General features: G+C 33.4%; 16 protein-coding genes, 1 long non-coding RNA gene, 2 other non-coding genes and 1 pseudogene across 30 annotated transcripts; 12 read left to right on the top strand and 8 right to left on the bottom strand.

Annotated features, from left to right (window-relative positions):
- Positions 1-2,792: 2,792 nt before the first annotated feature.
- LOC100247847 (cucumisin) lies at positions 2,793-8,210 on the top strand. 4 transcript variants are annotated; one of them, XM_059742262.1, is made up of 12 exons: positions 2,793-3,516; positions 3,636-3,666; positions 3,999-4,114; positions 4,433-4,527; positions 5,025-5,128; positions 5,218-5,464; positions 5,557-6,067; positions 6,209-6,306; positions 6,448-6,666; positions 6,747-6,855; positions 6,940-7,153; positions 7,285-8,210. In XM_059742262.1, exons 3-12 carry the CDS (start codon positions 4,031-4,033, stop codon positions 7,806-7,808), a joined length of 2,205 nt encoding a protein of 734 aa, XP_059598245.1. In that variant the 5' UTR covers positions 2,793-3,516; positions 3,636-3,666; positions 3,999-4,030; the 3' UTR covers positions 7,809-8,210. The 4 variants fall into 4 exon arrangements, with proteins under 4 accessions (XP_059598245.1, XP_059598246.1, XP_019079454.1 ...); XM_019223909.2 differs by having other exon boundaries at positions 2,794-3,516; positions 5,034-5,128; XM_059742263.1 differs by lacking the exon at positions 3,636-3,666.
- A 5,493-nt stretch (positions 8,211-13,703) lies between these two features.
- LOC100241010 (uncharacterized) lies at positions 13,704-16,859 on the top strand. Of its 2 annotated transcripts, XM_002281550.5 has the most exons (5): positions 13,704-13,819; positions 14,040-14,160; positions 14,255-14,358; positions 16,343-16,474; positions 16,611-16,859. In XM_002281550.5, the coding sequence occupies exons 1-5, from the start codon at positions 13,817-13,819 to the stop codon at positions 16,635-16,637; spliced, it is 387 nt and encodes a 128-aa protein (XP_002281586.1). In that variant the 5' UTR covers positions 13,704-13,816; the 3' UTR covers positions 16,638-16,859. The 2 variants fall into 2 exon arrangements, with proteins under 2 accessions (XP_002281586.1, XP_059598247.1); XM_059742264.1 differs by having other exon boundaries at positions 16,343-16,859.
- A 5,347-nt stretch (positions 16,860-22,206) lies between these two features.
- Positions 22,207-22,873, top strand: LOC100854960 (uncharacterized). Its single transcript, XR_787145.3, has 2 exons — positions 22,207-22,524; positions 22,609-22,873. It is a non-coding gene; the product is annotated as an uncharacterized LOC100854960 (long non-coding RNA).
- A 1,829-nt stretch (positions 22,874-24,702) lies between these two features.
- Positions 24,703-25,774, top strand: LOC109123761 (uncharacterized). The gene is made up of 2 exons (XM_019224509.2): positions 24,703-25,261; positions 25,582-25,774. Exons 1-2 carry the CDS (start codon positions 24,808-24,810, stop codon positions 25,614-25,616), a joined length of 489 nt encoding a protein of 162 aa, XP_019080054.1. The 5' UTR covers positions 24,703-24,807; the 3' UTR covers positions 25,617-25,774.
- A 6,941-nt stretch (positions 25,775-32,715) lies between these two features.
- Positions 32,716-34,893, top strand: LOC104881129 (uncharacterized). Its single transcript, XM_010660201.3, has 6 exons — positions 32,716-33,049; positions 33,686-33,782; positions 33,932-34,095; positions 34,189-34,264; positions 34,368-34,432; positions 34,568-34,893. The coding sequence occupies exons 1-5, from the start codon at positions 32,921-32,923 to the stop codon at positions 34,382-34,384; spliced, it is 483 nt and encodes a 160-aa protein (XP_010658503.1). The 5' UTR covers positions 32,716-32,920; the 3' UTR covers positions 34,385-34,432; positions 34,568-34,893.
- A 338-nt stretch (positions 34,894-35,231) lies between these two features.
- Positions 35,232-36,836, bottom strand: LOC100246108 (putative lipid-transfer protein DIR1). Its single transcript, XM_002281518.5, has 2 exons — positions 35,566-36,836; positions 35,232-35,458 (listed from the first exon to the last, which is right to left on the bottom strand). The coding sequence occupies exons 1-2, from the start codon at positions 35,903-35,905 to the stop codon at positions 35,442-35,444; spliced, it is 357 nt and encodes a 118-aa protein (XP_002281554.1). The 5' UTR covers positions 35,906-36,836; the 3' UTR covers positions 35,232-35,441.
- Positions 36,837-37,301: 465 nt separating this feature from the next.
- Positions 37,302-38,019, bottom strand: LOC100251250 (uncharacterized). Its single transcript, XM_002281489.4, has one exon. The coding sequence runs from the start codon at positions 38,017-38,019 to the stop codon at positions 37,483-37,485; it is 537 nt and encodes a 178-aa protein (XP_002281525.1). The 3' UTR covers positions 37,302-37,482.
- A 317-nt stretch (positions 38,020-38,336) lies between these two features.
- On the bottom strand, positions 38,337-38,408 carry TRNAD-GUC (transfer RNA aspartic acid (anticodon GUC)). The gene has a single exon. It is a non-coding gene; the product is annotated as a tRNA-Asp (tRNA).
- A 266-nt stretch (positions 38,409-38,674) lies between these two features.
- Positions 38,675-38,746, bottom strand: TRNAD-GUC (transfer RNA aspartic acid (anticodon GUC)). Its single transcript has one exon. It is a non-coding gene; the product is annotated as a tRNA-Asp (tRNA).
- A 525-nt stretch (positions 38,747-39,271) lies between these two features.
- Positions 39,272-43,262, bottom strand: LOC100258091 (rop guanine nucleotide exchange factor 5). Its single transcript, XM_010660200.3, has 7 exons — positions 42,522-43,262; positions 42,043-42,159; positions 41,777-41,931; positions 40,908-40,982; positions 40,527-40,817; positions 40,056-40,412; positions 39,272-39,956 (listed from the first exon to the last, which is right to left on the bottom strand). Exons 1-7 carry the CDS (start codon positions 42,817-42,819, stop codon positions 39,459-39,461), a joined length of 1,791 nt encoding a protein of 596 aa, XP_010658502.1. The 5' UTR covers positions 42,820-43,262; the 3' UTR covers positions 39,272-39,458.
- Positions 43,263-50,655: 7,393 nt separating this feature from the next.
- LOC100263230 (guanylyl cyclase 1) lies at positions 50,656-67,107 on the top strand. 8 transcript variants are annotated; one of them, XM_059742268.1, is made up of 11 exons: positions 50,661-50,975; positions 52,220-52,557; positions 59,868-60,177; positions 60,382-60,506; positions 61,686-61,797; positions 61,983-62,057; positions 62,318-62,406; positions 62,647-62,708; positions 64,683-64,755; positions 65,537-65,612; positions 66,850-67,107. In XM_059742268.1, the coding sequence occupies exons 3-11, from the start codon at positions 60,010-60,012 to the stop codon at positions 66,910-66,912; spliced, it is 843 nt and encodes a 280-aa protein (XP_059598251.1). In that variant the 5' UTR covers positions 50,661-50,975; positions 52,220-52,557; positions 59,868-60,009; the 3' UTR covers positions 66,913-67,107. The 8 variants fall into 8 exon arrangements, with proteins under 8 accessions (XP_059598250.1, XP_059598249.1, XP_059598248.1 ...); XM_059742267.1 differs by lacking the exons at positions 52,220-52,557; positions 66,850-67,107 and adding an exon at positions 52,912-53,024 and having other exon boundaries at positions 50,656-50,975; positions 59,874-60,177; positions 65,537-66,429; XM_010660198.3 differs by lacking the exon at positions 52,220-52,557.
- Positions 67,108-92,953: 25,846 nt separating this feature from the next.
- LOC100256408 (uncharacterized) lies at positions 92,954-95,661 on the top strand. The gene is made up of 5 exons (XM_002281429.4): positions 92,954-93,582; positions 93,697-94,047; positions 94,248-94,596; positions 94,833-94,946; positions 95,039-95,661. The coding sequence occupies exons 1-5, from the start codon at positions 93,253-93,255 to the stop codon at positions 95,146-95,148; spliced, it is 1,254 nt and encodes a 417-aa protein (XP_002281465.1). The 5' UTR covers positions 92,954-93,252; the 3' UTR covers positions 95,149-95,661.
- A 5,040-nt stretch (positions 95,662-100,701) lies between these two features.
- Positions 100,702-101,487, bottom strand: LOC100261497 (18.2 kDa class I heat shock protein). Its single transcript, XM_002281420.4, has one exon. The coding sequence runs from the start codon at positions 101,382-101,384 to the stop codon at positions 100,929-100,931; it is 456 nt and encodes a 151-aa protein (XP_002281456.1). The 5' UTR covers positions 101,385-101,487; the 3' UTR covers positions 100,702-100,928.
- A 3,182-nt stretch (positions 101,488-104,669) lies between these two features.
- LOC100266701 (18.2 kDa class I heat shock protein-like) lies at positions 104,670-105,415 on the top strand (annotated as a pseudogene).
- Positions 105,416-107,736: 2,321 nt separating this feature from the next.
- LOC100244376 (18.2 kDa class I heat shock protein) lies at positions 107,737-108,577 on the bottom strand. The gene has a single exon (XM_002281358.4). It carries the CDS (start codon positions 108,384-108,386, stop codon positions 107,931-107,933), a length of 456 nt encoding a protein of 151 aa, XP_002281394.1. The 5' UTR covers positions 108,387-108,577; the 3' UTR covers positions 107,737-107,930.
- An 8,173-nt stretch (positions 108,578-116,750) lies between these two features.
- LOC100249533 (18.2 kDa class I heat shock protein) lies at positions 116,751-117,596 on the bottom strand. Its single transcript, XM_002281318.4, has one exon. It carries the CDS (start codon positions 117,381-117,383, stop codon positions 116,928-116,930), a length of 456 nt encoding a protein of 151 aa, XP_002281354.1. The 5' UTR covers positions 117,384-117,596; the 3' UTR covers positions 116,751-116,927.
- Positions 117,597-120,577: 2,981 nt separating this feature from the next.
- Positions 120,578-122,145, top strand: LOC132254996 (uncharacterized). The gene is made up of 2 exons (XM_059742318.1): positions 120,578-120,971; positions 121,079-122,145. Exons 1-2 carry the CDS (start codon positions 120,581-120,583, stop codon positions 121,111-121,113), a joined length of 426 nt encoding a protein of 141 aa, XP_059598301.1. The 5' UTR covers positions 120,578-120,580; the 3' UTR covers positions 121,114-122,145.
- A 2,684-nt stretch (positions 122,146-124,829) lies between these two features.
- LOC100244500 (UDP-glycosyltransferase 76F1-like) lies at positions 124,830-125,971 on the top strand. Its single transcript, XM_019224580.2, has 2 exons — positions 124,830-124,839; positions 124,913-125,971. Exons 1-2 carry the CDS (start codon positions 124,830-124,832, stop codon positions 125,827-125,829), a joined length of 927 nt encoding a protein of 308 aa, XP_019080125.2. The 3' UTR covers positions 125,830-125,971.
- Positions 125,972-126,123: 152 nt separating this feature from the next.
- On the top strand, positions 126,124-128,218 carry LOC100254809 (UDP-glycosyltransferase 76B1). Its single transcript, XM_002281288.5, has 2 exons — positions 126,124-126,979; positions 127,183-128,218. The coding sequence occupies exons 1-2, from the start codon at positions 126,487-126,489 to the stop codon at positions 128,076-128,078; spliced, it is 1,389 nt and encodes a 462-aa protein (XP_002281324.1). The 5' UTR covers positions 126,124-126,486; the 3' UTR covers positions 128,079-128,218.
- Positions 128,219-138,769: 10,551 nt separating this feature from the next.
- On the top strand, positions 138,770-139,456 carry LOC100265108 (18.2 kDa class I heat shock protein). Its single transcript, XM_002281249.5, has one exon. The coding sequence runs from the start codon at positions 138,855-138,857 to the stop codon at positions 139,308-139,310; it is 456 nt and encodes a 151-aa protein (XP_002281285.1). The 5' UTR covers positions 138,770-138,854; the 3' UTR covers positions 139,311-139,456.
- Positions 139,457-143,077: the final 3,621 nt, after the last annotated feature.

Genomic DNA, 143,077 nt, shown 5'->3' on the forward strand with positions numbered 1-143,077 from the left:
AAAAGGATGAATGAATTAGGGTTAGTTTTTTTTTTTTTTCCCAAACATCATTATTGGGGAAAGTATCGGAATTTCCATATGGGAGTTAAATAAAGTGCATGACATGAGTATGCAATTTGTGGGTGACAAGGAAAATAAAAGAGTGGTTCAAAATAGATTGAAATCTTTTATAAATGGTAATCTTATACACTGCTTGTACACTTAGTACATTTCCCTTATATAGTTAGTAAATACTCTTGTATAGTGACACAAATTTCATATTCCCGTAGTGCATATATGCCTATATTTGTATTAAACATGATTCTAGTAGTTTGATTAAAAAAAATGATGAAAAACTTCAATCCAATTTTTTTATGAACATATTACATTTTTGTGAAAAAAATATACAATTGACCAATTCCTTTATTTAATTGTGAACATATTATATTTTAAAAATAAAAAAGAATAATTAATAAATGAAATTTAATTCTTTTTATTATCTTAGTATTAAACAAGGTCTTCAATTTTCATTTTTAAAAATATTTTTCATTTTTTTAATTAAATGTATTTTCAAAAAGAGACAATATAGAAAATAAAAATAATTTTTAAAAATAAAAAAATAATAAAAACTAGAAAAAATATTTTAAAACCAAACTCAAACATAATCTATATAATTTTTAGCTACTTGTTTTTATTTAAAATATCATTTAACCCTTTTATATGAGAAAAAAATCAATCTCTACTATATTATGTATTGATATAATCCATTTCTAAATACGAAAATATTTTAGTTGGATATTTAAAATAAAAACTCTTCATCTATCCTCTTTCTCTCTTCTTCTTTTTTCTCATTTCAATAAATTTTCAATTAATTCAAATCATTAAAAAAATTCCTTAATAAACAAATTTGGAACATTCATATAACTTATTACAAAAGTCTATGTTCAAAAAATTATTAAACTATGGAAAGAAAAAGATTTTAAAAAAAACTTTAAACTTTTTATTTTATAATAATAAAAAAATAAACTTTAAAATACTTTTTAGTATAAAAGAAAAAAAATAGTAAATATATTTATTTTAAATACTATTTTAATCATTAAATTATTTACTTGTAAAATGTAAAAAATAATTTTTATTCATTTAAATTAATATTTTTTTCAAAAGTATGTTCCAAAATAATTTTTGAATCATTAATATAATTTTTATTTATTTATAATTTAAAAATATAAAATAATGTTGATTTTTCAATTATTTTTAAAGGAGTTTAAAAAATAAATAAAAAATAAAAAAAATGATTAAATAAAGGAGAATTTTATGGATGGGGCATGTAAAGAGTGGTGGTATAAAGACAAAATGATGGGTGTAAGTAAAAAGGGGTATTTTTGTCTATTCTCACCTTATATCCTTACAATCGATTATAGGTGTTTGAAGGATCTTTTATTAATTTTTGGGCCTAGCTGGGCCCAAAACACAATTCTCCCTTAAATTAAAATCCAAAAATAGACATGATCAATTTGAAATTCTTCCAACCAGCTTTTTATTTGACACAACTTAATTTATTCTGCATAAATACTCATAAATATCATATGACTTCATAATTTTTTTTATCATAAATGATTATTAATATTTATAAATAAAATAAAATAAATATAAAAATGCTAAAGCTTCACTAATTTTATATTATTTATTATATGTATATCCCCAATTTAGTAAAAAGAAAAAACTAATATTGAACTAAATAAATTAAAATATATAGTAGGTGCATTAACTTACATTATAATATATAAAATCTTTTTATTTAAAAATTTTGATGATTAAGTATGTAATTATCTCAATTAAAAATAATTTAAGTAATTTGCTAAATCCTCAACATGAAAATAAAGAAAATAAAAAAAAAATAGAGGGAAAGGTCATTTCATTTTTGGATCCAGGACAAATAGGTTTAAGAAGAGAAAATTAAGTAAACCTACTAGAAAGACTAATCAAATTCATGATCATGAACCAAAAATACAATATTTTTGTTACTTGAATAACCATGATCTTTCACTATGTCATTATATCTAATTTTTTGAAAATATATTATATTATTTCTAATATATTACATTGTCAAATTAATGTATAAATTCAATATAATTAAATATATTATTATATTAAATTAAAATAATTAAATCAGTCTTAGGGGTATTTTTGTCTGAATCTCATTCCCAAGGAAATGGAAAGCATTTACCTATTGAGCTTCAATGAAAATCATTTTTCATTTTGGAGGATGTGATCCCTCGAAAATAAATAGGGTTCACCTTCTTTATTGATTCCAAATTCCCAGAAAATACAAGAAAATCATTGGTTTCATTTGTTTCTTGGAAAATCGAGTAAACATTGCATAAGAAAATATATCAATGAAGGGAATAATTAAGCTGATCATGGCATTCAAGACTGGATAAGCTTGTTGCTTCTCATCCAAATATGATCCCACAAAAAGTCAATCAGCTAGACCCTTCTCATCGTGATAAGAGGGCAAAACAAACATTAAAAAATAAAATAAAATAATAATAATAATAATTGATTTCATAGTTTTGATTAAAAGCATCAAATTTTTATAAGTTTAAATTTTTAAATAATATTTTTTTATTTTCACTCATTTTTCCCACTTAAAATAAGGAAACACAGGATAAAATTTCTTGCCTATGAAAGTTGAAAGTTGAATGTATTTAACCAAAACTTATAAATGGGAATGAAATTAACCCTAAAACAAAATATGGGTGGAATTAATGGAATTGTGGGCACTATTGTGATAAGCAGCACTGAAAATGAAAGTAGGCCCTTAGTAGATCTCTCTCCCTCTCTCTCTCTCTCTCTCCCCTTTGCTCCTTCCAGTGGTTTGTCTTCCCACTGCTTCTCTCTCTTCTTCTCCTCCGCGAAACGTGACCACTACAATTCTACTTGATAACTCATCAAGTGCCTCCACCAGCACCCCAAGATCTTCCAAGACATCGCCCGCCAGGCGATCATAACTCAATCCCAGCCTCATTTTCCCAGTCCAGCGACTGTGACAGTCGTCACACACCTCTGATGTCAAACATCCCTGTTGCGAACTGATTCGTTGGCTTCCACCACCTGCAGTACTAGCATCATCATCCCAATCTGCGGCTGCTTTCTACATCTCGCCCTTCAATAACCATTTCCTCTTCCATGGTGAACAGAATTGAGGCTACCACATATCCCATGACCACGGCATTGTTCGAACTATCGTCGCACATGACCATCTTCTCAGTTCACCACCAGGCCACCAACAGCAACTCATTACCATGAGGCCGGCGTTCTCGTCGACGATCAGCATCCACCTCACCACCGTTCGCCACACCCGTTGCCACCTCCATATCTAACCTCCATTCATCACAACTTAACGCGGTAGCCACACCGTTCACTTCAAACCTCCATCACTGTCGGAACTATCATACCGTCTTCAAGCTCCATCATGCTCAGATCCGACTGCCAGAGTCATAGCTGTGCATCCTATCCCACAGTGAAGCAAACCTAGTATAATTTCTTTTCTTTTTTTTCTTACCCTTTTCATTGATTTCATCCTTCGTATTTCTTCTCAGTGTTTTTTTAGGAAATCTGTGATTAGACTTGTGTAACTCGTATCAAAATTTCAGGAACTAAACACAAAGTGAGGTTGGATTGAAGGTAGGATTTGTATCGTTGTTTAGAATTGGTTTGTGAATGAGTTACTGAGTCAATTCAGTGGGGCAACATCGAAAAGTTTCGGTTGACTCATCTCCTTGTTTTCGATTAAATTTAGAAATTATGTTCCACTGAACTGACTCAACCAATAAAGAAGTAAGAATTTTAATGGTTATCTACCGTCTAGTACTTGTCACATATTTTTATCTTTAATAAAAATAAATTTAAAGCGTATTTTCAAAGATAAATTCAATCACATTGCAATAGTTATTTTTGTTTTTTTACTAATAAATATAAAAGTAAAACATAGGAGCTTTTTCCTTTGCATTCTACAGATCAACATGTGCCACTCCTCCCAATCGGCAATATGGCATCTCCTCTGTCAAGGCTTGGTCTCATCATTTGCACTCTGCTATTCATTAGCTGTCAAGCATCCGATGATGATCGAAAGGCACATATCTCTCTCATAGACTTTGGTCTCCTCTTTTCTTTATATATATTTGTGTTATTACTTAAAAAGTTTCATAAATTTATTATTTAGTTAAAAATCATGTTGGCAGTTGTTTTAGGAAGCATTTCTAACATTTTTAATATTTAAAAAATTTTATATTTTAAATATTAAAAAATTTAAAAACACTTATTAAAATCACTATCAAACATACTCTTGATTACAAATTATCTTAAAAAAGTTTGATCAATGTAAATGATGTGCTTTATATGACCATTGCATCGTTCCTAACCTGTAGAATGAATTTGTGGTTGCATGCAGGCCTATATTGTATACATGGGTGACCTTCCAAAGGATGATGTGATCTCTTCCCCATCATTGCTTCACACTAGCATGCTACAAGAAGCCATTGATAGGTTACTAATTCACATTTTCGTTACATGAAAAAGGATAATATTTTCTAGGAGCACATCTAGCTTTCTCAAGAAAGCTAATTAGAATGGATTTTAAACTAAAAATACTCATCTCTCTGACCATTAAAATTGTGTCTTCTACCCCTCTTCATTATTGTTTTCAACCACACGATATGGCATTGTAAGCTGCCATGTTCATAAGACCGGCATTTCAAATCCAGAGGCCACTGCATATATAATCTGTCTATGAGTACAAGGACGGCATAAAGTTTTCAAGGTTTAGTGTTCATTAAATTCATCTTGATTTTCAGCATCTTCAGGCTTATTAATAAAATGAAACTTTTACGTGCCAAAACTGAGTGTTCCACATGGTTACTGAAGCAACATCAAATAATCTTCTAAGATAAATAGGTTATGATCCAAGAAGTAACATATCTGCAAAATTGCCAAGAAAATAGATTTTTCAGTTGGCCTAACTGTTCTAATGGATTGCATTCAAGTACATGCAGTTCTAGTTCATCAGAATATCTACTCCACAGCTACAAGAAAAGCTTCAATGGCTTTGTCGCCAGTCTGACAGGGGAGGAGGTGAAGAAACTATCTAGTGGGTGAATTATAATCGTCAACAGATCATTCTGAACTGTCTTATATTTTACTTAATTTATCAACTTCATTGTAACTTTGTACATTCAGACATGGAGGGGATAGTGTCTGTGTTCCCAAATGAAAAGATGCAACTCTTCACAACAAGGTCATGGGACTTCATAGGCTTCCCCCAGGATGTTGAAAGAACAACTACTGAAAGTGATATCATTGTTGGAATAATTGACAGTGGGATCTGGCCTGAATCTGCTAGTTTCAATGCCAAAGGATTCAGTCCGCCACCAAGAAAATGGAAGGGCACTTGTCAAACCTCATCCAACTTCACTAGTTGCAACAAGTAATTTTTTTTCTTTCCTTGCCTCCATATAGTCGCACCTACCTACATGCCCAAGTAGCTTAATTAGAATGAAAAAATGTAATGCTATGCAGTAAAATCATTGGAGCTAGATACTACCATACTGGTGCAGAAGTTGAACCAAATGAGTATGACTCACCAAGAGATTCAGATGGCCATGGGACACACACTGCATCCATAGTAGCTGGAGGCTTAGTTTCTGGGGCAAGCTTACTAGGCTTTGGGTCAGGAACAGCTAGAGGAGGGGTACCATCAGCCCGTATTGCAGTATATAAGGTATGTTGGTCTAAGGGTTGTTATAGTGCTGATGTCCTCGCAGCTTTTGATGATGCAATTGCCGATGGAGTTGATATAATTTCTGTTTCCTTGGGGGGATATTCCCCAAATTATTTCGAAAATCCAATTGCAATCGGAGCTTTCCATGCTCTGAAAAATGGGATTCTCACATCAACTGCTGTTGGTAACTATGGTCATAATCGTGCAACTATCACAAATTTGTGGCCTTGGTCTCTCTCAGTCGCTGCTAGCACCATTGACAGAAAGTTTGTGACCAAGGTGCAGTTGGGAAACAACCAGGTTTATGAGGTGAGCAGGCCTTTCTTCTTATATTCATACTTTATCTTTAAATTTGCAAATGTATCCAATCAGAGAGATCTCGTATTATAAATTGGCAATTGCCCTTAATCATCCTTTCTCTAATAGTCCTAAATTCTTTGTTGCATGTAGGGAGTCTCTATAAACACTTTCGAGATGAATGATATGTACCCCATCATCTATGGTGGAGATGCACAAAATACTACTGGAGGTAATAGTGAATATTCCAGGTAAATAAGTATGAAAGTTGTAATTATAAGCATATAGTTGATGGAACCTATTTCCTCTAATTCCAGCATGTATATCAGTCCTTTTAACTTTAAATTTGAAGCTTCAGAAATATATGACATGTGAACTATCATTTAATGTAGCTTATGTGACAAGAACTCCTTGAACAAGTCTCTGGTAAATGGTAAAATTGTCCTCTGTGATGCACTCAATTGGGGGGAGGAAGCAACAACTGCTGGAGCAGTGGGCATGATAATGCGAGATGGAGCCCTCAAAGATTTTTCCTTGAGTTTTTCTTTACCTGCATCCTACATGGACTGGAGCAATGGTACTGAACTCGATCAGTACTTAAACTCAACTAGGTATTTTAACTTCATATTAGTTTTATCATTTTTGTTGAGCCCATGGATACTAATTAGATGATTCTATCTGTCATGCACAGACCAACTGCAAAGATAAATAGGAGCGTCGAGGTTAAAGATGAATTGGCCCCATTTATAGTTTCATTTTCATCGAGGGGTCCCAACCTTATAACACGGGACATTCTCAAGGTAACTTAGCTAATTGATTTCCCCTGTTTCTTTTCTTTGAGTAACCCTGTCGTATGTTAATTGAAACATCTTGATAACATGCAGCCCGACTTAAGTGCACCTGGAGTGAACATTCTAGCAGCATGGTCAGAAGCTTCAACTGTGACTGGAAAAGAATGGGATACAAGAGTAGTTCCATATAATATAATGTCTGGGACATCCATGGCTTGCCCACATGCTTCCGGGGCTGCTGCCTATATCAAATCATTTCACCCAACATGGTCTCCTTCTGCTATTAAGTCTGCTCTAATGACAACTGGTACTGGTTTGATCTATAATCCAAAAGCATCTTTAAAATAAAAACATTAGTAAGTACTATGTTTTTCGAAAGTAACTGAATTGGTACATGTTCAGTTTTTCTACATTTTGAGTTTCTGTTATTATTTGCAGCTTCTCCTATGAGGGGTGAAATTAATACCGATCTGGAGTTTTCATACGGATCAGGGCAGGTAGATCCTGTAAAGGCCGCAAATCCCGGTTTGGTATATGATGCTGGCGAGACGGATTACATCAAATTTTTGTGTGGGGAAGGCTATGGCAATGCAAAGTTACAGCTGATAACTGGAGATAACACTAGCTGCTCTGCAGACACAAATGGAACTGTCTGGGCTTTAAACTACCCATCTTTTGCTGTATCTACCAAGTACAAGGTTAGCATTACTCGCAACTTCACAAGGACAGTCACCAATGTTGGAACACCGGCATCAACTTATAAGGCAAATGTAACTGTCCCTCCCAGACTATGTGTCCAAGTTGAACCAAGTATTCTTTCATTCAAATCCCTTGGCCAGAAGAAGACTTTCTCTGTCACAGTACGGGTGCCAGCACTAGATACAGCTATAATATCAGGCTCCTTGGTGTGGAATGATGGGGTTTACCAAGTGAGGAGCCCCATAGTTGCTTATCTTTACTAGTTTTAAATGTCATTGTATTTGTCCCATGAATAAACAAACAGACTGAAAGTGTGTTTTGTAATTGAATAAAATCTCTCTGTTTTATTCGGTGTTGGGACGTCATTTGTTTGTTTGGCCCTGGGCAGCCGCATGGGCCGGATACCAGAGTGGCCTCCCCAGGATTCGAACCCAAGTCCAAGACTTAAGGACGATAAGGTTGCCCTCCTGGTACCATCTGCGCTACTAGCGCAGATGGTACCAGGAGGGCAACTGCCAGGGTTAAGGTCCCGAGTTCGAATCCTGGGGACGTCACCCCAAGGGCCAAATAAACAAATGGCCCCATAAGACTTTGCGCTGTCCGGCGTCGCCGCGCAGGCTCAAGCCTAGGTACCCGGACACCAGAGCAAAAAAGGCCGACGTTTTTGTTGGGACGTCATTTGTTTGTTTGGCCCTGGGCAGCCGCATGGGCCGGATACCAGAGTGGCCTCCCCAGGATTCGAACCCAAGTCCAAGACTTAAGGACGATAAGGTTGCCCTCCTGGTACCATCTGTGCTACTAGCGCTAGCGCAGATGGTACCAGGAGGGCAACCTTATCGTCCTTAAGTCTTGGACTTGGGTTCGAATCCTGGGGAGGCCACTCTGGTATCCGGCCCATGCGGCTGCCCAGGGCCAAACAAACAAATGACGTCCCAACATTAGGTATACACATTTCATCAAGAAATATTATAAAAAACAACAATGGAACAGTTGAGCATTATTGAAGACATCATTAAGTCAAACAGCATGAACTAACTATATATTCTGTGAACTATTCAATTAAAGAATTCCCATGAATTTTACAACTCCGATATTCAGATAAAGCCACATAAATTAGTAGCTCCAGTGATTTATTTTTTCAGGACACCTATCTTGCACAATGTTATTCCCATTAAACAGGTGATTTGCATAAGAAAGGTGTCCAGGAAAAAATCAATCACTTGGTTCCCTCAAAGCAATAAGTAAGCAGAAACCACTAAAAAAGCGCTACTCAATGTGCCAAAGAAAAGGTTGGCTAAGGCAAAATGTCGGTGGATGGAAGAGCTTCCTAGGATCAACTTGTGAAACGCCATTCACAATAGCATACGGAATGAAGGTCATCACTCCAACGAAATTAGTGTTAAGATCATATCTACTTATATCATACATGACTTAAATACATTAAGAGTTGCACATAAAATTCAAGTTGTGGGTTTCTTGTAAGATGATAAGTAGTTCACAATCAATTCATGGAATTGAGCAATTCATCAAAGACTATAGTGCACGACCCCCAAAGATTGCCTTCTAAGCATTCCTAAAATTTGAAAATGATGATGTTCCCTTCGGCCCATCGATCCCTTATTGGTGTCAAAGAGTTCCATTTCCAATTGCGGTGAGTAGGTGTGTGCTGAAAGCAAGAATTTATCCCATTGATTCAACTTGATTGTGTAAACAAATAGCATCTCCAAGAGGGATAATCAGAGTTAATATAAATGTGCTATCACACTACAACCTATTAAGATTCTTATCATGTCCAAATGAACCTAGATGGGAGGGATGTGCAAATAATACAAGAATTGTTGAACCAATGAAGGGAGCAACAAACGGAGTCCAAGGTTAAAGCAAATCTCCTTCATAACAAACATGGTGTTCAAAGGGTCATCATCCATGGACTAAACCCCTAAATCTACAATTAATAGAATACTTTAGGATTGAAAACCTAGCCATAATTGTATCCTCGATTAAGTTATTTAAGGGAAAACTCCTATTTTGTGAGGCATCTATGCCATGCCGTCGGGGCCTCCCACTTGTCGATGGGTCGCCTTACCTTACCATCTAGTTCGATTGAAGCAACAAAACCCTGACCGAAGAAGTCAAGCCCTAAACTAGTGCAAATATAAAGTCATTTTCATATTTGGCCCTAAGGTAGCACTTCAACAAACAAACTTGATTTGGTAGGAGTTATGCTACCTTGAGAACAAAAAAAAAAATCTACATGCAAACCCGAACCAGATTCTAAAACTCAAGTAACCCACCTGACCCTAGCAAGCCTTAGACTTTTACATGGCCAATTTTTTTCTTCTTCTACCTTTAAAGTTTAAAGGTTTAAAATCTTAAGGCCTAAAATTTATTCAAAGCTATTGGAGCAAGATCCACTTTTTAGGGAATATAAGTCGAGTAATAGCTATGAATCGTCATCAACTCTTGGGAAAGTGTACGAAAATGGGCTCTATTTGTTAGGATATCCCGGAGATCCGAATTAACCTTGAAAGGAATGTTGGATTACTTTGTTCTTGACTCTAGATCAATTAGGTACATCTAATAACTTTCTAGGGCATTTAGATCTTAGTAACGGAAGCAAAAATGCATTTTATAACAAAAATGGATCTAAATCTTTGAATAAAAAAAGCTTACCAAAATTTGGATGTTCCCATGTTATATCTTGTCGATGTAGAGAGTTGTCAAATCCATTGTCGTGATTGAAAGTTTCATGGACACATAAATCTTCCACCCGATGACTCATCCTTGAAACTTGGCACAAAAAATGTACGTGAAGCTTTCAACTCTCAAGAGGAAGGAGGTTATAGTTTTCTCTCTCTTTAGAGTGTACAGGAGAATAGAATGCAAGAACCTAAAGCCCTAACCCCTAAGGAGGTTTTAATAGGCTTCCCTTGGGCTTAAGTGACTTCAACCCACCTGGGGCTTGGGTTACCTAATCTATCCCAAATTGGGTCTTAATTGATTAATTGACTCAATTAGGCTCCAATTAATCAATTAACTCAATCCAGAGATATCACTCACTTAATCCTATGCAATCTCACGTGTTTACTAGTCCTTATACACATTAGTGAACCCAAGAACCATTTATATCATCATAAATTGTGACATCAAGGAATATGAGCTCGAGTAAAGATAATTAAGACCTTTAAGATGACAGGAAAAACTCTGATCTTTTCATTTCCTAAGCTCGTACCAGGTTAGGAACATTCAAAACTATCCTAAGCTTTTCTAAATCTTATGCATAATGGGAAAATATGCATTTTTAAACTTTTAAGGGATTCAAAAAGTGTTAACGAAAGACAAACCTTAGATTTGGATATTCCCGAATCAAATTAATGCAATGAAGATGAAAAACGAAGTTGCACGAAGTTTAATAAACTCAAAGTCTTCCACCTAGTAACTTTAACCTTAATCTTAACACACTTTTGATAAGGATGGAAGAGAATGTAGAGATTTTGTTTCTATCTTTCTGGAGGTGGAAAATGGCTCTCTAGAAAAAAATTATGGAAACTCTAACCCCTTCGGGAGTATTTATAAGGTTCTCTACTAGATTTAAGTCCCCATTGGACTTAAGTAACTTGATCCCACTAAGGGCTTAGGTCACTTAATTTAGCTCAAAATAAGTTATAATTGATTAATTAATTAACCCAACAAAACTTACTACTTAATCAATTAATTCAATCTAAAGACCTTACTCACTTACCTTTATGCAACCTTGTATAATTACCAAAATGTCCTTATGCACAAAAATAAACCTAGAGTCAATTTGACTCTCATGACTTATGTCAATAAGGTATGTGAACTCAAAGCAGGAACCACTGAGATCCATAGGAGTACTGGCTTCCTCAAAATCAAATTCTAAAGTTAACTCAATATCTCATTACAAAAAATCAATTGAACTTCAATATCTTATGTAAATGACAATGATACACCATGTACTTGGGTCTGCGACCTGTTATCCATTGTGTTCAGTCTCCCCATAAACTAATATTCATAGTCTAACAAGATGAAAGGTATCAATCTTTTAAAATTATCTCTACTATCCTTGAGTTATATATTCTCATATTGTATGTTCAATTGACATATCTTAGCTCTCAAAAAGTTTATGTCAAGTTTCATTTAAGAAACTACTATGGTCATAGTTTCCATGAACACACCTCTTTAGGATCACCCAAGAAAACACATTGTCTTAATCCCATAAGATATCATAGTGCCTCCATTGAGAATATTTATTGGTAATGGTTTCCATCAATAGTAACTCAATTCATAAGAAATATATGATCAGCTTACAATCTCACTCATAGGTCAAAACCACTACTAACTTAGTGCAAGCTCAATATTCTTTTAAGGTTAAGAGACAACACAATGAAACAATTTAATGAGGTCATGACTACTTGATAACCTTAAGTCATAACTCATCATAAGTCCTGTTCAATATGTAATCATGCACACTAATGCATACACTATGAGAAACTTATTATAATAGCCAAGAACAAGTTATCCCTTCAATTAGAAGATGGTGCATTACAACCTTTAATTTTGATTTCTTTATATTAAATATCATTCTTTAAATATTGCTTGAGAATAGTTTTTTTAAAAATCCAATTCACCCCCTCAAGGGATTTGTTTAGTTAATTAGTCTTTAATTCATAATTGTCATGACACTTTAATATTCTGACACATTTTTAGGCACCTATAAGAGTTTAATACTATTTTTCGATTTTGAGATTAAGAAGTGAATAGGTCGGATAATTTTATGAGGTTTTAATAATGATAATTCATTTAATTTTTCTTAGTGAATTATATTAATTAATTTTTCATAATGAATCTATTTATTTTTTATAATTAAATTTAACTATTTGTTTTCAGTCAAATGTATTTATAATTGAAGTGAAGTTAAAAGTAGCAAAATTTTACTTACTTTTTATTTATCTACAATATTCAACAAGAGAAATAATTGCTTTAATTTCAATTTGCTCTTGTACTAGTGAGAACAAATAAATTAAAATTTCCTTTCATTTCAAATTCTTGGTCACTATTATACATCAGTGTTTTGAAAACCACTGGTTCAACCGTTGATCAACTATCTTTGGTCTGGTTCAACGGTCCGATTGCCAAGTTGGACAACCGACAAACCGGTCAATCATTGTTTGACCAAAATTCTAATTGGGCTCCCCATTATTCTAGCCCACATCCCTTCCTTCCAAGCCCATTTACTTTTTCTTATGGTGTGAAGGTATACTTAAATGGTTTGTAGGATTCCGATGTGGGACAGGTTTTGACAATAATAAAATAAGTTTCGCGTGGAGAAGAATTAAACTTGTACATCTAATTTACAAAATAAGTGATAGACCACCTAGACAACTATTTGATTAATAATATGGAAAATATCTATATATCTTACTTTTAAGTTTTTATCATATAAAACATTTAAACAAATATAAATATTTATATCTACCATTATTTGTATAATAATTGTTAATTATAAATATGAAAATAATATAAATTAATTAGTATAATAATTTTAAAAAAAATTAAAACAAAATACACATGCAATTAAATTAAATATTATAATTTTCTTTTCACCTTAAATTCTCATATTTAAATATTATATATGTTCTATTTAATAAAATTTAATATATTAATACATTTACATTTATATTTGTCATTTAATTTGTAATATCAAATATAAAAAATAAAATATTATTAAAAATTAATTTTAGATATATATATATATATATATATATATATATATATATATATATATATATATATATATATATATATATATATATTTTGTATAATTATTTTTAATTTTATTAAAATATAAATTATACATTTATAATTTAATGGGTTCAACCAGTGAATCGTGAATTAGTAACTTTTTCAGTTTTACGTCCGATTTCAACTGTATGGTACTAGAAACATTGTTCCACGTATTATGATTTGGTTAAGGATAAAGTTAGAAGGACATAAAATAAATTTTTTGCTGACATGGCAAGATCTGATTCGTACAATCATACTATTGGAGTGGATATCAGAGATAAGGGCCGAAAAATTGTTGAAATTGGGCCATTGGTTAATGGTGCACTGGGCTGAAATACTAAATGACCCATTCCAACGCGGCCCAGTAACACCCCTACTTCAACTCTCGTAGCGCAGTCGCGTTGTCTGTGTGGAACCCTCGACTTCTCTTGAAACCCTAGGATACTTCCACTTCCAGTAAGAGAAAATGGTAAGTTCTGTTTTGTTAGCCGCATTTTCTCTTCGGTTTTCTGTCCTTTTGTTTCTGAGAAAACCAAGAACAAGAAAGAAAAAGGGAAATTAAAGATTCTGAATCTTTTGTTAACTTTATTGTGATTTTAAGTATCAATTCCTTTCTTTTTCTCAGTTTTCTCAGCAACCAAACAGAGCAATTCTTTAAACCTTATGTTTTATGTGTTTAATTTTTCCAGACTGCCGAAGCCGTGAATCCGAAAGCATACCCTCTCGCCGATGCTCAGCTGACTATTACAATTCTCGATCTCATCCAGCAAGCAGCCAACTACAAACAGCTCAAAAAGGGTGCCAATGAAGGTTCATTTCATTACTATAATTGATTTTATGTTTCTTCTGCTCAATTTCTTTATTTTAATGTTTTTTCCCCTTGGTTTCAATCTTTCGCTTTTAGCTACGAAGACTCTTAACAGAGGTATCTCGGAGTTCATTGTAATGGCTGCCGACACTGAACCCCTCGAAATTCTGCTGCATCTTCCTTTGCTTGCGGAGGATAAAGTAAAATTTCTCTTCTCTGTTATTGTTAATGAATTTTTGGGCTACCCCTGCATTTGTACATTATTTCTTTACTTTGAGGGTCAATAGAGTGATGGATTGTTTGAGGAACGGAGTCTAGGAACTGATTTACCTTTATTCATATATTTGGTATGTTGTTGTTGAGTATTGACAGTAGAATTTCCTATTAAAAGAATTGGGTAAAATGTGGTAGAATTTGAACATAAGCATATGTGGGCAATTCCCATATTATTTATGGGCTGAACTGGAGGGCCAGGAGTGTGGAGTCACTCTGGCATTTCTTTGCTGTTTCAGCTCTGAGTAAAAAGCATCTTTTCTTGCATAGATTTCAAAGATTATTATTCTTGTATCTAAGCTACAATTTCATTACTAATTTTCATAGTTTGAATATCGAGAATGGAATCTATTGGAACTTTGACACAAAGAGAATATTATGTTATTGCATTAAAGCTGCATTGCCTTCTAGTTCTGACAAGAGACAAGATGTTTCATCCTCCCATCAATGGTTTTGATAGATGTTCAAAAGAAACATCTTTTGAAATCCTCGCAAATGTTCTAGATGTACCATAGTATTTGTAAAATATTGGATAAATTACCAAAATCACCCACATATTTTGACCACATCTCCATTTAGTCCCTAAACTTTTTTTTTTAAAACAAAACCCTAAAATATGCCCAAATGTCTAATAGACTGTTATATTAGGATTCCACTTCGTAAGTGGATGGAGAAACCCATGTGACAAGCATGTGGATATTGATACTAGTCTTTATATGATATATTTGAAAATGTATAATTTGTCCGTGTACTTGTCACATGGGCTTCTCCATCAATTTTTGACCAAAAATCCTAATAGAAAAGCTTTTAGAATTTAGGGTTAACATTGTTTAGAAAGAAAGTGTAAGGGTTAAATTGACACACAAGTGAGACGGGTGATTTTTGTAATTTACCCGAAAATTATTGAAAAATCCAAAGTTCAATTATTTCCTTAGTGTTGGTGAACTATCCCTAAATATTTGAATCAAATTAATCCTACTTATTGTTTATTTTTCTCTATGATTAAACCATCTCAAAAAATTTCCTTTTTTTCTTGATCTATTAATACCCATCTCAATATCCTTATTTCAACTATGTTTATTTTGAGTACATGATTCTGAACTACCTAGCATTTAATACTACAAATGATAACTGGCCTCTTAGCTCTTGTATTTATTTTCCATTCATCTCTATTCCACTGTCGCATATGCATGGTTGAAATTTATGATTCTATCACATCCTGATTAAATTACCTAGGCTGAGAGCTGACCAAATCAGATTATTTCTACCATATCGATACCATTTTAGTGACCCCTAGATAAGTTTGTTCTGAAGTCATATGATTTTGAAAAGAAAATAAAAGATATTAAACCTTACAGACCATTTTACCACCTAGCCTTGCATCACCATGTTATCACATAGCATTGCCATATTAAAATATAAGTATCGCCACATCAATACATGAAAAGATGTAAATTTATATTATGCTAACATTGTAATGTCACATCAACCACAATGCTAGGTGGTAAGAAAAAGGAGATAAAAGGCACCAAGACAACCATTTTGGAAAGGAAAAAATATATGATCATAGGATGTTGTGAATGGTAGATATTGACTCAGGTGATCTACACTAAGACCGACCAAATGCTGCATGCTATCTCTACACGAGTCATAATACAAGCATCAAACTGCTATGCATCTTATATTAGAACCTTTGTGCTTGTTTCTCTGATTCATTTTTCATGCTTGGCACTTTTGCTTCTGCTATGCATCAAACTGCTACTGCTGGTATTTTCATAGTCTGGAATCTATTAGGTAAACAAATATGAAGTTAGGATATGGAAGTTAAATGGTGTGAATTGTAGCCATGAATTGAGAACAAATTTCTTTCACTTTCTGGAAACCAATTCACTTTTAAATTTCCTGTGGCAGAATGTGCCCTATGTATTTGTACCTTCAAAACAAGCACTTGGACGAGCATGTGGAGTCACAAGGCCAGTGATTGCTTGTTCTGTGACGAGCAACGAAGGAAGCCAGTTGAAATCTCAAATACAGCAACTTAAGGTATCCATGTCCTCTCTCTCTCTCTCTCTCTCTCTCACTCACTCACTCACTCTCACACACACGCACACTACATTCATTCTAATCTTTCTTTTTGATCACCATGCCTGTATGCTGAGTTTTTTCTTGCCTAATCCAGGATGCCATTGAGAAACTCTTGATATAGAAATATTCACACCTCTTCAGCATAGTTAGCCTTGAGGATTTTGGTCATCAATTATCTACCATGTAAACTCCAGTTATTTTTCTCTTATCAGGAATGTGAGTTTTCTAGTTTCTTCTTGTCGGCAAAATCCCCTCTGTATCTCTCAGATGATATAACATTGTGTTATTGGTATTCTAATCAAGACGCTTGATAATTGAATGAGTGAAAATATATCTTGCAAAATTACAATTGGTTTGTTGAATGGAATTTGGCTTGTGTAGTTGGGAGTAGTAGAATCGCCGTTGATCCAAACCATAGTTTTGATTTGACTGTCATTTCTGCAAGTCTTGAAATGAAATTCCTTACTTTAAAATGGAAATGGTTATTTAAAGTTCCATCTTTTCTGCAAGTTTTAAAATAGAATTGGTTACTTTAAAATGGAAACCATTGTTTAAACTTTCTGCCCCCTTTTTCACACTCAATGTATATCTCATTTACTTGTCACAAAGCAGTTTAATCTTCTGCTCTCACCTCAACTCATCAAAAATTGCCTTTTGTATCATTCTGATGAGTCAAATGATGTATTTAGAAATAAGATCTGGGCAGCAGATGGAACAAGCGATGAAGCTTGCAGATTGACAATGCAATTAAACCCACACACTCACTTCATGGGAGCATATTTCCTATGATTTGTTGCAATGGCAAATAAATCCATGCGTTGATGATGGTTGTGCAGGTGACCATTTTGCAGTTCCAATTACACTAGTTTAACACAACTTATCATCCAGAAATCTGATTTGGAACACATCTTGAGATGAAACTTGGTTTGGTCCCAGTTTGCTTATCTTGTATCTTTTTATCCAAGAAAACTGATGGGGCTTTGGCGAGAAGCAACTGTGGGGTTGGTTGTGGGGCTGGAATGGGATTCTGAAACCATTGTTGGCATTCATGGTGGGCCAAAACATGGTTTCTTGTTCCCAGCACACAAGCACGTTTCTTAGCGAATAATGCCCACTCCATTACACACGCGACACGGTCATATCCCCTCTTGTCATTTGTCACTCGTCCTACACTTGCAAATTGCACACTACACAGCAAAGGAATAATTTTAATTTTAGTCATTTAAAATACCATCAAATGGTGGCGACTCAATATTTTATAACAGGAGTTTCTTTGTCTAACTTAATCTTCAAGTAAAACCCTATCATCACGGGCAATATGAGATGAATATTGCTATATAACCTTATTTCTCATAGTGATCCAGCTATTTTTTTTTTTTAATAACCAAGAACCTTCCATAATCAAGCTCTTAAGACTCTTCATAGTAATCCAAACCTCGGGGTAGTGACCACCGAAGAGTTTGAACAACTTCTTTGAAATTTGAAAACATTTTTCACTCTATTTGAATTTAAATATGAACCCATATGTTATTCAAAACGGACCATTTGTCACTCTATTCGAATTTAAATATGAACCCATATGTTATTCAAAACGGACCATCGCACAATAATCGAGGAGTTTGAACAACTTCTTTGAAATTAGAAAACATTTTTCTTTCTATTAGTATTTAAATATGAAATCATACATTATTGAAAACGACGTATATCCCCCAAATGTGAAGAAGGAATTCTGACAATCTAGATGCCATATTAAATTTCTAAGTTTCTAACCTAACCATGAGCGTGACTAACAATTAATTGATTGTGTTATGATCAAATGTCTAGAATCAAAAGAAGATCCATGGACTCTGAATTATTGTTGGGAATCTTTTACTTTGTGACAAATTTCTCCAGCACCTTCCTACACGCCCAAACTTCCGGAAATACTTTTTAAAAATAAAAATAATATTAAGAAGGAGCTACACAGTGAATCTATTCTCCAGAGAAAGAAAAAAAGAAAAAAGAAAAAAGGCAATGGCCGTGCTAATCCATACAAGAAGATTTTTCCAAGAATTTTAAATTACAGTCCAGAGCTCAAGATTTCGGAATATTGAATTATGAAAGGAAGCATATATTAATGGATTCTTCTTTATCCCGGACTCAGAATGAATTCTTCTTCCTACCCTTGACTCCAGCAATCCTATTGAATTTGCTGGAGGGAACACACACAAAGAAGGTAGAAGGTAGAGCAGTAAAAATGTGATATAATTGGTAGACATGTGAAAATAAAAAATATATTAAAAATTATTAAATTATTTTTACATGTTTGTTTAAACTTATTTCACTTATCTTTTTCTCTTTTAAAATAATAATTTAAAAATACATAATATTCTAACTAATTTGTACTATATTAATTTTATTTTATATTTTTCTAATAAATTAAACATAAAAAAAATCATTTTTATAATATTTTTTTTCTTTTGTTTAGTAATTCTTTAGAATCATAAATTGCAAAATATCTTATAAGGTGTAGAAATATTGAAGAAATACAACTTGTAATTTTGATTCATTATATCTTATTATTACTATTATTATTTATGAAAGGAGATTACAAAACAAAATAAATACAAATTGAATTAAAAGACAAGTCATAATAATCTTCAAAACTAAACTTCACAACATCTTTAAAAAAATTTGACCATCAAATTATTGATTCTAAATTATAAATATCTTTTTTAAGTAAGCAATCCACTATTCTATTTGTTTCTCTATAAATATGACAACAATCATAAATATTTAGATCCTAAAATAACTTTCAATATCTTTTATTAATAATATAATAAAACTAGAAATATTACGTTTTTATTAAAATAATCTATAACTATTGGAGTTACCATCAATCACTTAATTTAACAACTCATTTATTCTTCACAACTAACATGTCTTCTCTTAAAGTCATGCATTCAACATCTCTTATTAAATTTGAATTCGTATATTCTATATATGTTTATTCGCTATCTAATAAGCAGCCAATAAACATAATACAAAAATGAAGTTTTCCAACCATGCTAGTCACGTCTTTTTTCTCATCTCATAAAGTAAAGCTTCTCTTTCATATATTTTTATTGAAAATTTGAAAATAAAAATAAAATAAAATAAAAGAGACAAATATTGTTGACTTAAAGTCACAGTCAATTTTACTTTACTAAAAAATTTTAAATGTATTAATTGAATAAATATTTCACCATCAATTCTTACTTTGTTTCCATTTTGAAAAATAATGTTATGATAAAGAATAACACAATATTTCAAAGTGATCAACTTGATTTAAATTTAAAATTAATTAATTAATTATAAGATGTTATGTTGGTATTCTGTTTTTAGTTTACAAATATCTAACAATTTTAATGCTATCAAATGGTGACCCTTGTTAATATTAGGTTATTGCTTGTGAAGGTAAGATAAAACAAAAAATACTGATAACTATTGTCATGATACTTGGATCTCTTTATCACTCTTATTAGGTTGTTGTAAAGAAGAGTCCGAATAACAATTTTAATAAAATTATTATACGATCACGAAAACATTATTTTTCATCTTATTTCAAGATGGATTATAGTCTTAGCTTTCAAATGTTTCACCTTTTATAAAGTTAAAAAGTTATTGTAAAGAAGAGTTTAAATAAATTCTTCAATAAAATTGTCATTATTATATGATCACAAAGACGTTATTTTTCATCTTATTTTAAGATAGATTTATAGTATCAACTTTTAAATGTTTCAAGGTAAGGTTGCCGCAAAAAAAGAGTTTACATGTTTTTATCAAGAAAATGTTATTCTTTTTTATCTTATTTATTATGATTCATAATTCTAAACTTAATTTATCTTTTTTCTCTTGTCTAATGTCAGGAAAAAAATAAGATTCTATCGATCTAAATTTATGAAAATAAACTTAAATTTCTATCACGTCAAAACGACCTAAAGACTATCTCTAGTCTTCGGCCCCTAACACAATTTAAAATTGATCATTTTCAAGAATCATTTACGTTTACTTTATATATTTCTATCGTTCAGCACCCATTCAAACGACAAACATTAAAGTTCTATTTAAATTATAAAAAAAAATGTTTAGGAAAGGTAAAATATAATAAAAAAGTAAATTATTATTAACCCCATTTACGGTTAATCATGATAACGAATCTTTTACTTTTACTTTATATATAATTGTCTTTCAACACCCTTTGATACGCTAAACTTTAAGGTTCTATTTGGATCACAAAAAATACCGAGGGAACGCAAAATAAAATAAAATAAATATATTTAAATTCACTAATTTGGTTTTCCACGGCTACTTTTTAAAATTCTTCAAAAACTACTCAAATCAAACTACTTTGGAGAAAAAGAAATGCAAGGGGAATAATTTCAGGTCATAGCCAACCCATAGCTCTAGATTGTAGAATATTGAATTGTGAAAGCGATAAAGGAAGGGTATAAACAATGAATTAATTCTTCTTATTCAGGGCCTGAGAATGGAGAATGAAGTGTTCCTATCCTTGACTCAGGAAGTTGCTGGAAAAGTACCAAAAAAACGTGGTGTTACATGGGGTTGTCTTCTTTGATCAATCAGGATAATCCAGCTGTTTTCCTCCATTAACTCCAACTTTCATTTGATGGACATCCTTTCTATAGAATCATGCATGCGTGAGAAAATATGCCCCTACTTTCCAGGACTTCATGTCTTTTGCACCAGACAGCTTACACATTTGTTCTTATCTAATATCGATCTCACAGCCATGGCCTCCAAAACAAGGAAAGGAAAAGAAAATTGAAAATTGTGAGCAAGTTACAGTACCATACAGCACATGCCCATGCCCATTTAGTGCCCATAAAATCATCTTCAGCCCACAACACCCTCTAATCTAAGTTACAATTTCAAAATGATAAATTTATTATCATTCAACAAACCAATCCAAATATAAGAATAGTGTTTGTTTTTTTAATTAATTTTAAATAAAATTTAAGATTAAAGAATGTTTAATAATATTAAGTATTAAATCAATTACTTTTTAGCATTTTATTTTTATTAATTATTAAAAAGTAAAAATTAAATAAATAAATAATAAGACCATGTTCCCTTTTGCTATACAGATTGAGGATCAAGACCAATCCTTATGATTGTATTTTGTTTGTTGATTTTAATAGATTATATCGATTGGTTTCAACAAGTTATTTTTAAGATTAAGGAAAAAAATAATCAAATATTTTAACTTGTTTAATTCAATCAAAAAAATTAAAAAATAAATAAATAATCAGCACCTAGGTTTCGGACAATTTAAAAGCTTCTAGACTCTTAATTACCTATATTAATGAAGAGTTCAGCCCAATTGATCAAAATTAATGAATAAAAGAAACTGGTGAGTTCAATATAAATCAAAATTTTACCAAATTTTAAACCATGATCCTAGCTATATATAGTCTAAAGCGGCTAAGTTGAAAAATCCTAGCATGCAGTACGCAAAATAACTCCAACGATAAGGAATTTCATCATCAAAAATCATCATATGAAGCCAAAAAAAGGGGAATAAACTAAAAAAAGAAAAAGTATAAAACCCAAAAATTCAAGTAAGCATCTTCGAACTTTTCCTTCATTTTGTCACGATGGTGGGGCCTACTGGAAACTTCAAGTGAGGGAAATGCTTAAGCAGCCCCAGCCGTGTCCCATCTCGCCAAAGAGACTTAATGGAGGAGAAAACGCGTGGCAAAACCGCAGTCTCTGGTTCTAGAAGCCACACATCCTTCATCTTTGTTTATATCTTTTATCACATAGACCCAGTTGCATTTTATTAATTACAAATCTCCTTCAAGTTGCCTTTGTGCTTCCCACATAAACAATTTTCACTCTTTTGGTTTCCCAAAAAGGCCGGGAAATGATTCCGCTTAGGAGACTTGAGCTCTTGGCTTTGTTCTTCATTGTTGTTGCCGTTTTTCAATACCCGAGAGCCATGGAGGCCAAGCCTGCATCATTCCAAAGTAAGCCTGTCTCTCTCTTTCTCCCTCTTTCTCTCTCTCTCAACCACAATTCTGATCATGGTATGTGTTTTGGTTTATTTGCAGGGTATTCAAAGGTGTTTAATACACTGGGAGTGGTGTGCAAGTGTTGTGATGGTGAGGGAGGTGAATGCAGAAGCACATGGGAGGGGTCTTGCCCTAAGCTTCAGTGTCTTCCATGGAAATATCACTGATGCATGAATGTTTTTTTATATTTATGGCTTTATAATAATAATAATAATAATAATCTGTGTTATGTGTAATATAATGAGTGAACAATAATTCTGCTGTGTGCAGTACATATATATTGATTTAGCTTTACTTTTGATGATCCCATTTGCATTCAGTTCATTGAGAAGTTGTGTAAGGTAACCGAAATTGGAGTAGTTTATTTTTCTCAATCTACTGTTACTAGCTATGGTGCTCTAGAAGATTCTAGACCACATAGAAAACCTTTGGTGAATACAACATCAATTGGGTCAAAAAATGTAATAATCAATGCTATATTATTATTGAATGGTGACTTTTCTTTTATTACATTTTCAACTTTCTTATAATTGAAGGTTTTAAAAAAAAAAAAAAGGATTAGAATGTGATGTTTATTGAGAGAAGAGGGAGCTTTCACCATTATAATTCTTCTCTATCATTTAATTAATGAATTCTTGAGTCTTGGTGTACTCTATCAACGTAGTATCCATTGAATTATATTAAAATTTTATCTTTTTTTTTTATTTTTACTAATACAGATATGGCCAAAAAAAAAAAAAATAGATGCATTTTGTAAGACCCTTAAACACAAGGAACTTGTGCTATTGTCAACTAAACCTTTAAATGCAAGGTATCCAATCGTCAATAAAAATTTAAGAACGAACAACTAACAAAGAAATTAAAGGTGTATATATACTCTCCGTCATCATGCAAATACGTGAGAACTACTTGGCAACTAGGCTAAGAGTCAAGTCAAGACAAGACAGACCATATGGTTAAGTGTAAGGCTTCTACCAATTTGACCAACTTGTAGATTGCAGAATCCGGGACCATGGTAAGGATTTTCTTTAATTTGGATCATTCAAATGGCAACAACAAATCGACTAAAAGGTTGGCAAAAGCACAAGTTTTATTATCGGGGCTCTTCCATCAATTTCAAGTCACAAATCAGATCTTAATATTCTTTGGCTTTTGGTTGAAGCTCAATATTCAACTGGGACATATTCTTATGTACGGTCACACCTTGAGGACCATGTTGGAAATCAAGCCAGCATCCTCTGTTTACTTCCCTAATTAGTGTAATGTACAGCCTTTATTATAATTGATTTAGGAGTAATTCTAGCAAGGTAGTTTATTCACTTTCCATGTAAGAGTAGTTTATTCACTTCCCATGTAAGAGTTTATTCACTTTCCATGTAAGGGAAATTCCATTCCGGAATTGTCTCATATCCGTAGGCTATTTATTTATGTTTTCATTCATTGTAGAGGCAGGTATCACAAAATGAATTGAGGTGTTCCTCCATATTTTGTCTTCAAATTCTTCATATTTTTCTTCAAATTCTTCATGGTATCAGAGCAAGTTTAATCCTGTCTCATCGTCTTCATCTTTAGTCAGTTTTTTTTTACTCAATTCTATTCTTCTAATTTATGCCTAAATACGGTCCAACCTTTGGAATGGCTACCAACTCATCATCCTCTACTTCTAATATCATCATCTCATCATCTTCATCCTCTCATCAGATGGAAACCTCTCATCTTCCAATCACAGCCCATAAACTGAATGGGCAAAATTATTTGCAATGGTCTCAGTCCATATTAATGTTTATACGGGGAAAGGAGAAAGATGACTACATCACCGGAGCTTCGGCGGCACCAGAAACCACAGCATCAACCTACAAAAAGTGGATAGCAGAAAATAATATGGTCATGTCCTGGCTAGTCAACTCTATGACCGCTGACATTGGTGAAAATTTTCTGTCATTTGATACTGCCAAAGAAATCTGGGACACTGCAAAAGAAACTTTCTCAGACAAGGAAAACACATCTGAAATCATCTAGATTGAAGGCATCCTCCACGATTTGCGTCAAGGGAACCTTACGGTAACTGAATATTTCAATACTCTTACTCGTCTATGGCGTCAACTTGATACGTTTGAGGTTCATAACTGGAATTGTGTTACAGATGGTTTTTTGTATAAAAAGATTGTCGAAGGGAAACGTGTGTTTAAATTTTTGTTAGGTTTGAACAAAAATCTTGATGAAATCAGAGGAAGAATCATGGGAGTAAAACCCCTACCTAGCCTCAGAGAGGCATTCTCTGAAGTCCGTCGCGAAGAAAGTCGGAAAAATCTCATGATGGGATCCCATCAACAACTGAATATGGCAGAAAGCTCGGCTCTTAAGACTCAATTCGCTCCTTTTGACAACTGTCAAAAAATTAAAGGAGGTAGACCTTGGTGTGATCATTGCAAAAAGCCGGGACACTCAAGAGAAACTTGCTGGAAGATTCATGGAAAGCCAGTAGATTGGAAGCCATGTCAACCACTTGAGAAAGAAGGACGAGGCAATCATGTGGCTACCGATGAACAATCGCCACAACCTGAAGCTAGCCCTTTTAATAAGGAGCAAATGGAGATGCTTCAGAAACTACTGTCTCCTCTTTTGTCAGTACAGTCACAAACTGGCTCATCTTCCAACCAGGTCATTGGTTCCGGAACCTTGGCTCACAAAGGTAATTTTTTTAGTGCCTTCACTGCTGGTAAGAAACGTAAAAAACCTTGGATAGTGGACTCAGGAGCATCTGATCATATGACGGGAGATGCGACAATTTTTGATACATATAGCTCATGTCCAAATAATTTAACAGTCCGAATAGCAGATGGTTCACTATCAAAGGTTGCCGGAACAGGTTCAGTTGTGCTATCAAGGGATCTTACTCTCAACTCTGTTCTCCTTGTTCCTAACTTGGACTGTAATCTATTGTCAATTAGTAAACTCACTAAGGAAAAGAGGTGTATTACTAATTTTTCCTCCACTCACTGTGAATTTCAGGATTTGGATTCGGGGAAGACGATTGGCAATGCTGAGGAATGCTCTGGACTCTACATCCTTAAGGAGCGCCACGATCCACAAGAACAACCTCAAATGACAGTTGGTAGTAATTCTTTTTCGGTTTCATGTCAAAATAACGATAGTGCAATTAGGTTGTGGCACTATCGCTTAGGTCATCCAAATGTTATGTATCTCAAGCATTTATATCCTTCATTATTTAATAAAAATTCAAAATCCTTTGAGTGTGAAATCTGTCAATTATCAAAGCAAGTCCGGTCTCATTTTCCCATTCAACCTTATAAAGAGTCTAGTCCATTCTCAATGATTCATAGCTATATCTGGGGTCCGTCAAGAATAAAAAATGTAACTGGTACTAGGTGGTTTGTCTCATTCATAGATGATCACACTAGATTAACTTGGGTATTCCTCATGAAAGAAAAATCTGAAACGAGTCAAATTTTCAAAAATTTTAAAAATATGATTCAGACTCAATTTCAGTCAAAAATACAAATTCTAAAGTCTGATAATGCTAGGGATTATTTCAACTCCATTCTGGGAGAATTTCTAGCACAAGAAGGGATAGTTCACTTAAGTTCATGTGTTGATACCCCACAACAAAACGGAATCGCTGAAAGGAAAAATAGGCATTTGTTAGAGGTGGCTAGATCACTAATGTTCTCCATGAATGTTCCAAAATTATTCTGGGGGCAAGCTGTCCTTACGGCAGCCTACCTCATCAATAGGATGCCGTCTAGGGTACTAAAATTCCAAACACCTTGTCAAACACTCCTAAAATCATTTCCGACTACTCGTCTCATCTCCACCGTCCCACCCAAAATTTTCGGGTGCTCTGTCTTTGTTCATATCAATCAACAACATAGAAGTAAACTTGATCCTAGGTCACTCAAGTGCATCTTTCTTGGGTATTCTTCAAATCAAAAAGGGTATAAGTGTTACTCTCCGGTCACAAGAAAATTCTACAATTCAATGGATGTCACCTTTTTTGAAACCCAGCCTTACTATCCCAAAAACGATATTCAGGGGGAGAATTCAACTCAGGAATATCAATTTTGGGATCTTGAGTCATTCAGTGAGTCACCCATCACCACTGAAAATCACATTCCTTCAAAGTCATTTAATCAACCCGAGTCCATTGTTGACTTGTGGGATAAGGAGCACATCCAAGAGGAAACGGAGGAAAGAGCACTTTCTCAACAAACCCATGAGGCAGAACCGGGTCCTAATCCAAGCAAACTTCCAGGTAACAACGCTCCTGATGGTACTGTTGATTCCGAGTTAGAAAATGATATTCTTAATATGCCCATAGCTTGGAGGAAAGGAATTAGATCATGCACTCAGCATCCCATTGGAAATTTTATTTCTTATGATAAGCTATCACCTACGTTTCGTGCATTCACTTCTAGCATCACAGAGATACAAGTTCCTCAGAATATTCAGGAAGCTTTCAAGTATCCTAAGTGGAAGGCGGCAGTCGATGAGGAAGTTCGGGCGCTGGAAAAGAATGGTACGTGGGAAATTACTGACCTCCCAAGAGGTAAGAAACCAGTTGGGTGTAAGTGGATTTTCACAGTAAAGTACAAGGCAGATGGTAATGTGGACAGGTATAAGGCTCGGTTGGTCGCCAAAGGATTCACCCAATCCTATGGCATTGACTATCAAGAAACTTTTGCTCCAGTTGCCAAGCTCAATACTGTTCGTGTACTTTTATCCTTGGCAGCTAATCTCGATTGGTCGCTTCACCAACTTGATGTGAAGAATGCCTTCCTCAATGGTGACTTAGAGGAAGAAGTTTACATGGACATTCCTGCTGGACTTGAGACGACATCAAATTTCAACAAGGTTTGCAGACTCCGAAAATCCTTGTATGGTCTCAAACAATCTCCCAGGGCCTGGTTTGAACGGTTCACTAAGGTAGTGAAAGGGTACGGATTCGTTCAATGTCAATCCGATCACACATTATTTGTGAAACACTTCCCAGAAGGGAAACTGGCAATTATCATTGTATATGTGGACGACATAATTTTGACAGGTGATCATGAAGAGAAAATTGACTTACTTAAAAAATTGCTGACAAAGGAATTTGAGATCAAGGATCTTGGAAACCTCAAGTACTTTCTCGGAATGGAGATTGCTAGGTCAAAGAAAGGTATAGCAGTCTCACAACGCAAATACGTTCTGGACTTATTGAATGAAACAGGAATGCTAGGATGCAAGCCGGCAGAAACACCTATGGATACAACTGTCAAACTGGAAGAAAGTGATGGAAGTGCGCCAGTTGATAAAGGAAGATATCAACGTCTTGTGGGGAAACTCATCTATCTTTCTCATACAAGGCCAGACATCGGCTTCTCCGTTAGTGTGGTAAGTCAATTCATGAATAATCCAACCGAAAAACACATGACTGCTGTGATCAGAATATTGAGATACCTCAAGATGACACCGGGAAAGGGTCTCTTCTTTCAAAGAACAACAAAGAAAGAGATTGAGATTTTTTTCAGATGCAGATTGGGCAGGTTCAGTGACTGATCGGATATCAACTTCAGGCTATTGTTCATTTGTCTGGGGAAACTTGGTTACATGGCGAAGCAAGAAACAGTCAGTGGTAGCCCGAAGCAGTGCTGAGGCAGAATTTCGTGCTATGGCACAAGGTATCTGCGAGGGAATCTAGTTGAACAGGCTGTTAGAAGAATTACGGGTTCCATTGAAGCATCCCATGGTGTTATACTACGACAATCAAGCTGCCATCAGTATCGCTAAGAATCCGGTTCATCATGATCGAACTAAGCACGTGGAGATAGATCGACACTTTATCAAGGAAAAGATTGAAGAAGGAGTTTTCAAAGTCAGCTACACTCCGACAAACTGTCAAACGGCTGACATTCTCACAAAAGCTCTTGCTCGAGTTAACTTCGAAGATCTGACAGAAAAGCTTGGAATGATCAACATCTACAACGCGGCTTGAGGGGGAGTGTTGGAAATCAAGCCAGCATCCTCTGTTTACTTCCCTAATTAGTGTAATGTACAGCATTTATTATAATTGATTTAGGAGTAATTCTAGCAAGATAGTTTATTCACTTTCCATGTAAGAGTAGTTTATTCACTTCCCATGTAAGAGTTTATTCACTTTCCATGTAAGGGAAATTCCATTCCGGAATTGTCTCATATCCGTAGGCTATTTATTTATGTTTTCATTTATTGTAAAGGCAGGTATCACAAAATGAATTGAGGTGTTCCTCCATATTTTGTCTTCAAATTCTTCATATTTTTCTTCAAATTCTTCAGACCACGTACTGGGGATGGTATCATATCCTGGAATTGGTCGGTGGTGAAATGGGTTTGAATATGTCAATCCATTACAATATTAACTAATGGTGTTTCTGCACTCTTATAAACCTTAAAATTGTTTTAAAGAAGCATGATTTATATCCCTTAATGTTTACCAGAAGAAAAAGGTTCTATGTTTCAGTTTTGCGTGGCTAGCAAGAGAGAGTCACATTCACATGAAATATTGGAGACTTTCATGTTGTAAACGAAGGATGAGTTTCCCTAAAGTGAAGGTGATAGTGTTTGAAAAATGAAGTAAAAACTAAAAAGTCTTTGATGAAGTCATGTCCACCATCACACTTTGTAAAGATCTCGTGAGTTAGATCAATAATCATAGAATTAAACATTTTTAAATTATATCCTGAATGATTTCAATAATATAATTAGATTTTGAATATGAAAATCGAAGTATTGCTTAATGATTTCAATAATATAAGAGTTTGAAGACGGGTTTTTCTTATCTTATTAATTCTTATAAGTGTATTTTGTAATATCTTTAATATTTTTTTAGACTTGAAATCCTCTCAAAATACTTTTAGCTTTCGTTTGATGGATCAAGATTTCGATGAATCAAGATAAAAGCTTTTTTATTATTCTGATTTTAACCTTTATGTCTTTTAAAAAATTCCCTTTTGATTGTAGATAAAGTGGTTTATCTTATCATTCTTGTAATCTTTCTAGCAATCTCTCATACATATCCATATCATGGAAGCTTTTACTGTAAGAGTACTTCAATTATGGCAATTGTCTTTGTTGACTTTAAGGACTTTTTCACTTCTCATCTTTTTATTATAGTTCTAATAGCAATTTGTTAGAGTAATAAGACTAAAAAATGCACAAATAATTAAAAAGAAATACATAATTGTAATAATAATAATTTTATTATCTTCCACTGTTTTTATTCAACTATAATACAATTTTTCATTTTTAGACACGCAGATCCCCCACCTAACAAAATAAAATTTTCTACTAACAAAAATATGAAACCTTGTAAGATTTAGTTAATTAAGTAGAGAATTTAAGAGTTCAATCGATCATGCTTCTAGAAAATATTTATAACATGAAAAGCGCTTTAAAAAAAAAAAGCATTTGATAAAATTTTGAAAGTATTTTTAAAAAAATTAAATTCTGTCCATGATGCTATTTTAAAAATAAAAAATTATTTGATAAGTAATTTTCCTCAAAACACTTTTAAAAGATCCTTCCATTACAAAAATTTATTCTAGAAACTCACTATCAAACACATTTTAATTAAATTTACTATTTAAAATAATAATATTTTAAAGAAGGTGGTTATCATCTTGCCAACACACATCTAGTCACCAGCTTTAATTACCAAAAGTAAAAGGATCTATTAGGTTCCATCTACTTTAGAGTCGCGTTCACATGAGATATTGGAGACTTTGATATTGTAAATAAAGGATGAATTTCCCCGAAGTAAAGGTGATGGAATCAGGAAAATGACATAAAAATGAAAATCAAGGGGTTGCCTCCACAGTACCACACAGCCTTCCATCATATATCAACTTTCCCGCAAGTGAGGAAACTTCACCGCTTTGCATTCTCATCCAACCAACGAATAAAATATCCATGGATGCAATCACCTCGTCATATCATGGAAATGTCAAAGAAAAAGTTAACAAAGTACTGAAAATTTTTGTTAGAGAAACAACTAAAATTATTTTGAATACATTTGAAACCAAATTTAAACATATAGTAAGCAATAATTTATATGTGGATAATGTTGGGATTAAACCTTATGGGCCCACTATAGCTGGTGCTTAGCACTTCCGAGGGGAAGGTCAGAGGCTCAAGACCATGGCCCCTTAATCACACCAATTGTATGGTACCAGGAGAAGGTTGGACATAAGGTTTAGTCCTACTCTCGAATCCTCCAAGGGAGGCCCCTTTGTGGACAAATAGGTAATTAGTGTGATTGAGGGGGCCACGGTCTTGGGCCTCTAGCCTTCCCTAGCTTAAGATCGTGTTTATTTGTTTCAATAAAGGAGGCATCCCCAGGAATTGAACCTAGGACCAAACCTTAAGATCCACCTAAATGTCAATCCTGATACCATCGGGGCAACTTACCCAAATGGTACCAGGATTGACATTTAGGTGGACCTTAAGGTTTGGTCCTAGATTCAATTCCTAGGGACACCTCCTTTATTGGAACAAATAAACAAATTGTGTGATTGAGGGGTCACAGTCCTGAGCCTCTAGTCTTCCCTTCGGGAGTTCTAAGTGTTAGCCATGGTGGGCCCATAAGGCTCAATCCCAACAAATAAGTGCACATAGATGACACTTAGGCAAATTAACTAATTAATCAAAGACATAGATGATATACAATGGTTTTACAAACTCACTATTAAGATGGTAGGTCAAATAAGCTTGGCATATATTATTATCTCATTTTATAATTAAGCTCTTAAGTTAAATTTATGGCTTAACATGATGAAAAGGACCTCACCCATGTTTGCTTTCTCGATTTAGAAGATATTTTATGCATTTCTCCCATTATAAGCCAATGGCGGGGAAATTATTGAGAATCAATAAAATGCATAATATAGTGAAAATAAAGAAAATAAATAGAGGGTACCATGACAAAGAGATACATCCATTGTATTTGTCCCAAGCACCCTGAAAACATGAAAATTGGAGTATATATCCACCTTGTCACAGATTTTTCAATCCATGCTTCCAACCTTATCTAGATGGAACCTTGAACAAAAGGATTTGAAGAACATTACATGTGCCTTAGAATACTGAATCTGTGGCTGAGAATGACGAGAGTTGAGTGAAGATTTTAATTACATGAGCTGGTATATGGAAAGAGAGGCATTAATCCATTGGTCACCCTTAGGCACTCATTAACACAAAGCAAAGTAAGCTAACTTTGCAGTAAAATTTATTGATAAATGGCCATTTAGTCACCTTCAAATTGAAGAGGACTTGATATTTTCCATCAGAGAATCATGCATTGAAACTGTCAACGCTAAAAAGCTCCAAGACTCGAAGCTTATATATATAACTTAATAGGCCAAGTACCATAGAAATTAAATAGGTCCAAAATGGAATGAGTCATCGAGACATTGTGGAGAGCATCGCATCAGCCAATGGCTGTCATCGAATCTTTGTTTACATCATGGACCTCCTCAGGTCATTGTCAAGTCATATTCTTCTCCATTTTTCTTTTTCCTTGTTTCTACAGCTTGATTAAAATTTAAAGGTATAGTCCGTCTCCAAGTGGGGTTTCCAAAACAGGCCAAAACCCAATTAGAAGAACATGAAAATTATTTGAATTTCCATGAACAATCCAGTAAACCGTCAATTGGGGTTGGATAAGAATATCCAACATACAACTACAATGTATATCTTTATTATTGCATGGTATCTTTTCTGATTTTTAAGAGACAAGAGGATGAGGAACACTTGACGGTAAACTGTTTATTGTAACTTTTAGGGCGGCAATGGAGGAAGTGATATATGAGAATAATCTCAAATTGGCATATGACCTTATCCATCTCTCACACAGTGGAATGGGCCAATGCAGGAAAGGTCAAAGATATCTCAAGGACATGCTAGACTCACCCAGAGGAGGACTGTGAGGGAGGGACACGAGGCATGAAGGGGTTGGAGATGGGCAACATGTCTGCTCGGCAGTAAGAGATGCAGCCAGGTGTCAGACACCCAGTTGAGGTGCAGAGAGATAGAGGGCTTTAAATGAAGACACATGGGTGGCATCAATTTGGGCTTATAAATAGCTGAGACAGTCGATTAAAATATATGCTATCTCCACACCTGTGATCTTCACGTGCCCTCTCTTCTGCAGCTCTCTGCTACTGTCCGTTTCTCTATTCAAATCTTATCCCTTTCTCTTTTCTTTTCTTTTCTTTTCGTTTCTTTTTCTTGGTCAGTGGTTGTTGTCTGCCCGTTAAAGCTCTCAATCAAAGTAGTTTTGTTCGTTGGTTGGTAAAGCTGTAGCAATAGTGATAGCATGGAAAACACTAAGCAAGTGGGTTCATCTTCTTCCATCACTTCGGACCTTTTTGGTCCAAAGGACTCCTCTTCTTCTTCTTCGTTATCCTCCGGCCTCTTTGGCTCCATTTTTCAGCCGCCATCCTCGGTATTGTTTCTTCTGCAACCTGTTTTACTGCATTTTCTTGTGTGTAATGTTCCTTTTTGTTGGGATTTTTAATATTTTCTGGTTAGTTGTGCTTTTGGTTCTTTGATATCCGGTATGTATTCATAGCCCTGTTGATAACTACATTAACTTATCCGCAAGGGTGAGAGCAGAGCAGTGTTCTAATTGAACAATTAGAAAGAAAAAAAAAATAGAAAGGGAAACTTAAAAGCTGATTTGGTTTACCAGTATTCAGATATCAGTTTTATTTTCTCTTTATGGCATCTGTTTGGACTTCAATGTTATATGATACGAGAAACAATACAAAATGGCTTGTTCAATGGTATTCTCTTGAGTTTGAAACAACTATTCTCTGATTTTGATGGGTTATGATTAATGGAGCAAGAACATGATGGATAATTGGACAATGTAGGCTCATCTTGAAATACAGGTAAGTGCTCAGAATGGACAAAGGCAGCACTTGGGATTGTTATGTTACAGTATTCTAATGTACATCTTTAGCTCTCTATATGTTGATCACTGACCTCTAGCTGGGTTTTAACTGGGGTTGATGATTAATATGGGAATATTTTCCTAGATTATGTGGCAGGTTCTGAATCTTCCCTGCTCTGATTTCAGGTACCGGGGAGGAACTCTTCACACACTGGAAATATAGGATCATTTAGGAAGCAGGGTTCAGGAAATCAAGTTGGGAATGGCAAGCATGGAACGCCAGGTTTGTGATCATATTTGCATGCTACTGAAAAAAAACAAAAAAAAGACATTTTTTTAGCTTTTAGTCGCGGCCCTATTGATAACTCTACTTTGACCTTTAGCTTTGTATTCTGGACAAAATTGTGACATCTAAATCTGTATTCTTCTCAGATAACATAACTCAAATCTGCAGTGGTGAAAGCAGCAAGGACAGGGGTTCCATTTACCATAATGAAACTGTAGAGCCATGCTATTTCAGCTCATCAATCTACTATGGTGGACAAGAAGTTTATTCTCCAAACGCCCGGAACACAGAGTCTCATCCTATAGTGACTGTAGCCCTCTACACCATCAACTGAACATTATGCAGCTTCATCTGTCAATTTATGACTGAAGTGGTTTTCTTTCTTGTTTTTTAACTTCAACAGATGAAGAAAGATGGGGGAGAAGATGATCTGAACGGAAGCAATTCAAACAGTGCTTCAAGAGGAAATTGGTGGCAGGGTATGAATCTGTGATTGTTGTGGATTTAGACAGAAAGCTATTCATTTATCTTTAGGTTGCCATAGCTTTCAGATGCCAACATCTTTAAATTCTGTCTCTGCAGGGTCACTTTATTACTAAAACTTTGCCTTTGATGCATGCACGTGAAAGGCTTACCTGCAAACTAAGGTACTTGAGTCAGACCTTACCTTTTGTGTGTAGCCATTTGCTCCATTTACTAAGAATGGTACTATTCTTGTGAATCTTATCACGTTGATATGCTAAATCCAGTTGACTAATTGGTGCCTCTTGTCCCCATTGCAGGGAAGGTTTCACTATCATCTACTACAATATTATGGAATACAAGGTAGTAATATAGTTAAGTCAACACGGCCAGGACTCGCAATGCTACGAGTGGTTTCTTTTGGTTTCTTTTCTTTTAGTATCTTCCAGCTTTAGTCAATCTGAGCAAAGTCTTCTATGTAAGCTGATTTTGTCTAATGTCGAACACTGTTTCTTGTATACAAAGCTTCTTGTTGCTGAACAGTGTTTCTGGCTTTCAGCCACCTGCATGTGCCACTACCATGGAAGGATGTGCTCTGTTCTCTAAATCAATAAATAAGAATGATGTTTTCATAGTTGGTATCAAACCCTATGTCCAATGACCTCTGCTATTAATCCAAATTTACATGATGATTAGATCAAACCAACTGAACAGCCCATGAGCCTTGAATATCCATGGAGCCAAAAGGATTTCAAGGCTGCCATTGACCTAGCTCATCACACCTGCAGAAGTCACAGCTTCTTATAAGTAGAGGGTTAATTTTGAGGGCCTTTGTCCTTTTATGGGAATGGGGTCTCTTCAGCCTATTTTTCAGCGAGTTATAATAAAATCATAAACTTTAATGTACTAATTTTATACTGATTCAGAAAAGGCTGGACATGCACTGGGTAGTCTTGCACTAACCTGCACTCAAAACAAACTGAATACCCCCCTCAGGGAAGAAGATGCATTCTTTATTATAACAAACACATTATTTATTATCCAACATCATAAAACACGATAATTTATTTATCACACATTTTTTGCCTGTTGCGGCTAGATGGACTAGCAACAGGAGCACAAACTCTAGCACACTGTTACTACTAAGAGCAGGTACTTCATATTTCATTAGAACCGTGAATCTACCTTCAGGGTTCAAGGCAGAGTATAAGCTGCAAGACAAGAGGAACAGTATTAGCTGGGGGGGAAGGCAATAACAAAAAGAGGGAAAAGAATTAACTAGCAAACACTAATGGTAATGTTATAAATGGAAACAGACCTCCACACTTGTAACCCACTGGACGATCAGCAAGGTTGCAACGCTTGGGAATGGTCACAGCAACTTCTGGCTTGATTCCAGAGCTTTTAGCTGTATTAGAAAGCATGACAGCACAAAGGCAGTCTGGGTTCTGGCCGATCTTCTTCACCTGAAGACAGCAGCTCTTGGAAGGGGCAGCTTTCTCATTTTGTGCTGCAGCTTCACAAGGAGCCAGCTTCCAAGCTTCTGTGTCTGGGGAAGCATTCCCACATTCACCAGCTGCATCAACTCCTTTGAACCCAGTGATGCCCAGAACCACAAGAAGAACCAGAAAACCAACATATTTCTTTTGCAATGCCATTTCTCCACTGGCTATGTGTTAAACTTCTCAACTCCTTGGGCTTCTTATACTGAAACAAGGAGCTCAAAATGTGCTTACACATGAAATCCACAACTCATAGTGGAAGTAGCACTAAAGGAAACTCATTTTATTTAGTGCACACCTACTCCTCCGCATTCAAATGAGGTTAATCTGCCCACTTTAAGCTAATGAAGCTCAGTGCCTAGTAAAGTTACCACTAGTATTCCATTACCTTTTCTTATCATTGAAGATACAAAAGAAGAGTTTTCCATGACCAACTGACAGCACAGCAGTTCACAATTTCAATCCTTACTCTTATTTTTCCAAAACACCATCAAAAGCTCTCTCAATGGAAACTACCCTCAAAATACCAGAAAAGTATTTCTCAAACCTATGTATAATTTCACAGAGCATGAAAAGCTCAGTATAGGGAAATATCTATAGCATTCTGAACATTACCCATTGCATTCTCTATCAGCCCAACATTCTCCACTAAAGTCAAGGAAAAGAAGAATGACAGTGATACAATGGTGGATTTTGCTCCTATTTTTTGTACACCTTAACCCTTCAGTGCAACAAAGGTATCCTATCCTAGGAAACTTTCTTAGACAAGCCTAACATTTCTCCAGAGTAATGGGAGGGCTTTTGTTAAAGCTTGTTGGTATGCTGGGTTTGCAACAAGCCCATCATTGGCAAAAGAGAGAAAAACCTGAAGCCAGAGCTGGTCCAATCTTCCAATGATAAGACAAATTTAAATTCAAAATTTAGAAGACTACCCATCTCTCTTCCTAAAACAGAGATGATAAGCAGCAGGTGTTTCAAATCAGCTGAGAATGAGGAACCCATATCCCATATGCATTGAAATAAAACAAATCAAGCACTAGAGGTAATCATAGATGATCAATAATCAGTAAAGGACCACAGCACAGCTACAGGGCATCCCCTTGTGGGTGCTAAACTTGAATTGGAAAGAAATGCAGTATTTCATAATTGAATTACATAAGAGTCCTTTTGGGAAAGGCTCAATGAAAAACATTTCTGGTAAATCAGGTGTTTATACCATGTCTCCATTTGGAAAAGCATATAGTGGCATCACTCAAAGGAAATAAAGAAGCAGAATCAACAAAGATACTTGAATTATTTCCCCTGCAGCAATCCTTCATCTTCAACACATGGATTTGCATTCAATTCTCCCGAGTATATGCTTGAACAGGAATCACACAAGGCTAGATTGATACAATAGAAACCTCTGGTAAAATGCCCGTAACCCAGCAGATTTATTCTCATGATAATAAAGTCAAATTAAACCAAATTTTTTGCCAAAATTATCGAATCCAAAAGTTCAATGGGCGTTCTTCTTAGCAAGAATTATTGCAGTAGGATAATGGCTAGAGGATTTGAAAGGCATTATGGCATTAAGATTTCCAAGTATTATCACTCATGGATTCAAAACTCCAGTAAATTTCCACTAAACTCTGATGCAAACAAACTCACATTCATAAATACAAATTACAACAACTAGTCTTGATACTTTCAGCACCAACAAAAACGCTGTCGTTTCACAAGTGCCCACTTCCCTAGCTAATAAAAGCATACACAACAATGCAAGTATAGATGAGAAGACCGATGGGAACAAATATCACCAGAGGCACCACAGCAGCCAAGGTCTGAGGGCTTCCACAAGCCAAAGTCCCAAGCTTGATCTGGACCATATTCACCAGGGCCATCATCAGGCAGGCGCACCCACAAAGAGAGCCGACGGCAGAAACTAGCATGCTGATCCGGAGAGCAGTCTCATTAACGTGGGCGAGCAGAACGGTCTTGTACATCTCGCGGCTCATGGCGATTCGAATGGCTTGCTTGATACCCAAAGCGATGAGGCTGGAGAAGAGGAAAGAACTGAAGGAGTAGACGTGGAAGGAGACGAGGTCTTGGGCCATGCGGGAGGTGGGGTTGCAGCGAGGGTCAGTGATGAGGCTGTTGCTGGAGTCGTAGGGGTCCCAGGCGAGGCCGATGAAGACTGCTAGCGTGAAGAGGGAGTTCACGTTCACGATGCCGTCGATGGCGGTTATTTGGATGCAGGTGCCAATTTTCACTCGACGGGAGTCATCCATGTCCGGCGGATCCGAGGGTGGACGATGGATCGGGTTCAGGTGGGAAGATCTTAAAAAGATCTTTAAACCTAAAACAAAAGCGTTACGGTTGTTGCAGTTGCTTTTGCAGCGACGAAGGGAAAGGTGCGTCTTATTAGACCAAAAAGTAATGACCTCTATTCATATGGAGCAAAGCCTGCTGGGCCTAATACTGACTTGGGTCATATTTTGGGCCCAAAAAGCAATGACCTTATTCATATGGGCCTAGTCCTGACTTGGGTTGTATTTTGGGCCGAAAAAAGATGAAAAAGAGTACAACCCAAAAAAAATTCAAAACACGCCGTTGCCGGGGATCGAACCCGGGTCACCCGCGTGACAGGCGGGAATACTCACCACTATACTACAACGACCTAGTGTTTGTTCGGATGTCTAGTTAATAGTATAAAACAGATGACCTTATTCACATGGACCTTATCCTGCCCTGGGTTGCATTTTGGGCCCAAAAAATATAAAAAAAACCCACCGTTGCCGGAGATCGAACCCGGTCACCCGGGTGTACTACAACAACTGAATATTTAGCCATGAGCCTAGTTAGACTCCAAAAAAATTAACCCTATTCATTTGGGCCTAATCCTGCCTGGGTTGCATTTTGGGCCCATAAAACAATTAAAAAAATCGCCGTTGCCGGGGATCGAACCCGGGTCACCTGCGTGACAGGCAGGTATACTCACCACTATACTACAACGACTTGAGGCTAGAGCGTGCTTTTATCCGTAATTATTGTGATGCAAACCTTCCTCTCTTCTACTACCAAGGATATTGACGTGGGTGCTTGGACTAATGAACAGCTTCACTATGTAAACTAGTGGTACAACTTGGAACAAGTGAAGAAAAAACTTACAGTTGAATTCGGGTCTGACTCAAGTGAAAACCCACTCACATTCTAAGCAAATGGTGTCTGATTGAATCATGATGTCACCTTCTTTCTCATGGATAATTTAAAGAACTCAACATTGGAGATGCATTTCTGATTACATTCCCATCTATTCAACAATTTCTTAAGATTATTCTAGCGTGGCCTGGATTGATTTTGAACATGGCAACAGAAAGATTTAGGTATTAACCTTTTTAATTAAATAAAAATTTTATTAAAATTGTTCTGGGCATTTGGTCTAGTGGTATGATTCTCGCTTAGGGTGCGAGAGGTCCCGAGTTCATTCTCGGAATGCCCCTCTATATTTTCTTTTGACAGGAAGGAAAATAAGATTTTAAGTTTTGATAAATCAATCTCTATATCATATTGTGTTGCAGCTACATCCACATATAAATACAACGTGAATCCAAATATCCTCTTATCATACCACTACCAAACATCAATCATAATGGGTTACAACGAGAGTTTTGTATGACAAATTTTCCTACTCTTCAGTTAGCTTTCTTCTTCCTTTGTCAGAAAACCCTTAATGCTGCAGCCTCAACTTAGCCTGGTGAGTTACTGACTCCTTTTTATGCTGCATATTTTTTGTCTCAGTTCGAGTTGCAGGCGCTTCAACAACAATTGTGCTTGTTAACCCCCCTTCTGTGGGATTCCCACTGTTTTTTGTTTTTGTCTCAACACCAAGATAATTATTCAGGACCCTCTTCACTCCAAAACCGCGACGGGGAGGCTTGTTGTGAAGAAAAGGAGTTCTCTCCCCCCTTGCAGGGCTAATCAGTGGTGCGGGTGACCGGCTCAGTGTGGTCAAAGCTGTTTTCTGTGGAGTGCTCGAGACGGGCACTGAATATGGAATTGAGACCCTCTTATGAGCAATGACACTGACTGTAGGAACTGATGAATGCTTATCTGACTGCTTATTTAGGTCATCAACATATAATAGATCATCAATACGAGCCACAATGTTAAATGCCAGGCTTTCCAAAACTCTTGAGTAGCTTTCCAGAATGGATTTCCCCACATCCTGAAAAGACAAAAACAATTTGTCAGAGTGACAAATAGAGGAAAAGGAAATGCATCTCCAAGAACAAACAGAAGACAATCCGTGGAGGAGAATTTGAACCTTGTTGCACTGGATTTTGCTGGTATCCAAAGTAGTTTGTGTAAGACCAGGGAAACGCTGCTTCAAGGAGAGGAAGAGGCTTTCAGCTCTTTCTGCAAGCAATTCCCTCTTATCTCCATCAACCATTAGATCCTTGACCATCTCCCATGACGATTTTGCAGTGGAGCGGTTTGGATTGGTCATTGGTTTGTGGTGAGTTCTACGACGCCATACATATATTGAAGCTTCAACGCGGTTTGCAATCTCTAAAGCAACATGCTCAGAGGACAGGTCAAGGCAATCAAGCAGGCACTCTGAGGAGAATTGATCTGATGTAATATACCGATAAATAATGTCCCCTAGACAAGCTCTCCCATTCTGCAAATGAACAAAACATAAAAAAATAGTTCAAACACCATATCTCATCTTTGTGTGATGATAATTCATAATTTTGTGAATGTGCAGAAAAACAGAAAGCTTGAGGCTTCATACCTTTGGAAGAGCTTCCAAAAATGACTCAGGAACTTCCATTTCAGCTAAAGCATTGCTGTTTATGGCCATTGCAGCTTTTAATATTTGATTTGCACTCTCACGTTTGTGATTCAACTGCTTCCTCGAATTTTCAGAGAGGCCGCCAGGAGGGACACGTGGTACTGGAAGCCACCATTTCTCCTCTTGCCGCTGAATAGGTTTGCGGAAAGAGGCCGACCCATCAGTCTCAGGGGCTATAATACCTTGATCTACATACCAAAACTCTGTATTTGTGAAGCCATCTAATATCTCCTGAAGTGGACATAGAAAATGTTACTATTTTAGAATTACTTCTCACAATCAAATATAATGAACTTAGAAACAAGCAATGTTGAATCTTACAAGAAGCATGTTATCGAGTTTACGCAGAGCTGGGAGATTGATAAAAATATCCGATCGTGGTCTGCAAGTCATTACCTGAATGACAAATATAAAACCAATAGTGAAAAGACTGAGTAAAAATAAAACTTCTTTTGACCTTCATTCACAAGTAAATGAGGTATCACTCTCTGGAAAATCCTAATCAATTTAAGATTTGAACGAATTGGGAGTGATTGGCAATGAATTCTAAGACAAATTCCAGGTAGCATTCAAAATAAAGATACACAAGTGGAAAGTGAAGAATAAGAACTTGAGAAAATATAGACAGCATTTAGATTGGATATCTCAAATCCAAACAATATACTTGTAAATAACCTCTAATGCAAACTTGTAATTTCAAAAAAAAAACAAGAAGAAGAAGAAGAAGAAGAATCTGTGGGCTACTGTAAACACCCAAATCTGTGGATTTGTAAAACAATGGCAGAGGTGTTATTTGGAAATTCACATCACATGTGAATTGAATTCAAATCCCAACTTCAAATCCAGGTCTCCAAACACGTCCTTATATAAACCTCAAATGGGGTTCGGTTAAATTTATTGCATCTCACATGTGCCATCTCTCAGATTTGGCTGCAGAGAAAATGGACACAATGAACTTTTCGAACCTGGTTTCTTTTGATTCAGCTGAGAAACTCAACAAAACCAAATAGTTGAATTATGATTAGTTTGGCAGAGGCTTTACCATTCCCAAGTAAAAAATAAAAAGCAACGATTCCTAAGGTCAAAATTCTAATTTATTTTCCTGCATTTTCTTAGCAATCAAAAGGAAAAATATTTCAAGAACATTTATACACCAAGAACAGGATTTACGGGATTAGACTTGAAATTACCTCAAGTTTGCTGCCATCAGGGAATGTTTGCCAAGAGGGTATTAATTGGACAATGTGGTCACTAACACAAAGGAGCAACTCCATTTCTCTTCGCCACATGGATTTCTTCTCAGGGGGCAAGGGCTCTAATCTCCACAGTTGCCCAAAAATGGTAGCTATAGATGACATGGAATAATGGAAATGAAATGAATTGCAATTAAAAAGCCAAAAAAAAAAGACTAATTAACTGAAAAACAAAGCCTTAGAATGAGAGAGAGAAAACACACCGCAAAGATTGGTGATAGCATTTGAAATGGCCAAAGCTGTACAAACCCCTTTTCCAGACCCTGACATGTCTTCACCAAGCAACAGTTTCGAAAACCTCTCCTTCATCATCTCAATCTCTGTTTCATTTTTTTTATTTTTTAAGACAAAGAAAATATAACTAAATTACAAAACCGCTAATGAGTATGAATCGGCAGACCTCAAACAGGATCTATCTGAAATGGAGAAAAATAAATGAGATAAAACAAAATAATAGCACTGATTGGTTGTAGGGAAAAAAAGAAATTTTTGAATCTTACGTTCTATGCTACTTTGGTTTAGTATTTTTTTTTTTTCTCCTGTTAAAAATAACGGAAAACTGTAGGCTTAAAATTTGAACTTCTTTTGTTTACCTACAGTTTCTCAACAACCAAACAGCTCAGAAGGAAAAAAAAAACAGAAAAAACAAAAAAAAAAAAAAAAAAGGCACACTATTTCTAACCTGAAACCTTTGAACCAAGTTGCTTGACCTTGGAATCATTCAAATGGGATTTCGTTTCATCTTCACTGACATCAGAAACTGAGCTTTTACGCACCTCAGCCTTCCTAATAGGCCAACCCAACAGAGTCGGTGAAGACGGCTCTTTAGCCCTGACTTCATCTCTCTGAAAATCAGAGCTGGATCTACTGGAACTGCTGGAATCAGTGACCGATTCAGTCCCAACCCCACTCGCATCAGAAGATTCAAATCCATCTTTTCCCTTTTCAAATCCTCCACTGTTCTTCACCGAACTTTCCATCCCAACTTTTTTTTTTTCGAAAAAAAAAAAGAAGTTTTAAGACCCAAAAGAGAGTAGCTCAAGATTCTTCAGAAGATGTGGGTTTCTTGTTGAGTTTTCAGTAAAGAAGACGACATTTCTGGAGCCCCAGCTCCAACACGACGTGATTGTGGTGGTGAATTAAAGAGAAAAAACCAGAGAAATTTGCAGAGGGGTTTTATGGGGAGAATGGGATGGAATATTTATATGGTGGAAGTGTAGTTCAGCCACGATTGCAAGAGGTTGCTCCAAAAGCCTCCGACACATGATCTTTCAGGAAACATCAATGGCACTCTCTCTCTCTCTCTCTCTCTCTTCCCTCTTCTCTCTCTGAATTTTGATTTCAAGTTTAAAGGGTAACTGCCGATTGCCAGATGCCAACGTCTCTCTATCTCTCTATCGCTCTCTCTCTCTCTCTCTCTCTCTCTCTATCTCCCAAACCATTTCAAAATTCTAATATAAAATAATGCCAATGTAGCCGTAGACCAGGACGGATATGTCCAATTTTACGTTTTTACCCCCACATACTATTTTAAATTACGAAACTGGCTTTTAAACTGTAGGATTTAACTTGTTAGTTATATTATTTACTAAATAATAAAATGTAATCATTGTCTTACTAAAGTTGGTTGTTTTTAATCAAGATGGTCTGAAGTAAATTAAAATAATGGCAAGTATCACCACCCCCAACCCTCCACTGCCATGATTTGAAATTCTTTTAAATTATTATTTCGAACAAACTTTCTTCTCACAAATTCATATCTTCACATTAACTTTCAAATAATCATACAAAGTCCAACTCACATTCCAATATTATTTCAATTTTGTTTCGGATTTGAAAGTGAAAGTTGGTATTATAAAAAATAAAAAAAATAAAATTAATATTATAAAAAGGTTTTATTAAACGTGGGATAACTTCTCCCATAAGATATAATACAGCAAGGCTCTTCTAAAATGTATTTATAAAAAAAATTAAATAATAAATTTTGTAATAAAATCACTATAGAAGCTTCCCTGTAGCTTATAAAAATGAGTTCAATCCAAACAAAGATTTCCAAAACCACAAATTGAATTTGAATTCAATCCGATACAAATGATATTGCCAAGTTATAAGCTTAATTTAGTATCCTATTGAGTGTTTGATAAATCAATTTAATAACTTAAAAGGATTTACTAACTTAATTTAAGTCATTAAAAATTAAGTTTACTTGGTTAAATAATTTAATGATTTGAATTAAAATAACTTTAAGTAATAAGTAAAAATAATTAACTTAGGTAGTGTTTGTTTTTTTACTTAATTTTAAATAAAACTTTAATGCTTAATAATGTTAAATATTAGGTTGTTTGTTTTTGTAGTATTTTATTTCTATTAAATATTAAAAAGTAAAAAAAAATCAATATATTATTTTTTTCTATTTAAAAAAAGTTATATATTTTGGTTTTTTCTATTTAGTAAAAAGTTTATAATAAGTCATGAAAAAATAGAAAAATAAATAATCTAAATTCTAAAAACAAATTGCTTTCAGTAAAAAAGTCAAAAAAACAAACACCACCTTAGTTTTAAATCTACATCTCTATTTTACCTCCCTCATTTTTATTAGCTACCTCTATAATCTCCTTTACTACTTTGTAACCTCCGTTGTTACTCGACTTCCTTTGTCATAGTTATAATTTATGAAAATAAAAATGTCAATTTAATTATTTTAAATTAATTTTATCAAACAATTTTAATACTTAAAGTAAGAATTAAGTAGTAAATTTTAAGTTAATAATTTAAGTATAATTTAACTTAAATTCAGCTTAAATTATTAAGAAATAAATATTAAGTTTTATCAAACACTCCGTAAGAATATCATTTTTGTATTTATTAAAAAATATATCATCTATTAATCAAATAATGTCATCTATATAGACAATCTCATGGTTTTATATTCGAGTCCAAAGGATTTTATTATTTTATACCTTAATCTTATTTTTTATATATTAGTATGATTTATATATATCTCATGACTCATATTTTACCATATATCTTTAACGGACTAAATTTAAATGTGACGGGTATCAAATTACAAAGTGGTGGACCATTAGTTTTTGGAACAAAATGATTATTTAAAAAAAGAACTTTGAAATAATTCTCAATTTGATCCTTTTTTTTAACACATGAATGGTTACATGGATAGACTCTTTTATTTATATGATCCTAAGATTCTTGAGAGAAATCAACAATAGCTCATGGTGGCATTTTTCAATTATCTTGAGAATTACAACTTGTGACTGTATTTTTTGAATCGTCTTTATAACCATAGCTATTGTGTTTCTATTATGTATATATATATATATATATATATATATATATATATATATATATATATATATGTGTGTGTAAAAATTAGTTTAAGAAATTTAAGGTTTATTGATTAACTGTTTTTTAAAACAGTTTTTTATTTTTTATAACAAAAAGAAAAAAGAAAAAAAAACCGAAAACCAAAGAATAAAAAAATCTTTTTTGCTTTTAAAAATAAAAAACAAAGTGTTTAAAAAAAAAAAGATTTTTGCTTGTTTTGTTTATGATTGTTTTAAAAGTAATTATACAAGTATGAAGAATAATTAAAAAAAAAATATAATTATTTTAAAATATATTTAAAAACATAAAATGAGTTTCTAAAAAGATATTTATTTTATAAAATATTGGAGAATAATTTTTAAAAATTAATTTTAAACACAATTTTTTAAAACTATTTTCAAAACATTGTTTCTCATAGGGAGGGTAGATTGAGTTAGATTTTTTTTTTTTCCCTTTAAAAAGAAAAGAGAAGATAAAAAAGAAAACAAAAAACAAAAAAATGTCCTACAATAGCCCAAAACTCAAGGACCACCCTAGAAAAAAGACGAAGGCAAGGCTAAAGGGAAATCATCATCCCATTGTACTAGAATTCTCTCACTAGCATGGTGTGCAATTGGCATCTAATGTAGAGTACATTTTATTTTTTCCAATCTTGAATGGAGTGGTGCAAAAATTGAATGATATCGTTGGAAGAAGCAGGTGAAAAATTAGGTGTTGCTACTCCACATATTCAACTACTAGACACCCCACATTGATGATAACTTGAATGGTCCATCTAAAAAGCTATTAGCTTCATTATACATGTCTATGCTTTAATTGGGTCTCTCGGGCAGCCTCAAAGGCTCAACCCCCTCACAAGTCACAACACCATTATTGTAATTACCAATTTCTAGACAAGTGAGACTTGTGCTTTGTCCCAAGGGACACAAATACTCATACTCATTTCCCAAGATCATGGGATAAAGCCTAGCAACCAGCCATGGGTCAACTTTTATTTTGGATGTAGATTATGGTCCATTTCAGGTATAAAAACGTACCCCATGGTGGCTTGTCATTGTAATGTCCATCTCAATCTCCGTAGTTCAACAAATGTAACGAAAAGTACTTAATTAAGTACTTTAATAAGGTTGAGATTTCCTTTAAATTGTCCCATTCTCAAGGTTCAAGAATTTGGGTTATGGATCATAAAGCTTAATTTAGTTCAATTTCTGAGTGTAGACTAGAGTTAGTCATAACAGAGTATGGATGATTTTGACAATGACAATGGGCATATGGGGAGTAGTTGAAGTTTCATTTTAACTCTCCTAACACCTTTATTAATTTCATATCTTTCCTTGTAAGGTTTGATGTCCTTCCTATCTTTTAAATTTCTCTCACATTGGGTTCCAACTTCCAAGCAAAAAGGCAAAGCCGAAAAGGCCCACCAACGGCTAGTAATTGGTGCTGGACGATTGCTTTAAAAACTCTCTACTAAAGGTAAAAAAAAAGTTCGTTTTATAGCCGTTTGGTTTTTGGCAAAAGCTTATAGCTCTTGACTTTTGGTGTGTAGCTGCGATTCCTTTTTCAATGTCGTTGTACTATTATATATGGTGACCACTGAGTAAAAAAAAAACTTAACAGATGGTCTTGTTAATAAACATGGATGTACTGTTGGTGGTGAATGGGGCATGACTTTTGACCGTTGGATGGATACCCAACTCAAAGACTCCAGAGGCCTTCAAATTTGAAAGTTGGGGATACTGGGCCAGTACTGTGGAGGAGTAGGAATTATAGCGGAAGCCCAAGCTCAAAGCTTTTGAATTTGAACCAGAGCCCGGTCCTTTTCGGATTTGTTAGACCACCATTTTGTCCGCTGCACGTGGTCGCCCTTTCGGAGGACCATCACTGACCTCTGCCTCAACGACACTCACCCACCAGTGGGAAAAGTCTAAGCCATATTTAACTCAAATCTCAAAACTAGATTAGAAGACCATCACCGACCTCTGTGCCAACCACGCTCACCCACCAGTCACGATTTCAAGCTTAGATTTAAAGTCGCCGGAATCACCACTTCTATAACATTGAAAACCATGGAAGGTGTAGAGCTTAATTAAGACATTTTCTAATAAATAATTGTCACTTTTATGGCATTAAAAACTATAGAAGAGTCCATAGTAAGAAACTGAATACTTTATTTATTTTTTATTTTTTCTCTATCATGAATGGTCGGCTGCTTCAGTATGTACTTGCTGATTAAATGTAAAGCACTAAAGGCCTTTACATATTGTGCCACCCACCCACTTTTCCTTCACTAGACTCCCACATTATGACGTGTTATTTTCAAAGTGAATAGGTGTCTCGTCTCATTCCACGTGTGTGATGGATAATTGGATGCATAGGAGGGAAATTTAAATAAATATGTCATAAATAGTACGTGTCTTGTGTAGCTAAATACGGCATATGACCTGTCAAAATTTTATTTTAAGAAATAAAAGTAAGGATTTTGATAAATCGTCTGTTTGTATCCTTTACAAATAAATAAAAAAAGAATTAGTGAGTTAATTTGAGAAAAACATGTTGAATAAAATCTCCTTAGTCTTCAACTATTTCGTGAGATTTTGCCACCTAATATTTTTATCAATTTAATGAAAGACGTTAAACAATTAACAATCTTATCTATTCAAAATAAAGTATTAACTAATGACATGTAAAAAGTTTTAAAAAAAATCAAGAATAAATAAAAATTAAAATATAATGTCTCCTTTATATGAAACCAAAGTGTTTGACATTGAATTTGATTGGTTTTTCACGTTATTGACCATTAATTCGTTGGCACATTGGAGACTTTAATAGAAATAACCGTGCCACGCTATATTGAAATATAAATTTATTAAATAAGAAGACAATGATTATTGTAACCATTCACTCACATAGATATTGTATATTTTAAATTTGATGAAATCTCACAGAAAATGTTATTAAAATTGATCCTCGATTTTAATGTAAAGTTTGTTTGACCTCGTAAAATATACTTATTTGTTTAATCCTATAATTCTATGAAACACGATGAAGATGTTGTCTCTATATATGAAATGATTGTGATATTTCATATCAAATGGAGAAAAAAAATATATTATATTAGGATTATAACTTGAGCGGATTGGTTATGTCGTCGAATGAAAAAACAATCAATTTAAACTCAATCAAAGCCAACCTCTCCTCATTTTTCTAAACTTGAGATGGATTCAGGTTTGATGATTACATTCGAGTTGATTAGGTTATATGATTTAAAATCTATGAATTTTTTTTAAAAATCTATATAATTATACCAACATTTAATTAATAAACAAGTCAACATTTCAAAAATAAATTTATATGTCTTTCTAAAAAATGAAAAAGTATATAATTATAATTTGATTTTTTTTAATCTAAAAGAAGATAAATGTTTTGTACAAGATAATAAACGTTATAAATATTATAAAAATATTAAGTCAAGTTTTGATTAAGTTTGGAAACCTTTGTTCAAGTCCAACTTAAATTGAGTTCGAGTATAAAAAATTTAACCAAAGTTCAACTTGATTATTAAAAATGTTTAACCATGTTTGCATGACAAAGATTGGGTTGGATTTTTGTTAGATTGGATCAACCCGTCCAAGTTACACTTTTACATTATATATGTAGAACCTTTTCCCAAAACAAATATGGTTGAGAGCGATATAAATCATATCAAATTTTAAAGTTAAAAAATAAAAATACCTTACTTAGAGGTGGTTTAGTAAAATTTAATTATTACTATTTAATGATTTAAAAAACCTTAACTCAAATTATATTTAACTTACTAAGTCATATGAAATAATTAAATTGATTTACTAAAATCATTTTTAAATCTAAGTTACTATATCAAGTTGTTTTATTGAACATAATTAATATGCTATTAAGTCAATAAATTGATTCATCAAAACACTTTTTTAAAGCAAAAAATGATAATAAATATATTTCATGAATTAATATAATATAATTTAAAATCAACTTAAATTATTAAATAATAAATATTAAATTTTACTAAATATTTTTAGTTGTGTTTGATAAAATAACTTAATATTATAATTAAAAATAAAAAATGATTTTAATAAATCATCTTAATCACCTAACAATTTAACTATAATTTATCTTAAAATCATCTTTTAAGTCATTAAGCATCAAATTTTACCAAATACTGCCTAGCACGAAATGTAATTTTTTTTAAATTGATAAAAATATATTTTAAAATTATTTCCTTTTTATTAAATGATGTTAAATTGTCATCTTTAATTTATGTTCACATCGTTTGTCCGATCAGGCTAAAGACATATGCCTCAAACGGCGCACGCTTGACTCACTGGAATGTCAAATCAACCTTAAAAAACAAATAAACTATAAAAGGAGAAATGTTGAGAAAACGAAAATAATAATAATAATAATAATATTTGTTTGCCACACAAAACAAAAAATATCCATTAATATTTGAAATTAATTTAATTCAATTACTGTAATAGAAACTTGGGTCAATCGTGGAAGAGACTACAGACCATATTTAATGTATTTGGATGGAAAATATGTCTATATCAAAGTCATATCCATATGTAATATCATACTTTAAAGTTGAATAATACCCATATAAATGTTATCCTATAACTTTGATATTATCTTGACAATAATGAAATAAAAACATATTTTTAAATGAGATATTTTGGTCGTATTTTAGATATTAGTATGTGATATATAGTTTAATCTTTAGGGGGTGCAACAATAGGAGCTCAACCCTATGTGTGAGCTGACCAAGCAACCCGACCCCCAACATCCAGACCGAAGCATAATAATATTGATTTAAGCTTCACAATCTAACATTTTATTAATAATAAAACATTATTGACTTTATAGTATTAAAAAACACAAGTTATTAAAAAAAAATGAACCACTTAAATTTAAAAATTAAATAAATTTTAAAAATATTAAATATTGCTAGAAGAAGTTAATTGAACTAAAATCAATATTTTTTTTTTTTTGAAAATTAAGTATCCGTTTGGATTTTAAAAATAGAAAATAATAGTAATTTAGAAAGAAAAAAAATCTTTCAAATATTATTTTAAAAATATAATGATTATTGAAAATTATTTAAAATTTTGAGGAATTACTGTGAAAACTTTTAAAATTAATTTTTAAATATATTTTATAAAATAAACGTATTTTCTAAAATTATTGATTAGTGACAGCTTAAGCAACAATAACATTATATGTATCATGATGAAATTGGATCGATTTGTTAATTAAAAGTTTAATATATTTTTAAAAAAATAAATAAAATGTTTTATTTATATTTGACTATATATATATATATATATATATATATATATATTTATTATTATTATTATGAGTATTTTATTTAAGTCAGAGATATATATGTAAGAAAATCTTAATAATATGAAAATTCTGGTTTTGCGATTATTATTTTAATTTTCAAATTTATATTTTCCAAGCATATATTTTAAATCCAACCACTCTAACAACTCTTCCAAGGATTTGGTTGTCGTAATAATGATCCTCTCTATTGGTGGGCTTTATCTGTGAAATCGTAATCGCGAATTTGATCGTTGCAGTTGGTGTCTGCTTGAGATATGGCTGCTGCTGGGGAATTATATTTATGATCTTCCAACACCATCGCAGATGCAAATGGGAGGATGATGAACTAGGGAGATTCGAGAACTGATTTGTCTCTACAGATTCTGATATTCACTTTTCAGAGATTCAATCGATGTTCCAAGCTCAACTCGTGGCGGTAGGTTTTTAATTCTCTTCTCAAATTTCTTCTATTTTCTATAATCTCTTTGGTTGTTGAGAAAATGTTTTGTTGATTTGCTTTTGTGTTGAATCTTTGATAGATTTTATTTGGATCGGATTAACGGATTTTGATGATTCTTGATTTTTATGTCGTGTTCTTTCTTCTCCCTTGAATTCAATTGGTTGCTGAGAAAATGTGAGGGAAATTATATGAAATTTTTATTTATTTATTTGCTGTCTTCTTCTAGCAAAAGGGAGGGTTATTCAAATTTCCATTTTGTTTGTGTTGAATCTCTATTGTGTGTGATTTAGAATGTTGCACGTGCTGAAATTGGTTGCGTCTAATCACGAGCGGCTTTTGTTTTTTTGCTCCTCATTGCTGATAGAAAATAAAGCAACTGGTCAGGAGATTGAAGTTAGATGAGATTTTTCTTGAAAATTTTCTCCTGATATCTGTTACGAGCTTAGAGCAAGAATACAATGTTGTTTTGATCTCATAAGGACTTAAACAACAATTTCACCTTGTTTTGGTACTGTTAAATGGTGGACTTGATTTCCATTGCCTGCCTCTCCATTTTTCTTAATGTTCCTAGTTCTCTCCCTAGATATAACAGCCATGAGAATAAGAGAATTGGCCCACTTTATCGTGCTTGTACTTGCATCATTGTCTGACCCCTTATTTGATGGCTGTGGAACATCTTGTATGCCAACTGTTGGTATGTTGAAATTCATCCCAGCTCCTAAACTTTTAAGGATCTGTCAAATTAGATGACAGAATTATCTGGTTGGGTCAAATATCTATGCAATGATATGGGGGCAAATTATGCTAAAGACTATGATCTTTTTGAAGTTTTTGGTATAGGAAAAGCTTAGTCTATTCAACTTTGCAGTGTGCTGGAAATGGAGCTTAACCAAAGGGAGTAAAGCTCTGTTTCCACGTGGGTCCTCACTACCTTGGCTTTAATTCCTCTTATCCTTTTCAAATTGTGTTTGTTTATCACATGCTTTATAGCTGGCATGACCAGCACTCTTCTTGACGCATGTATACTCCATAAATTCACAAAATGGCTGCCTTCATTATTTACATTTTTCTCTTTGATACTTCGTACAGGTTGGAAGTAGTGTTAGTATAGTGATTAATGGTGATTCTTTACCCTTGAATCTTTTAGTTATTGATCTAGTTCAATGCTTCCACATGTTGCCTCCTTTGATTTAAAACTAAAAAGTGCCTATACCTTTTAGCTGTGGAATGGCCAGCACTACATCAGTTTCATTTTATTTTCAAGTGCCTTGAGCAATCCAAACTCCAAAAGGGGTGTTGAAAGGAAAGACATCTTCACCTAACTTTTGCTGATCTTGTTTATTTTCTTTCATTTTTCAAATTTCAAATTTTTTACTGAATAAATGTCTTACTATTTCTGGTTTTTAAACTCCTTGTAGTGGTAGCAGGATCTAAAGATTACAACTTCCACATCTGATCGTCTTTATTAAAAATCTTAACTATGCAATCTCCCTATGGATTAATCATTGGAATCTCACTGTCCCTCCACCTCCTGTTTTTCCCCCTTCTCTTTAAAACTGTAAGTCATTTAAAACTTCACAATCCTTGTATATTGATGTGATCAATAGTTGTTTCAATGCCTCCACTAGTGTCTCATTACACTTTTGTGTTTTACATATCATGTGGCAAAGGCAGAGGAATCTTCTATTAGTGCCATGACTTCTTACTAGAGTTACCTAAGTAACTACTTGATATAATATGATACAAGTCTACTAAACAGTTATGTATCCCTTAACATTAATGGAAATCCAGATGCAGATTCTGTGGGAAACTATAATATTTGCTAGACAGAATGATGTTAAATTCCAATTAGTATACATTGGAAGAGAAAAGGTTATGGGGTTGTTGATGTCAATGGTTTTATCTTTATAAGCTCAAAACAGAAGTGTTGGTGAAGCATGGAAGTGTTCTAGGCCAAGGGTTTCAAAGCTTCATACAAGAAAATGTGAAGGTGCTTCAGTATGGACTCAAATATGTCATGCTAGAGTTGAGTTTTCTGCACAATATCTGAAGTATTTAAGAGTTTGAAGTATGAGAATTGTTTCAGAATCAAGGTTTATTCTTTTCTTGTATTAGAAGGTTTATTCATTTTATATGTCAGATTTTAATCATACAAGAAATTAGTTACATCAAGATGTTCATCTTTAATGCAACAATGATTCCTTCGTTTTTTTTGCTCCCAATTCTCATGCTATGTGAAACAGCTAAAAGCAATTTCCTTCCTATATTTGATGGTGGCTCATGTATGAACAAGTCCCAGTTTTGGGAGAAACCAAGATTGCCACGATTCAATATTCTTTCACAAGAGAAATGCAAGTCTAACACGTTTCCTAGAATGCATAGAATGGTGGATTTTTTGGCAACTACATCAACAGTACAGTTTTTATTTTGTTGGATTTTGAGATGGAACCCACTGCCCATCTTGATGTTGATATTACAGTATCTCTCCGTAATTCTGTCCATTTCTTTCTGAAACAAAGCTATCAGTGTGTAAAATAGTTAAAAAGGATTAAAATGATTAATTCCCCTTAAATTATTTCTTTTGCCTTAGTCTCTTTGTTTGATGCTTAGAGAAAAAAGAGCTAAGAGATGATCCCAAACCATCATATTTTATTACTTGGGAAAGTGAGAGGAAAAGTAGTAGGAAAGGAGAAAGAGGAAAGATGAAAAATAGTAGGAAATAAAATTAAACTATTAAGGAAGGAATTTAATTTTCTTTCCCCTCAACTATTTTATGGACAACAAAATAAGAGCTAAGGAATTTAATTTTCTTTTCTTCAATCTTCTTTATTTTCTTTCCCTCAAATTTTCCAAAAACCAAACGTAGCCTTGATGAAAATGGGCAGGAAAATTGTTTACTATTTTCTCCCATCTTTTCCTTAGATTTTTTTTTTTTTTTTTTTTTTTTAACCTTTCTCCATGTCATTGAAACAATAGGAAAATAATTTTCCTTGCCTTCAACCCCCCCACCCCCTCCCCCATTTTTTTGGTACTTTCCAGGAGCCAAATTTAGCCTATAGAAAACTGCAATTCCTTAAAAAATATTGATGGCTAGTAGTGATCTTTTTGGACCATATGAAAAACTTTTATGGCAATCATTAGTACTACTGCTTTGAGAGCAATGCATCGTATTTCACTCTGGCCTCAACCTCTCAAGCCTAACATCTCTTAGGCAAGTCCACTTTCAACATCCTTTCGTTTTTTTGTTTGATAGGCGATACATACAACATGTGATCCATGAGAAAGGCCAATATTTAACTCTAGCTTCAACCTCCCAACCCTAATTTTTATACAATTCCCTTATGCTTCAACCTCTCAAGCCTAAAATATTGATCTATAAGTAATCCTTTAGGTCAAGTTTAACCACACCCAAAAGGTGAAAAAAAAAGTGCCTGTTATTGGTCTGTAAATAATCCTTTAGGTCAACTCTAACCACCCCCAAAAGGTGAAAATAAGTGCCCTACATTGGTGAAGGTGAGTAGGGGTTTGTCCAGTTAGTGTTGTATGTCAAAATCAGTTTTCTTCAAATTGATGTTATTATTGGTCTGTAAATAATCCTTTAGGTCAACTCTAACTACCCCCAAAAGGTGAAAAAAAGTGCCCTGCATTGGTGAGGGTTCATTAAGTTAGTGCTATATCTCAAAATCAGTTTTCTTCAAATTGATATGGAGGAACTATTAGGATGATTTTTTGCTGAATGAAATTAAGAGAAAAACAACATCCAGATTGAAGGATTGTGGAATTAGCTACATGATCCATCTTGTAGGTAATGTTGTAGCTCAGTTTGAGTGGTGCAGAAACTCGGAAAAGCTAACTGTGCATAGTTTATAATAGCAGTTTGCACTTGATGGTAAGTTAATGAAAAAGAAGGTAATTGTACATATGCAGCAACAAAGAAGGTAATCATATGTATGCAAAAAAATCGGAAATTTTCCATGCAACTTCTACAACATATTATGGTATTTTATCAATGGAAGCTTTTGAGTTGTCTTAATTACAACAATAGAGGGCAAGGTCTGACAGCCCATTATGGTATTATAGTAATGGAATATTCTGAATTGGCTTAATTATAGGAAGCGAATACACAATTATCCTATGGATAAGCGGAGCCACCTCTTTGGAAGGAATTGTCAATGATGGGTTTTTGAATGATAGGAGGTTAGAGGTAACAATGCACCCTCAGGAGTTAAGAGGGGAAGCAGAGCATAATGATGGGAGAAAGGGTTGGAGTGAGTCACTATTAGCCCCAAAAGGGGACAATGCAACTAGAATTTGGTGTTAGGATGAGCTTTAGAGGGAAACTCTTTGATTAGGTTCAAAAAATATTTGACATGGGGAAAGCTCTATTTTCCCTTTCAAAATGAGATCCGAAAGCCTTTTATGCAGGAGCTTGAGCGGAACAACTCATTTTGAAGGGGAAAGGCCTAGCTAGTCATGGGCCTTCAAGCTTCATTAGTCAAGACTTTATTGGCCTAAAACAGGGGTAGGCATTTAAAAAATAATAAAAAGAAAAAGAAAACCCTGACCAACCCAAACCAATTAACATGAGTTGTTTTGGGTAGAGCCTCTTGTTTGATTCGGTTAGGTTGAATTTTTATTTAACTAGTTAAGTTTGTTACAGTTTGGCGTAGGAGTTTTTTTTTAACCTAACCAACTCGATCCCCTAATACAATATTTTTATGTTGCCGTTTTTATGTCTCTTAGATTATTGTGTATTTGTTTCTTTATTTTATTTTTTTTCTCATATCCAATAATTTAACAAATAGTTTTTAAAAGGTTTATGAATTGGGGCCTAAAAAGTTATTCTTGGTCAAGAAAGCAATATTAAAGCACTATTTTGGATTTAACTAAGAAAATTTAAAAAGCCTAGTATTTGAAATGTTTTTAAATAGAAAGTTGGAAAATATAACATGGGTTTAGGCCTAAACAAATTAAACAATCCAATCCAAACCAAATCGATTATTATGTAGATTGTTTTGACTCGATTAGAGAAGTCAAATTGGTTTGATTCGATGAAGCATGTTTTCCCAACTAATTGATTTGGTTTGGTTAGAAGTGGAGCTAAAAACCATACTAAACCAAATCATGCCCACACTTGGCCCAATGTGCACTGATGGTACCATGTGTTCCTTGCACATGAACTTTCCTCCTTTTCTACTTGGCAAAACATGTTTAATGTGTATTTTTAGGGATCAAAATGGTGCAGGTTTATTGGGTAATCACACAGCCTCTAATGAGGCTGGTATTAGGAAAGTGAAATCAGGAATAGGTTGGGTTTGGGAATTTTTGGAAGACCCAAGTTAGGCTTGAGGCAAGATATGGTATTGTACCAAGCCTACCCCCCCCCCCCCCCCCCCCCCCCCTGGTTATAACAACTTTTCATTAAATTATAGTCATTTTATTAATTTACCCTCATATTTACAAGAATGTCATTGTATTTATATCATCACAAGCACACCTCCTCATTTCAACCCTAGTTGTCTCTATTCAATTTTCCCTTTGTTCAATTTTTTCTCCATTCTTTTCTTCATAGTGTTCACCAAGTATTCAATGTTGCTATGTAACACTAAATATGGTATCTATTACACTCTCATCATTACTTGCATTCCTTTGACTTTGTATTTTTTTTTCTCTTTCTTATTTTTTTTGGAAAACAAACACCATGGTTAGGGTTTTTTGGTTTTCCTTGTTTTATATTTTTCTATTTTTTATTGTGTTTATTTTTGTGCATTTTTCCAATGACCAAAGTTCCCACTCTTTTGCTCTTTTTGGTATCAATTTTCAGTTTTCTTGGCTAACTAATAAGATTTTTTTCACTCTTTTTTATTTCTTGATTTTCAATTTTTTGGTTCCAAATAAGGGTTTTTTTTTTTTTTTTTTCTCTTTCCATCTTCTAGATTTCATACCCACCAAATGGGTCTTTCTTTTATTTTCATTATTATTATTATTTTAACTTGCAATTGTTAATGGGGTAGCATGTGGAAGATGGTTTTTGTGTACCCCACATCGGATTTGGGACGCAAAGTCCCACCCCACCTCAAGTGTGGGATGGGGATAGAATTAAGAATTCTTTATTAGAGCAAGGTTAGAGGGAGTGAGCATCATCCCTAACCTGCCTTGTAGACATCCTTATATGTTTGATCTATCTCACCTAGATGAGCATCATGCTCCATACACCAAACCAAAACTTTTATACCTATTTCATATACTCAACGATGGAAGCACTAAGCCAATTAGTGAGATGCACTAAGCGTATCTAGGACACCCCAAGCCTTATTACTAACTTAGGTGGGTAAGAAAAATGGTGAAGGCCTCTTTGAAAGAGAAGAAGGGGATACCTCTCTATAGCAATACCTTAGAATTATGTCCAAACCACCTTAAGGGGGTTATAAAGGTACCAACTCAAGGAGGGTTACAACGACACTAACCCTTTTGAAGGTTACATTGATGCCACCTTAAGGTAGGTTATGTTGGCACTACCCAAGGGGTTTATGCTAATACTACTCCCAAGGAGGTGAAGAAGCAATTGTTGTCATGCATGGAAAGATATCAAGCTTTGCAAGCAAATATGATCCTAGGTGGAGCGGATAAATAGTTTTCCTCAACATCTACCACAAATAGGCTTTCATATTATATGGATGGATGTGCATTCTACAGGCATTTGTGATAGTCAAGCATCTAAGTTGTGGTACCTATGTTGTATGGGTTTGGGTATGAGTGTCAAATACGAGTACATGTTTAAGCATTCAATCTTTCATAACTCAAATTTCACAATATGAGGACTCTGCTAAAAAGGGATTCAGAAAATGGGCACGGGTATTGGGATTTGACATAATAAAAGAAATATCAATGGAAAATAAATTGGAATCGAAGATATCCTTTTTAAAAGCTCTCATCTTTTTCCTTTACTCCTTTTTTTCCCTCTTATCCCTAAATATTCTTACTAAAGTTCACTTTTCAACTAACTCTTCTTTTTCTCTAATATAATTATTACTAAGAAAATTGAAAGAATAAAAGGATATCAATGAAAAAATCAAACAATCACACCCAAAGTAAAATATGAGTATCCAATAAGGATCCCATACCTACACCCATTTCATGTCATGTCAACATAGGTACATTGGGTGAAATTGAAGGATTAGGGTATCATAGGTGGGTACTTGTGCTAGGTGTCATTTTCATCCTGGCACGAGGTAAATTGGAGATGTTTCTATGGAGTTTGCATGTTGTGATGCAAGATAAAAGGCCTTATATTAATGTCGAATCATATAATTACATGGGATTGGGTCATTGGGTCATTGGTTACATATTGAGACATTGTAGGAGCTTAGCAAGATGTCTAACTTGTTGTAATGATGCTTGTGACATGAAAAGCTCAAAATTGAGCATCAACACAAACCTGTTATGAAAAGTATAGTTGACAAAAAAAGGTACCCTATGGATTATATTTGTATGTCTAATAACTTTTAAAATGATGAAGGATGAGAAGGGGATTAGCCATAATTGTGGTGGATAATTGACAGCATGGCATCTAAGTATAGTGATGATTTTGAAAGGCTCCATTAGCAGTGGTGTGGAGGATAGGTGTTGGTTTGGAAGCTTTAAATGAAGCCCCCCCCCCCCCCCCCTCCTTTTTTAATAAAAAATCCTACTTCAAGCCCTTAATTGTGGGCAAACTTTCCTCTTTTCCTACCAAGTTGGTTTGGAATCCAAGGGCACCTTCTAAGGTTTGTTCTGTTTTGTTTTGTGGTTGTTGTGTCAGGGTGTGTTTGGGAGGGAGGAGGGGGGCAGGGGGTAAATGAGCTCACAAGGAGAGGATGGGCCTTGGTCAATTAGTGCTGCTCCTATAAATAAGATTTTGAAACTGCAGACTACATTCTCATCCACTGCAAGTGAACTCCAAGTTATGGTTGGTGTTTGCCATGGATCTCTCACCAATCCATCAAAGGTGTCCTGCTTAGTTGGCAAGGCTCTGCTGCAGGTGTCAGGCACAAGATGGTGTGGAGGCTATCTCCTTTGTGTCCTTTTTAGATAATCTGGAAAAAGAACAACAATAGAACCTTTGAAATGGTGGAACAGTCCATTTTGGTGATGAAAAATGTGTTTCTGAGAACCTTTTTTGTGTGGTCTAATGGGAAGTTTCTTTCTTTGATTTTGTAAAGAGCTGGGTGTTGGTTAGTTTGGTAAAGGTTCTTTATTTTTTGTTTCTTTCCTTTTGTAATCATGCTGCTTGTATACTTTGTGTGCATGACGGTTGCAACCATTTTACATAGGCACCCTACTAATATATTTATCCTTATCTTGCATATTAAAAGAAAAGGTAAATGGTTCACTCAGTGATGCTAGGGAAGAAATGTAACAACTTGATAGTAGCTGCTATTTGATAGTATACCTCACTACAGAATGAATTGCCCAATCAACATTTTAGGAGAGTTGAGCATTATTTATTTATTTACTTATGACATTATTCAATAAATAACTGAGATAATTTGGGGTTACTTTTAGGATCCTTTCTTTTTTATTAACTTTTTAGTTTTTTAAGGGTTGATCATAATGTGATCAAGGATAAACTAGTAAGTTCTTGGTGGAAGATCATCAAGATGAGCAATGAACAGGTGATCACCAGCACAATCTGATCTTATTCAATTGGAGTTATAACTTGTGGGCCATTACATGGTATTCAGGTTTCTCATAATCCTTTTCTGTCTTTGGTTTGGGGATTTGATAAATAAGTTGCTTGGATCTACTCTGCTACTAACCACTTGAGTTGTATCTTTCTTGTCCCTTCTGTTTTATTATTGATTTTTTTTTTCTTTTGATATGCCAAAGCTGCAGCTGGTAAGAGAAACAGTACCCTCCAAACAATTCCAGAGAACCATGATACAAGGCTGACTGCATTGATTACTGCTTATACATTATTTATGTCTGATTTGGGTGCTCCAGTGGAATTCCGTGGTTAATTTGGTCACTAATGTGGCCTTTGTATCTTCTCTTTAACAAGTTTCTGAAAACCGAAGAAGAAAATGCTCATGAAGCAGATGAATACCCAAAAGGCTTGGTTGAATCCTACTCACTTGAGCAATTACCAAGTAATGGAAAATGCCCTAATGTAAACTTGCCCCATTCACACTTTGTTGAAGTGAGTACATCATCATTTTACTTTTACCTTTTAATTTGTTGTTACAATTCAAACTTTTGCCAGTGGACACTCTAGTACTGATGTACAGAATCAACTGGCACTTTTTTTTCTTTTAATGATACACATTCTTTTAGATGAAATCTGCAATTGGATTGGTTCTGGTTTGGTTTCTTTTTAAATCTATTGAGGTATGTGGGCTTATAGGTTCCACATATGAATCAACTAAGCACTTGGGATTGTGGTCTTGCTTGTGTTTTGATGGTTTTGAGAACTTTTGGCATCAATAACTGCAATATTCAAGCATTGGAAGAGCTCTGCTGCACAACTAGGTGCCTTCTTCTTTTGCAAATTTATAATTTTAATTTCCTGCAGTATTGTTTCATTTATAACTGTGCTTCTTTTATATTATTGCTTTAATAGGAGGTAATAGTTAAAATATATAGTTTAACATATCCTAGATACTCTATATGACCTACTGCAATAAATCTTAGACATGTGATTGTATGAGCAGGGATAGCTTATCAGTATTCGAGACCTTGTTATTTCTGTTTACAATATTGCCTTTCGGAATGTGAATGATTTTCATTGTATTCATGATCGCTACGATGATATATTTTTCCTAAATTTCGTATTTGGAAAATAAAAGCTTGTTTTGATGGTAAATCATTCATTTATGTGAATGTAACTTCAAGTTCTTTTCAATGACAGGAAATTTTGCCTATGATCCAATGTTTTTGTGTCTATTTCTCGTGTGACTTGGTACATATGGTGTCATAAAATTAGTTTGTTAATTTTATGATATCTCCTGTGATGGTAGTCACCAGTTAAATGGTGGCACTTTGTTTCAGTGCATTCAGCATGAAGCAAATGAAGAAAATATATAAACTCATGGAAGACATTATAGAATAAAGGAACTTGTGGTAAATGAGCAATATCCATCCCTCTCTTCCTTTTTCGATATCCATGAATCAGACCAAGAAAACAAAATAAAAAATCATGTTGAATTAGTACTATGTTCTACTCCTCCTTTGTTGTTCACTTCTGTTGGGTAAATGTTAGATAGACATCGTGCTGGATAAATATTGGACACTCATACCCATGATGTATAAGATCTGGACAGAGTTATTTCACACATTATGAAGTGCCCTTTTGAATATCAGACAGAAGTCATCCTCGACTTATTTGCCTTTTCCTCGTAGCATAGTTTTTATACATGACTACATGGATTTCTGTTTCCTTGCTAACAAAATAATATCTGTTATCTTATTTGAAAAATTGATGAAGTATTGTGTAGATTATATTGAACGGTAAGCTTGAGCATTGATCTTGATGCAAATAACATATTTATTGATAAATTGGAGTGTTAATATATTGTATTGATGCCTGCTATTCCAGTTGCTATTGGAGACTGCATGCACATCCTTCAAAGGATGTATTTTTCACAAATTCAAAATTAGCTAACATGCATATTCTTGATAAATTTTCCTCTGTTGATGCCTTGTTTGCAGCATTTGGACTGTTGATCTGGCATATTTACTGCAGAAGTTCTCTGTTAGTTTTTCGTACTTCACTGTAACTTTAGGAGCAAACCCAAATTTTTCTGTGGAGACATTTTACAAGGTGATTTTTTTAATAAATGTGTGCTCTTTCTTCCAGAAAGTTTGGTTTCCCTGCTAAATGTGTTTAAGTCATTCTGTAATGGACTTGCCATGATGTATGATGCTTTTTATACTTGGTAAACTTGCTAGTTTTCCTCTGTCACTTCCAACAAACTTATAATGCCCGAGTTCAAACATCTTTTGCAGGATCAATTGGCTACCGATCTAGTGCGTGTGGATTCTCTTTTTAAGAAGGCAATGGAAGCTGGAATTGATATACAGGTATTATAAGTTCATTTGAATATGCATCATTTTGAGGTTCATCTGGGAAAGAATTAAATAAAAACTTAATCGTCACTACCAAGATAAGAAATAGGATGCTTATAAATTGATTATTTATCTTTCTTTTTTTAATCCTTTTGGGGAAGGATGTGTGAGATTGCTTTCTTTTGAGTTAGTAATCTTCATATCTTATTTTCTTGTTTATGCATGATTTTTAAACTTCTCTTGTAGTTAAGCCAATGAACCTCCTCTTTTTACAGTGCAGATCAATCAGTGGAGATGAAATTTCACTCTTGATCTTGTCAGGGAAATATATTGCAATTGCTTTAATTGATCAGTATAAATTAAGGTACAAACTTTTTGTAATTTAATTGTTCTGATTTTTCTGCTTGACGATCTTATTCTTTAATTGATATCGTGTCAATCATTACATAACCTGTTCATCTTATATTTACAGTAGTTATGGCTGATTCTATCATTTGCTTGCTACTTGGGTGACTTCAAACTAAAGGCTTCACTTTTAAGAACAAATTATCTATATAATTGGTCTACTATTGAATAGGGCTTATGGAAAATTTTGTTGATGCAGTCAGTCTTGGTTGGAGAATGTTCATGTCTCAGGCTTCTGTGGTGGCTACTCAGAATACACTGGTGAGGATGGTGCCTTTTTTTTTTTTTTGTACTTTTTTTTTTCCATTTGTTTTGTTGTTACCCTGTTGCAAATGCAGTTATAATTCTCCTAGTGTGTTTATGAGGGAAAGCGTTCAACTTTTGGCCAACTCCTGAAATCGTTTGTTGTGGACACAAGTTGCTATGTGACAAAATAAATTGCTCACTTTGATAATTTTAAGATAACACCTGCATATGCTGAGCATTATTAGGGATTAGGGTTGGTAAAGTTTAATACGATTCACCAACACAAGTTGAACTCGATATGTTTTTTGCAGGTTTGAGTTCAAAGTATAATCATATTTAGGTGAAATTTGTGTTAGCATATATAACTCATTTAATAAACAGGTGGTTTTTGGGTCAACCTACATCACACGAATTTGACTCAAATTGACCTATTTAATAATTGTGTTGATTAACCTTTTTATAGCTATAATCTATTTAACTCACATTTGACTCATGTAAAATTTGATTTTGAATAAATAGGTCAATTGAGTCATAAACATACGAGGTTGAGAGGTTAATCATATCGACTCAAATAAGGATTCACTCAATCTGATTATTAAATAAGACTTAAATCACTTGATTATTAAATGGGTTATACTACGTGTTACCTATTTAATAATTAGGTCGTATTTGGATTTGTAGTTCTAACTTCTAACCTGATTATTATTCGTACATATTAGGGTTGACCTATTTAGTCAAATGTTTGAGTTTTGATACAACATGGACATGACCCACCAACACAAATGGCCACTCTTATTAGGGATGACTTGTTTTTATGGTGGGGTAGTGTGTAACTCTCCTTTGACCAGGTTTTGTGTCAAGCTGTCTAGAAAAAGAAAGGATATGTTGGCCTACAAGGGAAACTGGAGGGCTTTTTCATGGTTGTTTTATTGTTGTTGCATTCCACTGGAAGGTGACAAAAGCTTTTCAAGTAATTCAGTTTGGAGCACACTTGGTCCTTTGAAAGGTTTCTTTCCCCCCTTTTGATTGTGATGCTGGTTCACCATAAGACCATGAAAATTAGTCCTTTTTTTAGCAGGCTGTGAGTGGTTCCAAATACATATCATATGTTGAAGGAAATACATCCCCTTCTGATTCACTGTATTAGAGATTCAAAGTAATGGATTTCTATTTTCTTGCTTCTTGGAATCTACTGTCTTCAGTGTCTGTTCTTTATCATGAGCTGATGGTTGTAGGTTTTTATTGGGAATGGGCACACTTTGTTGGTAGCTATATTTTGTGCAATCTGTTGCAATTGGCAGGTAGTGCTGCTCTCTACAATATGGGGGATGGATGATAGTTCTGTTCTGTACAATGTGCTGTATTTTGAGGGGAGGGGGGTTGGGGTGGGGAAAGAGGGAATGGGAGATCTGTGAAGGGTTTCTCCCCTTGTGGTACCAAAGGTGAAGGAAATCCTGTTGAACTTTATGTATTTTAGGTTTTAGAGGTGAGTGATTTTAGAGGAGTTTTTTCTTCTTCTTCTTCTTCTTCCTTTTTTTATTTATTTTTTTTTGCTGGAATTTTTTTGGTAACTTTGCCTTTCATTGGTTTGCTTTGCTATGTATCTTTCCTCTGTATTGTTTGGTAACCCTGAGTCTCCATTGAGTTAAGCCTTGCCCATTTTGTTTTGGAACTCAACTTTTTTTTTTTCCATTCAAGAATAGAATCAAAAGTGACTTATAAGCAATCCCTAATAAGATGCTTCTCTAATCCCCATGCAAGATGGACATAAAGATTGTCTGCTTAGATATTCTGACACTTCTGAAGCTTCATAGTTATTTAATTATGATTAACATCTTCTACAACCTCATACCTTCTTGTCCAGCTTGGCAATTTTCTGCCCCTTACAGTTTTCTTAGGAATTGTATTGTGATATGTGCTGTGAGTTTGTTATATCTTCATTTATGTATGTTGGATATGAACTAATCCATATAATGATGACATTTTCAGGTCACTATGTTGTAATATGTGGCTATGATGTTGATACAGATGAGTTTGAGATTAGAGATCCTGCCAGCTCCCGGTATCATCTTTGTTTTCCATCTCCATCAGTAATAATCTCTTATCTATCCCATCAAATAATTGCCAGAATTAACTTCTCTATAGAAAGTGGAAGATTTAATAAGCTTTAAAACATTATGCCCTCCACAGTGAAATGGACTTGAGTGCTGATATTCCGTGTCATGTTATACCGTAATGTAAGGACCTATTTGCAAACTATTCTTGAAAATAGTTTTCTAACTTAGAAAATATGTTTGGCAAACTTTTGACAGAAAATAATTTTCTAAAAATTTGTTCAAAAACCAAGTTGTTCTTTTAAGAATAAATCTGAGGTGTTCTCAGTCGTTCAATGCAAGAAATAAAAATATGGAGTATACATTGGAAACTTTCATATTATTGTCTATAAGTGCATAACACCTTCTATGGAGAGTAAGCTGAGAAAATTGTTTTTCATAATTGAGTTCCCAAATAGAATTTTCTTCCTAAAAACAATTGTTTTAGAATAGTTTTTTGAAAACTGTATTTGAAAATATCATCTACCAAGCCCAAAATGGCTCTGTGGAAGAAAACCAGAAAGTCATAATCATCTCAGGATTGTCTTATCATGTTATAGCTTCATGAATGATCCCAAACATGATGTCTCAGGTTCTTAGTTGTATGTACTTGTGACTTGTTTTTTCTGGGAAACAAATTGTTTATACAAAAGAATAATAATACTGACGAGTGATGTATAATATTTAGAGTTCTGCAGTTACTTTGTCTAAATTTAGCTCATGTTCAAAGCATTTCCTGGAAACTTGTAGGAAACATGAGAGGATTTCATCAAATTGCCTAGAAGAAGCTCGCAAATCATTTGGTACTGATGAGGATCTTCTCTTGGTAATCCATTTAACTTTCTCTGACTTCCCCCTGTTTTTGTTGCATCAGAATATTTGTATTATAATTGCTTGAGATGATTTGCCTGCTACATTTGTATTCACCTGTGATCATGCTAACCTGAAGAGATGGGCCCATTACTATAAATATATGCATAAAGACATTCGTTTCTTGTTCATCTCATCATCCTTTCCTTTGGTAATGTCATACCAAATATTTAAGTTAGGTTATGTTTGGTTCTCATAAAGTACTGAGGAAAGACAAAGACAAAAATGCGAAGGTTTTTTTTTTCTCATGTTTAGTTTCGCAAAGGAAAATACAAAAGAAAATCAAATATAATTAAAATTATTTAAAATTTTATATATTTTAAAATTATTTAATCTTTACACAAAAGAAGTGAAATGAATTTGAAATAACAAACAAAAATAATTATTCATTTTAAATCTATTTTTCATTTTCCTTCTTTTTTTTTTTCCCTATACTTTTCCACTCTATTTTATTTCTTTCACATTTTCTCTCAAATTTTCCGGGAACTAAACATAGCCTGAGGATTTTCAGCTCTAGTGTGGTAACAATATTCTTTCAAGCATTAGAACATTCATCCCTTATTATCTTATCAGATAAAAACGATATCCATTGAGACGATGAGGCTGGCTGCAGGTGGGTGTGCCAATGAACCCTAGTCATCCCTGGAATTGCACTATTTTTGCGTAAAAGGGCCAATGTTTTTACAAGTGACTAAAACTGTTATCATTTTTTTCAAGTCTTATGGTTATTTGACTGCTGCTGGGTTCATTTATGTTAAGGTATATACAGAAAATTCCAGTTCGGAAGTATGGAGTTTGAATTCATACCACAATTACACAAATTCTATTTAATTGGATGGCATTCAGCCTTGATCCCAGCTTTTATAGTCAAGTGAAACCAGTCCATTTTCTTTGTAGAGTCTGTTTCCCTAATATGGAATGTATGGGAATGTGTTGGGGCTTGAGCGGTTGGAGCCCAGATTTGATCGACTCCTAAACTAATCAGTTATGTAGGATACACTATTGCTAGATGTATTTTCGGTTATTTCCACAGTTTTTGTGTGTAATATGGTAACCCTTCAAACTACTAGAGAAGCACCGAGTACAACTCTGGCAAGATAATTCCTATTGACAGCACTTCCATTTCCTGCTTGAAAATAATTCAGAAGCTGCTTCACCAATTGTTGCTTTTGTGGTTTGAATTTTCCATGCAGATCTCAATGGAGAAGACTAAGAGAGAGGATTCGGAGAAAATGGAAGATAAAAGCAACCTGTAGCCTGTAGGTATAACTTTCCTATTGATCCTTGACATCAGTCACCGGATCTAATTATGTGGATAGCTTTTGTTGCATATATGCTAGGGTTTTGGGTGTTTGTACAACATGTGATTATAAGGCAAACCACTGATTCGCATTTATTCAATACAAACAACAACGGGGCAGTGTTAAATAATATGTATTATTTCCTTTTCATTCTCTCTGTATATGAATTTCATCTAAATTGGGACGCAACTTCCAACAGATTCTCAAGACTCAGAACTTCTCTTCCTGTCTAGGTTTGTTGTTTTCTCTCAATATATCAATGAATTGTTGTTTATTATCCCAAAATTGAAGCCGATGCAGTTCGTAATTAATGAGCATGCTAACCCCTAACACCCATGAAGACAATATTAATAAGTACAAACCTCCTTTTTCCTCACTTCTTTCTACCATAACCGACTTATTGGTACTAGACGGAAATGTCGTCTTGGCAAAATCAACGATATTATTGTAGGCCAGTGGTGGAGATTATCATTGATAATATAATTGCGGAGTGGTATGGAGCGGAGACATGGAAGATGGAGGTGGGTCAAGGTGGTGATGCAAGTGATGGTGGAACCGTGGAAGACAGATTTCCGAGAACCTCCACAGCAGAGCTCCCGACACTTCTTCTTGTTTCCCGGATATCAATCCTCCCATGTCTTCCTCCATACACACTCCATAACTTGACAAAAAAATAATAAAAAAAATGAAACCCTAATTCTTAATTTGGATTAATAACTAAATTCTAACTTGTCTTTTCTACTTATTCTGATCAGTTTGGTTTGCCACTAAGTGACTTCACAGAGTAAACAAATATTTCTTTTCTTTTTTATTTTTTTATTTTTGCCTTTTTTTTTAATGACTCAAAGAGTATTTAATGAAAAGGGGTACAATCTAAACACTTGGGGGGTTTTCCAGTGATCACGGAGAGATGTTTCTTCTTTAAAATAAAATCAATTTGATGAAAATGAACATAATAATTTTTTGATTATTCCCTCTCCTTTTGGGTGACAGAGATGCATGCTTGTTGTAAGGCACAATAATTTGGATACAAACAGATTGATGTTTTCCCTTTGATGCTGCCTGCATCCCATTACACCTTAAAATAGGGCACTCATTTGCATTATATTCACCCTTAAAAAAAAACAAACAAACAAATAAAGAGATTCCATGACATCACATAAATTTTTTATAGAGTAAACTATTTATACACTGTGTTTGGAGTTGTACTTTCATAAGACCTCTTTATTTATAAAGAGGTTTATTTTAGAATCACCTCTAGACTATGTCTCAATTCATTAAATAATTCAAAGTTAAATTAATAAAATACATAATATTCCTTAAATAACCAAATGAGCATCATTTACTTCTTTATTTGTTTGTTAAGGTTAAGAACACAACCTCCAAGAGGTCAAATACAACAACATTTCTTATACAAATTAATTGAGGGATTCTGCAAAGAAAGGAAGCCTCTAGTTTTCTTGCAATAGTGGTATACTTTGATGTATATCTTCCATCTACAAGTATTCAATCATAAAATATACATTCTTCCATATAAAAATGTCCAAAAAAAAAAAACCCATATTCCTAAAAAAGTTGATTCTTTAAATAATAGAAAATACTAATTTGTTTATAATTATAAGGTGGGTAATGCAAGTAAGCCCAAAGAAAAAGAGTACAAGGAAGCATGTGCAGCCACACATAGACCAAGTTGCCATGACTCTCTTTTGAGTCACTATGCGACAATACACCTAATAAAAAGCACATAAACAAGAAGTGGAAGGACATAAAGTCGTAAGCCTTTGTCCTCCCATGTTGCCTTCAAATCTAGATCAAGGAAAAATATTGGATTGAGAGGAGGTCCACATTCAATGTAAATCCTAGGGTTTGTTTGTTTGTTTTTGGAAAAACCAAACAGTGACTGTTATCCCAATGTGGAGGGCGTACTCAAAATGGCTCTGCTCCGTCAATAATAATCGACCCACCTTATCTTCTCAATCTATTTCACTTTTTAATAATTCAATACTCCCTATTCACTGAACTTTGCTCTATTTTGATTGGAATTTCTTTTGAATATGTTTCTTTATACATATAAAAAGAGATTTAAAATTAATAATAAATTATTTTTATATATATATTTATTAATTTTAATGATATTGAATTCTCTTTCATATTCTTATGATAAAATAAACATAAACAAAATCATATTTTTAATACTTAATTTCCAAAATCATTAATTATTTAGTCACCTTCAAATATCATTAAGAATCCTCTCAACTAGATAAATAAAAATAGACGTTGATACTTCTGTACAGTGTCCGTTAAATTCCCACCAATTTTCCCGTGACAAGAGTCTCGGATGCGCCTCTTTATTGAGAATCATCAAGTTGTATGAGCACAAAAGAGCTGTTGCAGTGGTATAAAGTAGCATTTGAAACGGTTGATGTAACCCTTCATATTTCCAACCACCATGATATAAAAGCATGGTACTATGATTGGTAATAGACTTTGATCCATATCCTAACTTTGTCTAGAACGTGACCCACAATATTTAATATCATAGGATCAATGCAAATTTATGGAACTTGCAACTGCCATGCCATTCATGACCGTGGGGACAGGCGGTCAAAGATAGGGGGAGACACTAGGCCATTAAAGTTGAAGAAGAAACAAAGTTAAGAGACCACAACACCTTCCTCACCATTAATCAAGGCGGCATGTTCCCTCGATATTCCCACGCCCCCATGCTTAATGACTTAATCTTGATGTTTTCTTTTCTTTTTTTCACTGCACGCACTGGGGATGGAACAAGGAAATTAAAATGCAAATGCCAAGTGGTCAATTCTAGAGGTTTTCTCTCTATAAACTGTGTGACAAATTTTTCCCTTTGTTTTTTTCTTCTCTTAATACATAGGTTTGACCCTGATGCACCTTCTTTTTCGGCTTCCAATCAGCTTGATTTGGATGATTGCCGTTTGATTGAATACCCCAGACACAATCTTCTACTCTTTTACTTCTGAAACCTTTATTCAGTGCCACACTCTTCGCGTAATGTTTTATCAATCCGACGGCCATTGCCACCTTAATTGTCACTAAAAATCAGTCCACCTCTCTGGTAATTCTCATTGACGTCACAGCCCACTCATGAGTCATATGGCTCGTGTCCATAGGCTCAAGCAGCATCCTATCCTATGGCCCTTTATGTAAGAAATTTACACACCAACGTGAGCTTATGGCCTTAATCATCCAACTGTGGTTTACGGGTCCTACAGTGGGAAACAAAGGAACAGAGAATGTTGGGTATGGAAGCTCACCAACTTTTGCACGGCCAGCCATGAAAAGCAAAAGGTAAAAGAAGAGAGGAAATAAAAGGAAACAAAGCACATAAGAATGTATAATAATGGAAGCAAGCTTAGGAGTCACTCAAGAAAAACCCTTGTAACACCTTCTCATTTATCTTAAAGCTCTGGAGTGTAGACCCACTCCCACTCTGGCCTCCACTCACTTCCCACCACTCACGGCTTGGACTGTCAAAATATGAGCATGTTTCCCAAATTATGAGTCACGGACGATATTTTGCTTTTTCTGAAATCTTGTTTCCTGGAAGATTTTTCGTTTTGGGTTTGGGGAGTCACATGCACGCGCCACTAAAATTTTGGGGTGGAGGGAGGCACGGGTGATCTCAGATCTGCCGCACCAAAAAGTCGGAATCCCCTGTAAGCCAGGTGGTGGTAGACGGCATTCATTTCGTCCAATCCGATTTGCTGCATTGGGCCCACCAATGTAAATAGATGGGCCGTTTCAGGCCCAGTACACTTTGAGCAAACAAGATGAGTGATGTGGCATCGGCTTTGCTCGCCCCGCCCTCCCGTTTAAATGTTTTCAACATTTTTCAATTTTTTTGTATTTTTAAAAATTTTAAATTTATTAAAAATAAGTCTAATTTATAAATAAAATATTTTATAAATATTTATAATTTATTTTTATGAAAAAAATATTTTATTTATATTTAAAATTTTTTAAAAATTAAAATAATTTTTATTTAAATTATATATATAATCAGGACGGAATAAAATTATACCCGAACATGAAAATGAAGTTCACAAGTCACGCCCCCCCTCCCTTTCGGCGGGAAAGTTCAAAAGCCATTTAAGAAGATAAGGGGACTGAGCTTCGCACAACAAAACAGAGAAAACCATTTTTCCTCTCAAATTTTTCTTTCGGCTTCTAAATTCTAAGGCAGCGGCTAGCGTGCCGACCCACTTTTGGGAAATACCTCAATCACGCAGACTGGCACGCGTGAGGAACACCAACCATCACCACTGCATCTGCGGATGGGTAAAACGGTGATCGTGAAGTGAAACTGAGCTGATAAGCGTACACGTACTCCTTGTGCTGTCCTTTTCCGCAGGTAAGCATGTCCCAACCCCACTCTCTTATTTTTATTTGTTCATATTTTCCTTTTGAATTTGAAGTTTCTGGCTTTGTGTTGCATTCTCGAAACGGAAAAAAAACTTGTTGTAATAATTATACCACCACGTCACTTTTTTTTTTTTCAATCTATCGTTGCTTCAATAGAAATGGAAGTGAATGAAAATAGGAATAGAAAAACTTAGAAGAAACAAAAAATAACAAAAATAAAATTATATTTATAATTAATAAATTATTTTGATGCATTTCTTTAAATTTATTTTACTTTTATTTTTATATAAAAATTAAATAATTTTAATTGTATTTAATTTTTATATTTGATGATAAATTAAATTTTAAAATAATTTTAATTTTATTTCCTCTCTTTAATATATTATTAACTTTTAAAATAATACCATTATACATTAAATGGTATTATTTCTATTGATAAGGGTTAATTTCAAATTTTGAGTAATAATAATCTTGTAAAAAATATTTTTTATTTTCTAAAAATTAAACAAAGAGTTGATTTTATTCACACTTTAAGAGATTTGATGTAAATATATCAACCCATTTGGTTTGGTGTAAATACATATAATTATAATTGATTTTAAATTTTGAAAGTTAGCTCCCTCTAAATTTAAAATCAATGGTTGTCGGGTATATTTATAATAAACATTAAGAGTGCAAATGAAATTAATAGAATACTAGAGAAGAAGAAATTCTCTACACCCTTTCTTAATTGATAATTTATCGATTCCAATAGTTCGTATTTTCTTAGTACGAAAAACTCATATAACTTTGACATGAATTATCATATATTTATTGAACTCGAATTATCATACACTCTTAACATGTGTTGTCTATTAAATATGAATAATTTGTGCACTTTCAATATGTAATGAACCTTTAACATTAACCTTTTGTCAAACTTAGTACACAAATTAAACATACTAACACATGAATCATAAGTATCACCTCTTACCATTGAGGTCATTGTGAAAGAGAGTGCAATCATCCCATGATCCAAGGGCAAATCTAATTTGTTGATGCAAGGCCAATTGGAATTGGATCCTTCTTACGTTGTGTCTCTCAAAACTTCTACCCAATGATGAGTATTGGGTGAGTTTCTTCCCTGCACAAAGGATGTTCAAAGTTCGAACAGGTGATCCGGGCACGCCCTTCCGAAGCTTAAGTTAGATAAAGATAGGTCAGGCTCGGAAAAAATTAGTAGGTCAACTTAAGTGTGTGTACCTTGTTTGTATTTTAAGAGGGTTTTTATAGTGTTCAGTAGGAAGTCACTGTAGTGCTGACTTAAGTACTTTGTCATTCTCTGTAATGATGGTTGTTCTGCAAGTGGCAAGACAATCATTACAACTTTAAGCAGCTAGCAGGTGCCGTCAGAAGATATGGCATGATGCCTAATCGTGTAGTTACCCATTCTCTTAACCTGCTAGAGGTGTGGGGTTGTGTGTAGTAATTAATTGACATCGACTTGAGGGTTGAGGAAGGTCTCATCAATCATTCCCCTGCCAGATATGAATGATTGATAGGTCAATGGGCCTTGAAGGCTGATTGGGTGGTTCTATCCGTTCAGGGAGCCCGATTGTGCTTGTTGTTTGGCCTTATGGTCCGAATGAAAAGCTTCAGATGCTTCCGCCACTATCCAGATGCTATTGAGGGAATGTGACACGTGGAGAGGAGTTCCTACATAATTCTCTCCATATTTCCTCTTTCATCCATCAATTTCATCTTGAGCTTGTGTATCAGAGGCATTTTTAACATTTCCTCTATAAATTTTACGTTTGTAATTAAGTCAAAAGGCATGCACCCTAAAAAGTTTGTTGGATTACTAGTGTTGTCCATTAATTACATTTTTTGAATTGTTGCTTTTTGTATCCCCGTATATTTTGTATAAATACTTTTCATCATATGAATATTTATTATTTATATTGCTAATTTGAAGATCAAGAGCATGTTTAACCCAATGATAAAAAAAAAATAGTTTTATGTTTTTATAAACAAAAAATCATTTTTAAGAATTCACAATATTGTTTGATTGTTCTTATCTGTTTTGAGTTTTTTTTTTAATAATGTGAAATAAAGGATAATTTTTTAAAAAATAAGTAAAAGTTGTTTTCATTGTTTTTTAAAAATTAAATAATATTATAAAAAAAATTCAAAATTCATTAAAAAAAAACAAATAAAATTGAATATAGAATTATTATTTTTTTCTCTGGACAAATCTAATATCTTAGATAGATATAAAAAAATCTTTAAATGACACGTATTTTTAAAAAAAAAATTATCTAAAATTTTTTATTAAACAAATAAATTAAAAATCAAATTATACTTAAAACATAAAATTTATTAATTTTTAAAAATAATTTAAAAATCAAATCCAAAAATTATTAACATTAAAAAGTTATAAACCAAAAATTTATTTTAAAGACTCCCATCACCATTCATTCGGTATCTTTCCACTCCGATTCTCTTCAAATTTGTGGCCACTCCTTTTCTTTAGAAATATTTGGTTAAAAGGGATGAAATAATCCTCAAAATTGAAAATATAATCCTTCTCATATTTTTTCTGAAAAAGTAATCCATTTTTGACATAAATATCTTTTTTCTATTTCAAGTATTTACATATACGTTTTAAAATAAAGAGTTATTTTTACAAGAAAATAATGAGAATATTTTTGTTCAAATGATATCAAAAAATGGTGAGAGGTTAAATTTCAAAAATTGGGTTTTAAGAGATCCTTTTAATCAAATAACCCTTTTCTTTATGTGGATATATAGCACGAGATTTTTTCATTTTAGAGGTTACCCTCGATTTTAGCAAGGACCGTGTTACTTTGTGACTTGGCTTACGCTGAATTAAAAGTGGGAGTGAAAAGTATATACGCCAACTTTGGAGTTTGGACTCACCTCTATAATTTTTCTATTTTTAATTTTATTAATTATAATTATCATTTAGACATTTTATTTTTCGTAATTTTTTATCTCGTAGCAATTACAATTCGTACCTTATTAACGTGAGATATGAAAGTCAAGTCAAAGATATATGAAATAAAAGTTGTTCACATTTTTATAACTATTTGCACTAAAAGCCTATATTAAGAAAAATATGATAACATAAAAAAAATGATCCACTTTTATTTGGAGGAGAGTCTTTACGTATTATAACTTTTGGTTATAAAAGATTTTTTTTTAAAAAATATTTTTCCTTTTTATTTTGTTGTTAGGATTTTTTTTTATGATATTTAAAAATAACAAATTATACTTGCTAAGAGCTTTAGTTTTATTTTTATCATTGGATTTTTTTTGTTACTCATTCATATGATTTTTTTTTTCAAATATTTATTTGTGTGAAAAAAATAAATCCCCCAACATGATTCAAACTAATGATTTTAGATCTCCTGTCAGTTATTGGATGAGACTTTTTAACTTTCTCAAATAAAAACCAATCAATATCGAATATAGATATTTTAAATTTTTAATAATATTTGATGCCACTATTATTTCAATAATTCATTCTTGAATTTAAAAACAATATTATTGCATCTCAACATATACACCATCTCCCTTTCATGATATGCTTCTTAGTTAAAGAAAGAAAATCCAACATAAAATTGTAATAAATTCACAAATCTTAGACTAACTCTACGACATCTCAATAATCTATCAAGAGTCTAACTAAATGAGTCCCTTCTATCATATCTTAATCATATAAAGAATCCAATTACATAAGGTATATTGTGAAAATAGATACAAAAAGTTGGGGAATCTAGCATATCTCTATGATGATGTATATGCCTAGGAGTCTCAAAATTTCAAGAAAAAATCTATTGCAAAAAATTAATTAACCCTTGAAAATGAAAGACTTCGGCAGATAGTGCATCTCTTGTGCCACTTGTTGAAATGGGAGTAGGTTTCATCCCCAAATTCAACGGTTGCTTAGCCGCGTTTTAGAATCTTAAAAGTGATAATAATAGTGACTGATTACTTGAGGGTGAGTCACGACTCACGAGTGAGAGAGAGAGGGTGAGGTCGATGTTCTCCCTATGAGAAATGGTTGGGAGTGTGGGAGATGCCCGGTGCTGGTGCTGGTGCTGGTGCTGGTGTGGACCTTTAAATAATGCGACTCCGAAAGAAGCGTACGGTCGTGCTCTCTTGCATAGAACTTGTGTCTTGCGGAAATGACTTATTGCGCTTCTGCTTTAAGTATTGTACAAGGATGATGGAATGTCTGTCTTTTCTTCCCACTTCTCATTCTCTAATATTCCCTTTTTATACCATTTAATAAAAGCCCCGAGTCTGTATCTCTTTCATTTGAAGCTGCCAGCCATAATGGTAGAACGGTAAATAATAAAAACAAAATTAAGATTGAATGTGAGATACGACTTGCAGCCTTCATTTCTAATATTTATGAAATTTACCATCTGCCATCTCCTCATATCCACCTGCAGAATTTTGTCTCGTGGATTCGTGTGATTCAATCTAAGAATGTTTATTTTTTTATTATTTTTAACAGTAAAACTTCAAAAAAAAAAAAAAATACTATAACCATTATTGGTAATGGGAATGGAGGAAACCGGGACTGTGAAGTTTAAATCAATTTTATTACGTAAATGTCGAGAATCAAGTTGCTCGATCAATTAACGGGCGTTAAGTAATGCTCTCTAAAGAAATTTTTTTATATGATGATTGACGAATTTATCTTTATTATATATTTAATATTTTATTTTTTTAGAGATTACAATCACAATTGAAAAAGTTTTTTGAGGATTTCACTTTTATAACTCTTTTCATTTGTTCTGATTCGCAAAATGTTAAGTACTGGTGTACTCCATGAATATAGGATCACATTGATCACCAAATCTGTGATCCTAAATTATCATATATGATTTATCATTTTTTTTATTCATATATATATATATATATGCATGATTTAGTAAACAACTTTATAGTGAAGAATCATAGAAAAAATACTTCAAAACAATACAGTTACACAACAAATTTCCCAAAGTCAAATAAAAGAATGGAAGAAGTGGTGCTTCAAAACAACACCCATAAACAAAAAAACAAAGATGAAATTCATAGAAATGCAACCATGGTCATTCTTACAAACAAAAATATGAAAGGAAAAAAAACAACTCTTCAAATCAAAGAAGAGGCTTCTCTTTGCAAGAAAGGTTAGAATTTCAAGGTGGATATTGTTAACCAAACTTTTATAAACTTTATGTGGAAATAATTATTTTAAAAGATAATTTTGGATGCATAAAACAAAATAAATGTAAGTACTAAAATGATGATTATATTTTTACTTTAATCCATGAAACATAATCTTAACATAAAAGATGACTATTTTGAGAAATTATTATGGTCCTATTATGTTTTTATCTATTACAAGTATAATTATGTGGGTCAAGTGGGAGATTGTTAAAAAAGTTAACAATCTCCCACTTGGCCCACATAATTATACTTGTAATAGATTAAAACATAATATGGTCACAACAATTTTTCAAAATAGGCATCCTTTACATTAAGATTATGTTTCATGGAACCACTAACACCAAATCATTGAAATGATTGGATCACACAACAATCCAATATTCTTCAAGGATTATAGTACTAGCACCACCATTAACATGAATTAATGACTTTTATGACATTAGCAACATTAAAGTGATATTGCTAATTCATTCACATAATGGTCCCATCAACTTTTAAACATCTACATTGTGCACAAAATTGATGTATAAAAATAACATAGTAATTATCAATATATCATAATCAAGAGCTTTATTCTCATTATAATGTGATCACATACATTATACTCTCAATCAATCTAAAATTGACAAACTTGTTACCAAGCCTATGCGCGCAACATAATCCATAAAAAGCTTAGGTGGAAGACTTTTTGTCAATGATTCTGCCAACATGAGTGTATTTTTAATATGTTCAATAGAAACAACTCCATTTTGAACTTTCTCCCTTACAACCAGATACTTAATATCAATGTGCTTTGATCCTCCTATAGTCTTATTATTTTTAGAGAATCGGACAATAGCACTATTATCAAAATATATTCTCAATGGTCTCATTATCGAATCAATAACATGAAGCCTTGAGACAAAGTTTCTCAACCATATTGCATGACATGTGACTTCATAACATGCTACGTATTTTGCCTCCATTGTAGAAGAAGCTATCAATGATTGCTTATGGCTCTTCTATGAAATAGGTTCATTTGATAACATAAAAATATAGCCAAATGTAGACCTTCTGGTATCTTTACAGTCGACATAATCAGAATTAGAATCATAATAACCAATAATCTCTAGATTATTTGTTTTTCTGTATGTACGCATGTAGTCCTTAGTCTCTTGCAAATAACGCAATATTTTCTTAACTGCTTTCCAATGATCAATATCTGGATTACTTTGGTATCGACCAAGCATGCCTACCACATAAGCTATGTTTGGTTGAGTGCAAACTTGAGCATACATGATACTCCCTACTACAGAATCATAAAGAATTTTGTCCATTTGTTTCTTTTCAATATCATTTTTGAGACATTGAAGTTCACAAAATATGTTCAATTTCACAACGAGAGCAACACTGCTAGAACAATTTTGCATGTTGAATCTTTTAAGAACTTTTTCAATATCGTTATTTTGTGATAATCCTAATAATCCACATGACCTATCTTGATGAATTTCAATTCCTATCACATAGGATGCTTCACCAAGATCTTTCATATCAAAATTCTTGGATAAAAATTGTTTGGTCTCAAAAATCATTCTCATATTGTTGCTAGCAAGCAATATATCATCAACATACAATACAATAATACAAATTTTGCTCCCACTAATCTTAAGGTATATACATTGATCCACTAGATTCTCTTTGAAACTAAAAGTGATGAGAATTTCATGGAACTTAAGATACCATTGTCTAGAAGCCTATTTTAGACTATATATGGACTTTTTAAGTTTACATACCATATGTTCCTTGCCTTCATCCTGAAAACCGTCAGGTTGATCCATATAAACCTCTTCATGCAATTCACCATTCAAAAAGGCAGTTTTAACGTCCATTTGATGTAACTCTAAGTCAAAATGAGCTACTAAAGTCATGACTATTTTTAAGGAATCTTTCTTGGAAACAGGAGAAAATGTTTCCTTATAGTCGATTCCTTCTTTTTGAGTGTATCCTTTTGCAACTAACCTGGCCTTGTATCTTTCGACATTGCCCTTAGAATCATGTTTGGTTTTAAAAATCCATTTGCAACCAATAGTTTCAATTTCTTTGGGCAATTCTACAAGATCCCAAACTTCATTATCTTTCATTGATTTCAACTCTTCTTCCATGGCATAAAGCCATAAAGTTGAATTTTCACTATTGATGGCTTGATCATAAGAAGTAGGATCATTTTCCAAGCCAACATCAATTTGTAGACAATGAATGCGTTGTGATTGCAAATATTATTGCTACAAAGCCAATCATTATTGGAATACACCTAAAATTGGTCTCATTTAATTGTATGTTTTATATAATTACAAAATTACTAGTTTACTCAAATTATCATTATTTAATAATAATAATTATCTCTATTTTAGGTATATCATTATCAACAAAATTGTCCTTTTCTTTTATTGTTAATCCTAACAACAAAATGGGACTTGCATTATAGTTTTGATAAATTAGATACCATTTTTATACTAATTTCTTTAGTTTTTATAGTTTATTTAATTTCTTCGACCTATTTAACAAAATAGTTGTTTTCCATATGTTCAATGATTGGCATAATGATAATATACATGGTCTAAATAATATCATCGTTGAGAAACAATTCTTCATCTGACACAAATGCCATATAAATTAATAAGATTGCAAACTTAATTCACACAATAAGCTCTTTAAATTCTCGTTATTTTATAATAACATTTTATTTTTATACTACCATATATAAGTATATCTCTATCTAATTAATTAACTTTTGATGTAGCAAACAAGTTTTTGGATCAAAGCATCAATTTCCATTGTAAATCTACATCAAAAGTTTTGGCACATACCTTGCAGTAAATGCAACAAAGGCATTGGTGCTGAATTAGAACAATCATTTACTTGTATCTATTGCAAACGTCATGATGTTATTGCTATACCACAGTTATAAGTCATACACATTTTTATATTTTATGAAACAACATAACTAGCATTACTATAAATTACTTAACAAAGTCAACAGTATTCAATATCCTAATATATTTACTAATTTAAAATTACATATTATTAGTGTAGGTGATATGTTGAAGTTAACCTCTTTGTTAACTCTAGATCATCGCTTACAACTTTGTTTGGAGAAAATTTGAGGTTTTTATTATGTCCTACAAAAGACTTGATGGAACATACTATTGAAATAATACTTATTTTGTTCTTAATTTTTAATTCTCATTAATTAACTATAAAAATTAAAATTTAAAATCTTATATTCTTTTCTTTTGTATGATAGGATGAAATTGATGATATAAAAAGTTTTGCTACGTTATCTAATGAACAGATCTTTTGAATCCATATAAGAAGCTCCAAATATCAATTTTCATGAAAATATGATATGCAAATTCAATATCATTTATCTTCGCAAACATATGAAAGCAACTACTCAACCTACAAACATAGTTGATTAATTGGTTAAGTCTCTTTTGAGGAGCAATGAAAGGAAAAAAAAACCTATATTTAACAGCTTTGCATGTATATGTATTTTTTTTTAATAAAAGTGACTAATATAGTTTGTATGTACATATTTTTTGCTACAAACCTTTTCCCAGGCTATCAAATGAAACCTTTTAGATTCATTACACCTGCATTTGGTAACCATAAGAAATTCATGTTCATTCTATTTAGATCCTCATTATTTATTTTTGTAAGTTTAAGATAATTCATAACATGAAGAGTGGAGTTTGCCAAATTAGCGTTTATTAAAACTATTTTACTAATTTTGAAAGGAAATGAGGTTTTCAAGATGCTAGTTGTTTTTTAGATTTAAGAAATACTTCAAAAAAAAAAAGTGTTTCTTTTTATTCTACCTTAAATGATTGGATAACTAAGATATTTGTTAATGTCATTGGAAAAAAGAATGCTTAAGCTTCTCCTAACCTCCTTTTTGTAGCCCCTTGAGTATTGCTAGACATCTAAACCAAGGACTTAAAAAAATTCATAGGTTGACCGAACATGACACAAAAATTATTCAAATCCTAATAATATTAAAATAAACATTTTAAGAGACTTTAGCAATGATGATACGATCATCCGCAAATATGAGGAATGGAACTTTGGGTCCATTTCGATGAGTTGGAATTCTCAAATGATTTTTAGGGTTTTCAGATTGTTTTATTAATTATCTACCCAAATATTCAATACAAAGAATGAAAATATATAAAGATAAAGCGTCTTATCGCCTAATACCTCTTGATGGCTTGACTTTTTCTTCCAAAATAATATTTATTAGCATGAAGTAAGACATCATGAAAATACTTTCTATAACTCATTCAATCCATTTGGGGTGAAAGCCTAATTTAGATAGAATTATCCCAATAAAATTATGTTCAAGCCTATCATATGCTTTTTCCATTTCAAGTTTACCTGCCATGTATCCCAATTTGTTTTTAATTTTTTTCATGAATGCATAATTTCATAGGCTAAAAGAACATTATTATTAATAACTCTACTTGAAGCAAATGTCCCTTACAAAGGAGATACAATTTTGTTTAAGAGGGGTTTTATCCTATTTGCCAATATTTTAGTTATTATTTTATAACAAACATTGCATAAGTTAGCAGGATTTGAGGAGTCTAAGGCTATCTAATTTAGGAATTAAGATGATAAAAGTTTTATTTATCTCTTTGAGCATGTGTCCATCGTAAAATAAAGTTTTGACCATTTTACATATAAAATTTTCAATTATTTTTCAATATTTTTGATAAAAACTAGGTTGGAAATTATCAAACCCAAGCACTTTCAAATTATTCATATATGAGAGAGCTACACAAATTTCTTCTTCTATGGACTAAAGGAATCAAACAATTCATGATTTATCTTAAGATTTTTAAAAGTGAATCTTTTGGAGAAATCATTAATAAACACCTTTAAGATTTTCCTTTAAATTATCAAACAATATTCCCTCATAATCTCTAATTTTCCAAATCTTATTTTTCCTTTTCCTATTGAAGGCTAACATTTGGAAATAACAATTATTCTCATATCCTAATTGGATGCTTTGCTTGTTGGGCCCATTTGATCCCTTCCAATGTCAACACTTGGATGAATAATGTGATATGATCGATCCTCCCATGTCTCCCTCCATACACACTCCATAACTTGGCAAAAAAACAAAAACCCCTAATTCTTAATTTGGATTAATAACTAAATTCCAACTTCCCTTTTCTACTAATTCCGACCAGTTTGGTTTGCCACTAACTGACTTCACAGAGTAAACAAATATTTCTTTTATTTTCTTTTCTTTTTTTCTGCCTTTTTTTAATAACTCAAAGAGTAATTAATGAGAAGGGATATAATCTAAACACTTGGGGGGTTTTCCACCTCAAAAGCACATACTTGGAGAGTTTTCCAGTGATCACGGGAAGATGTTTCTTCTTTAAAAGAAAATCAATTTGATATATTTATAATTATAAGGTGGGTAATGCAAGTAAGCCCAAAAGAAAGAAAATACAAGGGAGCATGTGCAACCACACCCAGACCAAGTTGCCATGACTCACTTTTGAGTCACACAATGCGACAATGCACCCAATAAAAAGCACATAAAGAATAAAGCTTTCTTCTCTCTTGTTGCCTTCAAATCTACATCAAGGAAAAGATTTGGTTTGAGAGGAGGTCCACATTCAATGTAAATCCTGTAGGGTGGGTTTGTTTGTTTTCGTAGAAACCAAACACTGCCATCCCAATTTGGAGTGCATGCAGCATACTCAAAATGGCTAACTTCATCTTTGCCTCCATCAATAATAATCAGCCCACCTTATCTTATCTTCTCAATCTATTTAAATTTTTAATAATTCAATGAACTTTCCTCTATTTTTATTGGAATTTCCTTTGAATACGTGTATTTCACCATCTCTACACATGTTTCCATTAACGTTATATTTACTGAAAAGATGCTATTATGAAAAGAAAAAAAACACGCACGACCTAATCCGTCTAATCATACAGAGGCATAAAATTAAAACAAGATTAGAAATCTGTTTGAAAACTTTCCTATTTTGGTTTTAGTATGGAATTACATTAAAAAAAAAAAAAAAGAGTGTTTGACTTTTCAAAAATCAATCTAAATAAAATCTAAAGAATTACTAGTTTATTTTAATAAATAATAAATACAAATATGAAATATATTTTAATTGTATCAAAGTAAATCCAACAACATATCAATAGAAAATTAGGTAGGATCCAAATCCACTATTAATTCAAAGTTGAACCTCCGATATTTTTACGTACAAGGCAAAAGTAGGGCTTCGATTTCATACAATCCAACCACTTTGCCAGCAAGGCAGCAACCCTTCGATTATGACCTGACTCAAAAGTTCAAAACTTTTAAAATTTTAATTTCTGCCCAACCAACGGTGACGATCGGCCGGCTGGTGCACAAGTCCCAAGTGTTTGACCGTTGACTGGCCAGAAGCCAATGGTAGTACTGTACCCATGTGAGCCGCACGTGCAACAGAGCTGCTCCTTGAATCCTTTGATCCGTCAGTGGGATCCTATGCAATTTAAAATGTGGAGCCCACCTGTAAACGTCTTAAAGTTCAAATTTTTTTAAATTTAAAAACAAAGAAAAAATTTTGGAGGTGGGTTTGATATTTAAGACATGATTTATTTCCATAGACGGGAAGCAACAACGGATCAAATATTCAAAAATTAAAAATTAAAAAAAAATTGAAGGTGGGGTTGGGTCAGTTGGGTATGAGGTGGTGTACGGAAGAGCAAAGAGAGGAAAGAAGAACAAGATGGTGGAGGAGATGATGAAGGGCTTGACCTTTTCCATGGTGTGGGGTTCCATTCTTTATCAGTAAAATCCAATTCCAGCACAAACCTAGGCAGCGTCAAAATTTTATTTACTTCCTTTCTTGTGGGCCTTCTCATTTTCTATGTGCTACGTCCCAATTTCTAATTTTTTTCATTTCACCTTACCATAAATTATTATTATTATTATATGCAATCATTCTTTTTATAAAGTACATTACTCGATTTTTACCATATGAATAAAAATATCAAAATAATGTTTTCCCTTTTTCTGTTGGTGGGTTTATTTGTGCATCAACTTCATACCATGTTTTCAATTTTTTTCATTATTTTTTAAATGTAGAAATAATTAGGGTTTATTTAATTGATTTTTTGAAAATTATTTTCTGCTTTTGAGAATAAAAAGCATTAAAAAAAAACATATTTGAGAAGTGGGTGTACTATTGTTTCTACTATTTTCCATTCTTTTCAAATAATAAAGTCTCTCCACCGGTATGATACCAAGCTCTATCTCCACCAAGACATCTCCTATTTTCATTCCTTTCAAATATTTTGATTATTTTTTTTACTAGATTTGATAAAATCATGATAATTTTACCAAATCTGAAACATTAATTGAGAAAAAAGTTAGATCCAGCAAAAAGAAAACATACTAAAGGTTTTTCAATAATTTTTATGAATTATTGTTCCTTATACGTTTGTTTTGCTACAATTTTTAGAGCATAATCTGATTATGTTTTTAGATTTTTTCATATATCTATCATTTTTAATGAATTCCAATCATGTTTTGTTCATAACTTGGAGGAAAAATAATTTCACCCTGGTCTCGAGTCCCCCTTTACTATATTCCTCATGCGCAGGGTTTAATGGAGATAATGGGTTTTGGCTTGGTGTTAATAGGTAGAGGAGGAATGAGGGATACTGTTGAGTAGGGTACCTGAAGGATATGATGAAGAAGAGGAGGATACGAGATGATTGGATTTTGAATGTAGTTTGATTTGGATCAGAGGACCCGGGATAGTAGATGAAGTTCTGTATTAACGCATTGCCACTTAGATTCAATATATGGTTTGGTTTTCTTGAACCATCTTTTATCTAAATTGCCCCTAACACAAACATACACTTACTAAAACAATCTCTTAGGGTAAATACTCTTTATGTTGTCAACTTATGATGCTTGATGCCTATAACAAATTCTTGAAGTCGTCTTTTAATTATTGGTTGTCGTGAATTAACAAATTCTCAAAATCGTCTTCTAATTATTGGTTGTCGTGGATGTATTGCATTCATTTGTTTTTTATTATTTTTCACCTATCTTTTTCCTTTTTTTAATTATTGTTTTTATTTTTTATTCTTATTTTTATCATTGCTAAGTGAATCTATAAATTATTTAAAAAATGATCATCTATAAACTTTGAAACTTTAGTATATAATATTAAAATATGATGTTGATGTCATGATGTTTATAGGATATATTTGTATCAATATTGATTATGCTAGTATATATGTAATTTAGAATTTTTTTTTTAATGAAAACGTGTATTAATATGATGCATTTATGATTTAAAAAATTAAAATTAAAATTGAATAAGGAGTTTACCATATGTATGAATAAAAATATTATTGAAATAAACACATTTACAAAGTAATCATTTATTTAAAAAAATTAAAATTGATGCAAATAAATTTTAAAATTGAATATTTTTAAAAATTTTAATGAAATATGAATCTAAAAATTAACTATATACTTATAATATTAAGTTAATTGAATAAAACACTTAATATAACAACTTTAAAATAAGTTTTTAGTTTTACTTATTCTAAGTAATTATTTTTAATAATTAAATTATTATTTTTAAATAAAAACTATTTTTTAGAATTCAATTTTCAAATACAATTTTGTTATTGAAAATACCAAAAAGTTTTATTAAAAACGTTTTGGAAAAACAATTTCCAAACATGTGGTTAATGTTTTGCATAAATAGTAGTTTTAATATTTTTTAATGAAATAAAAACGAAAAAAGTGGTTTTCATGTATTTCCAAAATGCAAATAAATATGGTTAAGAACTGACCCATATATTACTTTCTACATCTGACAAGCTTTTTTCAACAAAACTTTATTTCAAAATTTCGAAAAGTGATTTTCTCAAATGAAATATTTTTATTTAATTATTTTATTAAATACTAAAATTACTTTTATTTCAATAAAAAGATTTAATTTAAAACACAAAACAACAAAACTTGTCTATTACTAAAAGTAGAAATTAAAAAATTCCTTTGACATTGACCAGGGTATTAGGATATTAAATCCATCCATATCAACATAAACGACCCACATGGCTACGATGCATCACTGTATGGAAATGATTGAAAATTTTGACAAATTTTACAAGGCAGAAGGGCTTGAAACAATCTGATGACCTCTAATTTGTGAGTCAAACAACTCACTCCCACTGAATCAAACATGGGAATAGTTTTGATGATGATGTCTCCTTGTAAAAGGGCTTGATTTTTTGGTCCGTTATCATGCAAGCACACCCCCTTTACGTTTCAAAATGACCTTAATTATGTCACATTATTCACCCAAAACGGTGCATGCCAAATCAGTGGCCTTCATTCTTGATGCCTCTCACATATACAAAAATCAAAAAGGATTTTTATTATTTTTTTATTGAAGGAGTATTGATTGACCCATCACTCAAAACTTTAGGAAATATCCAATTTAATCTACAAATTTAAAAGTTGGGTAGGGTGTCGTCTAGTGAATGCCTCTCCTTCCTGTGTTGGCATATACTAGACAAAATTTGCCATTTCTTTGGTTGAATTCTGCAGGAAACACCTTGCCCGCTAAGGCATTCACAATCATGGAGGTGACACGTTTTACAAAACAACTATTTTGATATGTTCTTCGAATCAGTGGTTTTAAGTATAAAGTACTTTCAAAAAAGAAATTGAGCATTTTTCTTTGTTCTTGAAATCATAAAAAGTTGTTATTATTTGAAAAATAAATCTGATATTGTCAAAATAAGTAGCCTAGACCACATGTCACGTCTCGCAATTTTGTTGGAAAATTTGAAAAATAAATATAAGATGATATGACAGGAGAGTCCATATGAAGGGGGGTGGGGTTAAAAAATATAATAAGAATAGTAATAGATAAGAAGGAAAGGAAAGAAAAGTGGCATGGGAACTTGGCACTGAGTGGGAAATAGCTGCAAAAAGAAATCTGACCGTTTAGTTCAAATTTCGAACGACGAGAAACACTGTTTTGTTTTGTGCAAAAGAGACAATGAAAGATAGTGTATTGAAAGTGACTGTTGAGTAGACCCCCTTGCTTTCGGCGGGAATTTCAAAATATTTTTGCGGCAAATTTAAGCTAAAACCCCCTCATTCTTTCATAATTACTCATTAATTATGCTTTTATTTAATAATTAATAATAATAAGAAGAATGGAAGAAGAACAGGTTGAGAGTGATAAGCGAAGTTGCCTTTTGTGCAGGCCAGCCGTCATGGTCCCACCACCTCCCCGATGCGTTTGTCAGCTCATGTTTATCCACACGCGCCATCCCTATCACCCTACAGGGCCTACACCACTTTTGAAATATAAATAAATAAATAAATAACTTGAATAAATTTGATTATTCCATCATTACTATAAAACATGGATAAGTGGTGGGCAAGAATCAGCAAGATATTCATTTTTATGGAATATTGTATAAGTATTTAGAAAAATTAAAATAAGATGTGTTCCCTTATAATCTTTAGAAAATATAAATTTTGATATACGAAAGCGGCGCGTTTCGCGCACATTTTGGTTGCGAGTACGGCTGACGCCAGTACTATGTGCCCAGCGAAAGCAATAAATAGGGGCCCCCAGATCTCTTTTCCATGTAAAAAGACAGTCCTCTCCTCACCTAAAACCAAAAATGCCAGCCAAAATATATGCAAACTGCCCTTAGCAAGGGCATGTGCCCATTTATTGAGGCAGGTAAGAAATTCGAGTTCTCTACCAGATCTCAGTGATCTTGACAAATCATATCAAATCAAATCCATTTTTTTCAAAAAAGATTTCAAAATTAAAAAAAAAAAACCAAAAAAAAAAAAGGTAAATGACAACACGGCCCTTCCCGCTACTCGCATACTTTTCTTTTTGACTAACCACCGCTGTCATTTTCGGCAGGTAAGCCCCTGCCCCATCCAGCCCACTCTGCCTTTTCCTTGTTTTTAATTTTTTTCTAGTTTCTTTGGCGGGAAAGTTATTAAATTTAATTGATAGCTGGGTTTGGAGTCCGGGGCATGATTCCGCCGCTAACCGCGGCCAACGGCCGTTTTAACTCCATCGTCCTTTTAGAATGCGGTGAGGGCTTCTAAATCCTAACAGACGGCGATAACCGTTTGATGCCAGGGAGGAAGTGGGAGGAGATAGGTTAGGACTTAGGAGACGGGAGAGCGAACCTGCCGAATCTGTACCCACGCCACGTCGCCATAGATCCAGATTCGATGTAGCCGAAATGTAAATATTACTATCCTCACAGGCCGAATCACGGGTTTTGCATGAAACCTTGGTTAGCTGGCGACACCTTCCTTAATGAGGGCAGCAGGGTTACACTCTTTATTGCATCGAAATCGCATGATATATACGTCCATATTCTTTTTTCGGAAATGCAGTCAAACATTTATAATTTATGTTCTTATTTATGATTTAAAATTTGGAACGAGGAAATACAAGTTGATGAAAAAATTATTAAAAAGAATATTTTTTAAAACATATATTAAAAATTGTGGAAAAAATATTTTAAAAATTAAGAAGGTAAATATTAACCCTCTTTCCCAACTTTTCTTCCTATCAAGATGTCTTCCAAGCTCCAACAACGTACTGTAGAGTGCGCGAAACCGTTAATTGTTGTTTGACCATGTCCTAATGATAATTAACCACGTCCCACGTCAAACATAATAATAATAATAACAATAATGTAGGGCATGTCCTAATCATTATGTTTGTGCCTTTATTAATAAACCCCACACACAGTAGTAATTAAAGCAGTAATTAAAAATTAGGAAGGTTCAACTGCCTCAAAATGCAAGGAAATTCAAACCGTTCCACTACTTCATTACGTATTGTAGTCATTAGAGACCTAATTAAGAATTAGCCAGGTTCAACTGCCAAAAATAAAGAGAGAGAGAGAGAAAAAAAAAAAAAAGGGATGTGGATTCCACTACTGCCTGATCCTACCAAACCACTTAGCTATCAACCCTTCTCCAAAACCAAAATGTCCGATAACTAAAAATAAAAATATTATATAAATATAAAAAGGAAGGTGCATACTCTATTCAACTATTTAGTGTTGGTTTAGATATATTTTTTATTTTTAAAATTATTTTTTTTATTAAAAACAATATTTTATATAAAAATATATAAATTTATTTTATATATTAGTAATTTTTTTTATACCTTGTTTTTTTAAATAGCTTTAAAAACCCACTATTTTTTCAATATAAGATTATACTTTTAACTTAAAAAGTGTTTATGAAAAAAAAATCAAAGATTTGGTAATATTTTAAAAGAAAATATTTTTATTAAAAATATTCGATTTTAAATATAAATATAGACTTTAAGGGCCTCTTGGTTCCTATTTTCAAAAACTATTTTATGTTTTTGAAAATAAAAAATACAAAAAACTTGTTTAGGGAATGAGGTATGTTTTTGTTTTTTGTGTTTTCGGTGTTATCAAAAATAAAAAAATGTTTTCATTGTTTTTTCACTGTTCATATAATATATTGTTTTTCGTGTTTTCTCTTTCTTCTTTTTTTTGTTTTCCTAGTTACTTTTTGTGTTTCTACAAATGTGAACCCCACCCAACCAGCACACCCCCACTCGCAAACCTTTTCTTTTTTTTTAAATTATTGAAATTAATATACTTACAAATGGTTACAAAGTCATCATTTATTTAAGAAAATTATAACTGGTGTAAAATTTTCAAAATGAAATAATTTTCTTTTTATTTAAATGAATTATGCATATTAAATTTATTTATATGTTTATAATATCAAGTTAATGGAAGAAAACACTTTATTAATTAAAAAAATAATTTTTACATTTTTTTTGTTTTACTTATTTAAAAAAAAAACTTTTTTTATTAACTCAAAAAAATATGTTTTTTTTTTAAAACATAAATTGTTTTCCATAATTTAGTTTTCAAAAACTGTTTTCCATAATAGTTTTCAAAAACAGCAACCAAACAGCCCCTAAATCTTTAAGGGATTTTGTATCTTATATGAAAAATTATTATTATTTTATAATTTTAAAAATAAAATAACATAGTATCATACCATTTATTCATTTTTTTCAACAAATTTAGGGTACTAGTATAGCTTCAAAGAAATTATAAGGTGTTTTTAATCTTTAATAATAGGTTTTATATTTATTCGATTGATTTGTTTAAAAATAATATAATTTTAACAGATATTTAATATGAAAAATAATGAAATGTTTATTTATTGTCTAAGTTTAGTTTTGGATTAGGAAAAAAATCAATCGTGTTGAATAAAATTTCTACATCCTTTGAAAACTATGATTGTAATTTTGATTTTAGTTTTCTTCCATAGAAAATGAATGTTGTATAGGCAAATCTTTAGTTAGAAGTTAAGAACAAAATTATAATTCTCGAATAAATTAGGATGATAAAAGTTTAATTGAAAATGAAATAACTTGTTATATAAGTTTAAAAACAACTTATTAAATAAGCTTAGAAAATTAAATTTTGTATGAAATGATATTCTCCAAACTTATATATTAGGCCATTTTTAGTTTTTGAATTTGAGAGTTTGTAATGAAAAACGAAAAAAATAAATAAATAAATAAATAATTTTCTTATTAGTTAAGAGGTGTTTGGTAAGACTTTTACTTAATGATTTAAGCAAATTTTAAGTGAAATATATTTAACTTAAAACATAATATTTAATTTTTTACTTGAAGTATTAAGTTTGTTAAATAAATTTAATTTAAAGTGTATTTTAAATCATTAAATTAACATATTTATCATCATCGATTATAATTAGGATAAATAAGATTAAATAACTATGGAGGTTATAAAATAATAAAAGAAATTGTAAAGGTAAGTAAGACAAATTATAGTAAAAAGATAAAATAAAAATATGAACTTAAAAATAAATTAATTATTTTTACTTATTATTTAAATTATTTTTTATTTTAAATCATATCATTAAATTATTTTATAAAATATACTTAATTTAATTAATGACTTAAATTAAATTATTAAATCAATTTAAGTTATTAAATTAGTTTAATAAACATCCACTTAAAAACAACTTTTAACTTATCTCATGTCAACTCAAAAGACATTAAAGATTTTGAATATTAATATTAATACAAGATCGTTTAACCATGCTTATTTGGATGCGCTTTTAATATTTTGTTTTTTTTTTCATATAAAATATTTAAACTTTTATATAAAATATATCAACTCATCTTATGTTTTTTAAAATTTTAAAATTTTTAAAACTTGAGGTGGTAAAAATTAGGTGAAAATTTGTTAATAATTTATTTTTTAAAAATATTTTTTAAAAGTCATTATTTTTTAAGATAAACTGTAAAGACTCATTACATTTTATATAAAACCTCAACCATAGGTTTTATACTTTAAAATTTTGTTCTTAATATGTTAATGAAATGTGACAAGTCATTAATTTTTGAAAATCACCGTTACTTCTACCATCGTTTTTATCATCTTTCTAGGTGACAATTAAGGATTTTGATTAACACAAATTTTTGTATTTAATAAATGGAATCATTTTTTATCATATTTTATCACTATTTTTCACATATCTAATGGCTTATTTAAAACAACCCAAAAGCTTTTTTTTTTAAGTTTAATAAAAACTTTTATTTTTATCAGGCTAATTTTATTTAAAGAGCTTATAAATTAAACACAATAATTAATAACGAAGTCAAGAAAATGTGGTTGTTGTTGTTGTATAAGTTTTATTTTGACTTATACAATAAAATTTTGTATATTTAATAAAAAGTTTATATACATGAAAAACATTTAAAAAAATTTCTATTGAAACATGGGCCCAAAAATTTAATGTATTTGTTTATTTAATTTTTAATTGAATTGTGTTATAGAAGGTTGGTTCTATTGCCATAGTCTTCTCATATATAAAATTTGAATAAGTCTAAATTTATTAAATTTTTTTCAAAAAAATATTAAAATATTTGAACCCTGTCAACCCTCTAAGACAAAGATCAACAGAGCCTCCCTCGGATGTACAATAATTTGAAGGGTTTCTTACATGAGACCGGTTGCGAAGATACTGTGAAAAGTGTATTGAATGGTTAGAACATGATCACACCGACCAGCACGCCATGCTCAATTTCTATTGCTCACCGCTCACGTGGTCTTAAATTCTTAATATGTACAAAATACAATTCTAAATATAAATTTGATCTAATGCCCTAATGCCCTCCCTGCTCCCCAAATGTGACTGCACAGTGTTGCACTTGCACAAGACGATTTGACAAGTGGACAATTAGCCAACAAAGAATATAAATCCATCACCCATGTGACTTTCCCATAACCAACCATCTCTATCGTATATTTATAATTTTGTTTCAAGGATTGAATTGAAGGGAGTAATCATTTTGGATTAAATAACAAATACATGCCTTAGGTTTCAAGTTTCTCTTCCTTTTTCCCACTTTAATCAAACCCCTTTGTTAGGGTCTCTGCCTTTTTTTCTTAAGGATAAAAAAGACAATCTTATCACTCCAACACACTTTTTAGTCAATAAGACTGAGTGAAGGAAGTAAGGGCCTTCGAAATTTAGCTCGAATCATTATGCCTGCCCATCCATATATTGATTGTTGCCAGTAACAAACAAATGTATGCACAATTATTTCTTCACATTTAAAAAAAAATTCATGTTATATTCTTAAGGTCAAAAGTATTTTTGAGACTCATTTTTATTTTTACACATGGTAATTTATTTGTATTCCATGGAATCTCAAAGTGGTATCCTTATTCCCTGTGAAGAGGGCACAAGGAACTGTTTGTCGGCTGCTGTCACTTACAGATATTCGTGATCTTTTTGTTGAATTTACACACACTGCACACATATCCCTGTTTGGATAAAAAGAAAATTAGGATTTTTTTTTTCGTTCTAATTCATCCTATCTTTGAATATGATTAGAGGCTTTTACATTTTGCATTAGAATTTTACGTATCCTGACAATTTTACAGTGTGGTAAATTAAAAAAGAAGGGAAGTAAAAAGGAAGGAAGTTTGATTAGGAGTAGGAGTGGATTGAGAATTCACCGCAGTACAACTAAACCCAAATCCAATCATTTGTAAACTAAGGAAAAAATAAACGACATTAAAAAAGGGGCTGTATTTAATAATGGTCACAGATGGCATATGGGTTGCAAAGCGGGACAAATGTCTGCTCCAACCACTAGCCAGTGTTTCGGTTATTGCATGTTTCTAATTTTTATTTTATTTTTGAATGCATTTATATAAGAATTTCTTCTCTCTCTCTCGCCCTTACCTTTCAATTTTTGAACTGTACCAAAGAGGCCCTGAACCCTAATAAAAGCAGCTTGTCTTCAACATTCTCTATCCCTTCCCTCTCTTTCTTTATATCTTTTTCTTTTCTTTTGTTGGGGCCCTCTGTCTGCAAGCCCAGCAAACTCAACTGGGTCATTATTAAATCTTCTCCAAGCAGCAACAACCCCATTCATCAACACCGCCTTCCCCCCTTCTTCCCTCTTCACTCTCGCTATCCCCCCATCCCGTCTGGGGTTATTGCTTCCCTCACTGAAGTCTTTTTCATTTCTGGGCCTGCTCCACATGGCTCTCTCTCCCATCGGCCCCCGCTTTTGGCTGCCTTCTCACTTTCTCACTGACGAGGATACTCTCATGGACAAGGAGAACTTCAACGACAACGGCGCCAATCCTGTTGGTGCTGAGATTCATGGTTTCCCTAGTGAGTTTCCTTACGAGTTTGACTCCTTTGGGTCTTCCTCTGCTCTCAACTCACCTGTTGAGTCTGTGATGAGTTCCACCGAGACTGAGAGCGATGAGGAGGATCTCCTGACTCAGCTGAAGCGCCAGTTGGCCCACTCCACTCTTCATGATACTCAGAAACTCGCTCCTTCCTTTTCTTCTGAAAATCAAGAGGTAAGATTTGGGGCTTCCGGTTTTTTTTTTTTTTTTTTTCCTTAAACAGAGTCGACTTTTTGGTTTCTTGATTTCATGAATCAGAGGGCTGATTTGGGTTTTGTGTTGACTCAGAAAACGTGGGTTTTATCTGGTTCGCCCCAATCTACCCTGAGTGCTGTTGGAAACTGGTCTGGTCGGAGCACCGTGTCTAGCAATGGAAGCCCGAATGGTCGATCTCGGGTGTCTTCGCCCCCTACGACGCCGTTAAGTGAAAAAACGGACGCCTGGGATCTCATATATGCAGCGGCCGGCCAAGTCGCAAGGTTGAAGATGAGCGGCGACGGACCCAAGTACCAACAGGGAAGAGGACTTCTTGGCCCCCCTCGAAGCCCCATGCCGGTTCCGGCACAGCCGGCAAAGAACGCCAACACTGGCTTCTACTCTTACCAGGGTCTGTCTAATAACATTTCACAGACGAGCCAGGTAAGCTATTTGAAAGTTTCTCTCAACTCTTTTGTTTGGGGAAATGAGGCTGACCACCTGTTTGCTTTGGGGAAAACCGGGGAAAATAAAGGGAATTAGTATTTTGAACTTCAGGGCCCCCCAAAGTTATTTAAAATTTCCGAGTTTCCTGATTTCTAATGGAACTGAGCATTTGCTTGCGTATGTTGTTTTTTTGGCAGTCTCAGCATATCAGACAGGAGCAAGTGCTGAAGCAACAGTGCTCTGTTTGGGGAAGAGAGGCCAAAGAGGCTTGGTTCTCTCAGCAGCAGCAGCAACTTCAGCAGCAGCAACAGATCCATAGCCGAAGGAGTGTTGGACTCGAGAGTGGAAGGTGTGGGCGTCCTCTAGGGTTGCCTCCATCTGCATGGCCGCCTCTGCAACATCAACATCAGCATCAGCATCAGCAAAGCAGTTCGGGTATGAGGGCTGTGTTCCTTGGTGGATCTGGCCTGAAAAGGGAGTCAGCTGGAACCGGTGTCTTCTTACCCCGCAGATTTGGAAATGCTTCCGATTCTCGCAAGAAACCAGGTATTGCCATGTACATGCCTTCCCGGGCCTGTTAGGTCGAGAAATCGTAGAAAAGGACTTGGAAACTTGGGAACTTGTTCTCAGCAAGTTACTTGGTTGCAAGATTTCAAGTTTTCGGTTCCTTTCCATTCTCTTAGCAACCAAGTGTTGCATTACATTTTTCACACTTGAGATTGGAATTCTTGGTATTCTTGGCTGTTGGGTACTAATATTTTCGTCTCATTTTGTGCCATTAGGCTGTTCTACTGTTCTTCTTCCGGCAAGGGTTGTTCAAGCCCTGAACCTCAACTTCGAAGACATGGGTTCTCATTCCCAGCCCCATTTCAACGGTGGTGTTGCCCCAGACTATGGTAAAACCCCACATCAATATAATCATATGGTGGAAGCCTGTTGATTTACGACTTACTCCGTACTAATTTTCTTGGGTTTAATTAATTTGCAGAAGCTTTAATGGCAAGACGAAATGCCCTCATCTCACAACAAAAGCGAAATCTACGGCCAGAAGGGACAATGAATCACGAAATACGCCTACCTCAGGAGTGGACGTACTGAGAAGAGCTGGCCTCACTTGGTCACTGATAGGGTTGTTTGTCGGAGAAAGGAAGTAAAATATAAAAGAAAAAGGTAGGAAAGATGTAATAGTGGTTTTATAGGAAAATTCCATTTCAAGGAGAAGAATGTGAGTGTAGGTAGAAGAAGAAGTAATAAGAATCCAGTATTTTAGTGGGGATGATTGCTGTTTTTGTGGCTTTACCTTAAGGAAGAAGAACAACAACAACAAAAGGGGAAATAGCAGTAGGAATTGAGGAGGGCTTTTTTTTTTTTGGTTTTCATTTGGGGTTGTTGCAATAAGTGGGTTAATATCTTTTGTTGTATGTGGATTTTGGGGGGATCCACTTATGGCTTTTTGATGTTCTTAATCTTTGGTAGTGTTTTGACGGATATGTATCCACAGCCCTCTTTATCCTCTCTCCCTCTCTGAAAAAATGTAATATCCTGTGGCCAATACAAATCTAATAAAAAAGATTTAGGTCCTGCGGGTAAAATTGCCCCCCTTCCCTTCCATTTGTTCTGTTTTTTACCCGTCCCTTCTCTGTACCCATTTTTAATAATTGTCTCTGGGTTTTCCTGCATGATATGATATTATTATCGATTCAAATTAGTGTGAATTGAATTAGAAAAAGCAAAAAATATAAAAAAGGAAAGCGTGAGTGGTGAGTGGCGAGTGGCGAGGTGAAGGGAGTGGTTGCTTAGGGACGAAGCATTAAATGATGGCGATGTGGGGAGGGCTCATGCCGTACGAAGCGTGATAATGTGTGGGGAGTGGGGCGTGTTGGGGGTCGCTTTTTCCCCCCATAGGCACTTTCCCATACCTGGCTTCTTAAAAGCAACAGCAACAGGGAGGGGAACATTTTTGGTACCTGTGATCTTGTTGCTCTGCACGATACTCACTCTCTTTGACCGGTCCTCTCCCCACCCTCCCTCCCTCTCTCTTGTTTTTGCATTATTATACTGTTCTAAACCTAGGTCCATAATGTTGGCAATTATTAAATTACCTCACCCACAGCCATCCTTATTTACATTCAGGCTCTCTCAGGCTCCCTACATCATTAATAATATTTTCATGCTACTTCAATTATTGATGACTATGGTTTGGTGTTGTCACGATTATATGATTGTGTCATTTTTTGACTTATGGTAACAATAATTAAATTGGACTACTTACTGGTGGCATAATTTTAAGAAATAAAATCAAGTACCATTTCGTTACGTTTTTATTACATATAATTAAAGCTCCGTAGCGTGCGAACCAAAAAAATAAATAAAAAAATATTAATAATAAAAAAAAGGGGAAAAGACTTTCGATTATTTTGGATAAGATATCCCAACTTGGAATAAACATTCAATCACTGCGTTGTCCACTAAATTCCTTTTCTTTCTATGTCACCTTATGCTAGTGGTCTCAGTCTTGGCTCCTTCCCCAACCATCACACTTGAAAATGATCAATTAGCCCATTTTGGTTTCGAATTTTCTTCTGAGCCGACCGCATAGTATAAAAAATAGTATTTATTGCTGATTTAATTTTTGTATTTATCCAATATATGCTTATAGTGAAAGAATATTTTTATGGCGTTTGACTCATTCCTCCTACACACAATGGATGTCATATTTCCTTGCGTACTTGTTGGGTCATTTTAGTACATGTTTTCCATGAATTCTTTGAATGGATGCTTTAAGTATACACAAGTTTAAGGATTATAATTACATGGGAGGAAGTAGAAGAATTAGGTAAACATTTAATTATCTAAGTAAATAAATGGAACCCAGAAAGGAAAAAAAGAGAAAAAAACAAAAGAAAAGAAGGATGAAAGGGGAAGAAAGACATGCCTTATATTCCAAGATCCGAGACAAATTGTCAGTAAAGGTTGATTAGAGGATGAAGATGGTCAGGTGTGTTTTGTTTTTCAAGACATTCAAATCAAAAGTGGAGACTTTTATCCTTCGGATTTGGAATTAAATAGTGAACCAAGTACATGCGATTTATTAAAAACCTACGCTCTCGAATCCTAATCAATCCAGTTAGCCTTTGTCCTCACGCCCTAAAACAAGGCGACAGCCTCCTTTTACACTATATTTACCTTCTATATACCATTATTATTATTAATGCCTTGTTTGGATTAAGGTAGAGAGAGAGAGAGAGAGAGAGAGAAAGAGAGAGAAGCTTATTCACATGCTCAAGCAACAACCAAATGTAATATTGAAGATGATGATAGATGGGTTGGAAAGTATTCGAGAGTTTGTCAGCAGCACATGGTGTGGGCTGAGAGTTTTTTTATTTTTCCCCAATACATATCACATCATCTCTCTCAAGTCTCAATCTTCTCATTCACTCAACCACTTTCACTCTTCACTCTTCATTTCTTCAGGCCCATTTCCAGCCGTCAATTACGTTATTTTCTTGAGTATGGACTGGGTATTGTCAGTGGGTATTCCAAATTATACTCCAATGTGTTCTTCATTATTGTTTTGCATGGTACCCCATTTTTTTTATATTTTTAATATAATAAGATTTATGTCAAGGGGTTGATAATATCTTGCATAGTGAGGAGTGAGGAGTGAGGAGTTGGTTGAAGGTCAAAGCGTAGGGACATCCAATCATCCTTTCTCATGCTGGTTTTGGACAGCTATATTCCATGTGACCGCAATCATATTCATCTTCTATTTAATGCTACTTGTCTAATCATACTGCTTCTTATTCTTCTCCTTTTATCAACTTAATTTTCTTACATTTGTGTATATCAATTCATAACCAAAGTTTGTAACCATCAACTTGTCCACGTACTCAAATTGATGTGGCCCATTTCTTCAGCATGCCTCATTATAATAATGTAAATCAGTTTTTATTTTTTTAATAATGGCGATAATGGACCAGAGGGGCACTGTTACCCTAATCAAATGAATGGGGAAAAATGAACAAAGATTATTTGTATGTGGCCCATTTGGCCTACACCTTGAGCTTTCCTTGCTTTCCCTGATTTTGGGCTGACTGGAAACCCTGATTTTCCTTTGGCTGCAAAGTTGAACCTCATCCTCCTAGTAATCATCACACCTAACGCCCCTTTCCGTGATTTTGAGCTCCTTAGAAGTAATTTCCTAATTTTTGATATCTTTTCGAAATTTGATATTTGATAAATTTTTATCTATCAATTTAAAATTTTTAAAAATTTATTTAAAGTAATTTTTGATTAATTATTTGATAAGTGATTGTTTCGAAATCCACAAATTACTAAAAATATTATCAAAACACTATTTTTAATCTATATCCGAATGTTAAGGATTCCTTTGAATACACTTTTTGATTTTTGATGTTAAAAATTTTAAAATGGGATATAGTAAATTTTTTTAATACTTAATGTTTAAAAATTATTATATTTTAAATATAAGTCTTTTATTTTTATTTTTATTTTACATTTTATATAAAAATTATTATTATTGTTTACTTTTTAAAAATATAAGGAAATAAAGGCTAAGGTTTATATTTTTATAAAAAAAATAAAAAAACACACCTATATACTTAAAGTACTGTACCTTTGGACTAACTAAAATAAAGTCTTAATTTTAATTTTTTTTAAAAATAACTTAGTGTTTGATAGTAATCCTAAAAACCGTTTTTAATATTTTTAATACTTAAATTTTTTTTATCATTTAAGTTTTAAAAATGTTAATTTTTTTTTCTTTCTAAAATCATTTTTAAACGCGCTCTTATCTTAAGAAGACTTCGAATGAAAATGGACTTTCATAGGACTTTTATTCAAAATGCTATCAGGAATTTCCTTAAGAATTATTAAAATAATTTTTTTTTAAGTATTTGATTTTTCTTAAAAAACATACTTTAAGTGCCATCTCAAATATCATTAAAAAAAATATATATTTTAAAAAATAAATACAAAAATATGCCATTTATATCACCAAATTTATTTTTATGTTGAATTTGTCACATGTTATTTTTTACACTGAACTCATTTGATTAAAATGGGAGCACCGTCTCTTAAGAAGAACAACTTACTCTTTTTATTTTTAATGTTAAATTTGTCTTTTAAGAAATGACTTCCCTTTTGTACTGAATTCATATTTTGAGAAGATGAATTTTAATTAAAATCTAATTTAAAAAAGTTACACTACTCTTAAAAAACCTCCAAGAAATAGGGTTATTTGCGGCAGAATGATGTGATCTGTTTGGACAAGTAATAATTTTTTCATACCCGCTTCAAACTAACACCAAAGTAAGCATATAAAAACATGATGGAAATAAAAAGAAAAACATGAAGTATATATATTGATGAATGGAGAAGAAAATAGAAGAGGAAAGGGATACAAAGATGAATGGTGTTTTATCCAAATAGGATCATTTTTAAAATTTAAAAAATTGGAGGATATCAGTTTTTAGGTTATAAATGAACCTTTCAGTTATGTTTGGATCTGATAAAATATAAAGAAAAAAAAAGTGTTTAGAAAAAATAATTTTCTTATGTTCGGTTGTCCTATGAAAAATATTAAAGAAAATAAAATATAATTAAAATTAATACATTTTAAAATTATTTCATTTTTATATTGATGATTTAAAATAAATATAAATAGTAAATAAAAATAATTTATTAAGTTTTAATCTATTTTTTAATTTTTCTTCACTTTTTTTTTCCTTTATATTTTTTTCTTCAAATTTTTAGGAAACCAAATATAATTTTACGTAATTTTAGGTGTTAAGTAAAAAATGAAATGTATGATCCTAATGCACCGACGACCTTATAAAAAGATGGTATAAGAATTAACTTAAAATATTATTTTTATGAAATCTCATCTTTCTTCTTGATTTCCCTTTGTTTTTACTATACAATAGATTACTTTTTTAAAAATCTTCTTAGCCGAACACCTTTAGAATAAATCATTAGTTTCAAATTGAGTTATGTTATCACCAATCAAGATTAATCAAATCTTGTTTCAACTCTATGTAAAGATAAAAAAATTTCATGACCTAAAGTTATATAGAACCATGTGGAGATATTACTTAGCCGAAAGCTATGAAAAAGTTACATGTACTAATATATTGTAATCTGAAATTATATAAATTTTATATATTTTCATAACCTAAAATTATATGAGTTTTTCGTTTGTGAGAATCCAAATGTAGGAAATTTTAATTTACTAAAATTATTATTATGATCATTATGATTATAACTCTATAAATAGTAAAAGTTTATTAAAAAAATACTATCTCAAGATTTCTTTATTTTTGTTACATTAACATTATTATTAATTATATTTGAGAATATCTTATTTTTTTAAACCAACCATTCACAAAACAAAGGGGAATTTTCACTGGCAAGCAAATTGATAACAAGTAGCTTCGTAGAACTTGGGCTGGCCAATATTCCTCTTCTGTAAGGATGACAATTCGGGCTATGTGTGCACTGCCTCAACCACAGTTGGGCCCAGACAGCTGAGCCCAATATGTCCACTGATCATTGGTTCTTGAATAATTCTCATTCCAAATTATATATCAAGTCAGAACCTCAAATATATTCAGACTCAAAATTCAGCCCAGATTGAAACTTTAAATAAGCCCAGCTCCAACCCATTGTTCATTCCAACAATGATCTGGAACGGAGGTTAAGATTCTCGATTATTAATTTATTACTTAGGGAATAAATAGTTTCGACACTGAGATAGCCCAAAATCCAAAATTAAAACCATACGGTAAACAAAAACCCTCAACGCTCAAGGCCAGTCTCATCAATCATCATTCATGTATAAATTTAAGTGCATTTAATTCTCAACCGGAAATGTCTATGACCTTGACATCAGGTTTCTTGACCTCTGCCTTGGGAACAATAACGGTAAGAACCCCATTCTCCATGCCAGCCTTCACCTCCTCCACCTTCACATTCTCCGGCAACCTGAACCACCGCATGAACTTGCCGCTGCTGCGCTCCACTCGGTGCCACTTGTCATTCTTTTCCTCCTTTTCAATGCTCCTATCTCCACTGATCTGCAGTATCCTCCCTTCCTCAACCTCCACCTTTACTTCCTCTTTCTTTACCCCAGGAAGATCGGCCTTGAAGACGTGGGCCTCCGGGGTCTCCTTCCAATCAATGCGTGTGTTCGCAAACGACGCCGTTTCTCCGGGAACCGATAGAGCCCCGCCGGTGAATGGGAAGTCTTGGAACGGATCCCACATGTCGAACATGTTGTTCCGTCGACCGCCTAAGAAGTTTGGAATTAGAGACATTTTCTGAAAGTTTGTCGCAGGAGAGAGTGAGGGAATTGGAATATTGGCTTTGCGCTATGAGAAATCAACACCTGTTGCTATGGTACTGGTTGAAGAAAGTTCAGACTCAGATATTTATAGGTGCAGAGGAGGGTAATTGCGTCAAATTGTGTAGTGGATTCCAGATGCTTCAAGAAGATAGAGAAGTATCTAAAGAGAGTGGATATGAATGTTGTCGCGAGTACTAATATCGGAATACTCGCGATATGGTGTTGCTCGAAATCTCTGGAAAGACGCGGGACAGCTGCAACATCCATCCTTTTGGATAGCAGTACACATGGGCCTAAAGTAGTCAGCCCATAACCATATTCCATAAATCCAAGCCCAGATTACAAATATCTTAAAATGCGTCATAAAAGGGAAGAGTTTTGCTTTGAGGGCTTTTTGTGAAAATAATTACAATGCAATCCCCTCTTTTCATGTTGCTCGGCTGAATACCTTATTTTAAAAATATTCACTTTTACGAATCATCAAATAATAGCTTAGAGGTTAATTTAAGGTTTAAGATCAAATTTTACTTTTTACTGCTAAAACAAAATTATTTTATAAAAAGTGATAAATTAAAAATATAAAAAAATTATAAAAATGACTTAAGTGTTAAACTAATTTGGAGACCGCTTGACAATGTAATTAAAAAGTAGTTTTTTGTTTTTAAAAATAGAAAATCGTCTTTAAAAATTCATAATATTGTTTAATTGATATGTTTTATTGTATAGTTTTTGAAAATAAAGTGAAATATAAAATAATTTTTAAAAATAAGGATATGTGTTTTTTAAAATAGTTTTGAAAAATAATTTTTAATAATAGTTTTTGGTGTCTTTAGTAATAAAATTATGATTGCAAACTAAATTTCAAAAAATAGTTTTTTTTTCAAAAAAAAATATGTTTGATTCAAATGGTAAAAAACAGTTTTATTAAACAAGTATTTTTTTTTGTACTTTATGAGATCAACTTAATATTGTAAATATAACTAATTTTTAGATAAAAAAAAATTATAGATTTTCATAATTTTAAAATTAAAAATATTTTATCCATTCTTAAATATAAAAATTGCTTTTTTCTTTTAACTTTTTTTTGGCTATCCACCCCTCACCCCTAATTTTCTTTTCATCTATACACTTTCTTCTTTCCTCCCTTAAAATCTCTCTCCCTCTCTCTTCTCATCACCTAAGTTTCCCCACTCATCTTCCCATTTCTCTTCTCAGCGTCTCAATCTCCCTATAACACCTCTCTTTTTCTCTCTCTCTTTTTTTTTTTTTCTTTATCTCCCTCTTTCTATCTTTCCCATATATTTTCTCATTTAAAAATCACCCATAGTCATACCTTGCTCCATATTCACCTCTGTCGCCCCATTTATGTCTAGATTGTTGATGATACCAGGTCAATTGAGAATGGATTCCTCCTTTAGTTATGGCAGTAAAAGCTTTTGTCCAACTACTGGAGACTGAGCTTTCTTCTTTCCTACATAAAGGATATCTGGATACACTCTCCGAAGCCTAAGTCAGGTATTGAAATGGGTGGGAACCCTTTGAGAGAGAGTAGATGAGAGAACCCTTGGTGTTGCATACCTGAGTTCTCTTTCAGTGGGGTTTTTATAGTGCTAAAGGGGGGAAAACACTGTAGTGTTGAGCCGACACCTTAACCTAATATTGTAATGATGGTTGTGCAATAAGTGACAAGGCAATCATTGCAATTGCAAGGTAGCTGGTGGCTATGTCAGATGGTGCGTTATGATACAGTTTGCTGTCGTTTTAGCCCGTTGACGATATGAGACTGGGTGTGATGGTCCACTAATGTAGACGTAAGGATGGGGAGGGTCCCATGAGTCACTTCAGTGTTAGATGACCATCATATCACATACCAGAGATGATTTGGGGCTGTCAGGAAGATGTGGTCTACTTAGTGGGCCCATATGGTCCGGATAGAATGCTCTGAGGGTGCCTTAAAGGTTGTTCGGGCGGTAATGAAGGAGGTAACACGTGGTCCAACAAGGGTACTGCCACGTGGCTGGATGCGTGGGGGTACACATGGACAGACACGTGGAAAAAGGTCCCTACAATTACAACATTGGCAGCATCTTCCATGACCACTATTGTGGCCAATCTATTTTCCCCGTTGGACAAATTTTTTTTTTCTTAAAACCTTTTGCTAGATAGTCAAATGGGATTGATGAGGTTAAATGGATTTGGAGTTTGTTTTAATTCGTTGTATGATGCATCTTTTAAGGGTTTGTTTTCTGCTGTATTTTTTGTATTCTTCATGTTTTTTTATTTATTTAAAATTATTTATTTATTTTTGTTTTTTTTATTATTTTGTTTAGTTAGTAGTATAAAAACATAGAAAACATAAATTTGAAAACATAAACAACAATGCCAAATGACTTTTCAGTATTTTTTGTTTTAAAAATACTTAATGTATTAGATGTGTTAATTAACAAGTTTAGTAATTTTTAAAAATAATTTGAAACTGAAATAGTGTTCTAATAAATACCAAAATTTATGAACAAATATTGATCTACAATGAATCTATTATTTATTTATTTATTTACATATAATTATATTTTTATAAATTTTCTCAATGGATAAATGAACTTCAAATCTAGTGATATTTTGTATTGAATTATTAACCGTGTTTAATGATTTTTAAAAATAATTTAGAACTCAAAAAATATATAGATCAATAAAAAAAAATCAAAATTGATAAATTAGAAGTCATGACTTTATTGTTTGTTCTTTACACACAACCATATTTTTTGAATTTTGTTACTAAGTAAATAGATTTGAAATTAAGACAGTTAAGAATTTAAATTTTTAAGGACATAAGATAAAATGAATACATAGTTTGACACTGACATAGCAAAAATCCAAAAGAAAAATCATATAGTAAACAAAAAAACAACCCTCAATTATGCTCCCTATCAATTATGCAACTTATATACATCAAAGACAATTGTTCCTTTAAGATATTTGTAATCTGGGCTTGGATTTATGGAACGTGGTCATGGGCTGACTACTTTAGGCCCATGTGTACTGCTGTCCAAAGGGATGAATCTCATGAATTTTGTAACTGTTCCGCGTCTTTCCAGAGATTTCTAGCAACACAATATCGCGAGTATTCCGATATTAGTACTCGCGTCAACATTTATATCCAGTCTCTTTAGATACTTCTGTATCTTCTTGAAGCATCTGGAATCCACTACACAATTTGACGAAATTACCCTCGTCTGCACCTATAAATATCTGAATCTGAACTTTCTTCACCCAGTACCATAGCAACAGGTGTTGATTTCTCATAACGCAAATCCAATATTCCAATTCCGTCACTCTCTCTTTGCGACAAACTTTCAGATAATGTCTGTGATTCCAAGCTTCTTCAGCGGTCGACGGAACAACATGTTCGACTTGTGAGATCCGTTCCAAGACTTCCCATTCACCAGCGGTGCTCTATCGGTTCCCGGAGAAACGGCGTCGTTCGCGAACACTCGCATTGATTGGAAGGAGACCCCGGAGGCCCACGTCTTCAAGGCCGATCTTCCTGGGGTAAAGAAAGAGGAAGTAAAGGTGGAGGTTGAGGAAGGGAGGATTTTGCAGATCAGTGGAGATAGGAGTGTTGAGAAGGAGGAGAAGAATGACAAGTGGCACCGAGTGGAGCGCAGCAGCGGCCAGTTCATGAGGCGGTTCAGGTTGCCGGAGAATGTGAAGGTGGAGGAGGTGAAGGCTGCCATGGAGAATGGTGTTCTTACTGTTACTGTTCCCAAGGCAGAGGTCAAGAAACCCGATGTCAAGGCTATCGATATTTCTGGTTGAGAATTACGTACATGAACTTATATGATTAAAGCTTAATTTTGTCCGTGTCTTAAAATGCATCATAAAAGGAAGAGTATGCTTTGAGGGCTTTTTGTAGAAAATAATTAACAATGCAGTCCCAACTTTTCATGTTGCTCGGCTGTACTCATTTTAAAAATAATTACTTTTAGTACCTTCAAATAAAAACTTAAGAGGTTAATTTAAGGTTTAAGATAAAATTTTACTTTTTGCTGCTAAAACAAAATTATTTTATAAAAAGTGATAAATAAAAAATATAAAAAATTATAAAATGTTGAACTAATTTGGAGCTCATTTGACTGTGTGATTAAAAATTATTTTTTTATTTTTAAAAATAGAAAATCATCTTTAAAAATTCATCATATTGTTTAATTGTTATGTTCTATTTTATGGTTTTTAAAAACAAAGTGAAATAGAATATAATTTTCAAAGAATAAAGGCTTGTGTTTTTTAAAATAGTTTTTGTTGTTTTTAGTAATAAAATTGAGGAGTTTGTTTCAATTTGTTTCATGATGCATTTCTTGAGGGTTGTTCTTTGTGTGTATTTTTTGTGTTCTCCATATTGCTTTTGATGATTTTTTTTGTTTAATTAATAGTATAAAAAACATAGAAAACAACTTTAGATTGTTCTTAACATGAGAATATAGAGAATAACATTGAAAACATGAAGAACAATGCCAAATGCCTTTTTCAGTGTTTTTTGTTTTATAAAATAGAAAACAATTTTTGGAAGCACTTTCAAAACATCCCCTAAGTATGAGTTATTTTCAAAAAAATTTAAAATAAAATAAAAATATAGAGAAATAAAAAAAAAAACAAATAAAATTGATTATCATTTTTTTCTCCTCTCCACGATCCAATACCAATATGAAAAAAAAAAATCTTCAAATATGATATTATTTTGAATTAGTTGTATTTAATTTTTTTTTAACTTCTCTAAAAATTTTCATTAAGCAAATAAGTTTTAAATCAAACCATACTTGATACATAAAATTTATTAATTTTTAAAAATAATTTAAAACTCAAAAATCGATTTAATTAATACTCCAAAGTCATGAAACTCAATAACATTAGAAAGTCATGGACTAAAACTCAATTTGAATGAATTAATTAGCTAGTTTCTGCTTTGCATGTAATCATATTTTGCAAAATTTCACTAGGAAAATAAACTTCAAATAAAGCAACATTTAATATATTGGATTCGTTAATAAGTTTAATAATTTTTAAAGATAACTTGATACTCAAATAGTGAACCAATTAAAACTAGAAATTTATAGATAAAAATTGATTTATAATGATTTGATTGTTTCTCTTCTCCCTAAAATAATTTTTATTTTTATTTTTTATTAAACAAATAAACTCCAAATAAAATAAGACTTAATGCATTAAATGTATTAATTAACAAGTTAAGTAATTTTAAAAATAATTTGAAACTTAAATGGTATTCCAATAAATACCATATTTTATTATTTTTGAGTTTTTCTTAATATTTTTATGATTTTTTTTAATCAATTTTTATTCACTGATATTTTTTGTTAAAATATCTATGATATTTCTCCGTTATATCCGATATATTGGTAAAATCTAAATACCGATATATTCATAATTATCAATATTTTTCATAATTGATATTAATATCTATATTTCACTAAAAAATATTTATTTTTTAATTTACTTGTAATTACACAAATATTTTCATTTTTTTTATAAGAATTGAATTGAATTAAATTAATATTATATAAATTGAATTCATAATATTTTATAAAACAACTTATCCAAGATTGTTATTTTTTATTTTTTAAAATATGTTTTTAAAAACAACTAACCAAACACACTTAAATTTATAAAATACTAAAAAACTGTTTTTGTTCTTTAACTTAAAAACAAATTTTAAAAACAAATATAATAATAAAAAATGATGAAATAGACCCTTATTTTTTTATTTTTTTATTTTGACACGCTTCTTCTTCTGTGTTTTTGAAAAAAAAATTGATAGTCACTTCTATCTAAAATGAAAAGAACTCTTTGGGTCTTATTTTAGAAAGATAATAACTTCTAAAAATTATTTCAAATAATAGAGATATTAAGGTAAGTTTATATATATACTTTTTATATTAAAGGTACTATATTTTATATAAAAGTTATCATTATTTTTTATTTTTAAAAATGTAGAGTGAGAAATATATCTGAATACTTACAATAATTTGAATATATTTCTTATTTTTTTATTTTTATAAATAAAAATAATAATAACTTCTATATAAAATAGGAGAAGTTTGAAAAATTACAAATTAGCAAGTATAAGAGGATTAATATTACATCCATCCCCATTGACAAATGAATGATTTACCCATTCACTAGGGTTTCTTTTTAATAGAATATATAACCAGTCATGAAAAAAATCACCGGTTTTGCTCGGTGGGCTGGGAATGCCGATCTTATCGATTTATCTAGAAAATTATAATGATTTTAAAATTGATTATAAAGAGTTTTAGTATCCCAAATTTTAGAATTATTGAAAAAGGGTTTTAAGTACAGAAGATAAGGAATGCATAGCTTGACACTGACATAGCCGAAATCCAAACGAAAAACCATACAGTAAACAAAAAACAACCCTCAAAACTCACGGCCACTCCGGCTGTCTCATCATTCTTGTAAAAATTTAAGTGCATGTACGTAATTCTCAACCAGAAATATCGATAGCCTTGACATCGGGTTTCTTGACCTCTGCCTTGGGAACAGTAACAGTAAGAACACCATTCTCCATGGCAGCCTTCACCTCCTCCACCTTCACATTCTCCGGCAACCTGAACCGCCTCATGAACTGGCCGCTGCTGCGCTCCACTCGGTGCCACTTGTCATTCTTCTCCTCCTTCTCAACACTCCTATCTCCACTGATCTGCAAAATCCTCCCTTCCTCAACCTCCACCTTTACTTCCTCTTTCTTTACCCCAGGAAGATCGGCCTTGAAGACGTGGGCCTCCGGTGTCTCCTTCCAATCAATGCGAGTGTTCGCGAACGACGCCGTTTCTCCGGGAACCGATAGAGCACCGCCGATGAATGGGAAGTCCTGGAATGGATCCCACAGGTCGAACATGTTGTTCCGTCGACCGCCGAAGAAGCTTGGAATTAAAGACATTTTCTGAAAGCTTGTCGCAGGAGAGAGTGACGGAACTGGAATATTGAATTGGTTATGAGAAGTCAACACCTTTTGCTATGGTACTGGTCGAAGAAAGTTCACTTGGATATTTTATAGGGGGGACGAGGGTAATTTCGTCAAATTATGTAGTAGATTTCAGATGCTTCAAGAAGATAGAGAAGTATCTAGAGAGACCGGTTATAACGCAATGATGCGCGAGTACAAATATCGGAATACTCGCGACATGGTGTTGCTCGAAATCTCTGGAAAACGCGGGACAACTGCAAAATCCATCCTTTCGGATAGCAGTACACATGGGCCTAAAGTGGTTAGCCCATATCCATATTCCGTAAATCCAAGCCCAGGTTATAAATATCTTAAAATGCATGGTAAAAGGGAAGTGTATGCTTTGAGGACTTTATGTGAAAATAATTAACAATGCAGGCCCCGCTTTCATGTTCCACCTTATTTAAAAAGATAGCCTTACATGATCCACCATAATTCATGTTTAGTATACATCACATATATTAACATATTTTAAGGCATTTATCATGAGAAATCCATCATGAGAGTGATAACAAATCGTTCCTCTAATTAGAAGGTAATGCACTACAACTTTTATTGTATTGTCCAAATTTATGAACTAATTGTGAATAACTTATTTATTTACAAAAAAACCTATGACTTATATCATTTGTGTAATTTCAAATGTATCCAAATCATGTACAATGTAAAAAATATGAGTTGAATGCTTAAATTAATGTCGACGTATAGAAATAATAACAAAATAACAATCAAGTTCAACTTTATTATATCATGTCTTGCTTTCTTAATCCCAACATAGGCAATAATAACAATTTATCACATGTCTCATTGAAAAACACAGTTATGAAATTCCAATTAAAGATCTTGACCCTTTACATTATTTTCTTGGTGTGGAGATTAAATATTTAGATAGAAGAACATTTCTTTCTCAACAAAGATATATGCATGATCTACTTTCAAGAACTAAAATGCTTGACAATAATCCCATTCCCATACCTCAAGTTCTTGCAAACAAGCCTTTTCTTTTAGACAATGTCTTAACCGATGCTATTGCTTTCCAAAGTATTGTCAGAATCCTTTAATACTTGACTTTCATGTGGTTGGATATTATTCATACCGTTAATTGGGTATGTCAATATTTTTATAACCTTGTTATGACTCACTTGAAGGTTGTAAAGTGCATCTTAAGATACCTTAAGGGAACCCAATACTTTGGTTTATATCATCTTTCCATCAGTTCAATATCTTTTTATGGGTTTAGTGATGTTGATTAGGTAGGTCGTCCCATTATAAGAAGGAGCACCATTGGTTATTGTGTATTTATTAGAGCAAGTTACATCTTTTGGTGTTCAAAGAAACAACCAAAGGTTGCTAGCTTGAGCATCGAGGCATAAAAATGCTCTATGACCTTTTTCACTACGGAGTTAACTTGAATTACTTATTTGCTATGAGATATTAGTGTCCATCTCTAAACCACCACAATTATTTTGCAACAATGTTAGTCTCTTTACTTGTCCATTAACTTTATGTTTCATGTTTGTTTTAAATATATTGAGTTTAATAATCATTTTGTACGAGATGAAGTTGTTATAAGCATTCTTGTCACTTGTTATGTTTCCACGCATTCTTAATTTGCAGATATTATTACCAAATCTTTATCACATGATATCTTTACTATGTTTTGCGACAAGCGAGACATCCATATTCATTCCCACTCTAACTTGAGGGGGCATGTTAAAGGAGATATACCACATAAAGGGTAAGAACACACACAAAAGGTAAGAGCCCTCTCATTAATATTTTCATAAATATAGAGAAATCAAATATTGGTAATATTTGATTTTTACAATACTTGATTCTCCTAATTTTAGGATATTTTCCTTAATGTATTTTTGTTAGGAATATGTTTTATTTCTTTCATTGTATACTCATCTATATTTTTGCATAAAGTTCCGACGGAAGTAATAGAAATTATAACTTCCATTAACAAAATACACCAAGCTTTACATTCTAATGATTGGAAGTGTATTTATTTAATGTAATTTAAATTTTTTATTTTTTTAAATAGGTATTTAACAATTTTTTTTAAAATCAATATAAAAAATTTGAAATTTTACTTGAAATGATTTCGATAATTACTTGATAAGTGACTATTGATATCTCTATAAAAAAATAATATCATAATATTTTTAATTTTATATTAAATACTAAGGATTCATCTTAATACATTTCTTTATTTATGTAAAATTTGCTTTTTTTTTTCTTTTTTTATAATTAAATCTTTCATATATCTATATAACATTAATAGTTATTGTAAGAGTAATTTTATATGAGTAAGGATGATAATGAGATAAGTTTTTTCGGGTACCTGTCTGACCCCTATCCTAATGGGGCAATTACAAAATTTAAATAAACTGGTTTGAGATTTTTTTAAAATACTCGGGATGGGTTTAGGGTGGATTGAGTGTTACCTTGTCCTGCCTTGCCCTCTCCGATTATATATAAAATTAATTTAATTTAATTTTTATTTTCCTATTTTTAATAATAATAATAATAATTTCAATAAAATAAGTTATAAAAATTATAATGTTTTATTTATTTATAAAATAAATTAATTTTTAATGTAATTAAAAAATGTAAAAATAATTTTTTTTAAAATTTATTATTATTTAAAAAAAAAAAAAAAGTTAAACTCCCTACCGTCTCACCCTATTTAAATTTTTAAATGCAAAGGGGATGAAAATTATTTTAAATAAATGAGGTGAGGTTGGGATGGGGTGACCTGTCTTGAACTCACCCCATTGACATCCTTAATGAGAGGTTATTGAAAATAGATGATTTTAGAATTCATTTCTTTGAATTTCTTTTCTTGGTTTTTATTTTTATTTTTTATCTTTCTTTTACAATATTGTAGATCCCCTCTCTTCACCTCTTGGATATTTTTATAATTTGAAACAAGAGGGCATGATGACAGCCTGGGAGAGTGAAAAAAACTTCCTATTTTTTTAAGGGAGGGGAGAGGGGGGGAGGGGGACCTTCTTATGCAGAAAGGAACAGCACAGGACGTGTGGCAAGAGGGAATGGCTGCCCATGAAAGTGGTTGCAAGGCCATGCTTGTTGAGGGGGAAACAGGGGAGTGGGTATAGCGGAGACAGGGGGTTTTCAGAAGGGCAAGGGGCCGGGCTGCAGGAGGAGGTTGAGAGCTTCAGGGGGCTTTCCTGGAGGCGAAACACCCAGAAAGAGGGCAAAGAGCTCCGGAAGGGGAAATGGGAGGTATGGTTACCATGGATCCTTGGGTTTACTTTGTCGGTATATAGTCTCGTTATTTTCCTCTTAATCGTTTATGTGGATTATCTGATTATATGATTAGTTTCCTAGTTCATGCTTGAGTTATTGGTTCAATATTGGATGTTTTGAGAGCAATGCAGCTCTGTTTTAGCTTCATCATCTATTATGCAGGAGTCTTGCTCTGTTTTCATTTTCATGAGACGCCCTCAGGTTCGCCCGCACATAGTTGAATCCATTGATCAAAACGTGAAGCATGATTTGGGTTGCTTTATTTTGCTTTGACAATTTATGCTCTGTCTTGGTGTTTAGACTTTCCTCTGTTCTTGAGGTCTTACCTTGTCACATATCAGTGCACAACTTGCCACCATACTTCGCCTCTCGACACCCATTTTCTTTACCATGCTCATCATCCACCCCTGGTACCCACACAGTCACCACTCCAGTATATCCAACGCCATGCACTATTCGTCAAGCCTCATGCACGTTGAATCCATCTTTCTTCGCACCCATCACCCTTCAAATCGCCATTTTCCATCACTCATACCCATCCCCCTCATTGCCCACGGTTGCACTTAACACTCAAACCTACAAACCCATTTATCACTCCCCTCCACGTACCATCCATGCACACGGCCATCTTCACCCCCCCTATTTCCGTCGACATTTTTTTTTTGTTTGTTTCTCTCTTTCCTTTTCCTGGGCTTCTTCTCCGGCGATGCAAGGTGCGCGGTGTCTCCGGAGGTTAATGCAAGATGGCGTCCACCTGGAGCTTCCCGTCACCACCACCTCTCCGCTGGCTGTCGGCGCCATTGAGTCAGCCAAGATGAGGATCCTGTGCCTCGTCTCCGAGAACCCCTGTCATCATCTTCAGCCGCCGCCCCCCCCTCCCCCCTCCTCTTTGCTGCGTGCGCCGCGTCAATGAAGCGCTTGCTCTCCTCACCTTCGACGTCACCAGCTCTCATGGCCATCTCCTCTCTCAACCATTCGTCATCGTTCCCGCAGTCTTCACCGGTGGCGCGCGCTTCAAGGCCCTGGAGGGCCTCGTGGCCTTCCCCACTCAGCGGCCACCTCGCCTTTCGTCAGGCTGGCGGTAGGAAGCTTCGTCTGAGGGTGATGCCCAGGTGGAGAAGTGGGCTGTGATGGAGTTTGGAGCCTTGGGCTTGCCCATGGTGACGGATATGGGCTTGAGTTGGAGCCCAGCCCAAGCATGTTGATGGAGGGCCTCATGCTCTCCATGCCAGCCACCCTCATGGCCCATGTCCATATTGAGTTAGCCCATTTGGCTGCTTCAATTCTAAATAAATCTTTAAGCCTCTAATCTTCGTAATTTATTAATTAATTAATTTATTTATTCATTTTTATTTTTATCTTATTTCATTTTTACCTACTTTTTTAACTTAAAATAATTTATATTTCACCTTCCCTTCTTTAGTTATGTCTAATCATCATATATGAAAATTTTTATATAATTAATTTATATTGGTCTCAATGAATTTACTACATTCCAAATTTTAAATCCCATTTTCAAAACTTATGTCTTTAAGCCATTTATCTTCGCTTAAATATTATGTTTGTTAATTAGTATTATTATTCCTTATTTATTTAAAAATCTCAACTACTCAAGTTCAATTTTTCAAAATCCGACTTTCAAATTTAGCTTTCAACCCCAGAAATTTCACTATTCACTTTTATTCATTTAAATATTACGTTTGTTAATTAGTATTATTTATTCATTTCAAAAATTTCAACCATTAGAGTCTAATCCTTCAAAAGTACGACTCCCGAATTTAATTTTCGATCTCAAAATTCCCACTATTCGCTTTCGTTCGCTTAAATGTTATGTTTGTGAATTACTATTATTATTCCATATTTATTTAAAAATTTTCAATCATTCAAGTTCAATTCCTCATAATCCGACTTCCAAATTTAGCTTTCAACCCCAAAAATTCCACTATTCACACTATTTGCTTTTGTTCGCTTAAATATTATGTTTGTTAATTAGTATTATTATTCCCTATTTATTTAAAAATCTCAATCACTCAAGTTTAATTCTTCAAAATCCGCCTTCCAAATTTGACTTCCAACCTTAGAAATTCCACTATTCACTTTTATTCATTTAAATGTTATGTTTGTTAAATGTTATAATTAGCTTCCAACCCCAAAAGAATTTTTCAATCATTAAAGTTCAATTATTTAAAAATCTGACTTCCAAATTAAAATTTCCAATCTCTAAAATTCTATTTTTCGCAATCATTTACCTAATATTTATTATCTCGTTATCGCTATTATTCCTTTCATTTACTTATTCACTTATCTACTTATTTAAAATCTCTAAATTCCATTTCCAATTTCCAAAATTCTCATCTTCGTAATAATTTATCCAAACATTATTATTTTCGTTATTTTATCCATTTATTTATTCGCTCGTTCATTTATTTGAAATTCCATCCCTAAGTAATTAATTAAATTTCCAATCCCTAAGTTCAATTTCCAATTTTCGAGATCCTAACTATCACGATTATTTATTCAATCATTATTATTTCGTCATCATTATTCCATTCATTTATTCATTCACTTATTCATTTATTTAAAATTCCGACTTTAAATTATTCTTCAAAATTCCGATTTCCAAATTTAGTTCCCTGAAATTCCAATTTTCTAATTTCGAACTTAATTTTCAATTTCCAATACTCCAATTTTCGCATTTATTCCGTTACTTATTTATTATCATCATCATTATTATCATTTGATTAATTTATTTCTAAAAATTATGCCTTCAAATGATTTCCAAGATTTTCCATTTTTTATAATTCAATTCCCATAATTTCTGCTCCTCAAATAATTTTCAATTCTGATTTCTTTTAAAATTTAATTTCCAAAGTCCCAATTTTTGTAATTTAAATTTTTTTAAAAATCCTGAACTCTCAAATAATTTTCAAAAATTCCCACCTCTTTCAAATTTAATTTCTAAAATTCTCATTCTTACATTTAATTTCTAAAAGTCTGATTTTCAAATGATACCTAAAACTCCAATTTTCAAATAATCTCTAAGATTCCAATTTTCCAATAAATTTCAAAAATCCAGTTTTTCCTCGAACTGTTTTAATTTTTGTTTGGTGATGCATGTAATGTGTTTTGTGCTCTTTATTGTACACTGACCCCATTTTTTTGATAGCACATTGCTCATTCATAGCCCAGGTACGCATCCACTCCCATTCTGGTCATTCTCTATGCATGCTTTGATTCCTATATGTGCATGATCGATTTGAATATCTATTGACTTTTTTATTGATTGCCGCGTCAGCTCCATTTTATTAGTAGATACCCAACTTTAAGGACTTAGAGAGGTGTACGGTCTTTACCATACATTCTCGATAAGTAACCTAACCTTTGAGCCCGATCTGGTTTTTCACAGACTATTTTTTCCAAAATAAGGAGTCACGCTTAGGGTTTTCTTTTTTATTTTGTTTACCTTTTTAAAAATAAAACAAAAGTAAGTGGTGACTCCAAGTCATTTCTTTTTTAATAAATAAAAATCATTTTCAAATAAAAATCGAGCTTGCCATCGAGTGGAAAACGCATGAGCTGAAATGCAGGGTCCACAAATATATTATCAATATATTGCATTTTACCTTAATTTTTTAAATTCTATTTAAATTATGTTATAGCTTTGATATAGCTAGAAACTATAAAGTAAATAAGTAATTCTAAAATACTTATGTAGCCATAAGTTATATATCTTTTTATAACTAGAAGCTATAAAAAAAAAAAAAGTAAAATTGTTTTTTATAGTAAAAAGCTATTTAAAAATATTATGATTTCTCAACAAGAAGTTATAGAAAAAAATAATAATAACAATATATTATATGATTTCTAATGACCAAATATCACGTAGACAAGTTAATTTCGCATAATTTCTTATAGCTATAACCTTAGGTTATGAAATTTCCTCATTGTCACATGGTTTTCATAGCTTTAAACTATAAGAATTTCTCATCTTTGCATTTTTACATTGCTTTTATATATAATTTAATTAGAACCCTCTAAAAAATAATCTAGAAATAAAGCATCATACTTAAGAATATTTAAATAATAAAAAAAATCAAATAATTGTTTAGCTTCTAGTTAGGATAACAATTTAAGCATAGCTTCTAGCTAGTAATAAGTCGTTCTTTTTTTTTTTTTTGATATTTGTAATTTCAATATATAAATTTAATTTCTATATGCTATTCGCTTGTTGTATGATTTTGTAATACTACATTTTTGTATATAAAATTTCACATTTTTTCATAATATAGAACTATTAGTTTAAATATATTCATAAAATTATTGTATCAACTTATAGTCTGAAAATATATAAATTTTACATATTTTCATAAACTGAAATTATGAAGAAATTATGTGAGCTGTTCATTTATAAAAATTAAACTATTGGAATTCTTAATTTACTACTATTTGTTACATCTCCCTTTATTTTTTGGATACTTTAACAGCATTTTCTTTCTATTTGAGAATATCTGATCTTTTAAACCAAATATTCACAAAACAAATTGGAATTTTCAGGGGCATGCGGCTTCTTAAAACTTGGGCTGGCCAATATCCCTATTCTATTGAGATGCCAATTTGGGCTGTGTTTGTACTGCCTCAACCCCAATTGGGCCGATACAGTTGAGCCCAATATGTAGTTTCTGCCTCTTTTAGTTTCCAATGTCCACATCCTTTATTGAAAGACACAAAATTTTGTATTGAAACACATCAGTACTGGCTCTGGTGATGAGTAAATGTGGTGCCATCGTTGAGTAATAGCTGAATCCATATGTTATGGGCTTGTTTAGAGAGTGGGCCTCTCGTATCATCCAGTGACCATGGGTTCTTGAATAATTCTCATTCCAGATTATATATCAAGTTAGAAAATTGGATTAGGCCCAATGGGCTGATCAAATATATTGCAACCTCAAAACTTAGATCAGATTCAAACTTTAAATAAGCCCAGCTCCAATCGCTTGTTCATGCCGACAATGAGTCAACCAATAGCATAGAACCAAACCTTTACATTTTATTATTAAGGAATAGTTGACTTGTACATAGTTTGACACTGACATAGCCAGAAATTCAAAAGAAAAAGTGAAAAACCATACAGTAGGGCAAAACCCTCAACACCCTCGGCCGCTCACATCATTCATTTATAAGTTTATGTGAATGTAATTCTCAACCAGAAATGTCGATGGCCTTGACATCAGGTTTCTGGACCTCAGCCTTGGGAACAGTAACTGTAAGAACACCATTCTCCATGGCAGCCTTCACCTCATCCACCTTCACATTCTCCGGCAATCTGAACCGCCGCATGAACTTGCCGCTACTGCGCTCCACTCGGTGCCACTTGTCATTCTTCTCCTCCTTCTCAACACTCCTATCTCCACTGATCTGCAGAATCCTCCCTTCCTCAACCTCCACCTTCACTTCCTCTTTCTTTACCCCTGGAAGATCGGCCTTGAAGACGTGGGCTTCCGGGGTCTCCTTCCAATCAATGCGAGTGCTCGCAAACGACGCCGTTTCCCCGGGAACCGATAGAGCACCGCCGGTGAATGGGAAGTCTTGGAATGGATCCCACAGGTCGAACGTGTTGTTCCGTCGACCGCCGAAGAAGCTTGGAATTAGAGACATTTTCTGAAAGTTTGTCGCAAGAGAGAGTGACGGAATTGGAATATTGAATTGCGTAATGAGAAATCAACACCTGTTGCTGTGGTACTGGTTGAAGAAAGTTCAGACTAAGATATTTATAGTGGCAGACGAGGGTAGTTTCGTCAAATTGTGTAGTGCATTCCGGATGCTTCAGGAAGATAGGGAAGTATCTAGACAGACCGGATATAACGCATGATGTCGCGAGTACAAATATCGGAATACTCGCGACATGGTGTTGCTCGAAATCTCTGGAAAACGCGGGACAGCTGCAACAATCATCTTTCGGTGATCGTACACATGGGCCTAAACTAGTCAGCCCAGGTCCAAATTCCAAAAATCTAAGCCCAAATTGTAAATATTTTTAAATAGTCGTTCTAAAAGGAAAAAGTATGCATTCAGGTCTTTTTGTGAAAATAATTAATAACGCAATCCCTAGTTTTCATGTTGCCCCGCTGGACAACTTATTTGAAAAATGATACCTCTTATGAACCATCAAATAGTTACTTAAGAGGTTAATTTAAAGTTTAAAATAAATCCGCATTTAATTTATAGCGCTTGAAGGTATAAAATGAACTTCTGATTTAGGGCCTGTTTGAAAAACCGTTTTCTAGCCTGGTTGGAAAAAAGTTTCGAACTTAGAAAATTGGTTTGTAAAATTTTAACAGGAATATATAGAAGTAAAAAAAAGAACAAAAGAAACTTTACCCTTTCCTGTTCCATTGCACTTTCTGTTATCAAATCACCCACGTTCCGCTGCCCTGAAGTGGTCCAACACTTGGCCACGTCCTTCATCATGTAGCTGCTGTTAAGGAGCACGTTTCTCTCAACTGCTCATCGTGTGGCAAATCAGAGAAACGTGGCTTTGATGGGAAGCCACGTTTTCTTTGTATTTTAAATATCGGTCTTGGTCCCGAGCTCCTCTCTCATGCTGCTGAAAATCTTCAGAAACTACACCATCCATAAGGAGAGATAGAGTTTTGGAAACCAAAGACTTGCAACCCAACAATGGCTGGAGGTAAGTATGGCATAAGTTACAAATTAAGATTGTTTATATGCATTATGAATTGCTCACATTTGGTATCAGAGCCTTGCAATCTTGCCTCTGCCTTGGTGTTAGTTGCTTAGATAATTGTTTCCTTTCTGGAAATAAAATCAAATAGAACAAGAAATTGGGTGAAATGGTTCAGCTTTTGTGGTTTACTTCCACCTACAGCCATGCCACCCATTCAACTACAACGTCTTTGATCTAGATTATTTCTTCACCATAAAAACCCATTTCTTTCTCTATCTACATACATATATTATATATATATATTCACTACATGCGCCATTTCGAGCCCCATTTAGAGCACCATTAAGCACCACTGCAGGTGCTATTCAAAGCGTCGCTGCAGGCACCATTTAAGGCGTTCCAAAAGAGCCATTTTCGGTGCTTTTGGGGCTGCAGTTTCAGCCACTACAGGCCCCACATTCAAGCGACATTAAAGCGCCGCTGCTGGTGCTGGTCAAAGGGGCTGCAAGTGCCATTTCCAAACGTCATTCAGGCGCCAATTCTGAGCATTATTCAGCCCCAATTCTGAGCGCCATTCAGGCACTCATTCCAGCATCATTCAGGCACTCATTTCAGTGCCATTCAAGCGCTGATCTTTGCCGCTGCAAGCCCCCGTTACGAGCGCCATTCAGGCGCTGTTCAAGCGCCGATGCAGGTGCCTGTTCTGAGTGCCATTCAGGCACCACTGCAAGCGCCATTCAGGAACTAGTCAAGCGCCGCTGCAGGCACCATTTTCGGGCGTTCCAGAAGCGCCATTTGAGGTGTTGTTTTGGTGCCGCGGATGATGCGGCTGCAGGAGACTAGGGTGGTTATGATGCCAACGTGCTGAATGTTGGAACAAATAAATTAATAAATAAATAAAAAATAGAGAGATATTGGGTTTTTACTTTTGGACCCATTAGGCTTATTAGTGACCAATAAAATTATTAAAGGTCCTTGTGTATTGGGCCATGGGTTAAATCTAATAAATTATTTTATTGGTTTTGAATTAATTGTTTTTATATGGATTTAGGTACCCTTTCATAATATGAATTCCTTTTAAATTATTCTAAATTATGTGTGATTTTTATACATGCAAATTAAATTATTTATTTTAATTTATATGTTTGTATGTGTAAAATATATAGCCTAATTGTTGACATTGTTGACTAAATTTAGTTAGATATATTAAGATTATATCATATAGTATGCATGCAATTGTTGCCTAAAATTTAGTTAGATATATTAAAATTATATCATATGATTTTAATGTCTAGTGAATCCATATGATTTTTTAAATAATTAAGGAATAGCCACAGCATCCTTAATTATATATAAAAAATTATATATTAATAAGGATCGCATTATAGACATTAATTGTAATTAACTATATAAATATGATGTTTTACCCCACAGGGTTTTCATTATGTTTATATAATTAATTAGGATAAAATATTAAAATTAATTTTTTCTAATTTACCCACAGGAGTTAGGAAGAATTAATTTAATAAGTTTATCATAAAGATTATAGACAGAAAATATCAAACTATATTTAGAATAAATTTCATGATTTAATAAAATAGTTTGATAAAGTCTATCATAAAGATAATGAATCTTATTGAATTAAAGATTTAGCCCACAGGCAATTTTTAATAAAATTAGATTCAATTTTAAGCATGTTCTACATTGGTAAAGCATGAATTTATATTAAAGCCTCAAATTTTTAATAAGCTTCTAATCCTTTTGTGCAGTTTTACCTAGCATATCTGATATTCGTTGTGAGGTTCCCGAACTTAGAGGAGATAACTTTAAGATATGGAAGGAGAGAATTCTTCTTCAATTAGGGTGCATGGACATAGATTATGCTATAAGGAAAGATGAACCGCATAAGATCACAGATACCAGCACACCTGAACAAATTTTATTGTACGAACGTTGGGAGAAATCTAATCGCCTTAGCGTAATGTACATTAAGACAAAAATCAGTGCTGGTATACGTGGTTCAATCGAGCAACATGAGAATGTCCGTGAATTGCTAAAGGCTATTGACGAGCAATTCGTCACTTCAGATAAAGCCTTGGCAAGCACCCTAATTATGAAGTTCACATCCCTGAAGCTCACCGGTGTAAGAGGTGTGCATGAACATATCATGGAGATGAGGGACATTGTGGCTCAATTGAAGAAACTCGAGGTAGAAATGTCTGAATCTTTCTTGGTGCACTTTATTCTTAACACTCTTCCACCTCAGTATGGACCTTTCAAAATCTCTTACAACACACATAAGGATAAGTGGTCTATCAATGAATTGATGACCATGTGTGTTCAAGAGGAAGGAAGGTTATTGATGGAACAAGGAGAAAGTGCCATGCTGGTGACGCAAAGGAAAGGAAAGAAAGGAAAATCTCAAGCTAGTCAGAAAGGGAAGCAACAAATTCCTCCCAAATCTGACATTAAGAAAGACGAAAAGTGTTTTTTCTGTAAAAAGAAAGGACACGTGAAGAAGAAATGTCTGAAATTTCAGAATTGGCTTGAGAAGAAAGGTAACCCTACCTCATTTGTTTGCTATGAATCTAATATGGTTAATGTAAATACCAACACATGGTGGATTGATTCTGGATCTACAATCCACATTTCAAATTCCTTGCAGGGTATGCAAAACCTAAGGAAGCCAGTGACAAGTGAGCAATTCATCTTATCCGGAAACAAGATGGGCTCGCATGTGGAAGCAATAGGGATATGTTATTTAACTTTAAATAGTGGTTTTGTTTTAGAATTGCAAAAGACTTTTTATGTACCAAGTTTCTCACGAAACTTGATTTCAGTTTCTAGACTTGTACCGTTTGGATATTCCTTTCATTTTTCAGAAACATCTTTCAGTTTGATTTATAAATCTGAATGTGTTGGGAATGGTATCTTGTCTGATGGTCTTTATTGTATATTCTTACAAAATGATACTGCTCATAATTCATTGCATGTCCAAACTGGCATTAAGAGATGTGTTGTAAAAGAGGATTCCTCTACATTGTGGCACCGGAGATTAGGTCATATCTCCATAGATAGAATCAAAAGATTGGTGAATGATGGGGTACTTAGTACTCTAGATTTTACTGACTTTGAGACTTGTGTGGACTGCATTAAGGGTAAGCAGACCAATAAGTCAAAGAGAAGTGCTACTAGGAGTTCCACCATACTAGAGATCATACATACTGATATATGTAGTCTTGACATGGACTCTCATGGTCAGAAATACTTCATCTCTTTCATAGATGATTTCTCACGATACATGTATCTCTACATACTTCATAATAAAAATGAAGCTTTAGATGCCTTTAAAGTCTTCAAGGCAGAAGTAGAGAAACAATATGGTAAACAAATTAAGATTGTGAGATCAGATAGAGGTGGAGAATATTATGGTAGATACTTGGAAGATGGACAATCACCTGGGCCATTTGCGAAGTTTCTTCAAGAGCATGGGATTGTTGCCCAATACACCATGCCTGGTTCTCCAGACCAAAATGGTGTAGCAGAAAGAAGAAACCGAACTTTATTGGACATGGTGAGGAGTATGCTTAGCAGCTCAAAACTTCCTAAATTCTTGTGGACTGAAGCACTTAAGACAGCTGTGTATATATTAAACCGAGTTCCAACCAAGGTTGTCCCAAAGACGCCATTTGAGTTATTGAAAGGTTGGAAACCGAGTTTGCGACATATGCGTGTTTGGGGATGCTCGTCTGAAGTGAGAATTTATAATCCACAGGAGAAGAAACTGGACCCAAGGACTATTAGTGGGTATTTCATTGGATATGCTGAAAAGTCTAAGGGGTACAGATTTTACTGTCCATCTCACAGCACTAGGATTGTGGAATCGAGAAATGCTAAATTTCTTGAATATGACTTGGTCAGTGGGAGCGATCAATTTAGAAACATAGTTTCTGATATTGATCATACAGAGTCTCAACCTTCCACTTCAAGTGATAGATTGTTTATTGTTCATAACACCCCTCAAGTACAAACGGGTGTTGAACGAACAATCGATGAAGTTCAACCAGTCATTGAAGTTCCACAAGTTGTTGACAACATTCCAGTAGACCAAGTTGATCAGGAGTTGCCTAACACTTCTGAACAACAAGTTGAACCTCATACTTCCTCGGAAGATATTGGTACAACCTTAAGAAGGTCTGCTCGAACTAAGAGGTCAGCAATTCCTAGTGATTATGTAGTGTATCTACAAGAATCTGACTATAATATAGGAGCCGAAAATGATCCCGAATCATTTTCACAAGCCATGAGTTGCAAAGAATCTGAATTGTGGTACAATGCCATGAAGGATGAGATGAGTTCCATGAAGTGCAACGATGTTTGGGACCTTGTTGAGTTGCCTAATGGTGTGAAAACCATTGGTTGTAAATGGGTTTTTAAGACAAAGAAAGACTCATTAGGCAACATTGAGAGATACAAGGCCAGACTTGTTGCAAAGGGGTTCACTCAGAAAGAAGGAATCGATTACACGGAAACCTTTTCTCCTGTATCTAAGAAAGATTCCTTGCGCATTATATTGGCATTAGTAGCCCACTTTGATTTAGAATTGCAACAAATGGATGTGAAAACTGCATTTCTTAATGGAGAGCTAGAGGAGGAGGTTTACATGAAACAACCTGAAGGATTCCCCTCTAGTGATGGTGAGCAATTGGTTTGTAAGCTTAAGAAATCCATATACGGTTTAAAACAAGCATCCCGCCAATGGTATTTAAAATTCCATAACATAATTTCTTCATTTGGTTTTGTTGAAAATGTTATGGATCAATGCATATACCTTAAGGTTAGTGGGAGTAAAGTTTGTTTTCTTGTTTTATACGTGGATGACATCTTACTTGCAACCAATGATAAGGGTTTACTTCATGAGGTAAAACAATTCCTCTCTAAAAATTTCGACATGAAGGATATGGGCGAGGCATCTTATGTCATTGGCATTAAGATCCATAGAGACAGATTTAAAGGTATCTTAGGTTTGTCTCAAGAAACCTATATCAATAAAGTTTTAGAGAGATTTCGGATGAAGAATTGTTCACCTAGTGTTTCTCCTATAGTGAAAGGTGATAGGTTCAATCTGGACCAATGCCCGAAAAACGATCTTGAGAGGGAACAAATGAAGAACATTCCATATGCTTCTGCAGTCGGAAGTTTGATGTATGCTCAGGTCTGCACAAGGCCTGACATTGCATTTGCTGTTGGAATGTTAGGACGATATCAGAGTAACCCAGGTATAGACCACTGGAAAGCTGCAAAGAAAGTGATGAGATATCTTCAAGGAACCAAAGATTACAAGCTTATGTACAGACGAACAAGCAATTTAGAGGTAGTTGGCTACTCAGATTCAGACTTTGCTGGCTGTGTTGATTCACGTAAATCAACATCTGGATACATTTTTATATTGGCCAGTGGAGCTATATCTTGGAGGAGCGTTAAGCAGACCATGACTGCTACTTCTACTATGGAAGCTGAGTTCATTTCTTGTTTTGAGGCTACTTCACATGGTGTATGGCTTAAGAGTTTCATTTCCGGGCTTAGAGTTATGGATTCAATATCTAGGCCATTGAGTATATATTGCGACAATTCAGCTGCAGTCTTTATGGCAAAGAACAATAAAAGTGGAAGTCGAAGCAAACACATCGACATTAAGTATCTAGCCATAAGAGAACGTGTTAAAGAAAAGAAAGTGGTTATTGAGCACATTAGCACTGAATTGATGATTGCTGATCCTTTGACTAAGGGCATGCCACCGTTGAAATTCAAGGATCATGTAATGAACATGGGGCTTAGTTCCCCTATGTAGTTTTATTGTACAAACTCTTATTATGATGTTTTCTCATATTGATGTGCACCTTTATTTAATTTTGAGAAAATTCAACTTCATTGGACCAAGAATGAACATAGGGTTTATTCATTAAGCAATATTGCCACATAAAGTAAAATGTTAAGAAATGAATACATTGTAATACATGGAAGATAACACTCGTTATAAAGAGGACTTATCGCCATGATTCATATATTTGTTACTTAATGCGGAAAAATGATGATCTAAGATAGGACATGAGGTTAAAAGTGTGGACCAAGTGGGAGAATGTTATCAAATCACCCACGTTCCGCTGCCCTGAAGTGGTCCAACACTTGGCCACGTCCTTCATCATGTAGCTGCTGTTAAGGAGCACGTTTCTCTCAACTGCTCATCGTGTGGCAAATCAGAGAAACGTGGCTTTGATGGGAAGCCACGTTTTCTTTGTATTTTAAATATCGGTCTTGGTCCCGAGCTCCTCTCTCATGCTGCTGAAAATCTTCAGAAACTACACCATCCATAAGGAGAGATAGAGTTTTGGAAACCAAAGACTTGCAACCCAACAATGGCTGGAGGTAAGTATGGCATAAGTTACAAATTAAGATTGTTTATATGCATTATGAATTGCTCACACTTTCTCCTTTTTTTTTTTTGATATCTCAGATTCTAGGCTAGAAGAGCCACTGCAAGAGTTTCCTCCCCTCAGAATCAAAGATATTCCAGCGATCCATACATGCGAGCTGGAAGCTTTTTATCAACTAGTGGCAGCAATGGTCAATGAAAGTAAGGCCTCCTCGGGGATCATTTGGAATTCCTTTGAAGACCTTGAACAATCTGCACTAGCCACAATCCACCAAGACTTTCATATCCCTATCTTCCCTATAGGCCCATTTCATAAATATTCACCAACTTCAACTACCTTATCAATCCAAGACCATAGCTCTATTGCTTGGCTAGACACACAAGCACCCAATTCTGTGGTCTATGTGAGCTTTGGGAGCATTGCAGGATTGGATGAAACTGATTTTATAGAGATGGCTTGGGGACTAGCCAACAGTAAACAACCCTTCTTATGGGTGGTTCGACCTGGGTTCATCCGTGGCTCAGAATGGCTTGAACCACTGCCAAGTGGGTTCCTAGAGACCATTGGTGGAAGGGGACACATTGTGAAATGGGCTCCTCAACATGAAGTGTTGGCTCATCCTGCTGTTGGAGCATTTTGTACTCATAGTGGCTGGAATTCCACGTTGGAGAGTATTAGTGAGGGAGTCCCTATGATTTGTTTGCCTTGTTTTTCTGACCAAAAAGTGAATGCGCGGTATGTAAGCCAAGTTTGGAGAGTTGGGGTGCAATTGGAGAATGGCCTGAAAAGAGGGGAAATAGAAGGGGCAATCAGAAGACTAATGGTGGAGAAATCAGGGCAGGAAATAAGAGACAGATGCATTGCCCTGAAGGAGAAGGCAAATCTTTGTCTAAAGCAAGGTGGCTCTTCATACCAAACCCTTGAGGACTTGATTAGTTACATCTCATCCTTTTTCTTCCAGTTTCAAGCAACTTCTTCATGATTACTGGAGGGTCTTTTATAATTGTTGTAGCGTATTATAAGCTGGTCATTAGCTAGATTTTCTATTTTTCCTCAAATTGTGACTGTTCTGCACCCACATGGGTTACCAAAATAAACCACTAAAATTGTGGAGTTTACATGCACCGGAGAAAGGGCGTTTGCTAATATTTCCTGATCATGGATTCATGGTATCATTGCGAAGTAAACTAATTTAATGCACTGTTCCCAGTCAACAAATTTTAGAAAACCATAAAACTTACACGTGAGGGAAAAATGTGGTAAATGGCAATCGAAAGCCCCAAACCATATTCTGTTTGCTAGACGCTATCGTGTGATCCCCCAGTAAACACAGTATAAAAAACTCCACTTTTCAAAAAATTATATAGCATCGCAGTAACGATTAATCAATAAGAGAAGCAAGTCAAAAAGCACTTTGGGAAACAGATCATTTTAGCCTCCTGTATTTATTGGATTTTGTTTGTTCCATTGAAGCCAGGGCCAATTCGAACGCAGCAGAAACTGGTCCCAATCCTCATAAATAATAGGCACCGTTTGCACCAACCTCCAATTATGCCTCCATAATTGTCTACTCACTAGGCCAAGTTTTCTGGGAAGATCTAGACAACTTCGAAACTGAGAGAACACCCAGCCAAGCACCATGGAGAACTCAAGAGAAACCCATCAACAGAAGAAGGGTTTCCGACTGGTACTGTTTCCACTGCCCCTACAAGGTCACCTAAACCCCATGCTTCTTCTTGCAAATATTCTGCATGCCAAAGGCTTCTCTATCACCATCATCCACACCCACTTCAACTCTCCCAACCCTGCCAACTATCCCCTCTTCACCTTCCATTCAATCCCGGACGGCTTGTCTAAAACCGAAGCCTCCACCGCAGATGTCATAGCTCTCCTCTCACTCCTCAACATCAACTGCGTCGCGCCTTTCCGGGATTGCTTGTCTCAGTTATTATCTAATCCTTCAGAGGAGCCTATCGCTTGCTTAATCACAGACGCTGTATGGCACTTCACCCAGGCTGTTGCCAACAGCCTTAAGCTCCCTAGGATGGTGTTACGCACCAGTAGTGTCTCTTCATTTCTTGCTGTTGCTGCCATGCCATATCTGCAGAAAAGTGGGTACCTCCCCATAAAAGGTGAGTTTCTAATTGAGTAATTCCATGAAACCATAATTACAACCATTCAACAGACACAAATGTACACTGTTCTATGCCCATAGGCTTGAGCTGGTCTAATCATCAGTCAGTGATCATACACATCAAGGGATAAATATATGTATTCTGATCCTCTATGTTTGCTCCATGGGGAATTCATATGCATTTTCCTTTTCTCTTCTCAGATTCTCAACTAGAGTCATCAGTGCCGGAGCTTCTTCCACTCAAAGTCAAGGACCTTCCAGTGATCAACACTCGGAACCCAGAAGATTTTTATCAATTATTTGTTAGCGCGATCAAAGAAACCAAGGCTTCTTCCGGGCTAATCTGGAACTCCTTCGAGGATCTTGAAGAATCTGCACTTGTCAGACTTCACCAAGATTTTCCTATCCCATTGTTCCCAGTAGGCCCATTTCAGAAATACTTCCCAACCTCTTCAAGTAGTTTACTAGCACATGACCACAGTTCCATTACCTGGCTAGACACACAAACACCTAAATCTGTGATCTATGTGAGCTTTGGGAGTATTGCGACAATGGATGAGAATGAATTTCTGGAGATGGCTTGGGGGCTAGCCAACAGCAATCAGCCCTTCTTGTGGGTGGTTCGACCAGGGTTAATCCGTAGTTATGAATGGCTTGAATCACTGCCAAACGGGTTCCTTGAGATGATAGGTGGAAGGGGACATATTGTGAAATGGGCTCCTCAACAAGAAGTTCTTGCTCATCCCGCCACGGGAGGGTTTTGGACTCATAATGGATGGAATTCCACGTTGGAGAGTATTTGTGAAGGGGTTCCAATGATTTGTCTGCCTTATTCTGGGGACCAAAGGGTGAACGCGAGGTATGTGAGCCAAGTTTGGGGAGTTGGGTTGCAATTAGAGAGTGGGTTGGAGAGAGGGGAGATAGAGAGAACAATCAGAAGACTTATGGTGGAGGAAGAAGGGCAGGAAATTAGACGTAGAAGCATTGAGTTGAAGGAGAAGGCAGACTTGTGTCTAAAGCAAGGTGGTTCTTCACACCAATCCCTCGAGAGCTTGATTAGTTACCTCTCATCTTTCAAGGGACTCCTTCATAATTAAGTTCTAGATGGTCTTCTGTTATTGTTAGGAATTCTCCTGAGCGAGGTTTCCAAATAGGCTGGTTCTGTTTCTCACAAACGATCCGTTGTCTTGATTACTTCTTTAAGATTGTGCTTAAATATTATTTCATACTATTACCACATTGATGATCACTATACTCCTACGTAAAAAAAAAATTTAGAGGTGATTTCTAGCAATTCTCCGATTAATTACCCTCAGTTTCTAGTACCACTATTTTATAATAACTGGATACAAATATGTCAGATTGATGACTGCTTCTTAAGTTATCCTTAAATGTATAAGAGCTCGTTTGATAGTGATTTTAGGAAAAACTTTTAATATTTGAAATTTTTATTATTCAAGTATTAAAAATATTAAAAACGTTTTATAAAATTACTCCCGAACGCGCTCTAAGTCAAAATTGTTGTTGGGGTTGTTGGTTCCATTTTAACTTTTTTAAATTATATTGTCAAGTCAAGGAAGCGCACTAAAATACTTGGAAAACCATGTTTGGGCTCCTTCATTTATTGGATTGTGTATGTTCATTCACATGGGTTGTTGGTTCCATTTTAACTTTTTTAAATTATATTGTCAAGTCAAGGAAGCGCACTAAAATACTTGGAAAACCATGTTTGGGCTCTTTCATTTATTGGATTGTGTCTGTTCATTCACATGGGTTGTTGGTTCCATTTTAACTTTTTTAAATTATATTGTCAAGTCAAGGAAGCGCACTAAAATACTTGGAAAACCATGTTTGGGCTCCTTCATTTATTGGATTGTGTCTGTTCATTCACATGGGCTTAGATCCAAGTTGTACAAAAATTGGTTTAGTTGGATTTGCAGTTTTCCACCTAACTTTCAAGATATTGAGTGAGAGATAACACCAAAACTGAGCAGACAATGCTCAGCTAAGCACCATGGAGTGATTATTTCATTGAACTAATATGTACATACCACTTTCCTATGAATCTTGTCTCTCACAATTTAACTTTAGATGAACCCTAGGCAGCTGAAAGGAACTTCTAATTCGATTACTGGTGAAGCAATAAAGTTGGAAGAAACATACAAATAATTATAATCCATAAATACTCATATTTAACAAAATAAAGACTCCTAATAATAAAACATGGAAACCTTCTCGTACTCTAATATTTGAATATAGAAACTAAATTAATCATTCAAATAAAAATGTTCTCTTTGATTTTTAAAAACTAAATCTAGTTCTAATTTTAGAAACTTCCTAAATCAAGTTTAACTTTCTATCATGCCCTGTAAACTTGATTTGTAACTCCAAGCACCAAGCACCATTCTTAACCATTTATAATCTTCAAATTTGAAACATTTTGTAAAAATATCCACAATTTGATTATGAGAATTTGCAAATTTTAATTACACTTTCTTTTTCATGATGGACTCCTTGACAAAATGAAATTTTGTATCAATGTGATTGCTTTGATCATGAAAAATCAATGACTTCTTACCCTCTTGTTACTTGTAACTCTTTGGTATCAAATTTGCTTTGCATCTCCCTATTTTTCCTTTTACGTTCTTCTTTGTTTCCAATACTTATTTTAATTGTTTTTTTTTCCTTTTAGAAGGGATTTTAGTTTCCATGTGTCATTCTTTCTCATTGCTTTTATTTCCATAACATTTTGTCATGTCTTATCTTAAATTACTGCTTTATAATCTATTGGTTCATAATTTGTAGAAAGATAAAAGAGAATTAAATTATTTTGAATATTATATGTTACCTTATTAATATTTTCTTACTATTTAACATACTTTGAGCGATGTCAAGAGTAGTTTCATTTTTTTTTTTCTCTCTATTATACTATTTATTGTGGAGGATATGAAATCGTTAAAGTCGACAAATTTTATAAGCTTTACAATATTTTTCAAATTGGACCTTATATGTCTACATGGATGAATTTAATTTAGAGGCTTTTTTACTCTTGTAATTATTTCCTTTGGAAAAATTTTTTGAGCATGTTTTTCAAGTAAGGGTCCTTTACATAATTGATCCATAAAAAGTAATTCTTTCACCAGTTTCTTCTCTGTTAGCAACTTCAATATTCTAAAACTAAGATGTCTAAATCTTAAGTGTCAAATCCAAGAGGAATAATGGACATAAGATTTTAAACATTTTACAACAACAATTTCAATGTACAACAAAAAACATTCAATTTCTTGTTATGAGCATATTAACAATTAAATTGGCATATTATTGACCTCGTACTGAGAGACTTTGAATTTCATATGAATATCATAACACTTTTCTACGAGTTGACCCAAACTTAATATATTATTTTTCATGTTGAACACATAATAGATGTTCAAAATAAATTAATGTCTTTCATTTTTCAAACAAATTCAGATTTTACCTTTGCCTTTTCATCAAAACTCATCCAAATATGACATAACCATTTTTGGATTCCTCAAGTGCTTCAAAAAGATATTTTTAATATCTACATATGATTGTTTATTTCAATGTCAAGATACCAAGTGTTTTTTTCCTTACTTTTCTCACTTATATACCAACAATAAAGTAGGTTGTTCTTGATTTTGCTTTTCATAATATATATATAGACTAACATTAAATTTGAGATTTATTTATCATACATGATTATAACTTATATATTGTGTCATCTTCCACATCCTCATGAATAATATGAGTCTTAACTTGTTCCTTCATTGTTTGATGAATTCAAATCACTTCTTCTTCTATAATCTTGACCATAACCATGTATACGACTATGCCCATGATTATTTTGACTTCTTTCATTATCAAAATTTTCTTCATTCTCCTTTAATATAAGTTTAATTTGTTTATAGAATTTGCTCAAGTTTTTGTTAGTTCTCATTTTTAATCTTTTCATGAACTTGCAATGACAACATAAGTTACTCAATGGCCATGAAATCTAAATCTTTAGATTCTTCAATGGCCACAACAACATAATCGAATTTTGAATATGTATATGAATATGGAAGTATTTTTTTCAATAACATGAATGTCATTTAAACTTTCATTGTGTCTTTTAAATAGAAGATTGTTTCATTCTTTTACATTCAAACTTTGAAATTTCATTTTTATATGCTTTGTAATATCTCACAAGCTTCTTTTAAGGTGGTTGTATTTGAAATCTTCTCAAAAGTACATTCATCCATTATTTAATAGATGGTGGGAAAAGGTTTCTTGTCTTTCCTTATGTCTTTTAAAAAAGCCTTTTGATTTAGGAATAAAGTTGTTTTGACTCTTATAACCTTTTTGTTACATGTGTAAAATTCCCACACAAGTTTTCGTGTCTATGTAGCGCTTTGAAGCTCTCGAAGCTAACAACTTTTCCCTACAAGATGACAACAACATACAAGATCCACATGAGGTTTACAAGGCACCAACCCCAACTTGTATTTTATTAACTTACTAAATAAGAATACAAGACTTTAGCCAGACTCCCACAATAACTTCAGTGAGTTGAGGCTTCTCTCATGATCTTCCTTTTTAGATCTCTGTTATGAGGCTCTTTGTAGTCTTTATTTAAAGAGTGGCTTTACCCACTCTTTGTTAGACTAAGATTACACATCTTAGTTCTAATGGGACTCTTACTGATAGGTTGTGGCACTAACCACTCCTACAAGGGCTCAAAGTCCCACTTTTACTTAGACTACAATTATAATAGGCATTAAGACTCCCACTCATGCTTAATTTGTAATCCCACTTTGAGTCCAACTCTTTGTGCTACTACCACGTACATCTATATATATGGTTCATGTATACGCCAGAACCTCTTTTGGTATACATATCTAGATTGCATTCGTATCGAGGCAACATGTTCTTGCATCCGTCTTGTTGTTGCTACAACTCCATACCTTGTCTAAGTTCTATTCTTAGTGCAACAACATGTCATGACATTGTGCTCATGACTCTCCATGCACAAGGCATTGCGCCCTTATGTATTGAATCTGAGTTGGCATCGCTACTTCGTATCGATATGCCTATCTATGTCTTTCTTAGTGTTGCACTTGCCATGACATTGCACCCATGGCTCACCAAGTCGTCTTCCTTTACAAGACGTTGTGCCCTTGTACAACTTTGTTGTTGTCATAGGTTACTCATGAGGCTAAGGTGCTGCCTTATGAGACCTTAGTGTTGCATGGTCCATATCAAGGGGCTAACAAACCACCTTCACCTAATGCAGTTGACGTTCTCATCGACATGGACTATAGTTAGGCCTATACTTTCTTTTTAAACTGCCATAATGTCATATCTCATTCCCAACTTGCTGATGATTTAGGATTGACTTTCCACTGAACTAGATAATCAACATTTCAATTTTTCTTGCTCATTCCCATAATTCGATGATTCAATATTTCCTCTACCTCATGATGAAACTATTTTTTGATCATAGGTGGAGCTCGTCTCACCTATATTTTTCTTGGGTCTAGGTCCTCATGATAAGGTTTTAAAAAGCTTACATGGATTATGAGGTGTATCTTTAACCTATTAGGCAACTTTAATTTGTAAGCTACATATCCTACCTTTTGCATCACCTCAAAAAGTTTGTCATATTTGGGAACTAACCCCTTTGCACAGTCTTGCTACTAACATTTTTCCATATCTAAGGGGTTAATATGAAATTCCAAGGGTCTTTCGCCTTTGCGTTTGCATACTTTTTCATCCTTCTTGTGACTTTCTATAAGCTCTCACAAGCTTCATCGAGCATCTCCTACCTAGACCTTGCAAATTTGTATTTTGTAGGACAACTACCACAAGACTTTGGCTTAGCCACATCCAAGTGCATAATTGGCTATTGCTCTGTGGCCAACTCGAAATGACTCAATCATGTTGTCGAACTCTTCTACAAGTTATAGGATAACTGAGTTATCTTCATTATATCAACCCGGTTCTTTTATGTTGTAGAAAGATAGCGTTTGGGGTACTCTTCAAGTAAAATGTTGATATGCTTTGTTTGGCGTCTGTTTGCAGATAATTTGTAGTTGAAAACTTCAACTCTAAACCGAGGAGTTTGAATATTTTGGTCTAAAACTAGCTAGTGAATCAGACATCACGATCACTTACTATGTCTTTAAGCAACCTGAAGTACTTGACCACATGGTTGAAAAATAGCCTAGTTGTCTCTTTTGCGAGACATGCATGTGGTGTAGGCATGAAGACAACATATTTAGAGAATCTATCAATTTATTATAATAAAAATAGATTTGAATTCCCCCACATTTGGAAAGCCACCAATGAAGTCTATTGATATGCTTTCCTAAGGTCTCTCTAGGATAGGGAAATGTTGCAACATTAACCCCACTACTTTCTTCTTCTCTGTCTTGTCTAAGCGACATGCTAAATAAGAACGGGCATATGCTTGGACATCCTCTCTCATTTCCGACAAGTAATAGGACTTGGACAATAGTGTTGGTGTCCTTTCTTTAATAAGGTGACTTGTCCACTTGGCCTCATGGGTCTTTTTTAACAACTTCTTACCTAAGCACTTCCTAGTACATATAGTTTGCTTCATTTAACCACTAAGAGGTCATCTTCTAGTTATATTTTCTTGTTGTCCCATCTCTGACTTGTTATTTCATTTTCTCATAAGTAGAATCAAGCTTAGTAGCCTACTTGATGCTTTCATTAAAATCTAAGATCACATGTGATAAAACAGTTACATACTTTGTCACCCTCTTCTGGCTTAAGGCATCTACAACTACATTATGTCTTCTTGGTTGATGCAACCAATCAAACTTGAAGTTGGTCAGGAATTCTTGCCATCTAGCTTGCTTAAGGCTCAACTTTTTCTAAGTCTTGAAGAAGGTATTAGTCGCATTGTTTGTGACTATAGTAAATATACTCCCAAATAGATAATGTTTCCATTGCTGCAAGCAATGGATAATTACTGTCATCTCTTTCGCGTGAGTGAAGTATCTTTGCTTTGCCTCATTGAGCTTCTGACTCTCAAAGGCTATTGGGTGTCTTTCTTACATTAGGACTTTTCCTAAGGCCTTGGCTGATACATCTATCCGGACCTTAAAAAACAAATCCAAATTCAGTAGATGTAGCACCGACTCAGTTGAAATAACCACTTTCAACTTTTCAAAATCTTTATGGCATACCAAGCTCCAATTCTAGAGGATATCATTCTTTAAAAGGTTAGTTAGGGGAGCTACTATCTTGGAATAACCTTTTATGTTCAATAGTAGTTTGGCAGTTCCAAGAAGGATCTTAATTTTGTCACCTTACTTAGAGCATGCCAATCTCTGATGACTTGGACCTTTGCTTTATCCATCTTAATCAAACCTTCCCTTATCTTGTACCTTAGAAAGGTAATATGTTTTTGTGCAAACTCATATTTCTCCTTTTTCACATAAAGTTTGTGTTCTCTTAATCTTTAGAATAGTAGTTTCAGGTGATGCACTTGGTTTTCTTATTCTCTCTAAGTGCAAATTCCCACATAAGTTTTCGCGTCTATGTGATGCTTAGAAGCTCTCTAAGCTAGTTTACACCTTTCCCCATGAGATGGTAACAACACACAAGGCACACATGAGGTTTATAGGTCACCAATCTTAACTTGTATTTTATTAGCTTACTAAATAAGAATACAAGACTTTAGCAGCTTCCCTCATGATCTCCATCTCTAGATCTTTATTAGGAGGGTCTTTGTCCTCATTTTTTATAAAGTGATGCCACACACTCCTTGTTAAACTAGGATTACACATCCTAGTTCTATTGAGACTCTTATTGATAGGTTGTGACATCAACCAATCCTATTATGACTCAAAGTCCTAGTCCTACTTAGACTACAATTACAATAGGCATTAGGACTCCTACTCATGCTTGACTTGCAATCCCACTTCAAGTCCAACTCGTCGTATTGCTGCCACATGCATCTATATATATGGCTCATGTGTGTGTCAAACCCTCTTTTGGCCTGCACATTCAAATTGCATTCATGTCACGACAACATGCTTTTGCATCCATATTGTTGTTGTGGCAACTCTATGCCTTACCCAAGCTTTTTTCTTGATGCAGCAACATGTCATGACATTGTATCCATGATTCCTCGCGCAACAAGGCATTGTGCCTTTGTGTATTGCATTTAAGTCAACATGCTCCACATTGATGCCTCATTCGAGTCTCTCTTGGTGCTCCACTTGGCATGATATTTCACCTATGGCTCACCAAATTGTCTCATTGCACTAGGCATTGTGCCCTTATATATGCCACCTTGTTGATGTCATAGGTTACTCATGAGGCTAAGGTGCTATCCCATGAGACATTAGTGCCACATGGTCTATGTCAAGGGGTTAACACTTTCCAAACAAGACATTTATCCTTATACTCAAATTATCGTAATTATTTTTATTGAATTTGAGGAGTTCAAATGAATACCTCCTATTTTTCATTTTTTTTTTGTAATAATAGAGAAGAATTTAAAATTTATTGTTTTCATTTTCTTATTCATAGATTATATAATTTTTTATTTTTAAATACTCATATCTAATAAAATATAAACTCATAATAATAAAAATATAGGAATTCCCAACAATAAAATATAAAAACTTTTTACAAGTCAATTACTTATATATAAAAACTAAATCCAATTGTTTAAAATAAAATATTTTCTTTTAACTTTTAGAAGTTAAATCTAATTCTAGTTTTCAAAAATTCTCAATCAAGTTTACTTTCCAATAATTACTTAAATTAAATGCCACATAAAAACCAGATAAAAGACTTTCACAAATCTAAACAGGAAAAAAAAAATATAAAAAAACAAACTTGCATCCAAACCAACTATGGTCCTCTTAATTATCATATCCTGCTCTCTGGGGTCCTTTTAATTATAATATATGCTCTCACAACGTGTTGAAAAAAGAAAAAAAAGAAAAAGAAAGGGAGAGACATGAAGGAAATATTCCCAGAAAAATGTCAAAAGAGAGGTAGAAAACTATCCCAAGCACCCAAGCAAGAAAAATACGTACGGGCTATTTTATTTTCTCACCATGTTGAAAAGTTTTAAAAATAGAAGGGAAAGTTAAGGTTTTGGGCTGGTGATGTGAAAAATATATGATTTTAAAAACACAAGTATATAAAATATGAGATTCAATATGAGATTCAATTATTAATAGGTAAAATAATATCCAAAATGTGCACTATCTCCTATTTACTTTTCTTCTTCCTGTATTACCCCTAAATTTCTCTGTGTCATGAGCAAATTTTCCCCATGTCAGCAGAACAATTTCAAACTTTGAACTCATTCTCAAAGTTGAAACATAAAGAAACCCAAACTGAGAACCAAAAGTAGGGAATCTTTCTTCTGGTCATTTTGCCCTAACCCCCATATCAGGAAATTCCCAATTTCTAAATTTCTCGTCTTCTTCCCACAAGCCCCTTGTTGAATTTGCTTGCTACCTTTTCATGTCGCGACATTTCGGCCGAAAATATCGAAAGCAAGACAACCCTTTCCTTTGGAACGTGATTATCAAATCTTTCTCATATTTCAGATACGTGGGTTTTCAAAACCATATATGTTCCAGCCTATAAATACAACTTTTCCTTTTTAATACGCTTGCTTCACTTGCTCCAATTTTAAAGTGCCCAAAAAAAATTTCACTTGCGTAATTTCCTCATGAAAATGTCTTCCATCGGAACTTCAAAGGGAATCCTGGAAATCGGAAAGTTCGCTCTCTATGTCTCAATCCCGATTGGTCTGATGTATACTTTGGCAAACAATTCCGAGAATATGAAGAAGCTCATCCAGAAGGTTATTCTCTTTCCTCAGCGGTGCTATGAAATTGGTGTGTTCTGGTTATTGAATCCATGATTACATGACACTTGGGGATTTTTTGAAGTACAAGAGAAGAAAATGGACCATTCTGAAGCATTTTCTTTTTCTTTCATCCGAATGGTCCTTAGTTTGTGGAGATATTCTCGATAGGGATGAACTAGTTTTTCTTTAGAAGATTGAATCGAGATTTATTACGTTTTTGTGGTTTGGAAAATCCTTATTAATAATTTATTTATTTTTGTTTTTTGTTTTTTATTTTTTTATTTTGTTTAGTTAGTAGTATAAAAACATAGAAAACATAACTTTGAAAACATAAACAACAATGCCAAATGCCTTTTTCAGTATTTTTTTTTTAAATAGAAAATAATTATTGAAAGCACTTCCTAAATATCCTCTAACTATAAGTTATTTTCAATAATTTTTTTTATAAAAAATATAGAAAACTTTAAAAAATATAAAAAACAAATAAAATTGAGTATGATATCATTCTTTCACTCTCTTCACGATCCATTACTAAAGAAAAAAAAAAAATTCTTCATATATGATATTGCTTTGAATTACCTATTTTTAAATTTTTTTTCTAACTTTAAAATTTTTCATTAAGCAAATAATTTTAAAATCAAACTATACTTGATACGTAAAATTTATTAATTTTTAAAAATAATTTGAAACTCAAAAATCGATTTAATTAGTACTAAAAAATCATGAAACTTAATAACATTAGAAAGTCATGAACTCAATTTGAATGACTTAATTGGCTAGTTTCTTCTTTACATGTAATCATATTTTTACAATTTTTTCACAAAGAAAATAAATTCTAAATAAAACAACACCAAATATATTGGATTCATTACAAGTTTAGTAATTTTTAAAAATAACTTGAAACTCAATGATCCAATTAAAACTATAAATTTGTGAATAAAAATCGATTTAGAATGACTTGATTGTTTCTCTTCTCCATAGAATCATTTTTTAAATATTTTTTTATTAGACAAATAAACTCTAAATTAAATAAGACTTAATGCATTACATGTGTTAATTAACAAGTTTAGTAATTTTTAAAAATAATTTGAAACTTAAATAGTGATCTAATAAATACCAAAATTTATGAACAAATATTGATCTACAATGACTCTGTTATTTATTTATTTTACATATAATTATATTTTTATAAATTTTCTCAATAGATAAATGAACTTCAAATCTAGTGATATTTTGTATTGAATTATTAACCGTGTTTAATGATTTTTAAAAATAATTTAGAACTCAAAAACTATATAGATTACTAAAAAAAATCAAAATTGATAAATTAGAAGTCATGACTTTATTGTTTGTTCTTCACACACAACTATATTTTTTGAATTTTGTTACAAAGTAAATAGATTTGAAATTAAGACATAGTTAAGAATTTAAATTTTTAAGGACATAAGATAAAAGAATACATAGTTTGACACTGATATAGAAAAAATCCAAAAGAAAAATCATATAGTAAACAAAAAAACAACCCTCAATTATGCTACCTATCAATTATGCAATTTATATGGATCAAAACTTAATTTTTAGGGTCAGTTGGGTCCAAAACACAATTGTTCTATTAAGATATTTGTAATCTGGGCTTGGATTTATGGAATATGGTCATGGGCTGACTACTTTAGGCCCATGTGTACTGCTATCCAAAGGGATGAGTCTCATGAATGTTGCAGCTGTTCCGCGTCTTTCCAGAGATTTCTAGCAACACAATATCGCGAGTATTCCGATATTAGTACTCGCGTAAACATTTATATCCAGTCTCTTTAGATACTTCTCTATCTTCTTGAAGCATCTAGAATCCACTACACAATTTGACGAAATTACCCTCGTCTGCACCTATAAATATCTGAATCTGAACTTTCTTTCAACCAGTACCATAGCAACAGGTGTTGATTTCTCATAACGCAAATCCAATGTTCCAATTCCGTCACTCTCCCTTGCGACAAACTTTCAGATAATGTCTCTAATTCCAAGCTTCTTCAGCGGTCGACGGAACAACATGTTCGACTTGTGGGATCCGTTCCAAGACTTCCCATTCACCGGCGGTGCTCTATCGGTTCCCGGAGAAACGGCGTCGTTCGCGAACACTCGCATTGATTGGAAGGAGACCCCGGAGGCCCACGTCTTCAAGGCCGATCTTCCTGGGGTAAAGAAAGAGGAAGTGAAGGTAGAGGTTGAGGAAGGGAGGATTTTGCAGATCAGTGGAGATAGGAGTGTTGAGAAGGAGGAGAAGAATGACAAGTGGCACCGAGTGGAGCGCAGCAGCGGCCAGTTCATGAGGCGGTTCAGGTTGCCGGAGAATGTGAAGGTGGAGGAGGTGAAGGCTGCCATGGAGAATGGTGTTCTTACTGTTACTGTTCCGAAGGCAGAGGTCAAGAAACCCGATGTCAAGGCTATCGATATTTCTGGTTGAGAATTACGTACATGAACTTATATGATTAAAGCTTAATTTTTGAGCTCAATTTTATCCCTGTCTTAAAATGCATCATAAAAGGAAGAGCATGCTTTGAGGGCTTTTTGTAGAAAATAATGAACAATGCAGTCCCAACTTTTCCTGTTGCTCGGCTGTACTCATTTTAAAAATAATTACTTTTACGTACCTTCAAATAATAACTTAGAGGTTAATTTAAGGTTTAAGATTAAATTTTACTTTTTGCTGCTAAAACAAAATTATTTTATAAAAAGTGATAAATTAAAAATATAAAAAATTATAAAATGTTGAACTAATTTGGAGCTCATTTGACTGTGTGATTAAAAATTATTTTTTATTTTTAAAAATAGAAAATTGTCTTTAAAAATTCATTATATTGTTTAATTGTTATGTTTTATTTTACGATTTTTAAAAACAAAGTGAAATAGAATATAATTTTTAAAAAATGAAATCCTGTGTTTTTTAAAACAGTTTTAAAAAATATTTTTTAATAATAGTTTTTGTTGTTTCTAGTAATAAAATTATGTTTCGAACTAAATTCCAAAAAACAATTTTTTGGTCTAAAAGAAAAAATGTTTGATTGAAATAGTAAAAAATAATTTAATTAACAAGTATTTTTGTAACTTTCTTTAATCAACTTAATGTTGTAAAAATAACTAATTTTTAGATAAAAAATTTGTAGATTTTCATAATTTTAAAATTAAAAAAATTGTATCCATCCTTAAATATAAAAATTGGTTTTTTCTTTTAACTTTTTGCACTATCCTCCCTTCACCCCCTAATTTTTTTTCTTTCTTTTATACACTTTCTTCTTTCCTCTCTTAAAATCTCTCTTATGATATCTCTTTCCCTCTTTTTTTCTAATTACCTTGGTTTCCTCCCCTGGTTCTCCTCTTCCCCTTTCTCTTCTCTTCATCTCAATTTCCCTCACTTCTTTCTCTCTCTTTCTTTCTCTCTTTCCCATATATTTTCTCATTTAAAAATCACCCATAATCATACCCTACATCATATTCACCTCCGTTACCTCATTTATGTTCAAATTGCAACGTCACTAGCATCACCCACGACCACTATTGTTGCCAATTTATTTTTTTTTGGACAAAGAAATAGGATTTTTTTTAAAACATTTTTCTAGATAGTAAATTGGGATTGGTGTGTAACAACGTGCTCTCAACCGTGTAGATGTTATTCGCTTTGGACCCAAGGAGCCATCACGACTTTAAAACACGTCTTGAAAGTTAAGAAGAATTTATACTTATATAGTGTTAGGAACTTTCCCCCTATCCGATGTAAGATGTCATAAACACTCCTTATGCAAACACAACATTCTCGTTGTGTTCCACAAGATTGCGATATCAAATAAACAAACACCTTTTATGGGGCCAAACAAACCCCCACATCGGGGTCGAGGATCAGTTTTGATACAATTTATAACGATCCGCTCTCAACCATGTAGATATTGTTTGCTCTGGACCTAAGGAGTCCTCACAAATTTAAAACACGTTTTCAAAATTAAGAGGAGTTCATACTTATATAATATCAACATTTGTAACTATCCACACCCAATCATGTAAATATTGTTCGCTTTTGGCCCAAAGAGGCCTCATAGCTTTAAAACGTGTTTGCAAGGTTAAGAATAACCCATATATAGTGAAAAAATAAAGGCTAATCTTAATTAGAAAAACACCCCATAAAGGAAAATGGTAAATTGAATTTTAAAAATTCTTTTTCAAATACAATAAATTCAAGAAAAAAACACAAATATAAAGAAAATAATGTTAGAGAGAGCAAACTCGGATTTTATAGTGGCCTACATCCACTCATTGATGAAAATGTCGATAATCACAAATATATCAATACTTCAATTTTACGGATATATCGATGGATATTTTGAAAAAAAATTTCGATAGTCTAGAATTGATTAAAACTTATGAAAATATTGAAAAAAAACTGTAAAAATGATATAATAAACAATAATAGACATTTTAAAGTTGTTATATAAAAAAATAATAATGTATGTATATGATATAATTAATCATATTTGATAATAATAGTGCATGTGTACATAAAAAAATATAAATTTGATCAATTTATTAAATTACATCAAATGTTATTCAATGATAATATTGTGATATTTGATTATAATATATCTCAGTTTAAAATTATAATTTATTTAATTTCAACTGTATTAAATGATATAAAATAAATGACGATATATGCATAATTTTTTTTAATATTTATATTTTTTTATATTTAATTAATATATAAATGATATAAAAAACTGTTAAGAAAATTATAATGATATGTTTTATATTTTTAGTGATTAATGAAATGAAATTTAAAAATAAAATAATTAGAATTAATTTGTTTATTAAAATATTTTTTAATATTTTTTTTATGCTAGTTTTACTATATATTTATCTTGTGCCTATTATTTATCAAGTGGGCAAGTTAGCTCAGTGGCCTTACCAAGATAAGACTGAAAAATCGTTGAAACAAGCCGAAATTTTCCAAAAAATGGCCTCATCGATTTTTTGCATGCTTGTTTCAATAGGCTTTATATTTTTAGTGATTAATTAAATGAAATTTAAAAATAAAATAATTAGAATTAATTTGTTTATTAAAATATTTTTTAATATTTTTTTATGCTAGTTTTACTATATATTTATCTTGTGTCTATTATTTATCAAGTGGGCAAGTTAGCTCAATAGCCTTACCAAGATAAGACTCTATTTGTTTTGGGTTTGGGTGGGGTTCAAGTCCCACCTCATGCACAATTTCACATTTTTTGAGGCTTTGACTGTGCGTTAACTGATTTGACTGCGCATTAATTGAAGTGAAAAATTAGTAAAAATCCAATTTTTTTTTAATGAAAAATCGCTGAAACAAGCCAAAATTTTCCAAAAAATGGCCTCATTGATTTTTTGCATGCTTGTTTCATGTTGTTGGTCATCAATTCACAAAATTTCGGTGAAATTTTTCAAAATTTTCATCTGTGTCCACTCTTCTTAAACTCTTAATCGAGTGAGGGTTCCACTATACCTAAAGTTTCAACTAAGCTTCCAATACCTTTACACTTGGATTTCGGTTCTAATGGGCTCTTACACAATCCCTTCAAGTTTATACTCACTTGAAACTTCTAACTCTCACAAAACACTCAAAGTACAGATTTAAACTTCTCGACCTAGTTCAACAAATGCTCAAATACAACTCAAATGCTAAGAAGAATGACAGGGGTGCACTAAAGAATATGCAAGTGAGGATTTAATGCACCAAGAAAAGTATGTGAGCTTTTAGGTGAAGAACTAATAGGTAAAACGATTGAATGTAGGTGTTCTTGTGCTCATAAATGAAATGGAGCTCTCAATTTATAGGTTATAGCCTTAGGAGCCAAAATGTCAAAAAGTAACCTTAACCGATCAAGTTGGGGGTCGATTGGTTGACTAGTCGTTGGGTAATAAATGCATGACATGTGACCGTTAGGCCTCGATCGAGCCTCGATCGAAACTCGATCGAGCCTCGATCGAAACTCGATCGAAACTCAATCAAGCCTTGACCGCAATTCAATAAAGCCTTGACCGTAACTTAGCCGGACCTCGACCAGGAAGACATAACCATCGACCAAGAATGCAAGGCTATTGGAAGAGAGAGAAAATATTTTTTGCATCTCTCGATCGACCCTCGACCGGGAAGGCATAACCGGTTGACAGGTACCTTAATTGATTGATCCAGTTGACCAGTCCCTTGAC

This window comes from Vitis vinifera, chromosome 13, assembly GCF_030704535.1.
Source record: "Vitis vinifera cultivar Pinot Noir 40024 chromosome 13, ASM3070453v1".
NCBI lineage: Eukaryota > Viridiplantae > Streptophyta > Magnoliopsida > Vitales > Vitaceae > Vitis > Vitis vinifera.

Bases quoted from the DNA above. Each gene is read 5' to 3' on its own strand.
- LOC100265108 (XM_002281249.5), top strand. From the start codon at position 138,855: ATGTCTCTAATTCCAAGCTTCTTCAGCGGTCGACGGAACAACATGTTC.
- LOC100251250 (XM_002281489.4), bottom strand. From the start codon at position 38,019: ATGGATGACTCCCGTCGAGTGAAAATTGGCACCTGCATCCAAATAACC.
- LOC100247847 (XM_059742262.1), top strand. From the start codon at position 4,031: ATGGCATCTCCTCTGTCAAGGCTTGGTCTCATCATTTGCACTCTGCTA. The intron at 6,068-6,208 runs GTGAGCAGGCCT...TGTTGCATGTAG, and splicing joins GAAACAACCAGGTTTATGAG to GGAGTCTCTATAAACACTTT. The intron at 6,307-6,447 runs GTAAATAAGTAT...CATTTAATGTAG, and splicing joins GGTAATAGTGAATATTCCAG to CTTATGTGACAAGAACTCCT.
- LOC100246108 (XM_002281518.5), bottom strand. From the start codon at position 35,905: ATGGCATTGCAAAAGAAATATGTTGGTTTTCTGGTTCTTCTTGTGGTT.
- LOC100254809 (XM_002281288.5), top strand. From the start codon at position 126,487: ATGGAGAACTCAAGAGAAACCCATCAACAGAAGAAGGGTTTCCGACTG. The intron at 126,980-127,182 runs GTGAGTTTCTAA...TTCTCTTCTCAG, and splicing joins TGGGTACCTCCCCATAAAAG to ATTCTCAACTAGAGTCATCA.
- LOC100261497 (XM_002281420.4), bottom strand. From the start codon at position 101,384: ATGTCTCTAATTCCAAACTTCTTAGGCGGTCGACGGAACAACATGTTC.
- LOC132254996 (XM_059742318.1), top strand. From the start codon at position 120,581: ATGGAGATGAGGGACATTGTGGCTCAATTGAAGAAACTCGAGGTAGAA. The intron at 120,972-121,078 runs GTAACCCTACCT...AATTCCTTGCAG, and splicing joins GAATTGGCTTGAGAAGAAAG to GGTATGCAAAACCTAAGGAA.
- LOC100241010 (XM_059742264.1), top strand. The intron at 14,161-14,254 runs GTTCATTTCATT...TTTCGCTTTTAG, and splicing joins CAAAAAGGGTGCCAATGAAG to CTACGAAGACTCTTAACAGA. The intron at 14,359-16,342 runs GTAAAATTTCTC...TTCCTGTGGCAG, and splicing joins CTTTGCTTGCGGAGGATAAA to AATGTGCCCTATGTATTTGT.
- LOC100256408 (XM_002281429.4), top strand. From the start codon at position 93,253: ATGGCTCTCTCTCCCATCGGCCCCCGCTTTTGGCTGCCTTCTCACTTT. The intron at 93,583-93,696 runs GTAAGATTTGGG...GTGTTGACTCAG, and splicing joins TTTCTTCTGAAAATCAAGAG to AAAACGTGGGTTTTATCTGG. The intron at 94,048-94,247 runs GTAAGCTATTTG...TTTTTTTGGCAG, and splicing joins ACATTTCACAGACGAGCCAG to TCTCAGCATATCAGACAGGA.
- LOC100263230 (XM_059742267.1), top strand. From the start codon at position 60,010: ATGTGGCCTTTGTATCTTCTCTTTAACAAGTTTCTGAAAACCGAAGAA. The intron at 61,798-61,982 runs GTGATTTTTTTA...CATCTTTTGCAG, and splicing joins CTGTGGAGACATTTTACAAG to GATCAATTGGCTACCGATCT. The intron at 62,709-64,682 runs GTGAGGATGGTG...TGACATTTTCAG, and splicing joins TGGCTACTCAGAATACACTG to GTCACTATGTTGTAATATGT.
- LOC100258091 (XM_010660200.3), bottom strand. From the start codon at position 42,819: ATGGAAAGTTCGGTGAAGAACAGTGGAGGATTTGAAAAGGGAAAAGAT. The intron at 42,160-42,521 runs GTTAGAAATAGT...AAAATGAAACAG, and splicing joins ACTTGGTTCAAAGGTTTCAG to AGATTGAGATGATGAAGGAG. The intron at 40,413-40,526 runs GTATGAAGCCTC...GTTCATTTGCAG, and splicing joins TTTTGGAAGCTCTTCCAAAG to AATGGGAGAGCTTGTCTAGG.
- LOC104881129 (XM_010660201.3), top strand. From the start codon at position 32,921: ATGGAAAACACTAAGCAAGTGGGTTCATCTTCTTCCATCACTTCGGAC. The intron at 33,783-33,931 runs GTTTGTGATCAT...TATTCTTCTCAG, and splicing joins TGGCAAGCATGGAACGCCAG to ATAACATAACTCAAATCTGC. The intron at 34,096-34,188 runs GTAGCCCTCTAC...TAACTTCAACAG, and splicing joins AGTCTCATCCTATAGTGACT to ATGAAGAAAGATGGGGGAGA.
- LOC109123761 (XM_019224509.2), top strand. From the start codon at position 24,808: ATGGGAGTAAAACCCCTACCTAGCCTCAGAGAGGCATTCTCTGAAGTC. The intron at 25,262-25,581 runs GTAATTTTTTTA...TGTGAATTTCAG, and splicing joins CGGAACCTTGGCTCACAAAG to GATTTGGATTCGGGGAAGAC.
- LOC100244376 (XM_002281358.4), bottom strand. From the start codon at position 108,386: ATGTCTTTAATTCCAAGCTTCTTCGGCGGTCGACGGAACAACATGTTC.
- LOC100249533 (XM_002281318.4), bottom strand. From the start codon at position 117,383: ATGTCTCTAATTCCAAGCTTCTTCGGCGGTCGACGGAACAACACGTTC.